This window comes from Zingiber officinale, chromosome 6A (assembly GCF_018446385.1).
Source record: "Zingiber officinale cultivar Zhangliang chromosome 6A, Zo_v1.1, whole genome shotgun sequence".
Classification (NCBI taxonomy): domain Eukaryota; kingdom Viridiplantae; phylum Streptophyta; class Magnoliopsida; order Zingiberales; family Zingiberaceae; genus Zingiber; species Zingiber officinale.
The window spans coordinates 13,784,231-13,928,409 of NC_055997.1; the positions used below are offsets into that span (position 1 = coordinate 13,784,231).

Genomic DNA, 144,179 nt, shown 5'->3' on the forward strand with positions numbered 1-144,179 from the left:
TTATGCATTGCACAACATGCAACTAAAAATAATCTTTGCCTAGTAATTGGATAGTTTGGCATATTTTTTAAAATTCAAAACCTTACTTTGAGCACCCCAATGCACTGCTCTATAAGATTATGACATGTACTGTGCCTATAATTGAATAACTCTTCCTTCCCCCTTGGTCTGCCTTGCCCCCGATAATCTCGTAAGTGATAGTGTTGGCCTCGATACTAAGCGAGAACCCCCGGCATGTTTAGGTAACCAAAATCAACAAGATAAAATTGATCTGTGATAGTGTTTCCATATTAATGATGTAAAACATCAACATAAATGAATATATATAGAGAGTTTTATATGTTATTTACCACTGCAAGGTTTAGGAAAATTATTTTCATGCCTTATCAATGTGTCTATGAACACCCTAGAATCATTTGACCTCCCCTCCCAACCAGTAAATACAAATGTAAAAAGCATATCGAAGTCACATGCAAACATCACATTTTGTGTCACAATAACCTTTCTATCACGAAAAGATGTCTGAATTGATGTCGGTGCCCATGTCGACACATGATTCCCATCGATAGCTCCAAGACAATTCTAAAAATGTACAATGTGCTAGTAAGGATATATTGTTAATGTAAGTAGACACATTAGTGTAGAATATGTACCTTAAAATACGGAAACCACTTTGGATTGTTCAATATTCGAGGATGGACGCCATTGTGTTCATATGGTCGAATAATATATGTGCCCAACGTACACGCAGCTCGTAGAACTCATTTAAACTACTTGCTACTGGTGTAGAATGAATGTTGAAATCGATTTGCACATATTCGATGTCGTGTGTTGTGCTTGACAATTAGTAAGAACATAGCGACACGTTCTTCAACTGTAAGTTTCTTTCCATCTTGCAATATATTCATCTCTTTTAATGTTCTACAAAAATTTACAAACACATGTTTTGACATACAGAAATTGTCAAGCAAACTTGGGGGTGCCCATCAAGTATTTCTTGTATGTACATCCTCCCAGTAAGAGATGAAGTCTGACACGACACTCGATCAATGTATCCAAGATATTTAGTCATCATGTCATGAAAAAAATCATTTGCAATACCCAAAACTAATATCAAATTGATATCTAGGCCCAATTCATCATCAGATTCATCATCAGAGCTTGACATGATCTGCAACAAACCAACATTAAAATCAACACACACATATATAAATTTACCAATAGATTCATCTCATAAACATCCAATAAACAATTCATATTGAAAAGCTCAACATAGGCTTCAACATTAAATTCCAAAATATTAAACAAGTCTTAAATATTCAAACAACAAAATCAAACAAACTCCATTAATATTAAATAGTCTTTATCTAGGTAATAAAAGCACTCTGTATCAACTTGGTAACATATGTCCTACAATGCTCAAGATTGAGGCAATCCAACTATTCAACTCTTCTATTTGATGGATTTTTCATGAAAATTTCACGCAAACCAGGTTTAAGGAAAGCTTTAGTAGCTTTTGTGTGTATACTTGGATAGATAATAATTCCATCCCATTTAAAATATGCATGCACATCTCTATAGAGTAAGGATCATTGAACACACTAGTTCCAGAAGAGCAAGATATATCTTGTTCACATTCTAACTTAGCAGCCCTCAACTCGAGGTATTTTTGCCTAGAAATAGATTCACCAGTTAGCTGTTGCATGATATTACTCCACTTATCCATACAAGCATCATATTTTTCAATTTTTGAAAGTTTTGGATCTTTACGTCGATGACTAATGGATGATTTTGCAACATGACGCCGCCGATTATTAGGTTCCCCTCCAACATCCTCATTCTTGTCATCAACAACTTCAATATACGAGTTAACACCTCTATTAATGAATCTTCTTCGAGCTCTCTCTCTTCATCAGATGTGGGAGGTAATTGAATAAAAGCCCTGTGCATATCACCTATTGCAGTTGTCCCACCGAAAACTTCACTAAGAATGTGGAAATGATCATAGCCTTCCTTTCGTATTGCCTTATACTCCCTTTTATTTTTCTGCACCATTGATTAGGAAAGCATTATATTATACACTAACATACAATAAAAATATATATTTGAATGGATAAAATTATTTACCATATAAAATTCTGACCACACTTCCTCTGGAGCATTCACTTTACTAGTGTCTGGATCCATTGTCACACCAGTATGAGCAAGCAATGCAGCAAAAAGTCATTGTCTAGTGCGCAGACGATTCCATTTACCTTTGAGCCTATGCACACCATAATTCGTCTTCGTAGATAAATATAATCCTTTGTTGATCTCCTCCCAAACCGTATTACTAAAGGTAGATGTTTGTAACTTATTTTGCTTCGCTTTATCATAAATGATCTCGACAAACATGACAACATTAGCCTTTGACCACTCATATTTCTCCACTTCGATACCGGGATTATGTCCTCCCATGATGTCTTCGATAAAAACATTGCCTTCATATTTAAGGGCACAAATAGAAATGAAGAATAGCAAGAATGGTAGAATTAAGGAAAAATGGAAAAGAATTCCAGATCTCTTTCTAAACAACGCATGCATGAAAATAGTATCATTCAAATTACAATACAAGATTAACTCCACAAGTCATAGCGATATTTTACAGGAACGATTAAAATTGTCAAAATTTCTTACGAGCTATAATGAATTCAACGGAGAAAGCAAAAAAATGTTGTCATTCAACTCTGATCTACTTATCATCATGTGGAAACTAAAAACATGATTCGTTTACATCAGGGAAGTAATTGTTTGAGCTAAAGGAACAAGATGCATGCTGTTAAAGATTAATAGCATATGAGATTAAGTCAAAGGTTGAAAATCTACCATGGAACAAATTGAAAATATGATTTGATGCTTACACAATCTGGAATGAATTAAGTAAAGATGGGTGTAGATCCCTTGGCTTGAATTGCGACGCTACAAGATCGCAACGGAAGGGAAGAGGTGAGCCCAATGGACGAAAGGGACTGTGAGGTGATAGATGGAAGGGACCACGTGGAAAGATTGAGGAGGCAAGCTCGGCAAACGAAGAGGCAGGACCAACAAAGGGTTGGCACTCTTGAGCAACAGGGGTGAAGGAGGAGCAGCGGTGAGATGGAAGGGAAGTTAGGCCACAAGAAGAAATGGGGAGACGAGTGGTGTCATGAGGGAAGGGAAGTTAGGCCATGACGGGAAGACAGGGGGAGAGGAGCGGCAGAGGCGGGGTTTTAGGGCACGAGACGCATGGGAGGAAGGGATAAGAGGAAAAACAAATGTGCGATAAGTTTTGAGAACCGCATTTTCTATTTTTCTCAATCGCGTTTTCCCGTTTTCCTTTTTTTTTTCCTGAAAACGATCTTTAGACATTTTCTAATTTTTTGAAAAATGATATCTCATTTTCTAAAAAGCAGAGATAAAAATTATCAACTAAACATGTTTTCTATTTTCACAGAAAATGAAAATACTCAAACTAAACGACCCCTAAGTCTTTTAATAGTTAAGAAGTAGATTGATTTAAGCCTTTTATGATTCTATTTTAGTGCATTCGAATAATTGAATGAAAATATTTCTAGGCCCACAAAGGATATAGACTTTAGAAATTCATTCTAATATTCAGAATGAATTCAGAAATTCATTCTCAAATTCATTGTGTATAAACCATGGATTATTTTATAGTTATTGCAATTTGCTTACACTAATTCGGATTACACATAGGCATATATACGAGGATTGGACATGCTTCATACGCCAACCAAGTTGAAGTTCCTTAAGTATTGGGATTAGAAGTGCTTCATTATGTTGGATCGAGTCATACGTAAGAGGGAGGAGGGGGGGGGGGGGGTGAATTACGTGGTTTTGAAAAACATTTATTTTCGTTTTGAGATTAAAGTAAATGCAGCGGAAATATACAAAAATTAAAAGCAAGTTAGAAGATAAAAATAGACATGGTCGATTTTACTTGGTTTGGAGCCTTCGACAACTCCTACTCTAAGACTCAAGTCTTGTGGACCTATTGATAGGTAATCTATTAAAATACCTCTTTCGGAACAACCGAAAGAGAGAATCAGGTACGAAGAAAGTTGGAACAAGTGCAACACACTACACTTGTCTTTTTGCAATAATGAAGTACATAATTTTAAAGTTACCAAACACTTTTTCAGAAATGGTCAGCTTGAGCTCGGTATTTGGGCGTCTTCTTAGTGGTAAACAGGCATTGAAGCGTCATAGTAGAGTCATAGCAGGAAGCCTAAGCAGTTGGAACCTCAATCAGACACGTAGAAGCTTGTATCTGAGTTATGTCTTGAAGCTTGGTCGAGAGATGCCCTTATAAAGGGTGTGGAAGGCACCTTCCATAGGCTTAAAGGTGCCTCCAACCTGAGAAATCTAATCTCGAATTTATTGCTCCTTATCGTCGACGAATTCTAAACTTTATCCTAAGGAAGGTGCCTTCCATGCACTGAAGGCGCCTTCCATGAACAGTGCGAAGGCGCCTTCCTTCACCTGAAAGGCGCCTCGGGTATTGTTCACCCGAGGCCTTTTGTGCTCCCTTTGCTCTGTAAAATATGTTAGTCTAAAACTAAAATAGCTAGCATGCAATACAAAGTTAGCACAATAATAATAAGCAATAATAATTAGCTCCTGTCATCCCTGGACTAGGAACTAGTTAAGGTCTCAGTTTAGAGATTTAAAATATACCTAAACTAGACTGACGCTTACTGTCCTTCAATCGGGACGCGCCTCACCTGGTCACTCTCCTCTAGTGACTTACCTTCACTTACTCACTTGCAGTTGGTTGACTAGCCTCTTGATCCAATAGGTCTTCATATCAGTTGTCAGGTCTGTAAACTTAACTAGACTTCTACCAGTTGTCAGGTTTCGCAGACCCAACCGGACTTCTCGTTAGATATCAAGTCAGTCCTTTAACCTATCTAGGTTTCATACCAACTATTGGATCCTCATGCATAACTAGATTTTAGCCTGGTGTTAGGTCCTCCAGATTCGTCAACTCTTACACACTTGGTAAAGTGATTAGATCACATAAAGACCTAACTTAACTCAATTGTCATTCATCAAAACCTGAGTTTGACTATAAGTACAAATTGTACCAACAATCTCCTCTTTTTTGATATAATGACAACTTGAGTTAAAGTTAGGAAAAGATATGCATAAAATAAAAATAGTAAATACTTTATTCAAGAAAAAAAGATGCTTGAGTAAGATCAATTGTTTGTTTAATTCTCTTGATTGGTTTTAGAGTTAAGATTTGCCACAATTTAGTGTCTTTTTCTTATTTAACCCTTACTCTCCTCCTTTGACATTCATTAAAAAATGCACAGAGGAATTCAAAAAGCTGTAGAGGAAGCATGGATGGTAGGCATGGAATGTAATAAAATTTTGACAAGGAATGTAGAAACTAACTGAAAACTTTGTAAGTACTAAGTCAAAAAATTGTAAGTAAAGTTTTAGATTTTTATCAATAATTGACAAGGATATATTTTCTAATCATTTTATGAGTCATAGTAAGTTTGAAAAATATTCAAAGGAAAATAATTTTAAAGAAAAGATTTCCTAAGAATTTCAAATTGAAAAAAACCCTTCTCAAAGAAATGCTTCAAGAATTGTCCAAGAACTTGTTTGCAAAAGTACTTTTAAAGAGAGATACCTTTCTTGATAGATGTTTAAATAAGGATTAATTCTAATGTGAAATGAAATGCTATCAAAAGTTTTTAGGTAAGATGTTCCAAAGAAACTTTAGTAAATGTCTTCAAGAGTTTTCATGTTAGTAAATATTTTCAAATAATTTTAAGAGTCACTTTAAAATATTGTCAAATTAAACATTTTTCAACCATTTCAAAAGGTCCTTCAACCAATAATTTTGAACGATTTTGAAGTATTTTAAACAAAAGTTTAGAGTTATTTTCAAAATACTTAAAACAAGTTAGTTTGTCAAAAAAAATTTTCAAAATGCTGTAAGTCATCAATAGAAAATTTCCAAAAAAATATTTTTAACTCAGAAATATTTTCCAAAATATTTTGAACAAGATTTGTGAACTTAGAAATATTTTTCAAAATATTTTGAACAAGACTTAGAAATATTTTCAAAATGCTTTTAAGTTATTTTGAGAGAAAAAAATTTAAACCCTATCTTCATTTTTAAAAGTGAAAGTTAAAAAATATTTTTGAAGGGATTTTTCACAATATTCTCCCCCTGAACTTGATATTATTTACGAAAAATATTAATCTAGGAATTATCCTTAAATGTCTAACTGTTAGTTACTAACTATTAGAAGATAGTATTGTTCACTTGGTTAGCCAAGTTAAGTAAATGCATCCAGTTAACGTTTAACTAAGATGGATTACCTAATCCGATCATAGTAATTTGGTATTTCTCGCCCGGACTTGTGATGATGCATTGATATAACCATCTTAAGTCCAAGCAATTTATCTATGCATCTCACGTCATTCTAGGTTTTTTTTAAATGCACAATCAAGGGAGGCCTAGTGTGTTTGTGAGATGCTAAATACTTAGAATTATAGAAGCATGCTTTCTATGGATTTGATCTAGACTAAGGCTAAAGTTAATTTTGAAAGACTAAGAAAATGGGAATTTAAAAAAAAAATCAAGGCAAAGACTTTTTCCTAGAATTTGTAAATCATTTTGAGAAATTATTTTTAAAGTAGTGTTGGGTTCTTCGGACCGCGAAAACCGCTTTTCGCGTCGCGGAAACCCCGAATCACCCATAGCCATGGATCCGTGCAAGGTAAAAATTTCGAAAAACCAAATACGAGTTTAGAAATCTTTAGATCTACTCCTAGATCTACATGTTAAGAAATTTATACCTTCGATGCGTGCCCTTTCGTAATCCCGCTCGTCCAAAGGCGCCGGATCACGAGAGTGTCAACGTAGACACTCCTCTAATGATATCCACATGAACAAGGAGTGTCTCTCACACTCAAGGATGGAGAAGAGAACTCCAAGTGTGCTAGCACTTTCTAGAGCTCTCGGATAGGATTTAAATGGAGGGAAAAAGAAAGAAGAAAGGAAACTCTTACACTCAAGAAGTAGTCTCCTCTTTTGTGACCTTCACCCTTTCTTTCTTCTCTTGGAATACAACTCAACCACCTTCTCTCCCTTCTTGGAACCCACGACCAAAGAGAGGAAAAAGCAAGAGAGAGCTAAGGAGGAAGAAGATGGAATCAATGAGAATGAATTGCATTCACTCTCCTTCATGTGTGTATAACCCCCTTCCCATTTAATGTGGCCATTAAAGAGGGGATTTGTAACCTCCATGAGGTGGCACACACATGTGCAACCATGATGATGTGGAGCATCATCAATGGTCCACCTTATGCCAACTCACAAATGAGGTGGCAAATGGTCAAGTCAAAATTGACCTTTGATCTTCCTTCTCAAATCAAGTCAAACTTGACCAAATCTCTCTCATGGTTGATCTAATCTAACCATTTGATTCAAGCCAACTTAATATAATGAATCTAATTCATTTAATTAAATTGATTCAATGAGTCATAATCCAAATTAGACTCATTGAACACATGAATCAACTTGAGTCCAACTCAATTTGCCCAATTTGGATTACTCTTAATCCAATTTGGTTCATCACATGAACCTAATCCAATTGGTTCATCACATGAACCTAATCCAATTGGTTCATCACATGAACCTAATCCAATTGGTTCATCATATGAACCTAATCTCCATCCACTTGTTCTTTGTGTGTGACCCAATAGGTTCTTGTAACGTTGGCAATGTTTTTAAACTCCTTTAGAAACATAAGCTATGAGCGGCATCTAGCAATACATCATTGCTACCCAAGTTACAAGAAATGTCGAGATCCAACATCACCTTGTGACTACTAATTGTGACTCCTCACAATATGTGACATTGTCCTTCTATCCTTGACATCTAGATTGATCAATGTGAGGCATAGACCGTGTCATCCTCTAATCAATCTAAATCTTGAACTCCAAGTAGACTCACTCGATCAAATGAGCTCAACATCTAATGTTGACTCATTTGGGCATGGCCATGCACTTCGTGGTCTAACTCTATCAAGAATACTGATGTCGCTCCCGTCATATGGGAGGGATAGATCCCATCTACATCACTCACATCCCTCTGCATAATTTGTTACATACCCAGTAATCGCCTTTATAGTCCACCCTGTTACGGGTGACGTTTGACGAAACCAAAGTACATAACTCCTTATGTAGGGATCCATGGTGACTTCAGGTCAAAGGACTAATAGTCATACTAATAGCCACATGAGAAAGTATATGACACTCATATAACGATCCATGATACTTTCTCATGGCGGGTCATTCAGTATACATTCTCTAATGCATACCCATGTGTCAGCTTGATATCTCTATATCCATGACTTGTGAGATCAAGTCATCGAGCTGACCTACATGCTAGTCTTATTGTATTAACATTGTCCCTGAATGTTAATACTCGACTAGGAATGATTTAGAGTAGTGTTCCCTATATCATCTCACTATCGATTCAACCAATCGATTGATATAGGTAAGAACCTTCTACTCAAGGATGTTACTATACTTATTTTATTTGGCACTAATACAAACAAGCATAATAACCAAAACCAAATGCCTTAATATATATACAAGAATATGATATACATGAGTCCATACAATCATCAAATGATTGGCTCTAGGGCTCTAACTAACAAGTAGTAGTCCTAGTCTATGACATACATTCCTAGTTTGATCAAATAGCAGTGGTAAAGAGTAGCAAGTTGTATAGATCAAGTCATCCAAATATGCACTTTATAATAAGATAACAAAACATAGTTAGGTCTGGTCATCGTTAGTTAGAGGAGGTGGGGGCTGCTTAGGTACTTGCAAGGCTCGAAGAATCTGTTGAAATCTGGTGGTCATCTTCTCCCAAAGAGATGAGAATCTAGTAGTCATCTCTCCTCTAATAATGCTGAATCCATCCAAGATTGGCTGTCAGATCTGAGCCAAGTCGAGTAAGACAATCCTCAATGGATAATAAGTTCAAGGGCTGGGTTGGAGAAGGTCCAAAAAGCTCTTCGACCGTAAATGTCGGCAACTCCTCTCCCTTGACTAGAATAATAGGTGGAAACTCGTCCTCAACCTCGCATGGAGTTTCTAGTTACAGTCTTGCTCTAGTCCCCCCCGAGCAGTGATGTCTATATGTACTAATGCAAGCTGACACTGACCAATCTCGTCATATGCGCTAAGGGAGATGGAGGTACCCTGGGTCATATTTACCCCTATGGTCGAGAATATATATGTCAAATATGACAATAGGGCATATGAACATGCCTCCTAGTAATGAGACTGGATGCATGGATGACATTTTGAAACATGTGCAATGCAATGTCAATGTCTAAATGTTGGCATAGTGCATATAGAAAGAAGGAGTGGGATGCCCACATCATCGCAACGTTACGAGATGTGATCGGCAGAATGTAAGTGGTTAGGACTCGATATAGGACATAGTCTTGGATTCTAAGAGAGAATGACCTAAAGTTAGTCACAGTAGGCAGTCTCTCCTCTCCAAAAAATATATATGAATAATATCCAATGTAATATAGGGGTAGGGTTCACCAAATGGTAAATCCCTACTAGGGTAATACAAAAATGGACAAGAAGATCTCCTAAGTCCTAAGCTATTATACAATAGAGTGGGGGAGATGCTAACGTCCTTCCCACCGACTCTAGTGGAGTACGTCAGATCATCGATCTTAACTAGGTTGTTATAAAACAATGCACACAGATCTAGGTTTACTAGATGACTATAGTAAACTAGTCTATATAACTGGTATTAGTCTATGACCTCGATGATAGGTGTACAATACCTAGTGAAAAAGGATCTACTCAAAAATCTAGATTTAAGTGCGATATATGTATGCTGTAGAAAGTCTAGCATATGTTGCTCAGTGGGGAATCTAGCATCAATAGATGGGATGCTGCCCGAGGTAAAACCAACATTTCATCATTTTCTAAAATAGCAAGCATCGTACGCATACACAAATTTTACAAGGAAAACATACAAATAGATAAATATTAACTAGATAGATTAAGTTAGAGTATACCTAGGAGGCATTGTTGAGGATTGGAGGTAGGAAACTTGAGAAAATGTTGAAATTTATCGCGAGAAGGTGCCTTGCCATGAGTAGATTCGCGAACAGAGCTGAGCATTGTTTGCTGGAAAAGGTTTGATTGAAGGTGCCTTCAGCCTGATGGAAGGCACCTTTCGTGTGCTATGGAGGGCACCTTCAATTGACTGAAGGCGCCTTTAGTCGGTTAGAGCGAGATTTTTCTCGCCTTTCCGAGGGCGCCTCCGATTGTCTCAGAGGCACCTTCAATAGCGCTTTCAATTTTTTTTAATTGAGTTAAGAAATTAATTTAAGTTAAAAATTAATTTAAGAATTGATTAAGTTAAGAAATTAATTTAAGTTAATGTTTAAGTTACAGTTAACTAAGTTGTTAGTTTGAATAAGTTGTAATTTTATCAAAGTTTAATGACAGATTAGGTTTTAATTAAATTAAGTTAAGTTTTAGTTCAATTTTGAGGTATATTAAATTTAATTTAAAGTCAGTTTAAAGTTTTAATTACTAGAAACGTAATTAAAAACAGAATTAACAACTTAAAGAAATAAATAAAAAGTCATTATTTACTTGGTTATAACCTAGTTGGTTGTTAATCCAAGGCAGCTGAAAAGTTCACTAAGAATTTTCTTCTCTAAAGGCAGAGAAACCTTTTACACATGTAACGCCCGGAAATTCTCAAAACTGCATTATAAATATTCTACGATTTTTTTCTGGAATTTTTAGATATTTTTCTGGAATTTTCCGAGTAGCGGAAGCAGCAAAAATAAATAGAACCGCAAAATAGTTTAGGCGGGAATCGAACCCGAGACCTATGGTTTAGGGATAATGTTAGTAACCGGTTGAACCCAGCAGGGCCATGCTGAAAGGAAAGGGAACCAATAAAATTTATATTGGAGTTGGGCGAATTAAGTCTTTAATATAAATAGGAAAATTAATTAAGTGAGGAAGTTATATTTTTGTTTCACCGTGACCTATCCTCTTCCAAAAACCTCGCCGCCGCCCACACCTCTTCCTCCTCCTCTCTCGGCGCCCAAGCCCCAAGGACTCTCGGATCATCTTCCGGCGACGACTCCAACACGAAAGAGGTTCTTCTCCGCGAGAGGAACGCGAAGATTTGAGCGGATCGTCGAGAAGGTCATCTCCACCGGAATTCTAGCGAATAGAATCGTAAGAAATTACGAACCGGAGGTAAGAAACCCCTCACCTGCAGTATAATAGCTTCCATTTGAGTTTTTATGCTTTAGTTAGGGTGTATGCAGGTTTTTATCGATATTTAGGGTGTATTTAACTCTCTTCGCAGATTAGGGATTTAGTTGAGCACCTCTAGATGGGCCGGACACGTTTTCCCTCTTCAGATAGGAGGTTAGACGTTGTCGGGTGCATAGAGGTGCTCTCCCTAATAGGGAGAAGAGTTAGGGCATCCTAGGTGCTCGATTAAAGGTCTAACTCAGTAATAGACAGCTTAATTAATTTACTAAATGCACTAGAAGCATTTAAACCAGCAAATTAGTTTTATTCTAGCTTACATGGGACTACGGTCCAATGGGTAGGCTTCCACAGTCGCCTCTAGGTTCAGATAACCTGGCTCTAGGTTCAGATAACCTAGAAACAGTAATTTAGAATAGTTTAGCTATACTCAGTATTTTACTTTTCAGTTGGCACTGTACTGGATTAGATATCTATTGGGCTGGGCTCCCATAGTCGGTCCCTAGGTTTAGATAACCTAGTAGCTCTACTAAATTCGGGACTTGCAACCCCTGGTCTAGTTAGAGATGCGCGCATAGCACGTACAGTTGCCGGGCCCATCAGCAGCATGTTTAGTATTTTCACTTACTATATGTATATGGTTTTCAACCTTTCACAATTAGTTCGTGAATTCAGTACAGTTCTAGCAGTAGCTCAGTATTAGCGTAGCTCAGTTCTTAGTAACAGCTTAGTTTTTCCCTGTGAATATGCATGATGACTTTATGTTCAGCTTTAGATATGCCATGATTGTATGCTTATATGCCATGCCATGTTTAGGTTATTCAGTATATTCAGCATATGTTTTAAACAGCATGATTTAAAATCATATTTGCATCGTTGCATGTTTTTGTGAGGTAGATGGTTTCTTACTAAGCTTTTAGCTTACAGATACTATTTTCCTTATACTGCAGATACAGGGAAAAGGAAAATGGACTAGCAGTGGAGGCTGGAGGTCAATGCAGGCGAAGATGTGTGTGGATGGAACCTGAAAGAAGATCTTAGGGATCCTTAGCAAGCTTTATTTCAAATATTAGAACTTTTCAGTGTTTCTTTTTATCATCTTGCACTTTAGTATGTTAATCGTTACGAATTGGTTAACCATGCACCTTATTATGCTTAGAACACCTCTTTTATGTTGTTAGAATGTTAGTTGCTGTCATTAGAGTGTTTCTTAGCCATTTTAGTACTTGTAATGTGATTGAAGCACGAAATAGTGCTGAAATCAGACATTTGGCACGAAATCAGTAACTCGAATCGATCTGCTGATCGATTCGAGGGTTTCCAATCGATCAGCTGATCGATTGGGAAATCTGTTCCGTGAATAGTAGGCCTCTGGATCGATCAACCGATCGATCCAGCCATTTCCGTCGCGAACAGAGAGCTCTGGGATCGATCACTGGATCGATTGACCAGCCTGGATCGATCAGCCGATCGATCCAAATTATCGTCCCAGGTACAGTAGCATGCTGGATCGATCACTGGATCGATCCAACTTATGTCCCGCAAACAGTAGCCGGCTGGATCGATCACTGGATCGATCCGACTATTCCAATCGATCCGTGGATCGATTGGGAGGTCTGGTATCAGCGGGGAAGTGTCTAAGTTCAGTACCTTGGCCATGGGGAAGGTAAAACATGTTATGAGTAGTTAGTTTACCTCCCTTAGCATGTATAGAACCAAGAAATGTCCGTATTTTAGTAAAATTTTAATTAGCACAGTTTCCGCATCTAGTTCTAGTGATGGTCAGGGAATAGTTTAGCACAGTATAACTGTAGCGATCGGCCTTACAGCCTAGTAGTAGAAGGCGGGTCGTTACAGAGTGGTATCAGAGCCGTGTTCCATACTTCCTACACACACATCAGCATTGAACCTGCAGCTTCCAAGTAAGAATACCTCTACTCTCTTTATTGTTATTGCTTTCTAGTTACAGTTCATGTTTATATGCCTATTGCTTGTTAGTATGTGATAGTTTTAAACATGATATCAGTAGTTATATAACTGTGATTACATTAGTTATGTTATGTTCTCTATGTCTTTAGAAATGGCACGAGGACGCCCAGCTAGAAGGGCACTAGCTACTGAGCCCCAGCAAGAGGCAGGCAGTTCAGTGCCTCCTCCAGACCTTACAGCATTGGTGGCTCAGTTACAGCAGCAGCTAGCTGAACAGCAATAGGAAATAGCCACCTTAAAGGCTAATCAGCAGAATACCCCCACAGTCACCCCGGAACCGAATTTGACGACTCCGGTAGTCTTAGAGGTTCCACCAGCAACTGAGCCAAGAAAGGAAGCCTATCTGATCCAGTGGCAGCGAGTCAAGCCAGAGAACTTCTCAGGCACTAGTGAACCATGGGATGCGCAAGCCTGGTTCAAAACACTGGAGAGCACGATGGAGCTTCTGGACTGGCCAGAACACGAGAAGGTGAAGTGTTTCCCCAAATCATCCCCTGACAGGAGACGCACGCATGTGGTGGGAAAGAATCAGAACGAAGCACCCAGTGAACCAGATGTCATGGGCTGACTTCGAGAAATAATTCTTCGAGGAGTTCTTTCACATACGGGTTACAAACCGCCACTACGACGAGTTCACTGAGTTTCGTCAGGGCAACCTTTCAGTTGAGGAAGCTGTGAAGAAATTCAACAGGTTGGCTCGTCTATGCCCAGAGCTAGTCAGCACAGAGAAGGAACGAATCCGGTTGATGCTCAAGATTCTGAGGCCAAAGATAGCAGTGAACGTGGCTGGTGGCATACATAGGCCACAAACCACAGAGGAGTTAGTGAGCAGTGCCTTGACCACAGAGCATTACCAGAACAACATAAAGCAGCAGAAGCAAGTCTCCTCAGAGTCCAAAGGCCAAGGAAACTCTCACACTCAAAAACAGCAAGGCCACAGCTCTAACTGGAAAGGGAACTCCAACAGCAAGCGCAAGTCAGGGAGTGACCCAAAAGGAGGACCATCTAACAAGAGACCCAGTTATCCAAAGTGTGCTACTTGTGGGAAATTCCACCCAGGGTTTTGTCGCAAGGGCACACGAGGATGCTTTGAATGTGGACAAGAAGGGCACATGGCCAAGCAGTACCCGAACAAGACCGGTCTTCCTCAGCCACAGCAGATTCAGCATGCAGGCCAGCCAGCTCAGTTATATCAGATGCAGGCTGCTCTAGAAGGTCCACTTATCAGCCAGGGCAGATTAGAAGCCCCTCCAGCTATGGCGAATGCGAGGATCTACTCACTCACCAGGGAGGACGTAGCCAATGCCTCGACAGTTGTTACAGGTCAGCTTAGCATTTTTCAGCAAGTAGCAACTGTATTATTTGATACTGGGGCAACCCATTCTTATATAGCTAGGGCGTTCGCCGCAAAATCAGCAATAGCTCCAGAGGTACTCAGTGATCAGTTTCTGACGACACTACCTTCGGGAGAAGTTATGACGTCCACGCACTGGCTCAGGGCAGTGCCAGTCATTATAGCAGACAGGGAACTCTTTTGTGATATGATCCTGCTAGAAATGACTGACTACGACGTCATCCTTGGAATGGATTTCCTGATCAGATACGGTGCTTCCATAGAGTGCCGTAAACAGAAAGTCGTGTTCCAACCCGAAGCAGAAGCACAGTTCGAGTACATCGGAGAACCAAAGAGAAAAGCCAGAAAATTTCTCTCAGCTATGAAGGCACAAAAGTTGATGGATTCAGGATGTACGGGGTACCTAGCACATGTAGTCAATACCAGCCAGGACAGGGACCAACAGCTAGCAGAGGTCCGAGTTGTATGTGACTACCCAGCGGTCTTCCCTGAAGAGTTACCAGGCCTAGCACCAGTCAGGGAGATTGAATTTGAGATAGAGCTCTTCCCCGGCACCAATCCTATTTCTAAAGCGCCTTACCGCATGGCTCCAGCCGAGCTGAAGGAACTTCATGAGCAACTACAGGAGCTACTTGACAAGGGCTTCATACGCCCTAGTCACTCACCATGGGGAGCGCCTGTACTGTTCGTGAAGAAGAAGGATGGAAGCATGCGACTATGCATAGACTACAGAGCACTGAATCAGGTCACGATCAAGAACAGGTATCCTCTTCCCAGGATAGATGACCTGTTCGACCAGTTAAAGGGAGCAGCAGTGTTCTCTAAGATTGACCTCAGATCAGGATATCACCAAGTCAGAGTCAAGGAGGGTGATATACCGAAGACAGCATTCAGGACCAGATACGGACATTACGAGTTCGTAGTCATGCCTTTTGGCGTGACAAATGCTCCAGCTACATTCATGGATCTCATGAACAGAGTATTCAGAGAGTACTTAGATAAGTTTGTTATCGTGTTCATCGATGACATCCTTATCTACTCAGGAACTCAGGAAGAACATGCAGAGCACCTGAAGATAGTACTACAGACACTTCAGCAGAATCAGCTATATGCCAAGTTCACGAAATGTGAATTCTGGCTTGATCAGGTGTCCTTCCTGGGTCACATCATCTCAAAGGATGGTGTCATGGTAGACCCCAGCAAAATAGAAGCAGTAAGTAACTGGAAAAGACCGAAGAATGCCAGTGAAATCAGAAGCTTTCTGGGATTAGCAGGTTATTACAGAAAGTTTGTAGAGGGCTTCTCCAGGATAGCCTCCCCACTGACAGCTCTCACCAGAAAGAACAGAAAATTTCAGTGGACAGAGGACTGTGAGAACAGCTTCAGTGAGCTCAAAAGGAGATTGACCAGTGCTCCTATCTTAGCCTTACCAGGAAATACAGATAGCTTCGACATTTACAGTGATACCTCTAAATTGGGATTAGGAATAGTGCTGATGCAAGACGGAAAGGTGATTGCCTATGCCTCCAGACAACTCAAGGATTATGAGAAGAATTACCCTACTCATGACCTTGAGCTTGCAGCAGTAGTGTTCGCTCTCAAGATTTGGAGACATTACTTGTATGGAGCCCAGTGTAGAGTATATACAGATCATCAGAGTCTGAAGTACTTCTTCACTCAGAAGGATCTGAATATGCGATAGCGCAGATGACTAGAGCTGGTCAAAGACTATGATATTGATATCCTCTACCATCCCGGAAAAGCCAATAAGGTAGCAGACGCACTCAGTAGAAAGTCCAGTGCTACCTTATTATCTCTTACAGCTATGTCACCGCCCCTACAGAAGGAGATCATAGATTTCGGTCTCGAGCTTATAGTGGGACAACTCTCTACTATGACCTTAGAGTCTACCTTGCTTGGTGATATTCAGTTAGCTCAGGAGCAGGACCCTGAAATACAGAAAATCAAGCAAGGGCTAACAGAATCAGAAAGTAGAGAATTCAGAGTGTCCGATAGCGGGGTGTTGTATTTTGGTGACAGACTCTGTGTTCCAGATCAGGAGGAGCTACGGAGACGGATTTTAGATGAGGCTCACAGGACTCCCTATGCAATGCATCCAGGTTCCACCAAAATGTATCAAGACCTGAAGAAACATTTTTGGTGGCCCGGGATGAAGCGAGACATCGCCAGATATGTTAGCATCTGCCTCACCTGTCAGAGGGTCAAGGCAGAACATCAGCGATCAGGAGGAGTTCTGCAGCCTATACAGATTCCAGAATGGAAGTGGGAGGATATCTCTATGGACTTCATAGTGGGACTACCCAGAACCACGAATGGTTTTGATGCCATCTGGGTAATAGTCGACAGGTTGACTAAATCAGCCCACTTTTTAGCTATCAAGATATCCTACTCCATGGAGAAGCTAGCTCAGTTGTATCTCCAGGAGATCGTCAGACTTCATGGAGTCCCACGTACCATTATTTCAGACAGAGGCAGATTTACATCACACTTCGGGAGTGTGTACACGATTGGGCACGGTTAAAGTTCACCACATTCCATCCTCGAGACGGATGGTCGACGGAGCGAGTAAATCGTGTACTCGAAGATATGCTCCGAGCGTGTGCCCTAGACTTCAAAGGAAGTTGGTGCAAATATCCGAGTCTAGCGAGTTTGCATACAACAACTATCATGCCACTATCGGCATGGCACCTTACGAGGCTCTCTATGGGCGGAGGTGTAGATCTCAATCTGGTATGAGAGTGGTGAGCAGAAAGAACTAGAGCTTGAGACGGACCTAGTAATGATACCACAGCCCATCAGATCCGCGAGGATAGAGGCAGCTCAGGCCGGAAGAGCTATCGTCTGGCAGCACCTTTAGAGTTTTCAGTTGGGGATTCGGTGTTCCTCGAGTAGCTCCCATGAAGGAGTAATGCGTTTTGGGAAGAAGGGCAAGCTTAGTCCCGATATGTGGGACCATACCTTATCGAGGAAGAGTGGGCAAGGTAGCATATGAGCTAGAGCTACCCGGAAATGTCATTTGTCCACAACGTATTTCATGTCTCTATCTTGAAGAAGCATACCCGGATGCCACCGGTGATTGAGCCCGGTCATGGATCCGAAGACGTCAGCTATGATAGTCGGCCTATTCAGATAATAGACCGAGCAGTTAAGAAATTGCGGAACAAGGAAGTACCATTAGTCAAAGTTATTTGGCACAGTCACACAGCAGAGGAGGCAACTTGGGAGACAGAGGCCAGCATGAGACAGAAGTACCCAGAGTTGTTCTAAGTTCGAGGATGAACTTTTTATAAGGTATGAGGGATTGTAACGCCCGGAAATTCTCGAAACTGCATTATAAATATTCTACGATTTTTTTTCTAGAATTTTTAGATATTTTTCTGGAATTTTCCGAGTACGGAAGCAGCAAAAATAAATAGAACCGCAAAATAGCTTAGGCGGGAATCGAACCCGAGACCTATGGTTTAGGGATAATGTTAGTAACCGGTTGAACCCAGCAGGGCCATGCTGAAAGAAAAGGGAACCAATAAAATTTATATTGGAGTTGGGCGAATTAAGTCTTTAATATAAATATGAAAATTAATTAAGTGAGGAAGTTATATTTTTGTTTCACCGTGACCTATCCTCTTCCAAAAACCTCGCCGCCGCCCACACCTCTTCCTCCTCCTCTCTCGGCGCCCAAGCCCCAAGGACTCTCGGATCATCTTCCGGCGATGACTCCAACACGAAAGAGGTTCTTCTCCGCGAGAGGAACGCGAAGACGTGAGCGGATCATCGAGAAGGTCATCTCCACCGGAATTCTAGCGAATAGAATCGTAAGAAATTACGAACCGGAGGTAAGAAACCCCTCACCTGCAGTATAATAGCTTCCGTTTGAGTTTTTATGCTTTAGTTAGGGTGTATGCAGATTTTTATCAATATCTAGGGTGTATTTAACTCTCTTCGCAGATTAGGGATTTAGTTGAGCACCTCTAGATGGGCCGAACACGTTTTCCCTCTTCAGATAGGAGGTTAGACGTTGTCGGGTGCATAGAGGTGCTCTCCCTAATAGGGAGAAGAGTTAGGGCATCCTAGGTGCTCGATTAAAGGTCTAACTCAGTAATAGACAGCTTAATTAATTTACTAAATGCACTAGAAGCATTTAAACCAGCAAATTAGTTTTATTCTAGCTTACATGGGACTACGGTCCAATGGGTAGGCTCCCACAGTCGCCTCTAGGTTTAGATAACCTGGCTCTAGGTTCAGATAACCTGGCTCTAGGTTCAGATAACCTAGAAACAGCAATTTAGAATAGTTTAGCTATACTCAGTATTTTACTTTTCAGTTGGCACTGTACTGGATTAGATATCCATTGGGCTGGGCTCCCATAGTCGGTCCCTAGGTTTAGATAACCTAGTAGCTCTACTAAATTCGGGACTTGCAACCCCGGGTCTAGTTAGAGATGCGTGCATAGCACGTACAATTGCCGGGCCCATCAGCAGCATGTTTAGTATTTTCACTTACTATATGTATATGGTTTTCAACCTTTCACAATTAGTTCGTGAATTCAGTACAGTTCTAGCAGTAGCTCAGTATTAGCGTAGCTCAGTTCTTAGTAACACCTTAATTTTTCCCTGTGAATATGCATGATGACTTTATGTTCAGCTTTAGATATGCCATGATTGTATGCTTATATGCCATGCCATGTTTAGGTTATTCAGTATATTCAGCATATGTTTTAAACAGTATGATTTAAAATCATAATTGCATCGTTGTATGTTTTTGTGAGGTAGATGGTTTCTTACTAAGCTTTTAGCTTACAGATACTATTTTCCTTATACTGCAGATACAGGGAAAAGGAAAATGGACTAGCAGTGGAGGCTGGAGGTCAATGCAGGCGAAGATGTGTGTGGATGGAACCTGGAAGAAGATCTTAGGGATCCTTAGCAAGCTTTATTTCAAATATTAGAACTTTTCAGTGTTTCTTTTTATCATCTTGCACTTTAGTATGTTAATCGTTACGAATTGGTTAACCATGCACCTTATTATGCTTAGAACACCTCTTTTATGTTGTTAGAATGTTAGTTGCTGTCATTAGAGTGTTTCTTAGTCATTTTAGTACTTGTAATGTGATTGAAGCACGAAACAGTGCTGAAATCAGACATTTGGCACGAAATCAGTAACTCGAATCGATCTGCTGATCGATTCGAGGGTTTCCAATCGATCAGCTGATCGATTGGGAAATCTGTTCCGCGAACAGTAGGCCTCTGGATCGATCAGCCGATCGATCCAGCCATTTCCGTCGCGAACAGAGAGCTCTGGGATCGATCACTGGATCGATTGACTAGCCTGGATCGATCAGCCGATCGATCCAAATTATCGTCCCAGGTACAGTAGCATGCTGGATCGATCACTGGATCGATCCAACTTATGTCCCGCAAACAGTAGCCGGCTGGATCGATCACTGGATCGATCCGACTATTCCAATCGATCCGTGGATCGATTGGGAGGTCTGGTATCAGCGGGGAAGTGTCTAAGTTCAGTTCCTTGGCCATGGGGAAGGTAAAACATGTTATGAGTAGTTAGTTTACCTCCCTTAGCATGTATAGAACCAAGAAATGTCCGTATTTTAGTAAAATTTTAATTAGCACAGCTTCCGCATCTAGTTCTAGTGATGGTCAGGGAATAGTTTAGCACAGTATAACTGTAGCAATCGGCCTTACAGCCTAGTAGTAGAAGGCAGGTTGTTACAACACACACTGAAAGCTCAGAGATAACTAGAAAAGTGATTACAGAAGTTGTACTATTTCTTTGCTCCAGGGGCATTTTTATAGCTCTTGGAAATCCTATCTATAGTTTGAGGACGCTTCTAAAGGGCTTGGAGGGTGCCTCCAGCGAGGCGCCAAGGGATAGAGTTTTATCCCTTGGCAACGGTTAGTTTTCCTGGTCGAAGGTGCCTTCCATACTCATGGAGGGCGCCTTCCATACTCATGGAGGGCACCTTCCATGCTTACGGAGGGTGCCTTACATGCTCATGGGTACCGCCTTTCGCCTGAAGGTGGCAGAGGTGCACGGGCGCCTTGGAGGCACCTTCATCTCCTGTTGAGGGCATTTCCAGCAATCTTCATCAGCTTCTTTCGCTCTTCTGCTGCTCCGATCGCCTGGGTGATTGCGACCAACTGAAATAGGGCTCACTCGAACTCAATTTCTGGCCTTCTCCTCGAGTAAGCTTCTGCTCTGGCTTCTCATCCCTCGAACGTCGCATACGTTCTTCTCGTCCACCGATGTACTCTTTTACAACACCTCATCCCTCGGATGCACCGAGCTTGTCGTCTCCCTTCCCGTGTCATCCTTCTCGCTAGCTGCGTCTTCCGCTCGACTTCCTGTGCTCCTAAGCGCCTGCACACTTAGACATAAGGATCAAACCAAAATATGGCCTAACTTAACTTGGTTGATCACATCAAAATAATCACGAGGTCCAACAATCTCCCCCATTTTGATGTGCATCAACCCAAGTTCATGTTAGGGTAATAATGAACAAGATGCAATAAAAGAATTTGCAAAACAAACATTTTAAGTGTAAAGTTGAAAATAAAAGAAATGGCAACATCTGATAAAATAGAGTTAGTAGAATTTTTAAAGAAATTCTAACTCCCCCTAAACTTGTATCTATTCCTCCCCTTTGGTCACATCGAAAAAATAGGGTAAAAATAAATTTAGAAATTTTTGAAATTTAAATTTTAGAGATAAAAAAACTTAATTTAATAAAATAAATTTAAAACAATTTCTAAGTTATGAGGTTTTCACACAATTGACAAAGAATGAAAGCATTATCTTAATTAATTTTATAAGCTTATCAGTTTGTCGATTAAATATTCAATTCAGTACTTGACATCCAGACTGTGGCGAAGCACTAGACCTTCTTGGTTATTGGATCATCAATCACTTCTAGACAAAGCCTCTTAAATAATTTAAACATTTAACTTTTCTAAAAGCCTTAGATCCAAGAAAAATATTTAATCTAAGTATGATTTCGTAACCCAATATAGGTTCCTTCCTACTGGGTTAGCTAAGAATCTAGGGGGTACATATCCTTTGAGAATTCTGTTGGGATGTATACTAAAATCCTAGCTTTTTGTATGAACATAAGAATCACATTGGTCAAATATCTATATTTTTGTTAAATCCAGTTGTCCATTTAATTTATATTGTAGATAATATGGTGTGTGATGTCACACAGAAGATCATGTTATCATTTCCTTATAAATTATAAACAGTAGCTCACAACCAAGATGGATTAGGACAAACCATTGGAATGATTGTAGTATAATTTGGTATTAGTTTATCTTGACTATAAAATTATACTAGTACACTATGTGTGTATTGAGTAGGACCATTTGAGGTTATTTCTTTTTATACTGACTACATAAAAGAACAAAACCTCTGTTATTATGGATGTGTGTGCTCTTAATCCCGATATAATAACAAGCACATATACTTAATATATATTTCTTTGATTTATCAATGGGTGAGATTTAGTTCGATAAATCAATAGACCCGATAAGTTGGGAAATGATATTATTTATATGGTATGTTGTTGATTATAGTAGGAAATTGTGTCCTAGTAATCTAGGTTGATGGTGTCCCCTTGAGGAGCTCATAAGGATTATCATGTAAACCCTGCAGGTGGACTTAGTCCAGCATGATAATGAAGTTGAGTGGTACTACTCTTGGAGATAGATATTAATTAAGTGAGTTGTTAGTAACTCATTTAATTAGTGGACATTCGATATCTTAAACACAGGGAGATTAATGCACTCATGATAAGAAGGAATCCATAATGTAATTTGAGATTGGTGCAGTAGTTCAATAATAACTCTTTAGTGGTATGAGTTATTATTGATGAACTTGAGTTAGGTGTTCGGGGCGAACACAGAAAGCTCAAGCTCATCGAGAGACCAAAACTAATTTCTCCTCTCGGTCCCTGTTGTAGCCTCTATAAAGCCTTGTATCCACCCTAAGCCCATCTTCTAGTCCATGTTATGGCCGGCCAAGTACATCTTGGTGTCCAAGATGTGGCCGACCAAGTCCTTCATGGAGCCCAAGTAGGGGTCGGCCAAGCCATGCTTGGTGACCAAGCATGGGGCCAACCAAAGTAAAAAGAAAAGGAAGTTTTTGATTAAAAACAAAATTTTGCTAAAATCTTTCCTTATTTGTAGTTATCTACAATGGTTAAAAGAGAGATTTTATTTTTGTTAAAATCTTTCTTTTTTTGTAGTTATCTACAATGGTTAAAAGAAAGATTTTAATTTTGTTTAAAACTTTCCCTTTTATAGCCATCTACTAAGGGAATTTAAAAGAGAAATTTTAATTTTAAAATTTCCTTTTATAGTCATTCTCATGGTTTTAAAAGAAAGTTTTAAAATTTTAAAATCTTTCCTTTTATAGCTATCTACAAAAGATTAAAGAGAGATTTTAATTTTGTTAAAATCTTTTCTTATTTGTAGTTATCTATAATGTTTAAAAGAGATATTTTAATTTTTGATAAAACTTTTATTTTTTGTAACCATGATTTAAAAAGAGAAGTTTTAATTAATCTTTTCTTTTTTTGTAGTTGTCTACATGTTTTAAAAGAGAAAGATTAATTTTAAAACTTTCCTTTATTGCCATGTACAATAGGAAATTTAGAAAAGAGAGATTTTAATTGTTGTTAAAATTTCCTTTTTTAAGGGAAGGCTACAAATAAGGAAGTTTTAATTATGTTTAAAACTTTCCTTTTTTGCCATGAGCAAGGATTATAAAAGAAGAGAAGGTGATGCCTTATGGTAAAACACATATTATTATTCTCCTCTTCTCGTTGCTTGTGGTCGGCCCTTTCCTTCTCTCTTCCCTTAAGGCCGGCAACATCTATATTCACTTCTTCCTCCTTTTCTTCCTTCTAAGGCCGGAGCTTGAAGAAGAAGAAGGAGAAGACAAGAAGTACCTAGGTGGTCGGTTGCTTGGAGGGGAAGAAGAAGAGAAGGAGTATCCTATTTTGGCATCCCTTGGTGGCTCGAGAATCTTGGAGGAGAAGAAGTGGTTCGGGTGGATTCCATCTTGGTAGATCGTTGCCCACACAACGTCTAAGAGGGGAGGAATACAACAGAAGATCAAGAGGTCTTTAGCTATAAAGAAAGGTATAACTAATTAATGGTTTCCGCTTCGAATTAATTAGTTAGTTTTCTTTGCATGGATTCTGAAACATCAACACAAGAGGCTAGCAATTTTATGTTTTGATTTCGTGCTATCGATTTTGTATTTCGATTTTACGTTTTGATCTTGTGTTTCTATTGTGGTCTCTGTAGTTAAACCTAGGGTTACTGTAAGAAGTTAAATATCCAATTTCTTTGAAAAGCTTTGTCTAGGAAGTGGTGGATGATCCCATAACCAAGAAAATCTAGTGTCTTGCCATGTTTAACCTGGAAGCCAATCAATGAAATAGATATTTAATGAACTTCTATAATATGGTTTAACTTAGGAAGATCACATCGGTTAAACTTGGAGTAAAAATGTTAAGTATCGTTTCAAATCCAAGTTTAACTTCTGAAGAGCAACTTGGATTAATAATGTTAAGCATCATTTGCAATCTAAGTTTAACTTCAGTAGAGCACATGGGTAGCTAGGTTAAGTTCTGTGCTTGTATAAATTTTTGTACAAGGGAAACAGAATGGTGTTCTGAGTAGCAACTAATAAATTTTTCTAAGTCGTTCCTGATATTTTCTAATGTACCAGTTTAACTTTTCATAAATTCTAAGTTTTGACTTTTGGAAGTTATTTGATTTCCATCATGCATCTTTTTTCAAACTTTTGTTTTGCATTTTCAATCTATCATTTTCTAACTTTAAATTGTTAAATAATTCTATGGGATATGTTTTTGCAAAGTTCAATTTTAACTCAGTATTTTTCTTTTCTAATTTCACTAAATCTTTAGAAAGAATTTTAATAAAGTTAAAAGACTACTTGGGAGATAGAGCACATACCTTACTTACCTCAATTTCTGATACTCCCTCTTCATCACTATTTTCTTTTGACAATCCTCCCCCTTCATCGATGCTCATCTCTGAGCGGGTTTCATCTTCTACTTGATGGTTGACTATTAGGGCTAGTCCTGAGAAGGCCTTGTTGGTTGCTACTCGGAAAGCCTAGAGGTTCCACTGTACAAAAATTTTGTACAAAGGTCTGAACCTTTTCCTAGCTACCATGTGTTCTTTTAAATTAAATTTTGGATCGTCTGCGGAACTTAACACGTTTGATCCAAAACTTAATCTATTTGTTCTTTTAGGTTTTGACTTGAATCTCCTGCGGAACTTAACACGTTCGACCCAAATCACCTTAAGTTATTAATTCCATTAAATATTAATTTCCATAACTGGTTCCCAGTACTGACGTAGCGAGGCACATGACCTTCTTGGATATGAGAGCAACCACCACCGACTAGACAAAACCTTTTATAGAAATATAATATTTAATTTCCTAAAATAACTTTAGGTTAACCGAAAAGAACAATCAAATCACAAGGAAAAATAAAACAAAAGAACACAACTCCGAAAAACATATTCGAAATACTAGAACGTAAGCCTCTTGTATTTGGTATTATTTCCATAAATAACTAGTATGATGCGGAAAAGGAAAAACTACTAGTTATACCTTCTAGAAAGACCTCTTGATCTTCTACCGTATTCCTCTTTTAACCTCGGATGTTGTGTGAGCAACGATCTTCCGAGATGAGAAACCACCAACCACCTTCTTCTCCTCCAAGCTAGGTTCGGCCACAATAAGGAAGCTTCACCAAGGAAGAAGATCAAAACACCAACCAAGCTCCAAGAGATGCTAGCTTTCTCTCCTTCTTCTTCTTCTTCTCCAAGTAGTATCCGGCCACCACAAGAGCTCCAAGGGGAGAGAGAGGTTCGGCCACCACAAGAGGAAGAGAGGGAGAGGATGATGATGGCCGGCCACACCAAGGAACAAAAGAGGGAGAGAAATAATAGAGGTTGTATCTCATGAAGACACCCCCACCCCTTCTTTTATATTCCTTGGCCTAGGCAAATTAGAAAATTTAATTACAATACAATTTTCTTAATTTCCTTGACATGATTTAGTTGAGAAAAATAAAATAAAATTTCTAATTAAAACAATATTGGCCGGCCACATCAAAAGAAATAAATTAGACAAGTTTTAATCAACAAATTAAAACTTCCTAATTTGTTTCCGAAAATTTTAAAAATAAAATTTCTCTTCAAAAATCTCTTCATGGTTGATAAAAAGAAATTTCTATAATTTTAATTTAACAACATGTGAATAATTTTTAAAGAGAAAATAAAATATCTCACCAATCTACAAATAAGGAAAGAGATCTAATCTCTTTCTTTAATCTTTTGTAGATCTTTTACAAGAGAGATATTTTAATTTTAATTCTCTTTAATAAATTATATCTTCCACATAATAAAAATTAAAATTAAAATCCTTTTTAATTCAATATGGCCGGCCCCTCTAGCTTGGGTTCAAGCTAGGGCCGGCCACACCAATTTATGCTTAGGCCGACCCTAGCTTGGTTCCCAAGCTAGCTTGGCTGGCCCCTATTAGGTGGGTATAGAAAGTGGGTATAGGTGGATATAGAACTCTATAAATAAGAGGCTACGATAGGGACCGAGAGGAGGAATTGGTTTTGGTCTCCCGATAAAATTAAGCATCCCGTGTTCGCCCTGAACACACAACTTAATTTTATCAATAATAATTCATTCCACTAGAGAACTATTATTGAACTACCGCACCAATCCCAAATTACATTTTTGGGCTCCTTCTTATTATGAGTGTGTTAGTCTCCCTGTGTTTAAGATATCGAATGCCCACTAATTAAGTGAGTTACTGACAACTCATTTAATTAATATCTTAGTCCAAGAGTAGTACCACTCAACCTTATCATCATGTCGGACTAAGTCCACCTGCAGGGTTTAACATGACAATCCTTATGAGCTCCTCTTGAGGACATTATCAACCTAGTATCTCTAGGACACAGTTTCCTTCTATAATCAACAACACACACTATAAGTGATACCATTTCCCAACTTATCGGGTTTATTAATTCATCGAACTAAATCTCACCCATTGATAAATTAAAGAAATAAATATCAAATATATGTGCTTGTTATTATATTAGGATTAAGAGCACACACTTCCATAATAACCGAGATCTTTGTTTCTTTATAAAGTCAGTATAAAAGAAACGACCTCAAATGGTCCTACTCATTACACTCTAAGTGTACTAGTGTAATTATACAGTCAAGATAAACTGATACCTAATTACACTACGACCTTCTAATGATTTGTTCCTTTCCATTTTGGTCGTGAGCTACTGTTTATAATTTATAAGGTACTGATAACATCATCTTCTGCATGTGGCACCACATACTATGTTATCTACAGTATAAATTAATTGAACAACTACAACTAAATGTAGACAATTTGACCAAATGTGATTCTTTATTCATAATGAATGTTTACAAAACTTAGGCTTTCAGTATACACTCCAACAATCTCCCACTTATACTAATGACTAAGCTGCCATATCTTCTACCATACATCTGATTCCCATTCCCTCCACATGCCGATCGAAAGCTTTCGCCGGAAGGGCCTTAGTGAAAGGATCTGCCAGGTTATCCGCTGATGCAATCTTGGCGATGACAACTTCTCCTCGCTTCACGATATCTCGTATCAGGTGGTACTTGCGCTCTATATGTTTACTTGCCTTATGAACTCGTGGTTCCTTCGAGTTTGCGACTGCACCGCTATTATCACAATAAATTGTGATGATTTTGGGCAAACCAGGAATCACATCTAAGTCCATTAGAAAGTTTCTGAGCCATACTACTTCTTTAGCTGCCTCAGAGGCTGCTACATACTCAGCTTCCATGGTTGAGTCCGAAACACATTTCTGCTTAACACTTCTCCATGAAATGGCTCCACCTCCTAAAGTAAACACATAGCTTGATGTAGACTTACTACTGTCCCTATCTGATTGGAAATCTGAATCCGTGTAACCCACAGGGAGCAAATCGTCTGCTTGGTAAACTAGCATATTATCTCTAGTCCTTCTCAGGTACTTTAATATATGCTTTACCGCAGTCCAATGTCCTTGTCTAGGGTTACTCTGATATCTACTGACCATGCCCACGGTAAAGCAGATATCAGGTCTCGTACATTGCATTGCATTGCATACATAAGGCTTCCTACAGCCGAAGCATAAGGAACCACTTTCATGTCTTCTATCTCCTTTGATGTCTTTGGAGACATCTCTTTAGATAGAGCTATTCCATGCCTAAAATGTAAGAAACCTTTCTTGGAATCCTGCATACTAAAACGAGCAAGGATTGCATCTATGTATGAAGCTTGGGACAGACACAACATTCTTTTCTTGCGATCCCTTATTACTTTGATCCCAAGAATGTGTGCACACTCTCCTAAATCCTTCATATCAAATTGTTTGGACAACCATACCCTTACGTATGATAATACCTTGACATTGTTGCCAATTAACAAAATATCATCTACGTATAGTACAAGAAATACCACCACGTTTCCGTTACACTTCTTATATACACAAGACTCATCCGGACTTTGAATAAATCCATATGACTGGATTACTTCATTAAACCGGATGTTCCAAGATCTTGAAGCTTGCTTCAGTCCATAAATGGACCGATTGAGTTTGCACACTAGATGCTCTTTGCCTTTTTCAATGAACCCTTCTGGTTGCCTTATATGGATGTTTTCCTCAAGACTTCCATTAAGGAAAGCTGTCTTGACATCCATTTGCCAAATTTCATAATCCATATGAGCAGCAATGGATAAGAGTATCCGGATAGACTTAAGCATGGCTACCGGTGAAAAGGTTTCCTTATAATCGATTCTCTCTTTCTAAGTGTACCCTTTCGCAACAAGCCTAGATTTGAAGGTTTCTACCTTCCCGTCCGTCCCTCTTTTCCTTTTGTAGATCCACTTACATCCAACGGCTTTTACACCATCAGGTGGTTTTACAAGCTCCCAGACCTTATTAGAGTACATAGACTCTATTTCAGAATTCATCGCCTTTTGCCAAGATGCTGCATCTATATCTTGGAGTGCTTCGTCATATGTCCGGGGATCAGGTTCATATTTACCCAGGATCAAGTCCAAAGACTCTCCCAAAAACATGAATCTCTCAGGCTACCTCACAACCCTCCCACTACGACGAGGCACTGTCTGTGGTTGTGTATCATGTGTGACACGTGTTGCAGCCTCTTGTGGTACTTCATCTTGTACTGTTGGTACTAAAGTAGACATGTCCTCTCTTAGTTCTTCTAAAACAACTTTACTACTGGGCTTGTGATCCATTATATAGTCTTCTTCTAAAAACTGGGCATTGGTGCTAACAATAACCTTCTGGTCTTTAGGACTATAAAATAAACCACCTTTCGTTCCTTTGGGATATCCTACAAACACACGAACTTCTGTACGGAATTCTAACTTATCAGCATCTGGTTTCAGCACATGTGCTGGACTACCCCAAATCCGAATATGTCTTAGACTGGGTTTTCACCCATTCCACAATTCTATGGGAGTAGAAGAAACTGATTTAGAAGGTACTAAGTTCAGAACATACACTGTTATTTCCAGAGCATATCCCCAAAACGAACTTGGTAATTCTGAATAACTCATTATCGATCTAACCATCTCCATAAGAGTCCTATTCCTTCGTTCTGCTACACCATTCTGTTAGGGTGTTCCAGGTGCAGATAATTGGGATTGAATCTCGGCCTCTGATAAGTAATTCCTAAACTCTCCTAAGAGGTATTCGCCACTACGATCAGATCGTAGTGTCTTGATACTTTTACCTAATCGTTTCTCCACATCAACCTTGTATTCTTTGAACTTATCAAAGCACTCAGACTTGCGGCGCATTAGGTAAATATATCCGTATCTTGAATAATCATCTATAAAAGAGACAAAATATTCAAAACCACCTCTTGCCTGGACAGACATAGGACCACACAAATCAGAATGAACCACTTCTTTGGCTCTATACCCCTTGGCCTTGAATGACCTCTTGGTCATTTTACCTTCCAAGCAAGATTCACAAGTTGGAAAATTTTCCAACTCTAATGAACCCAAAAGTCCATCGGCTATTAGCCTCTGAATCCTACTTAAGTTAATATGACCAAGCCTTAGATGCCAAAGATATGCTTGGTTCATTTCCGAAGGTTCTTTTCTTTTATTTGAGTTAGAAGATGAGTTATAAATTTCCATGTTTTGCTTTGTGGGAAGAAATTGGATTTAAAGTATACAAATTGCCAACTAATGTACCAGAACAGATAATCACTTTATTTCTCTTAATAACTACATCGTTACTGAAAGAAACTGAATATCCATCTAAAAATAGTTTAGAAACTGAAATTAAATTCTTTCTAAAACTGGGTACATAAAGACAATTTCTTAAAACCAAATTTCTATTACTACTAAAAGATAAGTAGACGTCTCCCACTGCAATAGCCGCCACCTTAGTAGCATTGCCCATGTAGATGGTAATCTCTCCTTCAGTTAGTCGTTGGGTTTCCTGGAACCCCTGCAGGGAATTGCAGACATGATCAGTGGCTCCCGTATCTACACACCAGGTGCTGGTAGATAACACCGCTAAACATGTTTCAACAACTAGAGCATGAGATATACCTTTGTTGTTCTGATTCCTACGAGGACAGTCCGCCTTCCAATGCCCTGACTGCTTGCAGATGAAGCACTTGCCCTTCGGCTTCTTCACTCCAGCTTTAAATCCTGTACTCTGAGTTTTATTCACTTTCTTTGCTGAACCAACTTGTTTCTTCTTCTTCTTCTTTCCTTTTGTCTTAGAAGTAGAACCATTTTCAACATAGTGAATATGAGAGTTGTGACGAAACAATCCTTCTGCTGCCTGAAGTTCTGTCAGTAGTTCCGCCAATGAATATACCCTTTTATTCATATTGTAATTCAGGCGAAATTGCTCAAAACTTCTAGGTAGTGTTTGGAGGATCATATCGATCTGGGTTTCCCCATCAATTTCTCCTACAAGGATCTGTATCTCGTTCAGATAAGCCATCATCTTTAGGATATGATCCCTCACAGGAGTACCCTCTTGCATGGTGGCTGTCATTATCTTTCTCATGGCTTCTTGTCTAGAAGCCCTATCCTGATGACCAAAGCGTCCTTGAGATTGTTCATAATATCATAAGCTGTTGGTAAATCTTGATGCTGATGTTGCAATACATTTGACATTGAAGCCAAAATGTAACACCGCGCCATCTCATCTGCTTTTACCCATTTCCTATAATATTCAATCTCCTCTTGGGTAGATTCACCAGTAGGTGCTTCAGGGCAAGGCTCAGTCAGTACAAATTTATAGCTTTCAGCAGTAAGAACAATGTCCAGGTTCCTTTTCCAATCTATGTAATTAGGTCAAGTAAGTCTATTCTGTTGAAGTATGATGGACAGTGGGTTGAAAGTCATCCTAAGAATCACAAATAACTTTTGGTCAGAACTCTAAATTTAGAATAATATTGATTCCTCAAACAATACTATTTTAAATTAACCAACACCTCAAAACACCGTGAATTTTGTATGCCACGTTAGTGTGAACGTATACAAATTCAATATTTGTAAAAGGAGGGTTTTAACCCATTAATTTTATTATCTTGTCAACCTAACTTTTTGACAAATAAAATTAATAGTTGGTGTCTTTTGGTCACACAAATAATAGCAGTGACTCCGATGGGGAGGATACTATTAGATGTATCTAAGTGTATACCATTACTTGACACTAAGTCCATTAATAAGATTATGCCCCTTCCGTTGGGGAAGATCACACGCTCTTAATTAACTTCCTATAGTCATCCAAAAATGGAAGTCTGTTCTAGTGATCCACAAACAAGCTCATCCGTTATGGAGGAAGGCTCTCAGAGCCAACGCGCAAGCTTGTTTGCATCACTTACAAACCAGTAATGGAGACCATGGGATTTATTTAAAAATCCCTCTCCCACTTAGTTATTTATAAACGAGGAATTTTAACTATGCTAGCCTACTAGTCATGTATACTAACATGCACACACAGCACAATATAAAAGCAATAAATAGAAAATATAATTTTCAACTATTATGGCTTTTATCTATAGTTGCCCTCCGTGTGTTGTCATCCCAAGCTGCTGCCATATTTGGCCACCGCCACCGGGTTTAGCTGTCGCATCCATCTTGCTCCTAGTTTCGCTGCGCCTCTGGTCCTTAGAAGGTTCCACGCTTTGCAAGATTTGATCCGCGACATAAATAGAATTTTACATTTTTGATCCTATATTCCATAAAAGGAAAGTACATGTATCTAGATCAAAAATAAAATCCTAATAAAACTAAATACAGCTCCTGCTGTATTTTTAATACAATCATGCACACACATATAAATGCCCTTGACATGTCCAAGGGTCCAATCACACATAATAACTAAAAGCCATAATAGTTGGATCCTGCATCCATAAAGTTAGCACATCCTACTATTAACCTGCCTAAATTATGTATGACATGTGCATAATTAAACAAATACCAAATACACAGAGGCAAAACCCTAGCTCTGATACCAATTGTTGGTTGCTACTCAGAAAGCCTAGAGGTTCCACTGTACAAAAATTTTGTACAAAGGTCTGAACCTTTTCCTAGCTATCATGTGTTCTTTTAAATTAAATTTTGGATCGCCTGCGGAACTTAACACGTTTGATCCAAAACTTAATCTATTTGTTCTTTTAGGTTTTGACTTGGATCTCCTGCGGAACTTAACACGTTCGACCCAAATCACCTTAAGTTATTAATTCCATTAAATATTAATTTCCATAATTGGTTCCCAGTACTGACGTGGCGAGGCACATGGCCTTCTTGGATATGGGAGCAACCACCACCGACTAGACAAAACCTTTTATAGAAATATAATATTTAATTTCCTAAAATAACTTTATGTTAACCGAAAAGAACAATCAAATCACAAGGAAAAATAAAACAAAAGAACACAACTCCGAAAAACATATTCGAAATACTAGAACGTAAGCCTCTTGTATTTGGTATTATTTCCATAAATAACTAGTATGATGCGGAAAAGGAAAAACTACTAGTTATACCTTCTAGAAAGACCTCTTGATCTTCTACCGTATTCCTCTTCTAACTTCGGACGTTGTGTGGGCAACGATCTTCCGAGATGAGAAACCACCAACCACCTTCTTCTCCTCCAAGCTAGGTTCGGCCACAATAAGGAAGCTTCACCAAGGAAGAAGATCAAAACACCAACCAAGCTCTAAGAGATGCAAGCTTTCTCTCCTTCTTCTTCTTCTTCTCCAAGTAGTATCCGGCCACCACAAGAGCTCCAATGGGAGAGAGAGGTTCGGCCACCACAAGAGGAAGAGAGGGAGAGGATGATGATGGCCGGCCACACCAAGGAACAAAAGAGGGAGAGAAATAATAGAGGTTGTATCTCATGAAGACACCCCCACCCCTTCTTTTATATTCCTTGGCCTAGGCAAATTAGGAAATTTAATTACAATAAAATTTCCTTAATTTCCTTGACATGATTTAATTGAGAAAAATAAAATAAAATTTCTAATTAAAACAATATTGGCCGGCCACATCAAAAGAAATAAATTAGACAAGTTTTAATCAACAAATTAAAACTTCCTAATTTGTTTCCGGAAATTTTAAAAATAAAATTTCTCTTCAAAAATCTCTTCATGGTTGATAAAAAGAAATTTCTATAATTTTAATTTAACAACATGTGAATAATTTTTAAAGAGAAAATAAAATATCTCACCAATCTACAAATAAGGAAAGAGATCTAATCTCTTTCTTTAATCTTTTGTAGATCTTTTACAAGAGAGATATTTTAATTTTAATTCTCTTTAATAAATTATATCTTCCACATAATAAAAATTAAAATTAAAATCCTTTTTAATTCAATATGGCCGGCCCCTCTAGCTTGGGTTCAAGCTAGGGCCGACCACACCAATTTATGCTTAGGCCGACCCTAGCTTGGTTCCCAAGCTAGCTTGGCCGACCCCTATTAGGTGGGTATAGAAAGTGGGTATAGGTGGGTATAGAACTCTATAAATAAGAGGCTACGATAGGGACCGAGAGGAGGAATTGATTTTGGTCTCCCGATAAAATTAAGCATCCCGTGTTCGCCCCGAACACACAACTTAATTTTATCAATAATAATTCATTCCACTAGAGAACTATTATTGAACTACCGCACCAATCCCAAATTACATTTTTGGGCTCCTTCTTATTATGAGTGTGTTAGTCTCCCTGTGTTTAAGATATCGAATGTCCACTAATTAAGTGAGTTACTGACAACTCATTTAATTAATATCTTAGTCCAAGAGTAGTACGACTCAACCTTATCAATCATGTCGGACTAAGTCCACCTGCAGGGTTTAACATGACAATCCTTATGAGCTCCTCTTGAGGACATTATCAACCTAGTATCTCTAGGACACAGTTTTCTTCTATAATCAACAACACACACTATAAGTGATACCATTTCCCAACTTATCGGGTTTATTGATTCATCGAACTAAATCTCACCCATTGATAAATTAAAGAAATAAATATCAAATATATGTGCTTGTTATTATATTAGGATTAAGAGCACACACTTCCATAATAACCGAGATCTTTGTTTCTTTATAAAGTCAGTATAAAAGAAACGACCTCAAATGGTTCTACTCATTACACTCTAATGATGGTTGCTACTCGGAAAACCTAGAGGTTTTACTGTACAAAAATTTTGTACAAAGGTCTGAACCTTTTCCTAGCTACCATGTGTTCTTTTAAATTAAATTTTGGATCGCCTGCGGAACTTAACACGTTTGATCCAAAACTTAATCTATTTGTTCTTTTAGGTTTTGACTTGGGTCTCCTGCGGAACTTAACACGTTTGACCCAAATCACCTTAAGTTATTAATTCCATTAAATATTAATTTCCATAATTGGTTCCCAGTACTGACGTGGCGAGGCACACGACCTTCTTGGATATGGGAGCAACCACCACCGACTAGACAAAACCTTTTATAGAAAGCTAATATTTAATTTCCTAAAATAACTTTAGGTCAACCGAAAAGAACAATCAAATCACAAGGAAAAAAAACAAAGAAACACTATATCGAAAACAAATTCGAAACACTAGAATCGTATGCCTCTTGTATTTAGTATTATTTCCAAAAATAACTAGTATGATGCGGAAAGAAAAATTACTAGTTATACCTTTTAGAAAGACCTCTTGATCTTCTACCGTATTCCTCTTCTAACCTCGGACGTTGTGTGGGCAACGATCTTCCGAGATGAGAACCACCAAGCACCTTCTTCTTCCTTACAAGTTTCGGCCATCAAAACTTCTCCTAGGATGAAGAGGTTCGGCCACCACCACCATGCTCCAAGGGATGCTAGAAAAGAGGCTTCTTTTCTCTCCTTCTTCTCCTTCTTAGATCCGGCCACCAAAGCTATCTCCACCATGAGAAGGTTTCGGCCACACAAAGGAGAGGAGAGGAAAGAAAGGGCCGGCCACACCCAAGGAGAAAAGTGAGGAAAAATAGAATAGAGTCATTTTTCTTGAAGCCTCCTCTACCCCCTCTTTTATAATCCTTGGTCTTGGCAAATAAGGAAAATTTAATAAAAACTTCCTTAATTCTTTTGCCATTGAAAAGAAAAATTTATTTAATTAAAATAATTTTCTCTTTTCAAATTATAATGGCCGACCACTCTTCTCCCCAAAACAAGGAGAGTTTTAATTAAAATAAAAATTAAAACTTCCTAATTTGTTTCTAGAAATTTATAAAAATTTCTCCAATAATTTTAATCCCTTCATGATTGGTTAATAAAAAGAAATTTTATAAATTAAAATCTTTCTTTTAAACATGTGGATAATTTCCAAAAAGAAAAGTTATCTCTAAAAATTAAAATCTCCTTTCAATCTACAAATAAGGAAAGATATTAAATCTTTTCTTAATCTTTGGTAGAAACTAATAAAAGAGAATTTTTAATTTTTAAACTTTCTTTTAAATCATGAATATAATTAAAAGGAAAGTTTTTACCAAAATTAAAATCAACCTTTTAATCTACAAATAAGGAAAGAGATTTTAACTCTTCTCTTAATCTTTTGTAGAATCTTATAAAATGAAGGATTTAAATTTTTAAACTCTTTTTTAAATTATATTATCCACATAAGAAAAATTTTAAATTTTAAAATTCCTTTTTATTTAATAGGGCCGACCACATGAATTCACCCATGAACATACCCATGGCCGGCCCTAGCTTGGTCTCCAAGCTAGCTTGGCCGACCCCTATAGGATGGGTAAGAAGGTGGGTATAGGTGGGTATAGTACTCTATAATTAAGAGGCTACGATAGGGACCGAGAGGAGGAATTGGTTTTGGTCTCCCGATAAAATTAAGCATCCCGTGCTCGCCCCGAACACACAACTTAATTTTATCAATAATAATTCATTCCACTAGATAACTATTATTGAACTACCGCACCAATCCCAAATTACATTTTGGGCTCCTTCTTATCATGAGTGTGTTAGTCTCCCTGTGTTTAAGATAACAAATGTCCACTAATTAAGTAAGTTACTGACAACTCGCTTAATTAATATCTAGCTCCAAGAGTAGTACCACTCAACTTCATCGTCATGTCGGACTAAGTCCACCTGCAGGGTTTAACATGACAATCCTTATGAGCTCCTCTTGGGGACATTCTCAACCTAGATCACTAGGACACAGTTTCCTTCTATAATCAACAACACACAATATAAGTGATATCATTTCCCAACTTATCGGACTTATTGATTTATCGAACTAAATCTCACCCATTGATAAATTAAATAAATAAATATCAAATATATGTGCTTGTTATTATATTAGGATTAAGAGCACACGCTTCCATAATAACTGAGGTCTTTGTTCCTTTATTAAGTCAGTATAAAAGGAACGACCTCAAATGGTCCTACTCAATACACTTTAAGTGTACTAGTGTAATTATATAGTTAAGATAAACTAATACCTAATTACACTACGACCTTCCAATGGTTTGTTCCTTTCCATCTTGGTCGTGAGCTACTGTTTATAATTTATAAGGTACTGATAACATGTGACACCACACACCATGTTATCTACAATATAAATTAATTGAACAACTACATTTATCATAAATGTAGTCATTTGACCAATGTGATTCTTATTTCTAGATAAATGTTTATACCAAAAGCTAGGCTTTTAGTATACACTCTAACAATCTCCCACTTATACTAAAAGACTAAGCTGACATATCTGCTGCCATACATCTGATTCTTATCCCTTCTACATGCCCATCAAAAGCTCTTGCCTTAAGGACCTTAGTGAAAGGATCTATAGGTCATCACCTGATGCAATCTAGGCGGCAACAACTTCTCCTCGTTTATAGGATTCCTTGTATTGGGTGGTACTTGCACTCTATTGTGTTTACTTGCCTTATAGACTTATGGTTTCTTCGAGTTTGCTACTGCACCAACATTATTACAATAAATTGTAATAATTTTTGGACAAACCAGAAATCATATCTAAGTCTATCTTGAGGTTATTGAGTCATTCAGGTTTTATGGCTACCTCAGAGGCTTGCCATATACTAAGCTTCTATGGTGGAGTCCAGAAAAACACCTATGCTTATCACTCTTCCATAGTTATGACTTTACCTCTCTAAAGTAAACACAAAACCCCGAGGTTGACTTATTATTGTCCCTATCTGATTGGAAGTCAAAATCCATGCAACCCACAAGGACTAAATTAACTGCCTTGTAAGCTAGCATATAATCTCTAGTGCCTCTAAGGTACTACAATATATGCTTTACTGCAATCCACTGTCCTTGTCCAGGGTTACTTTGATATTTGCTAACTATGCCCTTGGCAAAATAGATTTCTGATCTCGTGCATAGCATACATTAGGCTTCCAACAGCCGTAGCATAAAGAACTGCCTTTATTTCCTTTATCTCCTTTGATGTCTACAGAGACATATCTTTAGATAAAGTTACTCCATCCTGAAAAGGTAAGAAACCTTTCTTGGAGTTTTGTATGCTTAAAACGAGCAAGGATTTTTCCGATGTATGAAGCTTGGGATAAGTAAAATATTTTTTTCTTGCGATCCCTTATTACTTTGATCTCAAGAATATATACATTCTCCCAAGTTCTTTATATCGAATTATTTGACAACCATACCCTTACTTCTGACAACATTTTGATATTGTTTCCAACTACCAAAAATGTTATCTACGTATAGTACAAGAAATACCACCACGTTTCCATCACACCTTTTGTATACACAAGACTTATCCGTTTACTCAATAAATCCATAGGTCTGGATTACTTTGATAAACCGGATGTTCCAAGACCTTGAAGTTTTGCCTCTACCAAGATCGATTGAGCTTGCACACAAGATGCTCTTAGCCCTTTGCAATGAACCCTTCTGGTTGCTTTATATGGATGCTTTCATCAAGACTTCCATTAAGGAATACTGTCTTGACATCCACTTGCCAAATAGATAAAAGAATCCGGATAGACTTAAGCATGGCTACCAGTGAAAAAGTTTCCTATTTCATCAAGCCTTGCTTTGAAAGTTACTACCTTCCTTTCTATCCCTCTTTTCCTATTATAGACCTTTTTACACCCAAAGGCTTTTACACCATTTGGTGGTTCTACAAGCTTCCAGATTTTATTAGAATACATATATTCTAATTCTGTTATTCATTACTCTTTGCCAAGATGTTGCATCTTTATCTTGGAGTGTTTCGTCATATGTCCGGAGATCAGGTTCATGTTCTCCAGGGATCGAGTCCAAAAACTCTCCCAAAACATGAATCTTTTTAGGTTGCCTAACAACCCTCCCACTACGACAAGACACTTTCTGCAATTGTGTATCATTTGTGATACGTGTTGCAGTTTCCTTGTGGTATCTCATCTTGTACAGTTGGTACTAGATTAGACATGCCTTTTATTACTTCCTTAAGAACAAATTTTCTTATGGGCACATGGTTTATTACATAGTCCTTTTCTAAAAATCGGTCATTGATGCTAACAATGACCTTCTGATTTTTAAGACTATAAACGTACTTTCATTTCACTAGGATAACCCACAAACAAGTGAATTCCTATCCAATTTATCATTGTCTCTCTTCTGCATATGTGCTGGACTACCTGAATCCGAATATGCTTCGATATAGGCTTACGCCTATTCAGCAATTCTATATGAGTAGAGAGTTCTGACTTTAGAAGGTACTATATTCACTCCCGTTTCCAGAGTATATCCTTAAAATGATTTTGATAATATTCTTAATAACTCATCAATCTACTTATTTCCATAAGAGTCCTATACCTTCCTTTTCCTACACCATTCTGTTTGGGGTGTACCAGGTGCAGTTAGTTGGGATTGAATCCCTACTTCTGATAAATGACTCCTAAATTCTCCCAAGAGGTACTTGCCATTACGATCTTACCGTAGTGTCTTGATACTTTTACTTTGTCGTTTCTCCACATCAGCCTCGTACTCTTTGAACTAATCAAAGCACTTAGACTTGCGGCACATCAAGTAAATATATCCGTATCTCAAATATTTGTCTATAAAATAGATGAAATATTTGAAACAACCTCTTGCCTGGATGCTCATAGGATCACACAAATCAAAATGAACCAATTCCAATATATCTTTGACTCCATACCCCTTAGACTTAAAAGCTTCTTGGTTATTTTTCCTTCCAAGTAAGACTCGTAGGTTGGAAAGATTTCCACTACTAATGAACCCAAAAGTTCATCAGCTACCAATGAATCTTACTCAAGTTAATATAACCTAGCCTTAGATGCCAAAGATATAATTGGTTCATTTTCAAAGGTTACTTTCTCTTAAAGTTAGAAGATGTGTTACTAATTTCCATTTGTTGCATCGTGAGAGTTATTGGATTTATAAATTGCCAACCAACGTACCAGAACAGATAACTTCCCTCTTTTTCTTAATAACAACTTTGTTATTTAAAAGAGGCAGAATATCAAGTTCTTTGAATAGTTTAGAAACTGAAAACTAGTTCTTTCTAAACTTGGTGCGTAAAGACAATTACTCAAAAATCCATGTTTATTCTTATCAAAAGACAAACATCTCCCACTGCAACAGCTACCATTTTTACAGTAGTGCCCATGTAGACGATGTTTTAATTTTTATTTAGTTGCCGGGTTTCCTGGAACCTTGCAATAAATTACGGACATGATTAATGACATCTGTATCTATACTCCAGGTTCTGGTAGATAACACCACTAAACATGTTTCAACTAATGAATTAAATACACCTATATTGTTCTTAGTTCTAAGAAGACAGTCTACCTTAATGTCCAAGTCCTATTTCCAATCATTACAATTGGGATTACTAAGTATTTCTTATAGTATGACTACTAGGGGATTGACAAACATTTTAAATCTTAAGAATCACGAAAATACTTGGTCAAGATCAACTCCTTAAAAAATCCCCAAGAATTTTGTATGCCACGTTAGTGTGGACGTATACAAAATCGAAGAGGAGATTTTATTCATTTTATTATCTCGTCAACTTTACTTTATGACGAATAAAATTAATAGTTGATCTGTCTTTGATCAAATATTTGGTCAAATTTTTTTTTTTTGAATTTTAAAATATTGATTCCTCAAACAATATTATTTAAATTCACCAACACCTCAAACACCGTGAATTTTGCATGACACGTTAGTGTGGACGTATACAAATTCAACATTTGTAAAAGGAAGGTTTTAACCCGTTAATTTTATTATCTTGTCAACCTAACTTTTTGACAAATAAAATTAATAGTTGGTATCATTTGGTCACACAAATAATAGCAGTGACTCCGATGGGGAGGATACTATTAGATGTATCTAAGTGTATACCATTACTTGACACTAAGTCCATTAATAAGATTATGCCCCTTCCGTTGGGGAAGATCACACGCTCTTAATTAACTTCCTATAGTCATCCAAAAATGGAAGTCTGTTCTAGTGATCCATAAACAAGCTCATCCGTTATGGAGGAAGGCACTCAGAGCCAACGCGCAAGCTTGTTTGCATCACTTACAAACCAGTAATGGAGACCATGGGATTTACTTAAAAATCCCTCTCTCACTTAGTTATTTATAAATGAGGAATTTTAACTATGCTAGCCTACTAAATATGTAAACTAACATGCACACACAACACAATATAAAAGCAATAAATAGAAAATCTAATTTTCAACTATTATGGCTTTTATCTCTAGTTGTCCTCCGTGTGTTGTCATCCCAAGCTGCTGCCATATTTGGCCACTGCCACCGGGTCTAGCTGTCGCATCCATCTTGCTCCTAGTTCCGCTGCACCTCTGGTCCTTAGAAGGTTCCACGCTTTGCAAGATTCGATCCGCGACATAAATAAAATTTTACATTTTAATCCTATATTCTATAAAAGGAATGTACATGTATCTAGATCAAAAATAAAATCCTAATAAAACTAAATACAACTCCTGCTGTATTTTATAATACAATCATGCACACACAATAAAATGCCCTTAACATGTCCAAGGGTCCAATCACACACATAATAACTATAAGCCATAATAGTTGGATCCTGCATCCACAAAGTTAGCACATCCTACTATTATCCTGCGTAAATTATGTATGACATGTGCATAATTAAACTAATACCAAATACACAGAGGCAAAACCCTAGCTCTGATACCAATTGATGGTTGCTACTCGGAAAACCTAGAGGTTCCACTGTACAAAAATTTTGAACAAAGGTCTGAACCTTTTCCTAGCTACCATGTGTTCTTTTAAATTAAATTTTGGATCGCCTGCGGAACTTAACACCTTTGATCCAAAACTTAATCTATTTGTTCTTTTAGGTTTTGACTTGGGTCTCCTGCGGAACTTAACACGTTCGACCCAAATCACCTTAAGTTATTAATTCCATTAAATATTAATTTCCATAATTGGTTCCCAGTACTGACGTGGCGAGGCACACGACCTTCTTGGATATGGGAGCAACCACCACCGACTAGACAAAACCTTTTATAGAAAGCTAGTATTTAATTTCCTAAAATAACTTTAGGTCAACCGAAAAGAACAATCAAATCACAAGGAAAAAAAACAAAGAAACACTATATCGAAAACAAATTCGAAACACTAGAATCGTATGCCTCTTGTATTTAGTATTATTTCCAAAAATAACTAGTATGATGCGGAAAGAAAAATTACTAGTTATACCTTTTAGAAAGACCTCTTGATCTTCTACCGTATTCCTCTTCTAACCTTGGATGTTGTGTGGGCAACGATCTTCCGAGATGAGAACCACCAAGCACCTTCTTCTTCCTTACAAGTTTCGGCCATCAAAACTTCTCCTAGGATGAAGAGGTTCGGCCACCACCACCATGCTCCAAGGGATGCTAGAAAAGAGGCTTCTCCTTCTTCTCCTTCTTAGATCCGGCCACCAAAGCTATCTCCACCATGAGAAGGTTTCGGCCACACAAAGGAGAGGAGAGGAAAGAAAGGGCCGGCCACACCCAAGGAGAAAAGAGAGGAAAAATAGAATAGAGTCGTTTTTCTTGAAGCCTCCTCTACCCCCTCTTTTATAATCCTTGGTCTTGGCAAATAAGGAAAATTTAATAAAAACTTCCTTAATTCTTTTGCCATTGAAAAGGAAAATTTATTTAATTAAAATAATTTTCTCTTTTCAAATTATAATGGCCGGCCACTCTTCTCCCCAAAACAAGGAGAGTTTTAATTAAAACAAAAATTAAAACTTCCTAATTTGTTTCTAGAAATTTATAAAAATTTCTCCAATAATTTTAATCCCTTCATGATTGGTTAATAAAAAGAAATTTTATAAATTAAAATCTTTCTTTTAAACATGTGGATAATTTTCAAAAAGAAAAGTTATCTCTAAAAATTAAAATCTCCTTTCAATCTACAAATAAGGAAAGATATTAAATCTTTTCTTAATCTTTTGTAGAAACTAATAAAAGAGAATTTTTAATTTTTAAACTTTCTTTTAAATCATGAATATAATTAAAAGGAAAGTTTTTACCAAAATTAAAATCAACCTTTTAATCTACAAATAAGGAAAGAGATTTAGCTCTTCTCTTAATCTTTTGTAGAATCTTATAAAAGGAAAGATTTAAATTTTTAAACTCTCTTTTAAATTATATTATCCACATAAGAAAAATTTTAAAATTTAAAATTCCTTTTTATTTAATAGGGCCGGCCACATGAATTCACCCATGAACATACCCATGGCCGACCCTAGCTTGGTCTCCAAGCTAGCTTGGCCGGCCCCTATAGGATGGGTAAGAAGGTGGGTATAGGTGGGTATAGTACTCTATAATTAAGAGGCTACGATAGGGACCGAGAGGAGGAATTGGTTTTGGTCTCCCAATAAAATTAAGCATCCCGTGCTCGCCCCGAACACACAACTTAATTTTATCAATAATAATTCATTCCACTAGAGAACTATTATTGAACTACCGCACAAATCCCAAATTACATTTTGGGCTCCTTCTTATCATGAGTGTGTTAGTCTCCCTGTGTTTAAGATAACAAATGTCCACTAATTAAGTAAGTTACTGACAACTCGCTTAATTAATATCTAGCTCCAAGAGTAGTACCACTCAACTTCATCGTCATGTCGGACTAAGTCCACCTGTAGGGTTTAACATGACAATCCTTATGAGCTCCTCTTGGGGACATTCTCAACCTAGATCACTAGGACACAGTTTCCTTCTATAATCAACAACACACATTATAAGTGATATCATTTCCCAACTTATCGGGCTTATTGATTTATCGAACTAAATCTCACCCATTGATAAATTAAAGAAATAAATATCAAATATATGTGCTTGTTATTATATTAGGATTAAGAGCACATGCTTCCATAATAACTGAGGTCTTTGTTCCTTTATTAAGTCAGTATAAAAGGAATGACCTCAAATGGTCCTACTCAATACACTTTAAGTGTACTAGTGTAATTATATAGTTAAGATAAACTAATACCTAATTACACTACGACCTTCCAATGGTTTGTTCCTTTCCATCTTGGTCGTGAGCTACTGTTTATAATTTATAAGGTACTGATAACATGATCTTCTGTATGTGACACCACACACCATGTTATCTACAATATAAATTAATTGAACAACTACATTTATCATAAATGTAGTCATTTGACCAATGTGATTCTTATTTCTAGATAAATGTTTATACCAAAAGCTAGGCTTTTAGTATACACTCTAACATCTAAGTGTACTAGTGTAATTATACAGTCAAGATAAACTGATACCTAATTACACTACGACCTTCTAATGATTTGTTCCTTTCCATTTTGGTCGTGAGCTACTGTTTATAATTTATAAGGTACTGATAACATCATCTTCTGCATGTGGCACCACATACTATGTTATCTACAGTATAAATTAATTGAACAACTACAACTAAATGTAGACAATTTGACCAAATGTGATTCTTTATTCATAATGAATGTTTACAAAGCTTAGGCTTTCAGTATACACTCTAACAGGCATAAACCTCGGACTCAGAGGATGATGATTCATCCCATGTGGCCTTCAGGTTCTTGTGTTTGGAGGATGTTGGTCTTTTATACTTTTCCTTTTCCTTCTTTTTTAGTTTAGGACATTCATCCTTGATGTGCCCTTCTTCGTTGCAGTTGTAATAGTGGACCTTTCTTTTGCTTCGATAATCCTTATTCGTCTGTGATTTAAATTTATTAGATTGAATAAACTTATTGAACTTTCTTACCATTAGGGCAGCTTCATCTTCATCAATTGATTCTTCAAAGTCAGAATCATTCTTGCCTTTATGGATTTATTTTGGCTCGGTCTCTTTTGTCCTACACACCGAGATTCATGTAATTCAAAAATGGAAAAGAGATTGTCTAGTGTACTTACCTCGAGATCCTTTGAGATATAGTAGGAGTCTACTATAGATGTCTATTCTGGTGTTATTGGGAATGCATTTAATGCATACCTTTGTGCGTCTTGATTCATTACGATTTCTCTGAGGTTTGATAATCCGGTGATTAGCTCCTTGAGTCTTCCGTGTAGTTGTGCTACTAACTCTCCTTCTTCCATCCGGAGGTTCGTTAGTTGATTCCGGAGCACGTCCCATCTCGCAAGCTTTGTTTCGGAAGTTCCTTTGTGCAGTTCCAGGAACTTCTCCCAAAGTTCCTTTGCTAAGGTGTAATCTCCGATTCGATTTACTTCCTGGGGTGAAAGTACACTAAGTAGGTGAAATTCGGCTCGTCCGTTTGCTATAAAGTCTGCTTGCTCCTTCTTAGTCCATTGATGTTCTTCTTTTTCTTCTCCTTGGGGAGTTTTTGGAGCTACAAAATTGTATTTAATTATTAGTAGAATTTCAAAGTCAGTTTTGAAGAATACCTCCATGTGTTTCTTCCATGACACAAATTCTCCTAATTTTGGTGGACAGATCATTGGTCCGGCCATCGTTTTAATCTTGATACTTCAGTCGACGATGAGTCCTTCTGAGACGATTGGGCTATGAGATACGGCAAAAGTAAATAACCTATAAGAATTTATGAGAATTTTTAGGTATTTTTCTGGAATTATTTGGAGGTTGTATAGAGGAGTTTAAGGGGATAAATTGTTAAACATAAAGTGGTTAAGAAAAACTACCGATTAAGAAATAATAACAACCTAGGTTAATTAAACCCTACCGTTTAAGAAGCTACAGTGCTAAGCACTAAAACGCCGACTCCCCTCTCCTTTCCTCCCGATCTCGTCGACGGACTCGATCTCGACGCACGCTCGCGCCTGATCACCGGCGCCTTGTCGCGGATCGAGCCTCCGAGCTTCTCAACCCCTTAACAGAGGTCGCGACGGTGGAGCCTTCTTCAGAGAGCCGTAGCACGCGAAGAATCTCCGGCCGGAAGGAACAGGTCTGAGCTCTGGAGTTGCTGAGGAAGAATCGCCGATCCCTAGGGCCCGATCTTGGTGAGAAGTACTCCAAACGGTGGGTTCGATTTCCAGAGCTCTAAAGCTGAGTTTCTCCATCGAGATCTCTGTGCCGGTTGAGGTGTTTCCTGTCGTGGAGGTAAATTGAGGTGAGGATGGTGTAGATTAGGGTTTCTTAGCTATGAAGATCTGTGAATTGATACTAGGTTGAGAGGATTGTATTGAGTTAGATGTTGTTTTGGCAGTGGCTCACTGAGAGGGGCTCGGCCACGACTTCCAGCAGCTGGTTTGCCTCCGGGAAACAGTAGGTAAGGTCTCCACAACTCCAGGAATTCGATCTGTAGACCTAGGTAGTGAATTTTGTTTGAATGGGGTACTGATCAGTGAGATTGCCTTTGTTTGTAGTCTCGTGGAGGCTCTGAATGGTGAATTTGTGGCAGTAGGCAGCACCAGCGTGCCAGCGCTGGCTACCACATCTCTCGACAGTGAGTCGACAGTGAGGAGTTGTGGTAAGGTATGTGTATTTGTTAGAAATTTGAAATGTGGAAATAATTGAGAGGTTTGTTTGATTGATACTTAGAAGATTTATCTGTAGGGTTTTGTTTAAGGGATGTGTTATTCAGTAGATTGTTCACCTGTGTCAAGAAAACAAGGTGGTGATTTGGAAATTCTAGCAGTGTTAAGATCCTACTGGAAATCTTGTGATGTGAAGGCATAAATTAGGGTTATGGATTGGTTGGGAGTAGATCAATGGCAATGTGTTTAAGTAATGAATAAATCTGGATTAGCTATTTGTCTCATGTGTTGGATCAACTAAAATTGATATGTTGACGCAGGACTTTGATCGGGATGAGCGTCGCGACGAGATAGACGTCGGATTCAACCTACACCTAGAGGCGGGTACTTCTTGACTTGCTTCTTTAGATATCGATCTTAGTGCATGAGTTAGTTTCATATACGTAGTATTTATCTTGACTCCACTCGTCTTATCTCTTGTGCTTGATACTTGATCCACTCAATCTTTGAGCCACTCGTTTCTGTATCTATACAGTCTCTCGTTGCTATCGATGATATTTAGCAGATACTATAGTAGTAGGTATTGGATATATGGACACCTGATACCATGTTTACCTGCTTTGATTACTGTTTATTTATGCTTAGTATTGAGCATGCAGATTCATGTAGCATACCTGATTTCCTGTTATATATATATGATGACTGTTGCATTATTCGCATCATGTCATTGCATGCATAGCCGACGACTTTGGCTCCCTTGTGGTTGAGGCCACTCGAGAGAGTGGTAGCTGGAGTTGATGCCGCTTGTCCTGTCGTTCCACACTCGGTCACTCGTGGGTAGTGGTGGCTGGAGTTGCGAGCAGCAGGGACCCCCGTCGCAGTGTAGCTAGTTAGCTACTCAGCACCTGTCCATCCGGTCACTCGAGAGTAGTGGCGGCCTTTGGGTGGTACAGTTTGTCATCGATCCGGCCTCTCGACCATACAGGGGTCGTGGTGCAGAGAGGTGGGCGGGGTGACCATCCGTACATACAATGTTGTTATTATATCTGCTGGTTGTTTACTTATGCTGTTGTTGCTTAACTATGCTGCTGTTGTTAGATTGTGCTGTTGTTGTTTATTTATGCTGTTATGCTTACTTAGGTTGAGATTTATACCTATGTTAGGTGTTTAGACACTGGCTTACTTACTGTTGACCTGTATATACCTCACATGATACCATGTAGTTATGAGCAGTACTGTAGCAGGACTTTGCTACATCTACCTTCCCTTACTAGCCTAGGATATGGTTTCAGGTATGGATATATACTTTGTTTACCCAGTAGTATCTGCTATTTATCTTTCACGAGACTGAATCCTGTTGTACTTTTAGCTGTTTATGATACTCATGCACTGTCTACTCCATTACCCGCTGAGTCTTTATACTCACCACCCCGTATATTGGTAATTTCACCAGGTAGCTGATAGCGATCCAAGTACACTTGGAGGAGGATCCCGACTGCCGGTCCCACGTCACTTCCGAGGACGGTTTTATGATTTTGGTTTTCATTTTGTTTTGAGTTAAACCTTTGAATTTAGCATTGTAATAATTGGGCTGTGAACTTGTTATTTTGTATTTGGTTGTTTTGTCGAGGAGTCAAGCCGGGCCGGCCCGCGGTGAGTTTTTGTTACTTTATACTTGTTATTTTTGTTTTCCGCTGTGTTTGATTTTCCAGCCGTGTGGGCTGCATATTATCTGCGTGGTTGTAATTTTATTTGCATATGTATTATCTGTTGGTGATGTGTACCGGTTTCATTTGTCACTGCTACGGGAGGTCTGTCCGATTTTCATCGGACAACCTTACTCTCGGGCGTGACAATTTATTGGTATCGAGCCACAGGTTTACGATGTCGATTCGTACGTTTTGGATTTTTCGTGATTTTATTCCTCAAGTGACTTTTTGGGATTTGGGACCAGGCGGAGGCGGAACACCTCCAAGTTATAGGTGTAAGTTTTATAAGTACGAACTTATATTGTTTGTAGTACTTATTAGTGGTTTACACCGGTATGAGACGTGGTCGAGCGAATGGTTCTCGTGGTCAAGGCACCACTGAAACAACCAATCGAGGCCGAGGAACCGTAACCAATGACTCGGGAGGCGATTCTTCTAGGGATCGGTGATGTTGAGACTTAGTCGAGGATGCACCCATCGAGACTCCTAGAGATCGTGGGCGCGACCTCGGAGATCCCTTGACATACCATCGGGTAGAGATCGGAATTTCACCTGATTCCCTCGGATACCATCAAGACTTCCTACCCCGCTACCACCGATTGGACGAGGGATGAGCTCTCTGACACTTGCTAGCGAGGTCCGCCAGACAGATTTACCTTATATTTGGGCGGAGCAGATTGGTTGAAGAATTTAGAGAGCACCTTTGGGTACCGAGGTTGCACTGACGAGGAGAAAGTGGGCTGGCGATCATATCCGGATCGTCACATGGTGGGACATCAGAGACAATCTTTGGAGAGCGATCACATGGGTGATGTTAGACGCGTTTGAGCGAATATTTCCCAATGACCTCATCAGCTCGACGTCAGGAATTTCTGAATCTCAAGCAGGGCGACCGGTCAGTGATGGAGTACAATGCTGAATTCTGTAGGTTGGCAGAATTTTGTCCTCACTTAGTGGCGCAGGATTATGATCGGATGCAGCAGTTCACCCAGGGTTTAGCAGCATATATTCGACTTAGGATGTCAGGATTTCCAGGTAGCTCCTACCGAGAAGTTTTGGATCGTGCACTGTTTATCGAGATGACTCAGCAGCAGGTAAATCAGGAGAAAAGTAATGACAAGCAGCTGTCGCAAAAGAGAGGGAATAAGGGTCAAGACTTGCAAGTTACCTCCGAAGGATCTTCACGGCCACAGAAATCAGGGCGAACCATGGACGAGTCTACTTGTTTCCCTAAGAGAGATCGGAAGAAGGACAGTGGTGGAACTAGGTGTTTCCAGTGCGGTTCGAAAAGTCACCTCAAACCCGATTGTCCGTTGGATCATTCGATATGCTTCTATTGTAAACTTCTGGGCCATGAAAGTCGGGAATGTTCCTTGAAGGATCAGTTAGAGACTACCAAAGTTACCTTTCAGGGAGATCGACCCACCCAGCCATGGCAGCAGGGAGGATCTCAAACGAATCAGGGTGCTTCTCGTCAGCAGAGACCTCAGCCTACTCAGGGACAGATATATCATGTGCAGGGTCAGGAACCAGCGACTACACAGTATTCTGCCGCAGTATTTTCTCATCAGGCATTTCCTGTACAGCAGGATTTCCATTCACCTCAGCCCTACTCAGCATACCAGCAGCAGCCTCAGTCTCAGTATCAGCAGCCGGTTCCTGCACCTTCTATTCCAGCACGGACCACCCCAGGCATGCCACAGTTGAGCTCAGAGGAGGGTCATGTTTATGCTGTCACTCGAGAGGAGACACAGGGAGCTGAGAGATCGGTCTTCCGAGGTATTATTTTACTTTATACGTTTATTAATCCAAGGTGGTTGAAAAGCTCACTAAGAATCTCCTTCTCTGAAGGCGGAGAAACCTTTTACATACACTGAAAGCTCATAAATAACTAGGAAAGTGATTACAGAAGTTGTTGTACTATTTCCTAGCTCCAGGGGTCTTTTTATAGCTCCTAAAAATCCTATCCGTAACTTAAGGGCGCCTCTAAAGGGCTTGGAGGGCGCCTTTAGCGAGCCGCCAAGGGATAGAGTTTTATCCCTTGGCAATGGTCAGTTTTCCTGGTCGAAGGCACCTTCCATGCTCATGGAGGGCGCCTTCCATGCTTACGGAGGGCGCCTCCATGCTCATGGGAGGCACCTTCCGCCTGAAGGTGGCAGAGGCACGTGGGCGCCTTGGAGCACCTTCAACTCCTGTTGAGGGCGCCTCCAGTAGTCTTCATCAGCTTCTTTCGCTCTTCTGCTGCTTTGATCGCCTGGGTGATTGCTGCCAACCTAAATAGGGCTCACCCAAACTCAATTTTCAGCATTCTCTTCGAGCAAGCTTCCGCTCTAGCTTCTCATCCTTGAACGTCGCGTGCATTCTTCTCATCCACCGGTGTACTCTTTTTATAGCACCTCGTTCCTCGGATGCACCGAGCCCGTTAGCTCTCTTCCCGTGCCATCCTTCTCATTAGCTGCGTCTTCCACTCGACTTCCTGTGCTCCTAAGCTCTTGCACACTTAGACACAAGGATCAAACCAAAACATGACCTAACTTAACTTGGTTGATCACATCAAAACAACCATGGGATCCAATAGTTTTGAGTTTAATTTAATTGAGTTTTAATTGTTCACTTATTAACTATTTAATTACGTTTTAAATTAAAGTTAACTAAATTTTAATTGATTTAATTGTTTGTTTAATTTAGATTTAAGTCTTAATTTTATTTAAATAGGTTAAGAATTGGTTAAATTAAAATTAATTTAAGTTAAATATTTATTTATATTAAGAAATTAATTTAAGTTAAAAGTTTAAGTTACAAATTAATTTAAGTTAATAATTAATTAGGTTAAGTTAGAAATTAATTTAGAAGACTAATTTAAAATAATTTAAAATTTGAATTTAAATTTTAATTCTTATTTGAATTTTAAATTTGTATTTTAATTTGAACTTCTATTCAAATTTTGAATTTGTATTTAATTTGAATTTTTAATTTAAAATTTATTTTGATTCTTATTCATCTCACCCGATCTATATTTTCAATCAGGGAATCTTATAATTTTGTGACATGCGTTAGATTGAAATTCAAGGTTTAGTTTAAATTTGTGTTAGATTCAAGTTTAACTTTGGGTTCAATAAACAGATATTCTTTGGATCAATTTCTAAGCTATGGTGAGTCACTTGGATATCATTAAAGTAACCACGCTTTCAAAATTTTTTGAATAGTCATATCCACTGAACTTAATACAAAACTCTGGTCTAACTAGTTAGGATTTGTAAGGTATAGCTTTAGTTCCACTAAGACAAATGCATTAGGTCGAAACCATATCTTCCTACATATGCATAGGCAGAGTTTCCCTAATCTACTATCGTCCAAAACTTCACCAGTACCATTTATCGAGTTAAACTTTTGTCCCTTTTTAGAGTAGTCCTAATTACCCTACTCGGGTAAGTTATTGATTTTGGAGGTGCCAACTAGTTTGGAGCCTCCCCATGAATTATTCAACTTGGGTTTTAGATTTTGGTTTTGTGTCGATTTACTTTATAGTTATAATAGACTTGGTTATAGTCTAGGTTTAGATTAATTTTAGTTTTATTTAATTTAGGTTTAATTATTGCTTTGTTCGATTTTTCTGAATTTAGCTTAGAGGGTTTAACTTTTGAGATTAAGTTTTAGTTATTTGGTTTAATTAGTTTTAGATAGTGTATTTTATTTTTAGGTACGTAGTATTGATTAATTCTTACTTGCATGGTTAGGCAAACTTTCAGAACCGAGGCCTTGGTTTGATTTTTATTTTGATTGACTAAAAATATAAAGGTTTTGTTACTTGAGTTAGAATTGTATCCGAGTCCGGATTTATTGTAAATAGCTTTTTGTGATCCAAGTACCATATCAAGATACTTAGATCTAGTTGTGAATTTTTCTAGTAGTTGTCTTAGTTCAATTACTTCACTTTTCAATCTGGAATTGTTTTCCTCAAGTTTTGTAACTTGAGTTGGGATTTCAGGTTGAATCGGCTCAGTTGTTGAGTTTGATTTTAGTTGTTCATTAAGTATTTTATTTTCTAAACTTTAGTTCACTTATTTGATTTTCAGACATAGTTAATTTCTTTTGTAAACATGCAATGATTAAAAAAAAACTTTTTGCTTAAAATAGACTATACCTCATCGAAACCTTCTGAATGAGTGTGGACTTGTGGCTTGATTTAGGTTCGGACCCATCTTCCGATTCACTTTCTAATTCTGGTCCGTATGCCATCTGAGGTAGTTGGTGTGCTTTGGTTCATCGCTGCTCGATTCCTCCACAGACGATTCATCCCAAGTTGCTTTGAGCACTTTCTTCTTCTTGAGATTCGGGCAGTTGTTCTTGTAATGCCCCTTTTTGTTGCATCCAAAGTATGTCGCATTTGTCCTGTTGTTGTTGGAAGTCTTGATCTTCTACAAATCCCTTTTTGTGAAGTATTTCTTTCTCCTATTAAACATCTTCCTTACCAAGTTCACTAGGTGTTCATCATCTGAGTCTGGGTTAGACTCATCTTCTAGTTTGGGTTTAGGTCTGGTTTTTTCTTTTGACAATCCTGCAACAAGAGCAATACCTTTCTTGAGTTTGACATTAGTCTATTCGTGCAACTCTAATTCACAGAAGAGTTCATCTAATTTTAATTTTGATAAATTTCTCAAGATTTTGTAGGCATCCATGATGGATGCCCACAGTGCATTTCTAGGAAATGCATTTAGAATATACCTGATAAGATCTCAGTTCTCCATTTGATGGCTAATTGTGTGGAGCCCATTGAGGATGCCTTTAATCCTCACGTGCAACTGACTGACATACTCTCCTTTCTACATTTTGATGTTAAATAATTCATTTAAGAATAAGTTCCTTTTAGTTACCTTTGCGTCATTGGTTCCCTCATGTAGTTCTATGAGCTTGTCCCATAGCTCCTTTGCATTCTCGTATGGGCCGACGTGGTTTAATTCCTCCTTCGTTAGTCCGCACTAGATTGTGTTGAGGGCCTTGAAGTCGATCTGAGCCTTCTTCTTCATCTCTGGATTCTTATTTTTTGGGTCCATTGGAATTCTAGTGTTGTAGTCGACTGGCGCCTTGTATCCTTTGATGATGCTAAACCACTAATCGAAGTTGGTCTTTAGGTACACTTCCATCTGCTTCTTCCAATATAGGAAATAGTCCCTATTGAATAGTGGCGGACGAACGGTGTTGTAACCTCCGTCTTGGGTCCTTTATCACTTAAATAGAGAGCTAAAGGGAGGTACCAAGACTAGGTCTTGAATTAGCTAGAGTTTAAAGAGATAAAAAAATATCGAAGAACTCATGTGACGTTGTACCAACATCAAGTAAAAACTAAACAAGAAAGAATTATTTAAAGAGGTAAACTTTTACCTGTTCAAATAAAATACGAAAAACTAAAATCCGAAAAGAACATAAAACAATTCCCCCTGGCTTGATTAGTGGTTGCACCAATTCAGAGCAGAACCAAGCTTTGATACCACTTGTTAGATTGATCGCACGTGAGAAGGAAGGGGTGAATCATATGGTTTTGAAAAACTTTTATTTTCATTTTGAGATCAAAGTAAATGCAACGGAAAAACGCAAAAATTAAAATTAAGTAAGAAGATAGAAATAAACACAGTTAGTTTTATTTGATTTGGAGCCTTTGGCAACTCCTACTCCAAGAGTCAGGCCCCACGAACCTATCGATAGGTAATTCACTAAAATACCTCTTTTGGAACCGCCAGAAGAGGAAATCGAATACAAAGAAAGTTGGAACAAGTGCAACACACTGCACTTATCCTTTTGCAATAATCAAGTACAAAATTTTAAAGTTACCAAACACTTTTTAGAAATGGTGTTGAAACCTCAATCGGACGCGTAGAAGCTTGTATCTGAGTTGTGTCTTGAAGCTTGGTCGAGATGCCCTTATAAAGGGTGTGGAAGGCACCTTCTATAGGCTTGAAGGTACCTCCAACCTGAGAAATCTGATCCTAAGTTTGTTTCTCCCTATCGTCGATGAGTTATGAACTTTATCCTACGGAAGACACCTTCCATGAATAGTGCGAAAGTGCTTTCCTTCACCTGGAAGGCACCTCGGGCACTATTTACCCGAGGCCTTTGTACTTCCTTTGCCCTGTAAAATGTGTTAGTCCAAAACTAAAATATCTAGCATGCAATACAAAGTTAACACAATAATAATAAGCCGTAATAATTGGCTCATGTCCTCCCTAGACCAGGAACTAGTCAAGGTCTTAGTTTAGGGATATAAAATGGACCTAAACTGGACCGACACTGTCCCTCAATCAGGATGTATCCTCACTGGGTTACTATCCTTTAGTGACTCACCTTCACTTACCCACTTGCAGTCGGTTGATTAGTCTCTTAATCCACTAGGTCTTCATGTCGGTTGTCAGGTCTGTAGACCCAACTAAACTTCGATCGATCGTTAGGTCCCGCAGACCCAATCGCACTTCCCGCCAGGTATCAGGTCAGTTTTTTGACCTATCTGGGATTCGTACCAACTATCAGATCCTCAGACGTAGCTGGATTTTAGTCTAGTGTTAGGTCCTCCAGACCCATTAACTCCTACAAGCTTGGTAAATCAATTAGATCATATAAAGACCTAACTTAACTCACTTGGCATTCATCAAAATTTGAGTTTAACCGTTAGTGCAAATTGCGCCAACACATTAATCTATAACTGTGTGAGACATGACATTTGACATGTTTTGGCTTTTGCGTAGATAATTTTTCTCATGTGACCTAGAAGTTGTAAAACTAGAATTTTTAACTCTTGGTTGATATTTTTATATCTATTATATTTTTAATAAAGGTTTATATTTTTTTATGAAGTTTAGTTCTGCATGTGAATTCTACCAATATTGATAATGAAATGATACCATTAGACAGAAGTCATTAATGTTGTGATTCATAAAATGCTGACTAGCAATTGAACCAGGATATTACTGGTTTTAAAAGACCAGCACCATATTGGTGCTGATTTTGCAAGACCAACACCAAGATTCGTGCCACTTGGTACGCAACCATAGCTTCTTATGGGAGTCTCAGAACCATGGTTGGAGGCCATATATATTATAGACACTCACCCCTTCTATCTCGTGCCAAAAATTTAGAAATCCACCCCCTAGGTCAATCAATGGATTTTGATCAAAATCCATTGATGGACTTAGAGGACCTTAATCAGACTCATTTCAAGTCCTATGGGCTCACATGGCTCAAGGGAGTTCAAATATGTCCTCATATAATCCTTTTAGACCTTTCCAACATTGCTCTAAATGATTTGAATCCTTTTGTACATTGTGGTGCCGGTATGAGAAGATCAGAACCACCTTGGTGCTGATCTTCGGAAACCAACACTATGCTTTGTGATAAGTACCCAAGGCCACGTTGGTGTTGGTTTTGCAAGTCAACACCAATGTTCGTATCATTTGGCACACAACCATAGATTCTTGTGTGAGTCTCAGAACTATGGCTGGAGGGCATATATACATTCTATATACTCATCCCTTCTATCCTATATCAAAATTTTAGAAATCTAAGGCCCCTAGGTTAATCAATGAGTTTCAGTCAAAATTCATTAATGGAGCTAGATGACTCTGATGAAACACATTCCAAGTCCTATGAGTTCACATGGCTCACAAGAGTCAAAATATGCCCTCATTTACTATTTTTAGACCTTCGTTGCATTGTTCTAAATGATTTAAGGTGGCGTTTGATTTAGGAATTTGGGAATGAGAGAATGGATTCATTCTTAAATCTTATGTTTGGTTGATGGGAATGGAATCAAGATTTTGGAATGAAATCCAAAAATCTAGGTATGGATGAAACCCACCCTCTCCCCTGGGTTTTGATGGAATGAGAATGAGAATTAAGTTTTGAACGAAAATACCATTAGTATATTTGTTCAATTTTCCTTTCATTTCACTCTCTCTCTCTCCTTGTTCTCTCTCATTATACTTTCTCTCTCCTTATTCTATCATCACATTTTCTCTCTCAACACACTTCCTCTCTCCTTATTCTCTCTCATCACACATTCTCTCCTCATTTTTCTCATCATATTTTTACTCTCCTCAATCTCTCTTACCATACTGTCTCTCCACATTTTTTCTCATCATACTTTCTCTCTCTTTATTCTCTTCCATCACACTCTCTCTCCTCATTTTCTCTCATCACACTTTCTCTCTCTTCATTTTTTCCTATCACACATTCTCTTTCATCATACTTTCTCTCTTCTCAATCTCTCATTATACTTCCTCTCTCTTCATTTTTTCTTACAACAAGGTAATTGGAGGGTATCAATCATCATGTTCTTACAGCAAGGCATCTTGCCAGCTGACGGAGAACAAGCAAGTGTATTTAAGAAGAGAACTAGTCGATATATCATGGTGGGTGATCAATTATATAAAAGGGTTTTTTCTAGTCCTCTATTTAAGTGTATTGGACCAGATGATGTGCAATATATTCTACATAAAGTGCATCAATGTTCTTGTGGTAGTCATGTGGGGGAAGATCTTTAGATAGAAAAATATTATTAGCTGGATATTTTTGGCCTACTTTACAGGCAGATGCTGCTCAGCTTGTAAGAATATGCTTATCTTGTCAGAAGCATCAGAATATTCCTCATCACCCCACTGAATTGTTGAAGACTTCCATTGTATCTTGTCCCTTTGATGAATGGGGGATGGATATAGTGGGATCATTTCCTATTGCACTTGCTCAAAGGAGATTTTTATTAGTGGATGTAGATTATTTTTCAAAATAGGTAGAGGCTGAGCCGTTGGCCAGAATTACTGAACAGACAGTTATCAAATTCTTATAGCAACATATTATTTGAAGATTTGATATTCCATACAAGTTAGTTTTCGATAATGGGAGACAATTTCAAGGTAGAAGAATTAGAGAATGATGCTTGGAGTATGACATTACACAAGCTTTCACCTCTGTGGCATATCCACAGAGCAATGGTCAAGATGAAGTAACTAATAGAGAGATTATCAAAGGGCTCAAAACTAAATTAGATCATGTTGGTGGTAGCTGGGTAGATGAATTACCTAGTGTATTATGGATATATCATACGACCCCTCAAGAATCAACAGGGATAACTTCTTTTTATTTAGTATATGATGGTGAGGCAGTGGAGGCATTTGTATGATGAAGATAATTCAGAGCGACGCCTTATGGAGCTCGATCTGATAGAAGAAGTGCGGAACAAGGCAGCGACTTAGCTTGTATCATACCGCCAGAGAATGAGGTAAAATTATAACAAAAGGGTCATTCTCAGATTTTTTTTTCAAGTAGGTGATTTAGTTTGGAAGCGCATCAAACCAGTCAGGGATGTTAACAAATTGGAACCACAATGGGAAGGGTCCTAAAAAGTGATACAAAAGCTTACTTCGGGCTCTTATTATCTACAAGGAGTAGATGGAAGAAATCTTGAGTGACCTTAGAGTGCTAATCATTTACAACCTTATTGAACATAATAAGTACGCTTGTGACCAATTTACACATTGTGTTCAGCTTTCTGGTGTAATCAATGGAAAGCACAGGCAGTATTATCTAGAAATATACACATTTTCGCGAACAAGTATATTGGTTTCCCTTCATTTAATTGACTGAGGACTTAAGGGGCAACCGAACAGGCTCCCTCGAGGGGAACCAGAGACTTTAAACCTTTCTTTTAGTCAATCGGGGACCTTAAGGGGTGATCAAACATGCTCTCTTGAGGGGAATCGAAGACTTTAAACCTTCATTCAATCGATCAGGGACCTTAAGGGTTGATCGGACAGACTCCCCTGAGGGGAACCGGAGACTTTAAACCTTCATTCAGTCTATCGGAGACCTTAAGGGGTGACCAGACAGGCTCCCTTGAGGGAAACCGAAGACTTTAAACCTTCACTCAATCGACCGGGGGACCTTAAGGGGTGATCGGACAAGCTCCCTTAAGGGAAACCAGTGACTTTAAACCTTTATTCAGTCGATCAGGGACCTTAAGGGATTATCGGACATGCTCCCTTGAGGGGAACCGAAGAATTTAAACCTTCCTTCAGTCGATCGGGGACCTTAAGGGGTGATTGGATAGACTCCCTTGAGGGGAACCTGAGACTTTAAACCTTTATTCAGTTGATTGGGGACCTTAAGGGGTGACTGGACATGCTCCCTTGAGGGAAATCATAGACTTTAAACCTTTACTCAGTCGATCGACGACCTTAAGGGGTGACCAGACAAGCTCTCTTAAGGAGAAACGGGATACTTTAAACCTTCTCAGTCAATCGACAACCTTAAGGGTGATCGGATAGGCTCCCTTAAGGGGAACCGGAGACTTTAAACCTTCAACAAGTTGATCAAAGCATATGAATTGTGGGTATTATATTTATCTTATTTTGTTCGGTAGTATATCGCCGATCGATTCATCGTGTAACCTATAAACTCATTAGGAAAGGCTTATATGTCATATTCAACCTATTACTCTACTCGAAAGCATATGGTTACATAATCTATCATATAGACTGAAGATTTCTTATAAAACGATTATATTGCATTTGGTTTACCTATTTCAGTTGGGAGTATATGCTCGACCAGTCTATTAGATAGGTCGGGGGTCTTTTATACAAGCAGGGTGTTCAGCCTATCATAGAAGCCCGTAAATCATCAAGGAGAATTCATTCAGCATTATATGTCACTCAGAAGATAACGGAGTTCTACTTATTCTGATTATAATTTCTCTATAATATTTCTCTACAAAACATATGTGGCAGATGTATTGGTGAATTTAATCTATATGGATACTTGGGTGGTTCCGAAGACATGGGAAGCTACACAAGGAAAAACAGGTAATTATAAATTTTCATTAGTATTTGATATATAACAAGTAGTGCACAGCAATGATGAAATAATAGGAAGATATAAATAAAAGATCCCAATTTTATTCAAATCTGCTTAAAAAGTATTTTGGGAGCTCCTTGTTAAGCCGTCAACGGTTTACAAATATAGGGGGAGGTTCTCTGGATAAGTAACACCCTCCCTTAACTGTTGAACAACTCCTTCAACAGAATGGGTGAGAGTTCCTACAATGCGCCGGAAATATTCCTTGCTAAACTCAAGGGAGTCTAAATAGGATTTGCGCCTGCTTTTCCAGCGCTCCTCCTCACTTGACTTATATGTCTGAAGTTCAGATTTTAGGTTATCCTTCTCGCCCTGCAGGGTAGCTTCCTCTGTCTTGGAACTCTCTAGCTCTTTCAAAAGTAAGTCTATCTGCAAATCTTGGGTTCGTAATCTTTCTTGTTGTTGAAACAATGTGAAATCTTTGGAAGTTAATTCTTGATCTAGCTCAGGAGATCTACAACCATGCGATAATTGTAACTGTCCTAAGAGAGTAATTTTATGGGATAAATCTGAAAGAGCTTTTTCTTTTAGAGATTTCTCTGCCCGGAGTTGAGATGCACTCCGTTTCAATTGGAGTTCCAAGTCTTTCTTTTCTTCTTCTTGAGATTGTAGTAATTGACGATAATCTTGTAGGGTCTTCTCTGGCCAACATTGAGTTCAGCTTGTGAATTTACTTTGTCTCGTAGCTAAGTAAGTTTATCATTAGGAAGGTTGGAGGTCTGCAATTCTTCCACTTTGTCTTTCAAAACTCGGTTAGCACTTTCTAGATCCGCAGCTATCTAACCCAAGTGTAAGCTCGATGCATAGAACTAAAATAAGAGGACAACATAGTCACACTTTGTAGCCATAAACTCAGGAAATTTAATCACAAACTTACTACAGTAACTTGACGATTGTGGTCATCGACACGTTTAGAGATGGTACACCCTCTCATATGTGCTTGTGAATGTAGCCATAATTCAGCTAATGTACCTTTTAGCTGGAGTATCTTATATGAGGAGGGAATAGGTGTCTGACCAAGTTGGAATGGTAATCCATTAGACTATTTAAAAAGGATGGAGGAGCTGGTGGAAGTTATAGGTTGTGAAGAAGAAGTAGGAGGAAATTTAGGAGTTGGCAGGGAAACCCGAGAAGAGGGATCAGGAGGTGTATGGTTGATCAATGCAAGATCTTGTTTAGCAGGATCTTGTTGAATAGGTGTTTCGATGGGCCTAGGAATAATTGATCTCCTGTAAGGTGTTCTTTTAGCTTGTGGCCTGGTGGGAGAGGAAGTCAAAGCCAGGAGAAAGGGCGGTGAGGGCACAAGGGCGTCTGGTGCCGCCTCCAAAATAGGAACAACTAGAGGAACATCACGAGACATAGGTATAAGGAGGTCTGGTCTCATCATATTAAGTGCAGAGCAAGAATGAACATGTGTATGGGACGCATGTTCCTTATCTCTAGTGTATGAGATTTTGGAAGAAGTAATGGGAATTTGCTCAAAAGTGGGTATGATAGATATAAGCAAACCTCGAGCTTCAGTGCAAGGTCTTTTACATTTGACAACAAAGGGATTTTCTTATTCTAGTGAGTTGGAGGTTTCCTTAGTCGGTTTACCTAAAGGGAGTAAATTAAGAGAAGAGGAGGGACAATTAAGACGACGATCTCTTAATAAGTCTTCTCCCATTCCAGTCAAAACTGCTCTTGTTAGGCGAGTATTTTTGTACATGAAAACGGGGAGGATAGCATCGGCTAGAAAAGTAAGAAGCTCATGTTAGGAATAATATGAAAGTAATAGTATATGCATAAAAAGAACAAACTTACCAAAGGAAATGTCTAATTTTGTGTCGGTTGGACTAAGACCAAAAGCAAACAATAAACTTTCTGCGATTAATGTAGATAGGTTAAACTTTGCACCTTTCAGTTTTCCCATGGAGGAGAGAAGAACATGGTCTTCAAAAATATCACCTAAGTGAGGAGTAGGGGGAAGGCTTCATTACCAGGCTATCGGATATGGTGAAGGAGAGAGAAGGTGCATGAAAAAGAATCTGCTCCTCCATTCTCCTTGGGGTGGAATTCTATTGAATATAATGACTTTGAGATGTGATTGAAACTTAAAGAAGCTATCCTCCACTTGACGGGGGATAAAGAAATAGTGGAATAAGCGAGGAGACAAAGGGAAGTCAAGTAAGCGAGAGACAATAACAAAGCCAACCATGATAGATAATGATTGGGGAATGAGTTGATGCAAGGGAAGGTCAAAATTGTAGTATCAAAAATAACTTAGATATCTCCACAATGATATGATATTGTCCATTTTGGGCCTAAGTCTTCATGGGTTTGCCCTTGGGCTCTACCTAAAAGGTCTTATGTTAATCGAGATATCTTTTCGCTTATAAACCCATGATCTTTCCCATGTGTTTTCAATGTGGGACTATGTTTACAACCTTGTAACCCCAACAATCCCCCCTCAAACAAAGAACGACAGGCTTCCCACGTCCGATCCTCGACCCACCAGGTCTTCCTACCCCTCGGTCCACCCGACCTATTAGAACTTCCTTGCCTAGCCACAACTAGGACTTCCTGCCTGGTGTCTGGTCCTCTTGATCCGAACATAGGAGCCCCCACTTTATTTGTTCGAGGTTAATATTGTACCCACATGGCTCAATCAAACCATAACTCTTGTGCACAGTCGACGGTTAAACCTTCTAGCAGTCTGGGCTTTGATACCAATTATAGGATCGAAAAGAACTTAGATATCCCACAATGATATGATATTGTCCACTTTGGACCTAAACCCTCATGATTTTTTTCTTGGACTCTACCAAAAAGGTCTCATGCCAATGAAGATATCTTTTTTCTTATAAACTCATGATCTTTTCCATGTGTTTTCAATGTGGGACTATATTTGTAACCTTGCAATCCCAACAAAAATATCTACTGACATTGACGAAGAAGGGATGAATGGGAAACCTAAAACTTGATAAGACTTGTTCCCAAAAGATTGCAATACTTTCTGAAGGAGGAAGGTGAGGGCGATCCTTTGGATTAGGGAAGGCTAGGTATGGGGTAAAGTCGTAGCTCCATTGAAGTTCATAAGTTTCTTAAACACTAAACGAAGAAGAGCATTGAGTGTACTAACTCGTTGGATGTCGACATTGTTAGAAGAAGGGGTTAGTAACGACAAGAAGAAAAGCTAGCAAAAGGGCGAAAAATGAGAAATAAGCGCACTTGAGGAAGAAGATGATGCGTTGGGATTTTCCTCTTTTTTCTCTTTAAAAGCTTTAGCCAAGTATTGAAAAGGGTGTCTTAAGGGGAAGAGTTAGATTAAGATGATAAAAAATACGGGGTCAAGGGTGAACCATTAGATGGATCGATAAGGCGGTGGATATAGTGATATGAGTACATAGAGGACGTCGTAAACACACATGTCGCCAATAGAAAAATGGTATCAACAATTGATATAGAGGATCGTGTTCCCAAAGCATTAATGCCATTACTAAGATTAAACTTAAAAGTTCTCAAAGAAAGCCAAATATTTATAATGCAAAACATAGGTTATATTCTTTTCGCATTATAAACTCGATCAGCCATTCTAAGCCGATCGAGTCTTAACGCCAGTTAAGAATATATATATGTACGTATAAACTTGGTAGGCCATCAGAGGCCATACGAGTGTTAAATCTGAGTGGAAGTAAATACAAAGGTAAGCGAACTCAATCGGATGATAAAAGTCAGGCAAATGTTACGATCGGGAAATAATAGGTATCGATTAAAATAAGAACGATCCTCCTATAGAAGACTGATGAACAATAAACCTAAAGAGAATAGAACAAATTTGGTCGAATGTTAAAAGTCAAATGAATATCAATTCTGATTAAAAATAAATATTAACTTAATCCATCAATAATAGAATCAAATCAACTTTAGAAAAAATCAACATAACCTCATCTGATTATACAAATTTTCATGTACTTAATAGCTAAAGTTAAAGAAAAATTGTGTGAATATTTGAAACATCATAGGAAAAGGTTGATACTTAAAATTGTTAAAAGGATTCTTCAATACAAAGATAAGTGGAAAATTATATCAGTTTAGGAAATAAATTAGGAGGCCTGGTCCTAAGTAGTCTCCTACAGTCGAGGAAATTGACTAGAGGGTCAGAAGCTAGATATCATTTTTCTTTTAATTGTTCTACGACCCCATTAGCCCCATGATTGAAAGCTTTGACAATAGAGGCGGCAATAGGAGCATTGAAATCGGGTGACTCGCGAAGTATTCTTTTTCTCTCTGCAAATCGATCATCTTCACCCGCCTGATAGTTTGCTAGAGTATCTTGAGAAGATTTCAGTTCAGTCTCCTTAGAGGAAATGTCTGCTTAAGCATTGGTTAAGGATGAACATAGAGAGGCTATCTTGACATCCTTAGAGTGTAAATCAGAGACTTTAGCAGTCAATTCCAAAGCATGAGCATCTTTCAGTGTTTGCAGCTGAGATGATAGTTGAGTATTTTCTGTAGTGAGCATATCTAGTTTTGATGTTAGCTCAGCACGAAGGTTGATCTCTGATTGAACTTGAAATTCAAAGTTTTTTGTAGAAGTTTTCCATTAACTCAGGTTTTTAGATTTAACCTCAAGTAGTCTGCGAGTCTCTTATAGTTAAGCGGATAACTCAGCTATCTCTCTAGAGGCTTGGGAAGAAGATGCTTCAGGGGCGTGTTGCCTCAACGTATCTGATCTGGTGGTAAGAGCCCGGGACCCCCTAACGAGGGGTCAATGCCATGTGGAGGTCAAAAGGCCAGGTGGTCCGTCGAAGAAGAGTGAGCCGACCGGACGCATGGAAAAAGGGCACGCTGATCGGCCTGCCCGTACACGTCTGATAGTGAAAGACGCCCTGACAGGGGTCGGGGTTCCGACGCTCAATGAAGTAGTAAATGGCCGAGCGGAAGGGGCTAAGAGAGGGCAGGACATAATGGGCGCATTGGTGAAATTAGGCCATCCGGACGACTATTCACCCGGTCGGTAGGCGGTGGGTGAAGGATAGGAACATCTTCGACAGCCAAGTCCTATGGCTAGGCCATACTCTAAGTCGACAACAAGGTGTTCGTTGTCCCATCGAACATGGTGAGCTATGCGAGAATGGTGTCGGGTAAGCTCTCACAGCAGTACATACCGAGGTATGGGCTGCGGACACGTATACGCCTCGGTGGTGCACTAGTTCTTTCACGCTCTATATAAAGAGCCTCTTCCTTCTTGGGAGGTATGCATTCTCGCATTTCGAGCCACCTTTTTACACGACTTGGCGTCGGTGCCAGGGAACCCTTCGGCCCGACTTGATGCGGGATCGCCGGAGCTTTGGAGGCTGCGTCATCGACTAGGAGGCGCCACGTGCCAGGCGTCCTTTGGTTCGGCGATTCGGACGGGATCAATTTGGCGCCGTCTGTGGGAACGCGTTCACATGTCCGGCGGAAACAATGGGCGAGTGGGCGACAACACGGTGGCGCTTTCGAGCGAGGAACTCGGCGTTCGATCGAGATAAGGCCGCAAGCTTGTGGAGCAAAAGCAGCCACGGTAGGCGGTAGAGCAACAAGCAACATCGGTCGGTGGCGGGAAGCACCACCGGCGATACCATTCCATCGGGCTCTCTTCCGCACTCCGAGCTGTAGCAACTAATAGGCGAGCTGTCTGGAGAAAAACCAAGGCAGGACAGAAAAAGCCCCGGGACGCATCTCCCGAGCGGATCAATCGCCAATTTTCGGAGGTCATTCTACAAGACCCTCTGCCCAAGCACTACGTGCCTCCGGCGATCGGCGAGTATAATGGGACGACCGGCCCGGATGATCATCTGGGTAAGTTCGATAACACATCCACTCTATCAATACACGGATGGAGTAAAGTGCGAGTTTTTCACCACTCTCTCGGGATCGGCTCAGCGGTGGTTCCGGAGGCTGGGACGGATCCATCACAAGCTTCGAGGACTTCGAACGGCCTTCCTCCATCATTTTGCAAGTAGTCGGCGCTATCAAAAATGAGCATGAGCACATTAGGCATCGAGCAAGAAGCGAGTGAGTCGCTTGAGCTTACATCCGGTTCAACCAAGTGGCGATGGACATTCCAGCTGCCACCTCGGAAACCATGATGAATGCCTTCACACAAGGCCTGGTGGATGGGGATTTCTTCCGATCGCTCGTTAGCCGCCCGAGACTATGATCACATGCTACACGGCCAACGAATATTAACGTGGAAGAAGTACAAGCGGCAAGGAAAAAGGAAACTCAAGCGGTCCTCCCCCCCTAAGGGGCCGAACAAGCCGCTCATCAGCCTAGAGGACCAAGGGCGAAGCAATCCGATCCCCCACGCCAGGTCTCATGTGCAAGAGGTGGCTGCCGCCCAGCCAAACCAGGTTTTGCTCCTTCCACCGGACGGATCGCACAACACAAGGGATTGCGAAGTCTTCCTTCGTGGCTCATCCGCGCCGGAATCTTGGGCGGGTCTCCATCGATCAGCAGGCGAGACCTAATGAAGCCGACGGACACGAGTTGATGGCGGCGACCCGGACGCCCGATCGGCGTCATTCTCCAAGGCGGGAGGGTCGCAGGAGAACGGTCTCGACCGACCGCTCGGGAAGAGGAAAATAAAGCAATACTTCCGGCGAGATCAGCGTTATTCTTGGCGGGCGGCGGAGGAGACTCAACCGAGCTAGAAAGCGGCGTCCGACTCAATTCATCTGGTTGGCTGCCCGAAGCAGACGGCGGACGGAAATCGGTTTCGGGCGGGACTTGGAAGGAGTTGAAGTGCCCCACGGACCCTCTGCTCATCAAAGCGGTAATAGCGAATTATACTATCACAGCGTTTTGTAGATCTGAGGCTCGGTCAACATCATCTTGAGAAAGCATTCGATCGGTTGCAAATTGATCGAGCGGTATTACCATGACAACTCCGCTCTATGGGTTCCTTGGTAGAAGTTCACCGTCAGACGAGATCCAGGTGGCCACCTCGTTGGGAGAAGAGCGCTCAGACGGACAAGGACAACAAATTTTGTGGTGGTCGACTCTCCCTCGTCCTACAATGTCATTCTGGGACGACCGTCAGCGAATTCGAGCGGTCGTCTCAACCTTCCATCAGAATAAAAGTTCCCGTGGAGGACAAAGTGGGAGAAATGCGAGGAGATCAACTAGCTGCTCGGCGATGCTACATAGAGATGGTCCAAGCGGAAGCTCGGAAGGCGGCCCGGATCGAGGTAAACGCCATCACCGAAAAGTCACCATCTTTAATTTATGAAGAAAAGAAAGTGCAATTCACCCAACCCGATCGGAGGCCACAACCTTTATAGCGTCCGATCCGGAGAAGCAGAAAGAAGAGTTGATCTAAAGCCTCCGAAGAAATCATGATGTCTTCGTCGGTCCACATGAGCTGCCGAATTTCACCAAGTATAGCGGCATGAACTACATGTTCGGCGGACTGCGGCAGTGAAGCGAGAGAAAGAGATTTCAGTGCGGCGAGATGCTATCATCCGGCGGAGGTGGAGAAACTCTTGGAGGCCGGCCATATACGCAGTTCCCGAGCTGGTTGGCTAACGTAGTATTAGTCTCCAAGCCGGCAACAAGTGGAGAGTATGCATAGATTTTGGGATCTCAACAAAGCTTGCCGAAAGATTTTTATCCTCTTCCTCGGATAGATCGGTGGTGGACTCTGGCAGGATGTGAATATCTGTATGCTCGGCTTACAGGGGCTATCACCAGTGCTGCTCGCCGTGAAGATCAAGAAAAGGTCGACTTTATGACGACACTTATTACTATAATGTAATGGATTCGGATTGAAGAATCGGGGCAACATATCGGTAACTTGATGAATAAAATGTTCGGAGAGCGGATCGGACGGAATCTAGAAGTTTATGAGCGACATTCTCATTAAGTCCTTCCGGCGCCGATCTCTTCAAGGACATGGAAGAAACCTTCCAATCTTCGCAAATATGGAGTCAAGTTGAATCCCGAAGTGCTGTTCGGAGCAAAGGAGGCGCTTAAAGGTGCATGGTAATAGGCGGGGCATGAAGTAAATCGACAAGGTGAAAGCTCTACAAGATATGCCGCCTCCAAAATACAAAGGTATAACGTTTGACCGGTCGGATAACCGCTCTGTCCGGTTCATCTCCAAACCGACCGGAGACTTCCGTTTTCAAGATCTTACGCAAGGCTACAAAATTTCACTGGGACGAAGAATGCGACCGGGCGTTCGAAGATTTAAAGGCATATCTGGATTCGCTCCCGGTATTAGCCAAGCCGTCTATTGGCGAGCCGCTCTGTATTTATCTATCCTCGACCGAGCAGGCAATTGGCTCAGCACTGGTGAGGGCGAGCGAAGAAGAGCCTGTGTATTTCCTTAGTCACATTTTAAAGGATGCTGAATCTCGCTACACTGGGCTCGAAAAGCTAGCTTTTGCTCTGGTCCTCGCCGCTCGGCGCCTTCGTCCATATTTCTTGGCGCATACTATCATTGTCAAAACCAACAGCCCGCTCGGACGTGTTCTGCTAAATCCAGAGGCATCTGGACGACTCATCAAATGGACGACGGAGTTAAGTGAGTTCGATATCCAATACCAGCCCTGCTCGGCGATCAAAGCGCAATCCTTGGCCGATTTCGTGACTGAGGTGCAAAGGCCGGAGCCGGAAGCTAGGTGGAGAATATATGTGGATGGGTCGTCCACTCGGCTCGGAAGCGAGATTGGAATATTGTTACTCTCCCCTCAAGAAGAAAAGATGCACTTATCCGTTCGGCTGGATTATAAAGCTACCAACAATGAAGCAGAATATGAGGCCCTCATAGCTGGCTTGCAGGCTGCCCGGCATGTGGGAGCCGGTCGGGTAATGCTTCACTCGGATTCGCAGTTGGCCGCTCAGCAGCTCTCTGGTACCTTCGAAATCAATAGTGCTCAGCTCAAGCTCTATGCTGAAGCCTTCGAGAAGCTCAAAGTTGACTTTAAAAAAGTTATTGTCCAGAAGATACCCAGAGCCGAAAATCAAGCAGTCGATGAGTTAGCCAAGCTTGCAAGTTCAATAACGTCGATCGCCATTCAGCAGCCTATTGAAAAAGTATTGTTGGTGGCACATGTCGACCGGATGGCAGGCCTCACATTTCCTAGCGACTGGCGGACACCCATCATAGAGTTCCTCCGCTCGAGAGCCACGCCGTCCGACCGGAACGAAACCCAGCTGTTAAGGAGAAGAGCCGGTCGGTTCACACTCATCGGCGATCAGCTTTACAAAAAGGCTTTCTCACGCCCATTGTTGAAATGCGTGAGCTCGGAGGACTCGGCTTACATCCTCCAAGAAGTACATCAAGGATCATCCGGGCGGACGATTGCTGGCTAAGAAGATCCTGTTGGCCGGGTACTTCTGGCCGACCTTACAAGCAGACGCCGCTCGGACCGTGTCGACATGCCTTTCGTGCCAGAAGCACCATAACTTCTACCACCGACCGGCAGAGGAAATGAAGGCGTCTACAGTCTCGTGTCCATTCGACCAGTGGGGAATGGATATCGTTGGTCCATTTCCTATGGCGACCGGACAGCGGAAATTTCTACTAGTGGCGGTAGATTATTTTTCCAAGTGGGTGGAGGCCGAGCCGCTAGCAAAGATCACCGAGCAGATGGTCAAAAAATTCATCTGGCAACACATCATCTGTCGGTTCGGCATCCCTCGCCGATTGGTTTCCGATAATGGGCGGCAGTTCACAGGGAAGGTGCTAGAGGAGTGGTGCAAAAGCTACGGCATCGAGCAACACTTCACATCCGTGGCTTATCCCCAGAGCAACGGTCAAGCCGAAGTAGCCAATCGGGAAATTCTTCGTATTCTGCGCGCTCGGCTCTACCATTTGGGAGGAAGTTGGCCTGATGAAGTGCCGGGCGTCTTGTGGGCCATTCGGACGACTCCGAAGGAAGGGACGGGCGTCACGCCATTCCATTTGGTGTATGGTGGCGAGGTAGTTATTCCGGTCGAAGTCGGCGTCGAGTCCGTCCGGATTCAGAGTTATGATGATGGCAACGCCGAACGAAGGAACATGGAGCTGGATTTGGTCAACGAGGAACAAGGTCAAATCTTATGATCGCAAGATCGATCTGGCACCATCAGAAAACTTAGGGCCATATCCAACCTAGATGCGAAGAAAGTCAAGGGTCGGGCGATGGAGTTAGAAGTCAAGGGCTGGCCGAGTTACTCAATGCCGATCGGGAGCATATTATTTGGAGGATGAAGACGGGCGGCAGCTGGATCGACCGTGGAGTGCGAATCATCTCCAGCCTTATCGAGCGGGGTGAAAGGTGCACGAAGGTAAATTATTTTTGTATATGTTAGTTGCCCGTGTCCTTGTAATGCAGGAATCAAAATTAATTCAAAGGATGACCCATGGGTCCGCCGATCGGCAGTATTAAAATTAGCCTTGAAGGTCGTCGAGCTCCGACGTTAAATATTGAGGCAGGCGGCGTCATAAGCGTCGGCGGAAGTCGACTCAGGCGTTAAATATCGAGAGAAGAGCGTGCATAAGCGTCCAGGCGGAGCCGTCGACTCCGGCGTTAAATATCGAGGCAGGCAGGCGTCATAAGCGTCTGGCGGAAGCCCGTCGAGCTCGGCGTTAAATATCGAGAGCGAGCCGGCGTCATAAGCGTCCGGCGGGCCGTCGAGCTCAGGCGTTAAATCTCGAGGCGAGCCGGCGTCTATAAACGTCCGGGCGAGCCCGTCGAGCTCAGGCGTTAAATATCGAGGGGCGGAAGCGTCGGCGGAAGCCCGTCGAGCTCCGGCGTTAAATATCGAGGCAGGCAGGCGACTTTAAGCGTCCGGCGTCGAGCTCAGGCGTTAAATGTCGAGGCAGGCGATCTATAAGCGTCCGGCGGAAGCCGTCGAGCTCAGGCGTTAAATATCGAGGCAGGCGGCGTCATAAGCGTCCGGCGGGCCCGTCGAGCTCGGCGTTAAATATCGAGATGGTAGGCGTATAAGCGTCCGATCGGAGCCCGTCGAGCTCAGGCGTTAAATATCGAGCGAGCCGGCATTTATAAGCGTCAGGTGGAAGCCGTCGAGCTCGGCGTTAAATATCGAGGAGGCAGAGCGTCATAAGCGTCCGGCGGAGGCCGTCGAGCTCCGGCGTTAAATATCGAGAGGCGGAGGCGTCTATAAGCGTCCGGCGGAATCGACTCAGGCGTTAAATATCGAGAGAGCAGGCGTCTATAAACGTCCGAGCGGAGCTGTCGAGCTCAGGCGTTAAATATCGAGGCAGGGCGTCTATAAGCGTCAGGTGGAAGGCCGTCGAGCTCGGCGTTAAATATCGAGGCAGGCGGCGTCTATAAGCGTCCGCGGAGGCCGTCGAGCTCGGCGTTAAATTTGTCGAGAGAACTAAGCGTCCGGCCGACTCTTAAGACCGGTCGGCCTCAATCATGGTCGCCTTAAAATATGGTCGGCCTTGAGACATCAAAATATCGGCACGTGCTTAACGTCCGAGCGGATAGCCAGTCACATGATACAATCAATGATAGCCTGGTTATACGGCTGAGCGGCTCGCTCATCAAAAATGTACGGAAAATCCCTTTGGGGGTAAGGCACAAAGAAAAAGTTGGTCAGTGAAAGTTAGGGATATTAGCATGAAAATGCCGAGCGGTTACGTTCGAAAGCTTAGCGGCTACGCGGTCGCATGATAGATGTAATTAAGACGATCGAATTGAGCCGAGCGGAAAGGATATAAAGAACACTTTGGCGTGACGAGGGAAAATGTCTTGCTAAAACAGAAGTGAATGGAGCAGAAGGTCATCTATTACTCATTAGGTAAATCAAACAAGTCATTACAGAGAAAAGTTGGGTCGAATGGCGGGAATACAAAAAAGTTCATGAAAACGCTCCTCACGCATCAAAAGCAAAAAGAGCGTCGGGGATGGAGTCCATCATGCTCGCGAGGTCCTCGGGGGGGGGGGGGGGGGTGAGGTCGGGAGGCAGGTGGCCTTTGGTCTTCAGATAGCCCACCGCCGCCTTGATCGCCTCCTCGAAAGTGAGGGATATCTTGTCGGTAAACTTCTCTCCGAAGTCTTCCGAGCGGAGGAACGCCTTCCTCCCTTCTTCGGAGCGAGCCGACTCCCCCTCTTGATATTCTTTGAGCGCGGCGTGGGCAGCGTCGCTGGCGGCCTAAAGATCCTTCAAATCTTTGGAGATCGGCCGAGCGACTCTCTTTCTCGGTGGCTAGCAGGGCGTCCAAATCTTTGATGCGTTGTTCCAGCCCCCTGATCTCCACCTTCATGCGGTCCATATCCTCGATGGCCTGGAGCTTCCTGGTGGTCGCCGTCTTGATCTCCTTATCTCGTTGCTTGATCATCGCCTCAAGCCGGACGGCCTTGCTCGCCAGATCGGAAGCCCTTTTCCGTTCGGCTTCCAGTGATTTCTTGGCCTTCTCCAGAGCGGCCGTCGATTGTTGGTTGTCCCCGGCGGCTTTAAGTTTTCTCAGTTCGTCCTCCAGCTCGGCCAACCGATTGCTAATAGCAATCTGCTCCACCCAGTTCTACGATCAAAGGTGAATAGGTTAAAAACTTAATTCAACTACACGAATAAAGAAGAAGGGCATACCCCGGTGGCCTGTTGGAGGTTGCTGTCGCCGAGCTGCCCAGGAGTCATCTCTTTTATGCGTCAAGGTGATCTGCTACTCGGGGACCACGGGCCGATCAGCAGGGCGCAGAACGGTCTTAATTAAATTCAAGCCACTCGGCTCGCTTTAAGAGGCATCGGCCTTACCGGTGGGCGAGGAGGGGAGGTCGCCCAAACGCCTGATACGGCACAGAGTTCTGGAAGGGCTGGATGGCGGCACCTCAGAGCTGGCCCTCGGAGAGCCATGAGGGGTCGGAGTACTCTCGAGGGAAATCGTCCCGGACAGCATCGTAGCATCCGTGCCCCGCTCGGGTGGTGGCTCATCAAGTGGAGTGGAGGCAGATGCAGATTCTGGTCGGCGGCGCTTCCGAGTGACTAGCGAAACATCGTTCGCCGAGCGGCCCTCCACCTCGGCTTGTGTAGGAGGTTCTATGTCGCCCGCTGCCTCCTCGTGAGAGGTAGGGGCATCTGAGGCTTCGGGGACAGTTGGTGTCCCCTCACCTTCTTCACCGGCCGGATCAGCTGGAGAAAGGCCCCGTTTGGCGGCCTCCTTGTTCATCACCGCCTCGATCTGGGCGGCCTTCAATTTGAGCTTCTCGGTAGCTTTGGCGCGCCACATGACTTCAGCTGCAGAAGCAAAAATTAAATCAGTTAGAACAAAACAAACGGGAAGATAAGGGAACTTACTCATGCTTGAGGCGGTCGGTGCGTGGTGAAGGACAAGCGAATATGTGCATTACTCCGGGAGGAGTAGCTTGTCAATATGATAGCGGCCAACTAGTCGTTAATTTGCATGAAGGTAGGTTCGTCGCCCCTAAATTTGCAGAACTCGGTTCTTGGTATCGCCGTCTGCCACTTGGTCCGAAAAGTTGGCCGTCGGGAAAACGTATATAGAAAAATGCTCCTTCTAATGTTTGTTGGAACTCGGCATGTTATCGAAGAGTACGAAACCTATCCTAGATTGAAAACAAAAGTACCCCACTCGGCTGCTTGGGATAGTAAAAGTAGTGGAAGATTTTTGGATCTAAGGGGATGCCGTTCATTTGAACAAAACTATTACTCCGCTCAACGACCTAATAGAGTTGGGAACTACTGGCCGAGCAAAATCGCGGAGTAATTGTAGACTTGAGGAAAAATTCATGGGGTGGGAAGCGTGGTCAGGAATTGGTCTCGGAAGAAAAGAGCAGTGTCGATCGGCGGTTCATGAGGCCGATTGGCGGTGTGGCTAATACTATTTGGTGGTCGAAGGAATGTCGTAAGTCCTAGCGAGGCCTTGCGTCCTCCTCGTCAAACGACTTTCCATGGTCAGTACCATAGACGAACCATGGGTTGGCTTGCGAGTTGATCGAAAGACAGGAATACGGGACAAAAGGGGAAGGTTCAAGCAAGAAATGGAGGAAAACCGCCTGAAGGAAACGATTAACAGCAAGAAGAAAACGTTGGGAACGAGAAAGAGGGTCTTACGAGCAAGAAAGATGATCGACGGGGGCTTGGGGTTGCCGAAGAGTTGAGGGGCGAGGTCGCCGGAGAAAAAAACGAGCAGAGGAGCGCCAGAGGAGGAGGAACCAATAAGGCGGCGGAAACGGAGGCGTGGGCTTTATATCGCCGCCCGGGAGCAACCTCCACCGTCCGATCTAGGTCGTTGTTAACGAGGTCATCATCCAGCCGTTCATTTCAAACGGCGACTGTCCCATCGGAAGTGACGCCACCGCCATACGCTGACAAACGCACGATCGCCACGTGTCAGCAGGATATTGGCCGCATTTAATGAGCTCCCCTTACCGTGCTCAGCGCACGTGATGGGTAATAGGGGAGAGCATCGGACATGGATGCCAAGAAAACACAAGGCATGGACAAGATACCGCCGGACGGACGAGCATCCTTACGCCTGGCCGATCGGCCCAATGCAGCAATCAATGCTCAGTCAGATCGGCAGTCCAGTCAGTCGGACTTCGCCTCCTTCGACTAGACTCGAGGGGGAGGCAAGTGATCCGGTACGAGGGGTCAATGCCATGTGGAGGTCAAAAGTCCAGGTGGTCCGTCGAAGAAGGGTGAGCCGACCGGACGCATGGAAAAAGGGCACGCCGATCGGCCTGCCCGTACACGTTTGATAGTGAAAGACACCCTGACAGGGGTCGGGGTTCCGACGCTCAATGAAGTAGTAAATGGCCGAGCGGAAGGGCTAAGAGAGGGCAGGACATAATGGGCGCGCCGCCCGGCTGGCGCGGGAAATTAGGGCCATCCGGACGACGCTATTCACGCCGGTCGGCCGGGCGGTGGGTGAAGGATAGGAACATCTTCTGACAGCCGTCAAGTCCTATGGCTAGGCCATACTCTAAGTCTGACAACAAGGTGTTCTGTTGTCCCATCGAAGACATGACTGAACTGTAGCAGTATGGTATCAGGTAAGCTCTCTGACAGGTACATACCGAGGTATGGGCTGCGGACACGTATACGCCTCGGTGGATGTGCACTAGTTCTTTCACCGCTCTATATAAAGAGCCTCTTCCTTTGCCGGAGGTATGCATTCTACGCATTTCGGAGCCACCTTTTTTCTGTCCGCTTACCTGACTTGAGCATCGGAGGGTCGCCGCCGGGAACCCCTTCCCGGCCCGACTTCGGTGCAGGATCGCCGGAGCTTTGGAGGCCTGCGTCATCGACTAGGAGAGCGCCACGTGCCCAGCGTCCTTTGGTTCGACGATTCGGACAGGATCAGTATCATTCTCTCGAGCCAAATCATATAGTTGGTGGGCCACACTCATATTGGTAACCCAGTGCTATAGAGTGGAAAGTTATTAGTAAATTACATTAATGAAGGAATAATTGAACGAAGAACATCTTACCTTAGTCTCCTTGAAAGAAAATTTATCTGTCAACTCAATGGAAGTGAGCTTCTCAATTTGTTGGTGAGTCTCTGCCCAAGCTATTGTTAAAGAACCTCCTAGTAATATTGCGAGAGTAGAAGAGGGTGTGGATGAAGATGATAAGGAAGTGTGAATTGAAGGTGGGGAGAAAAGAAGAAAAGGAGGATCTTGAGTTTCTTGGAGAGGTTAAGGGATTTGTTCCTAAAAATTCATAACAAACCTAGGATCCGAGCCAGCACTCTGAGTCAGAAGGTCCCCCGGTGGCGGAATAGAAGGTGAAGAAAGAATAGGATATAAGGAGGATAGGGTGGGTTCAAGAGGAGTAGTTTGAATATCCCCTTGGACCACATCTTTAGAAACAGAAATAGCCCGTCTCTTGGGGAGGGGTACTAAGGTCAGTCTATGCCCTGAGTGTTTTCCCTTAGGAGTAGTTTCTTGCACTTTCTCTTATATTTCCAGAGGAGTATCTTCTACCAATGGAGGTGAATTTGCAGATGTTTCCCCGGGAATGGTTTGGGAACTAGAAGCGGTCACTTGTTGGATGGAGGTTTCAAGCAAAGGAGCAGTAGAAAGTTGATTTCGCTTGACATTAAGTTTGTGTTCCTTGGCCGAGAATGCCTCCTGTTCTAGACCAATTTCCTTGTCAACCAAGGCTTCAAATACAACATCCACTACATCAAATAAAGAATATTTTAGTTAGTAAAAAAGTAATGGTGAAGATATCCTAACTTACTAAAGGAGCATCACAATTTCTTTTGAATAGGACTTAGGCCAAAAAGATATAGAAGGTCACTACGTATCCATTTGTGAATGTAAAAATGATGACCAAGTAATCTATTGGAATGATCGAAGAAGATTGGTTATTGATGAAGTTGCTTTATGTCAGGAAGAGGAGGGGGGGCGAAGAAGATTGCCATGAAGTAGACCATGTGATGGGTCTAGGAAATTTTATGAAGAAGAAGCGTGACTTCCAACCCTTGATGGATGAAGCTATTTTTTCAAAGAAAACCATCTTCGGACGAGATTGGAAAAAAAAAATACTCCTGGCTCCGATTTTTGGGATAGGAAAATATGAAGAAATTTTGGGAAGTAGGAGGAATATTGAAAAGGCGAAACAATATGTACAACCCATATATATATATATCAGAAAGTATTTGGGGTAAATTATTGTAAAGAAATACCAAAATATTGACTTATCTCCACTAAGAATGGAGGAATAGGAAATCGTAGACCTGTTACTAATTAGTCCTTGAAGAAACTAACATAGTTATCAGGAGGGAGATGAGGATAAGCATCAAGTTGTGGGATCTTAATGCGATATTCCTTAGGGATTTTATACTAAGAACGAATGGAAGTTCTATTGGTGGTACCAAAGGACGAATGAGTCTAAGCATATCAAGGAACCAATGATTCCTCGACCATGGCGAAAAACAGAAGCACTTAAGGGATAAGTGACTTACTAGGTCCATAAGGAAAGGAGGTAGTAGAAGAAGGTCAGGGAAGATGAAGAAGCAGTGGATGTTGGAAAAAGTCAAGAAAGAGAATTACCAGGAAGTGAGTTGAGGAAGACTAAAGGTAAAGAAATAAAAAAGGCTTAGGGTTTTAGGGCAGTATAACTAATAAGGATCGTCGTTGAATTGAAATGGCTCATGATAGGAGAGTCATTGATCTGCTGAGAAGAATATGTGATAGGACATTGATAAAGAAGCATGTTAAAGGTTGTTTCAAGAAATAAAAGAAAATGCTACGTGACGCTCACCCATAAAGAGACATTTATGATGGACAGGACAAACCAAAACATAGGTTGAGGCACCATATCTTCGAGTACCTCCAACATTCTCATTCCGTTGAAAGACCAATTACCAATGAAACAATTTTGAAAAATCGCTTGACTCTCAAGGCATAGTTAAGAGAAAAAAGAAAAGAAAGCATAAAACAATGAGTTAGACGAGTAGAGCAAACAAACAAAATTGAGACTTGTGTCTAGTCAGTCGGCTACACCTCCTTCGACTAGACTTGAGGAGGAGGCTAGTGATATGGGTTATGATAGGTTGGCTTGTCAGATGACGTAGAAGTCACGGTTGAGAGAGAAAGGAGAGGCCCATAGCTGGGTGAATGTATGATTAATAGGATAATGACCGACTAAATAAAAGGTTTCTGCAGGCGCTCGGTCAGGTGATGCCCGACCGAGCTTAAAGGAACTTAGCCTTATATAGTTTTCAGTATATTACCGACCGAGTAAAGGCTGAGCGAGTACCAGTGTGCTTATATACGCTCGTCTATACAAAACCCGACCAAGCTTAAAGGCGCTTAGCCTTATATAACTTTTAGTGTATTATTGGTCAAGTAAAGGCTGAGCGAGCACCAATGTGTCTATATGTGCTCAGCAAGACAAAACCCGACCGAGCTTAAAGGCACTTAGCCTTATATGACTTTTAGTATATTACCGGTTGAGTAAAGGATGAGTGAGCACCAGTGTGCTTATATACGCTCGGTCGGACAAAGCTTGACCGAGCTTAAAGGCGCTTAGCCTTATATAGCTTTTACTATATTACCGGTCGAGTGAAGGTCGAGCGAGTACCAATGTGCTTATTTGCGCTCGGCCGGATAAAACCCGATCGAGCTTAAAGATGCTTAGCCTTATACAACTTTTAGTATATGATCCTGTTTGAAAGTTGATGAGATGGAAAGCTAGGGATGTGACACTCCAGCTAACCGCCTATAGACTCCGCTCTGACCTGCAACAAAGATTACGTCAGTGCCAAGCCAAGGAAGGGGTCCTCGGCATTGGCCCTCCGACACTCAAGTCAGTCACCGACGATGAAGTAGAAAGTGGAGTAATAACAAGAATGAACAATAGCACGAGTAGTGCCTATCACGTACATCCACCAATGCTTGGACCCCCTTTATATAGAGCTCCTAAAGTGTGTGTGCATGCTCCCCAAGGTGATCATGCTTCTCCAAGTTTTCCTTGAAAATACTTATCAATAAAATGTCCTTGATACAAAACCTTAATAGGTCAAGCATATCTCTAATGTAACAGTAGAAGCTTCCGCCGTATGATCTTCTAGTTGGCCATGCCCGGTGGCAGTGACACTAACTCCCAAAAGGATGTCGAGGGATAACACAGCGAGGTAGTTGATAGGCCGAGCAGGATAGCCGCTCGACTGAGACTTCCCTGTTCCTGTGTACTGCCCGCTCGACCGGGACTTCGTTTCATGTGTTGCGTCCACTCATCCAGAATTCTACTATGCTTGTGTCACGTCCGCTCAGTCGGAGCTCCACTGTGCTTGTGCCATGTCCGCTTGGCCGGAGCTCCCCTATGCCAATGTTGAGTCCTGTTACCTGGTTGAGCGGGGTAGCTGCTCGGCCTAGCTTCTGCATATCGTCTCCTCTTCCGTCCGACGTCCACTACTCCATTGAGCGTTGGTCGTTTGACACCTCCTCGTGTCAAAGGCGAGATCGACTGAAACCTTCTTCTCCTAGTCGAGGCATGATCACCCCACCGGCCGATGATATCTGAGTGTTGACAATCTTGACTTTGACCTCCACTATGGTAGCTATCCTTCGCGGGGTGGGGCCCCTCCTTATCACTGCATCACATGCCTCCCTCTCAAGTCTAGTCGAAGGAGGCTGCAAGTCTGACTGACTGGATAAAATTGTTTGTGAAGCTTTTCACCCACTCGATTTATGACGTTCCTTATCTTCTGATCGACCCAACACAATCTGTCAGTCGACTATGGGACTGCTCTTCTATAACCGAGCGAATGATAACAACTTTTACTGCCGATTGTCCTATTGAAGACTGTTGTTTGGCAGCACGCCCCTTCCTTACGTTGATCAGCACAACAAACATTCATTTTTGGAAAAACCTTTTCTTGCGTTGCCTTGGGCGAGCACGATCCCGGTAGACGTCGGCCATATTTCTGGGAGACTGTGCAAATTCCTGCTCATGATGTTGAGCACGACCCATGCCTCCTTAATTGCCTCCATTAAATATCGGCCCGTGGCGACGCACCACATGTCCCGCCCGCTGCCGCCGCACGCCTGACGTGACAGACGAATATCTGCTGGCAATGTGACCTTTGGCGTTTCGAATTCAACGACCAGATTTCTACCTGAGTTTTCATGACCTAGATTGAATGGCTCCGGTTGGCCGGCCCCGAGGCTTATAAGTCCGTGTGCGTCGCCTTCTCCTCCTTCACATCTCCGTCTTCGAGCTCTTCAGCGATAACTCCTCCGTGCTCTAGCGATATTCTCCCTTTCCTGCTCCTCCGGCGACCTTCCAATAAGCTTCCTTCCAATCGCATATCACCTTCTCCCTATGCACTTCCCCATCTTCAAGTTTTTTAGTGTTTCTTCATCTGTGTTCCGGCGATATTCTTCCAGTAGGCTTCCTTCCCCTTGCATCTTTTCACTCTCCTTTGTTTTTGCGATGGCAAGTTCCTCACAGCCTCCCGCCAGCGTCCCTGGGCCATGGTACACCTCTACCGAGTTTAGGTTTGAAGCCGGGGATGCTAAGAGCCTGACAGCCGCTTTTGAGTTTCCTTTCGAATACAAAGTTGTTCTTCCTTCACCTTCTGATTGGCCAAATTCTTCGCCGCCCAGCTATCTTTGTTTCTTTAGGGATTAGTTTACCGTCGGTCTGTGGTTTCCCATTCACCCATTCTTTCCTGCCGTTTGTAAATACTTTCACATCTCCCTTCATCAATTAGTGCCGAACTTCTTTCGGCTGCTATGCGAGGTAGTGGTTCTATTTTGCCAACACGACATTCCTCTCACTCCCCAGATTTTTCACTATTTTTATTATCCAAAATTGTCTGAGCTGGAGACTTTTCTTTTCCAAACCCGAGTGGGCTTAGTTTTCTTCGATAAAACACCGACCTCCAACAAGCATTGGAGGGAATACTTCTTTTTTGTATGCCTTACCGAGCGGCTAGATTTCCCAACCCACTGGCAGCTCGAAGTGGCGAGTCAGCCTCCATTGAAACAGTACAAGAGCCGATCAGACTACCTCAACGTAGCTTCAATGTTGGCCGGTCAGAAATATGACATCCACAAGTTGTTGTTGGATGGTGTCCTCTACATTTTCAACCTGATTCCGATGCACACCCGACTTTCGTCCAGCTTAGGTATGCAACTTCTTCACTCCTTCCTTTGATTCTAAATGATTTTTCTTCCTCTTTTGCAGATGAAGTCATGTTATGCACGCGTCCGGCTGGAAAGGCTAAGCTTGCAGATGTCGCGATCAATGTTACAGCTGTGGAGGAGTTGGAGAGTTGCTGTCTACAGCCGGTCGACTCTCAAGAAGATCCACAAGACGAGAGCAAAGCGGCTCCAGTCTTGGTGAGCGGAGGGGCAACAAGTTGGACACCTAGTGGTGGAGCGGCTGGTGGATTACAACCTCCCTCTGAATGGCTTCCGGTCATTCAAGTTGAGGGGGCGTCGGGCTCGACCTCATCAGGAGAGCCACTAATTAGGTGCAAGAGGCACCCGGCAAACCCTTCATCGCGCTCTGTTTCCTCTATGGTGCGGACCATCAAGCAGGTTGAAACCTCGACCCCCACTCCCGTTCAAGAGACTGCAGCCCCTACATCATCTGACCGGATGTCATCATTATCCGATCTATCGTAGGGAACTCTTTGTGCACCATCGGTGGCCTTCATGCCACCTCCATCGAAGGTCAAAAGTCCGGCATCCGTCCGGCGTCCTTGTCTCGGTCGTCCGGCCAAGCGACTTCTGCCCAATTAGCCCTGAGCGGCCAGCGCTATATAACGGTGGTTCTTCATCTGCCGATTGAGGAATGGCACGAGTTGTCTAGCGCTGAATCCCAAGCCTTCGAGCACTAAATAATTATCCAGGGGGCACTCACATAGATATGGGTTGACGCCCGAGCCCGTGCAACGATGATGACTCCAGGGATGCTTGCGGACAGCCACACCCAGATGTCCACTGGGGTAAGTGTTGTGTCTTATTATATTTTCTCAATTTATCTCTGGTCGATGCTTATACTTTCCTGGTTATTCACAGTATTGGGTAGAGAGCCTGACCATGTGCCAGAGGCTCATATTTTTTGAGGAGGAAGTCAAGAAGCTGAAGACGTGGAGCGGTCAGTCATCCGCCTCTCAAGAGTAGATGAATGCTAAGGTGACTAAGCTTAGGGCTGATCTGGCAAAGAGCACTGAGCTTCTAGAGGCTGAGTGGGGAAAGAGTGTTGGTTGCTACTCGGAAAACCTATAGGTTCCACTGTACAAAAATTTTGTACAAAGGTCTGAACCTTTTCCTAGCTACCATGTGTTCTTTTAAATTAAATTTTGGATCGCCTGCGGAACTTAACACGTTTGATCCAAAACTTAATCTATTTGTTCTTTTAGGTTTTGACTTGGATCTCCTGCGGAACTTTACACGTTCGACCCAAGTCTCCTTAAGTTATTAATTTCATTAAATATTAATTTCCATAATTAGTTCCCAGTACTGACGTGGCGAGGCACATGGCCTTCTTGGATATGGGAGCAACCACCACCGACTAGACAAAACCTTTTATAGAAAGCTAATATTTAATTTCCTAAAATAACTTTAGGTTAACCAAAGAGAACAATCAAATCACAAGTAAAAGAAAAAAACAAAAGAACACGACATCGAAAATATATTCGAAATTCTAGAACGTAAGCCTCTTGTATTTGGTATTATTTCCATAAATAACTAGCATGATGCGGAAAAAAATTACTAGTTATACCTTGTAGAAAAACCTCTTGATCTTCTACAGTATTCCTCTTCTAACCTCGGACGTTGTGTGGGCAACGATCTACCGAGATGAGAACCACCTAACCACCTTCCTTCTTTCCTCAAGAGTTCGGCCACAAGGAAGAACTTCAATGAAGAAGAATTTCGGCCACCACCAATGCTCCAAGAGATGCTAGCTTTCTCTCTTTCTTTCTCTTCTTCTTGAGATCCAAGGGAAGAGAGAGGTTCGGCCACCACAAGAGGAAGAGAGGGAAAGGATGGCCGGCCACACCAAGGAACAAAAGAGGGAGAGAAAATAATAGAGGTTATTCCTCATGAAGGCACCCCTACCCCTTCTTTTATATTCCTTGGCCTAAGCAAATTAGGAAATTTATTTACAATAAAATTTCCTTAATTTCCTTGATATGATTTATTTGAGAAAAATAAAATAAAATTTCCCAAATAAACTCTAATGGAGAGGAAGCAAATTGGACAAGTTTCAATCAACAATTAAAACTTTCCTTATTTGTTTCCGGAAATTTTAAAAAATAAAATTTCTCTTTAAAATCTCTTCATGGTTAATAAAAGGAAATTTCTATAATTTTAATTTTATTATCATGTGAATAATTTTAAAGAGAAAATAAAACATCTCTCCAATCTACAAATAAGGAAAGAGATCTAATCTCTTTCTTTAATCTTTTGTAGATCTTTTACAAGAGAGATATTTTAATTTTAATTCTCTTTAAATTATATCTTCCACATAATAATAAAAATAAAAATTAAATTTCTTTTTTAATTTAATTTGGCGGGCTCTACTAGCTTGGGTTCAAGCTAGGGCAACCTAATTTTATACCTAGGCCTGGCTTAGCATTCAGCTAGCTTGGCCCACAATAGTGGGTATAGAAGGTGGGTATAGGTGGGTATAGAACTTCTATAAATAGAGGCTACGATAGGGACCAGAGGAGGAATTGGTTTTGGTCTCCCGATAAAATTAAGCATCCGTGTTCGCCCCGAACACACATAATTAATGATAATTCATTCCACTAGAGAACTATCATTGAACTACGGCACCAATCCCAATTACATTTTGGGCTCCTTCTTATTATGAGTGTGTTAGTCTCCCGTGTTTAAGATATCAAATGTCCACTAATTAAGTGAGTTCACGACAACTCATTTAATTAATATCTAAGTCAAGAGTAGTACCACTCAACCTTATTATCATGTCGGACTAAGTCCACTGCAGGGTTTAACATGACAATCTTTATGAGCTCCTCTTGAGGACATTATCAACCTAGTATCTCTAGGACACGTTTCCTTCTATAATCAACAACACACACTATAAGTGATACCATTTCCCAACTTATCGGGCTTATTGATTCATGAACTAAATCTCACCCATTGATAAATTAAAGAAATAAATATCAAATATATGTGCTTGTTATTATATCGGGATTAAGAGCACACTTCCATAATAATCGAGGTCTTTGTTTCTTTATAAAATCAGTATAAAAGCGACCTCAAATGGTCTACTCAATACACTCTGTACTAGTGTAATTATCTGATCAAGATAAAGCGATACCTAATTACACGACCTTCAATGGTTTGTTCCTTTCCATTTTGGTCGTGAGCCATATAATTTATAAAATGCGATAACATGATCCTTCGTGTGTGACAACACACCATGTTATCTATGATATAAATTAATTGAATAACTACATTTATCACAAATGTAGACATTTGACCAATGTGATTCTTATTTCTAGATAAATGTTTATACCAAAGCTAGGCTTTTAGTATACACTCTAACAATCTCCCATATACTAAAGACTAGTACTATGTCTGCATCTATCGATTCCTAACCTTTCAACATGTCCATCGAAAGCTCTTGCCTTAAGGACCTCGGTGGAAGGATCTATAGGTCATCACCTGATGCAATCTAGGCGGCAACAACTTCTTGTTTATACGATTTCTCGTATTGGGTGGTACTGCGCTCTTTTGTGTTTACTTGCCTTGACTTATGGTTTCTTCGAGTTTGCTACTGCACCACATATTATTACAATAAATTGTAATAATCTTTGGACAAACCAGAAATCATATCTAAGTCTATCTTGAGGTTTCTGAACCATACAACTTCTATGGCTGCCTTAAAAGCTGCCACATACTCTGCTTCCATGGTGGAATCCGAAAAGCATCTATGCATATCACTCCTCCATTGTTATGGTTTTACCTCCTAAAGTAAACACAAAACCCCAAGATCGACTTATTATTGTCCCTATCAGATTGGAAGCCAAAATCCGTGTAACCCACAGGAACCAAATAAGCTGCTTTGTAAGCTAGCATATAATCTCTAGCGCCTCTAAGGTACTTTAATATATGCTTTACTGCAGTCTAATGTCCTTGTCTAGGGTTACTTTGATATCTGCTAACTATGCCCTTGGCAAAACAGATTTCTGATCTCGTGCATAGCATACATTAGGCTTCTGACAGCCGAAGCATAAAGAACTGCCTTTATTTCCTTTATCTCCTTTGATGTCTACAGAGACATATCTTTAGATAAAGTTACTCCATCCTGAAAAGGTAAGAAACCTTTCTTAGAGTTTTGTATGCTTAAAATGAGCAAGGATTTTTTTTTTTTTTTTTTGATGTATGAAGCTTGGGATAAGTAAAATATTCTTTTCTTGTGATCCCTTATTACTTAGATCTCAAGAATATATATATTCTCCCAAGTCCTTTATATCGAATTATTTGGACAACCATACCCCTACTTCTGACAACATTTTGATATTGTTTCCAACTACCAAAAATGCTATCTACGTATAGTACAAGAAATACCACCACGTTTTCATCACATCTTTTGTATACACAAGACTTATCCGTTTACTCAATAAATCCAAAGGTCTGGATTACTTTGATAAATCGGATATTCCAAGACCTTGAAGCTTTGTATCAGTCCATAGACTGATTGAGCTTGCACTCAAGATGCTCTTAGCCCTTTGCAATGAACCCTTATGGTTGCTTTATATGAATGCTTTCTTCAAGACTTCCATTAAGGAATGCTGTCTTGACATCCACTTACCAAATAGATAAAAGAATCCGGATAGACTTAAGCATGACTACCAGTGAAAAAGTTTCCTTTTTCATCTAGCCTTGCTTTGAAAGTTTCTACCTTCCTTTCTATCCCTCTTTTCCTATTATAGACCTTTTTATACCCAAAGGCTTTTACACCATTTGGTGGTTCTACAAGCTTCCAGATTTTATTAGAATACATATATTCTAATTCTTTTATTCATTACTCTTTGCCAAGATCTTGCATCTTTATCTTGGAGTGCTTTATCATATGACCGAGATCGGGATCATGTCCTCCAGGGATCGAGTCCAAAAACTCTCCCAAAACATGAATCTTTTAGGTTGCCAAACAACCTCCCACTACGACAAGGCACTTTCTGCAATTGTGTATCATTTGTGATCGTGTTGCGGTTTCCTTGTGGTATCTCATCTTATCTGATTGGTACTAGATTAGACATGCCTTTTATTATTTCCTTAAGAACAAATTTTCTTATAGGCACATGGTTTATTACATAGTCATTTTAAAAATCGGTCATTGATGCTAACAATGACCTTCTGATTTAAGACTATAAACCTACTTTCATTTCACTAGGATAACCCACAAACAAGTGAATTCCTGTCCGACTTATCATTGTCTCTCTTCAGCATATGTGGACCGAATATGCTCGAAATAGGCTTACGCCTATTCAAAGATTCTATATGAGTAGAGAGTTCGACTTTAGAAGGTACTATATTCACTCTGTTTCCGGAGTATATCCTTAAAATGATTTTGATAATATTCTTAATAACTCATCAATCTACTTATTTCCATAAGAGTCCTATACCTTCCTTTTCCTACACCATTCGTGTACCAGTGCGATTAGTTGGGATTGAATCCCTACTTTTGATAAGTGACTCCTAAATTCTCCCAAGAGGTACTTGCCACTCTGATCTTACCATAGTGACATTTTCTTTAACATTTCTCCGCATTAGCCTTGTACTCTTTGAACTAATCAAAGTACTTAGTCTTGCGGTACATTAAGTAAATTTATTTGTATCTTGAATAGTTGTCTATAAAATAGATGAAATATTCAATACTACCTCTTGTCATAGGATCACACAAATCAGAATGAACCGATTTCAACATATCTTTGACTCCATACCCCTTGGACTTAAAAGCTTCTTGGTTATTTTCCTTCCAAGTAAGACTCGCAGGTTGGAAAGATTTCCTACTAATGAACCCAAAAGTTCATCACTACCAATGAATCCTACTTAAGTTAATATAACCTAGCCTTAGATGTCAAAGATATAATTGGTTCATTTTCAAAGGTTGCTTTCTCTTAAGTTAGAAGATGTGTTATTAATTTTCATTTGTTGCATCATGGGAGTTATTGGATTATAAATTGTCAACCAACATACAGAATAGATAACTTGCCTATTTTCTTGATAACAACTTTGTTATCAAAATGAGACATAATATCTATTCTATAATAGTTTAAACTGAAATCGGGTTCTTTCTAAACTTAGTATGTAAAGACAATTCCTAATAATCCAAATTTTATCCTATTAAAGAATAAACCTCTCCCACTGCAACAGCTGCTACTACAGTAGTGCCCATGTGGACGGTGTTTTTATTTTCATTTAGTTGTCGGGTTTCCTGGAACCAATGAATTGTAGACATGATCGGTGGCTCCCGTATCTACACACTTCTGGTAGATAACTCCACTAAACATGTATTAACTAATGAATAAAATACACCTATATTGTTCTTAGTTAAGAGACGATCTACCTTAATGTCAAATTCTATTTCAATCAATTATAATTGGGACCCTAAGTCTATCCTAAAGTATATCAGCTAGGGATTGACCTTTTTCCTAAGAATCACAAAAATATTTGGTTAAGACCAACTCCTTAAAATCCCCATGAATTTTGTATGTCGCGTTAGTGTGGACGTATATAAAAAGAGGAAATTTTATCATTTAATTTTATTATCTCGTCAACCTTACTTTATGATAATAAAATTAATAGTTGGTCTATCTTTAATCAAATATTTGGTCAGACTCTAAATTTAAAATAATATTGATTCCTCTAACAATACTATTTAAATTTACCAACACCTCAAAACAAGTGAATTTTACATGCCACGTTAGTGTGGACGTATCATCAAATTTGTAAGAGGAGGGTTTTACCATTAACTATCTTGTCAGCGTAACTTTATGACAAATAAAATTATCTCGAACACCGTTAATTTTGTATGCCACGTTAGTGTGGACGTATACAAATCAATTTGTAAGAAGGGTTTTAACCCTTTAATTTTATTATCTTGTCAACCTAGTTTTATGACAAATTAATAGTTGGTTTCATTTGGTCACACAAATAATAGCGGTGACTCCGATGGGAGGATACTATTAGATGTGTCTAAGTGTATACCATTACTTGACACTAAGTCCATTAATAAGATTATGCCCCTTGGTTGGGGAAGATCACACGCTCTTAATTAACTTCCTATAGTCATCCAAAATGGAAGTGCATTACAGTGATCATGAACAAGCTCATCCGTTATGGAGGAAGGCACTCGGAACCAGCATGACTTGTTTGCATCACTTACAAACCGATAATGGAGACCATGGGATTTACTTAAAATCCCTCTCCCACTTAGTTACACACAACACAATATAAAAGCAATAAATAGAAAAATCTAATTTTCAACTATTATGGCTTTTATCTCTAGTTATCCTCAGTGTGTTGTCATCCCAATTCTTTGCCATATTTGGCCACCGCCATAAGGTCTAGTATCGCATCCATCTTGCTCCTTGTTCGCGCCTCTGGTCCTTAGAAGGTTCCACGCTTTGCAAGATTCGATCCATGACATAAGAAATTTACAATTTTGATCCTATATTCCATAAAGGAATGTACATGTATCTAGATCAAAATAAAATCCTAATAAAACTAAATCCACTCCTGCTGTATTTTATACAATCATGCACACACGTATAAATGCCCTTGACATGTCCAAGGTCGATCACACACATAAAACTATAAGCCATAATAGTTGGATCCTGCGTCCGAAGTTAGCACATCCTACTATTATCACCTAAATTATGTATGGCGTATGCGTTAAACTAATACGAATACACGGGCAAAACCCTAGCTCGATACCAATTGTTGGTTGCTACTCGAAAAACCTATAGGTTCTACTGTACAAAAATTTTGTACAAAGGTCTGAACCTTTTCCTAGCTACCATGTGTTCTTTTAAATTAAATTTTGGATCGCCTGCGGAACTTAACACGTTTGATCCAAAACTTAATCTATTTGTTCTTTTAGGTTTTGACTTGGATCTCCTGCGGAACTTTACACGTTAGACCCAAGTCTCCTTAAGTTATTAATTCCATTAAATATTAATTTCCATAATTGGTTCCCGGTTGCATGGCGGGCACATGACCTTCTTGGATATGGGAGCAACCACCACTAGACAAAACCTTTTATAGAAGCTAATATTTAATTTCCTAAAATAACTTTAGGTTAACGAAGAGAACAATCAAATCACAAGTAAAAAAAAACCAAAAGAACACGACATCGAAAAATATATTGAAATTCTAGAGCGTAAGCCTCTTGTATTTGGTATTATTTCCATAAATAACTAGCATGATCGGAAATAAAATTACTAGTTATACCTTGTAGAAAAACCTCTTGATCTTCTCGTATTCCTCTTCTAACCTCGGGCGTTGTGCGATCTACCGAGATGAGAAACCACCAACCACCTTCTTCTCCTCGAGCAAGGTTCGGCCACAAAGGAAGAACTTCACAGAAGAAAACCAAAATACTAACCAAGCTCGAGATGCTAGCTTTCTCTCCTTCTTCTTCTTCTTCTCAGGTAGAGTCATTAAGACAAGGAAGGGAGAGAGGTTCGGCCACCACAAGAGGAAGAGAGGGAAAGGATGGCCGGCCACACCAAGGAACAAAAGAGGGAGAGAAAATAATAGAGGTTATTCCTCATGAAGGCACCCCTACCCCTTCTTTTATATTCCTTGGCCTAAGCAAATTAGGAAATTTATTTACAATAAAATTTCCTTAATTTCCTTGATATGATTTATTTGAGAAAAATAAAATAAAATTTCCCAAATAAACTCTAATGGCCGGCCACATCAAGAGGAAGCAAATTGGACAAGTTTCAATCAACAATTAAAACTTTCCTTATTTGTTTCCGGAAATTTTAAAAAATAAAATTTCTCTTTAAAAATCTCTTCATGGTTAATAAAAGGAAATTTCTATAATTTTAATTTTATTATCATGTGAATAATTTTAAAGAAAATAAAAATCTCTCAATCTATAAATAAGGAAAGAGATCTAATATCTTTCTTTAATCTTTGTAGATCTTTTACAAGAGATATTTTAATTTTAATTCTCTTTAAATTATATCTTCCATAATAATAAAAATTAAAATTAAATTTCTTTTTAATTTAATTTGGCCGGCCCTACTAGCTTGGGTTCAAGCTAGGGCCGACCACCAATTTACCTAGGTCGGCCCTAGCTTGTTCCCAAGCTAGCTTGGCCGAGTGAGTATAGAAGGTGGGTATAGGTGGGTATAGAACTCTATAAATAAGAGGCTACGATAGGGACGAGGAGGAATTGGTTTTGGTCTCCAGATAAAATTAAGCATCCCGTGTTGCCCCGAACACAACTTAATTTTATCAATGATAATTCATTCCACTAGAGAACTATCATTGAACTATCGCACCAATCCCAAATTATATTTTTGGGCTCCTTCTTATTATGAGTGTGTTAGTCTCCCTGTGGTTAAGATATCAAATGTCCACTAATTAAGTGAGTTACTGACAACTCATTTAATTAATATCTAAGTCCAAGAGTAGTACCACTCAACCTTATTATCATGTCGGACTAAGTCCACCTGCAGGGTTTAACATGACAATCTTTATGAGCTCCTCTTGAGGACATTATCAACCTAGTATCTCTATGACACAGTTTCCTTCTATAATCAACAACACACACTATAAGTGATATCATTTCCCAACTTATCGGGCTTATTGATTCATCGAACTAAATCTCACCCATTGATAAATTAAAGAAATAAATATCAAATATATATGCTTGTTATTATATCAGGATTAAGAGCACACACTTCCATAATAACTGAGGTCTTTGTTTCTTTATAAAATCAGTATAAAAGAAACGACCTCAAATGGTCCTACTCAATACACTCTAAGTGTACTAGTGTAATTATCTGATCAAGATCAGATACCAATTACACTACGACCTTCTAATGGTTTGTTCCTTTCCATTTTGGTCGTGAGCTCTGTTTATAATTTATAAAGTCGATAACATGATCCTCGTGTGTGACACCACACACATTTTACTGATATAAATTAATTGAACAACTACATTTATCACAAATGTAGACATTTGACCAATGCGATTCTTATTTCTAGATAAATGTTTATACCAAAAGCTAGGCTTTTAGTATACACTCTAACAAAGAGCGCAGAGCAAACCGCTCAACTGGCTCAGCTTAACAAGCAAGCTAGTACCTTTGACGCCAAGATCGAATCGGCTAATGCAAGGAAACTCCAGGCTATCGAACACCTAGACCTGAAGAATAAAGAGGCTCGGGCCCTCGCTAAGAAACTCAAGGAAGCTAAAGATTTTTTGGTTGCCGAACGGCAAAGCCGGTCGGCTGAAGAAACTGCCCTTTGAGGCCAACTATCTGCAAGAAATGATGAGCTGGCTACCGTGAAGGATGAGCTGGAGGGCTCCCGAGCAGCTTTAAAAACCTATCAAGATGTCGAACCTAGCTGGTTTGAGGCTATGAAGAAAAACCACATCCGCTCAGACACTTTCAATGACAAGGTCATCGATCGAGCTCGTCGCCTATTCGACCTGGCGATCAAAGGGACATTCAGCCAACTCCAGGCAGGCGGCTACATCTCTGTTGCTTTATCAAGTAAGGTCATCAGTCGGGACAAGCTGACCGAATCATTGCTCGATGATGCCTAGGATTATCTAGAGTGAGCTTCTCTTGAGTGATGTTGTATCACCCTTCTGCTTGTAATCCTCCTGCTAGCTGTTTGTAATCTTTCCAAGTATTAACGAATGATCATTCATTTGACGATCTTTTATTATGCATTCATACCCTTGCCATCCTTCAACCCTTTCGATTTGACTTGTATTTTAGTTCGTGGCTCTGCGTAAACCTCGAGCAAAATTGTGAGTTGCTTATTGCTACATTATGAGCTTTCGATCGATAGGAGAATAATCTCGAATGGTCACTGCATTTTGAAGACACAACTTTTGAGTAGCTCGTATTCAGGGTCGGTCGTTCATCATTCTTGAATTATAAGATCGACGTTTGCCCGCTCACCGAGCCAAGGGTTTAAGGTCGCCGCTCGACCGTTGATGCAGACTAGGGTTTAATGTCGTCGCTTGACCGTTGGTGAAGACCATGGTTTAAAGTCTTCGCTCGACCATTGGTGAAGACCAGGGTTTAAGGTCACTGCTCGACCATTGGTGAAGATCAAGGTTTAAGGTCGCCTCTCGACCGTTGGTGAAGACCAGGGTTTAAGGTCGCCGCTCGATCGTTGGTGAAGACTAGGATTTAAGATCGTCGCTCAACTGTTGGTGAAGACGAGGGTTTAAGGTCGCCACTCGATCGTTGGTGAAGACCAGGGTTTAAGGTCGCCGCTCGACCGTTGGTGAAGACGAGGGTTTAAAGTTGCCGCTCGGCCGTTGGTGAAGACCAGGGTTTAAGGTCACCGCTCGACCGTTAGTGAAGACGAGGGTTTAAGGTCGCCACTTGATCGTTGGTGAAGACCAGAGTTTAAGGTCACCGCTCGACCATCGGTGAAGACGACGGTTTAAGGTCGCCGCTCGATCGTTGGTGAAGACCAGGGTTTAAGGTTGCCACTCGACCGTTAGTGAAGACGAGGGTTTAAGGTCATCGCTCGATTGTTGGTGAAGATGAGGGTTTAAGGTTGTCGCTCGACTGTTGGTGAAGACGAGGATTTAAGGTCGTCATTCGACTATTGGTGAAGACTAGGATTTAAGGTTGCCGCTCGATCGTTGATGAAGACCAGGGTTTAAGGTCACCACTCAACCGTTGGTGAAGACGAGGGTTTAAGGTCGCCGCTCGACAGTTGGTGAAGACGAGGGTTTAAGGTCGCCGCTCGACCATTGGTGAAGACGAGGGTTTAAGGTTCTCGCTCGACCGTTGGTGAAGACCAGGGTTTAAGGTCGTCGCTCGATCGTTGGTGAAGACGAGGGTTTAAGATCGCCGCTCGACCATTGATGAAGACCAAGATTTAAGGTCACCACTCAATTGTTGATGAAGACGAGGGTTTAAGATCGTCGCTCGACCATTGATGAAGATCAGGGTTTAAGGTCGTCGCTCGACCATTGGTGAAGACACATCTCAAGAGTGGCTTTCTTTGCTTTTATTCATATTCTCCCTATATTCAGGAAACATACAAAAAAATAAATGTATTCACTCGCGCACTTCTCATCCAGCCTTGTAGGGTTGGAGATGATTCGCTCTCCACAGCCACTCGAGCTGCCTTCCCCCCTCATCCTCCAAGTAGTAGTCACTTGAGAGGAGCTTTTGCACGACCTTGAAAGGTCCCGCCCATGAGGCTTCGATCTTGGTGACGTCGCCGACCAACTTCACCTTCTTCCATATGAGATCACCGACCTAGAAGGACCTTAGGATCACCCTCCAGTTGTAGTTCTGCTTCATCCGTTGTCGGTACACCGATAACCGAACAACTGCTTTAGCCCGCATTTTGTCCACCAAGTCAAGCTCCATGAGCTTTCGTTCGATGTTTCCTTCATTGTAGTACTACATTCGATCGGATTCTATTCCGACCTCTACGGGGATGTGTTGGAGTGTATACTGAAAGCCTAAGCTTTGTAAACATTCATTATGAATAAAGAATCACATTTGGTCTAATTATCTACATTTGTTTGTAGTTGTTCATTTAATTTATATTGTAGATAACATAGTATGTGGTGTCACATACAGAAGATGATGTTATCAGTACCTTATAAATTATAAACAGTAGCTCACGACCAGAATGGAAAGGAACAAACCATTAGAAGGTCGTAGTGTAATTAGGTATTAATTTATCTTGACTATATAATTACACTAGTACACTCAGAGTGTATTGAGTAGGACCATTTGAGGTCGTTCCTTTTATACTGACTTTATAAAGGAACAAAGACCTCAGTTATTATGAAAGTGTGTGCTCTTAATTCTAATATAATAACAAGCACATATGTTTGATATTTATTTCTTTAATTTATCAATGGGTGAGATTTAGTTCGATGAATCAATAAACCCGATAAATTGGGAAATGGTATCACTCATAGTGTGTGTTGTTGATTATAGAAGGAAGCGTGTCCTAGTGATACTAGGTTGATAATGTCCTCGAGGAGCTCATAAAGATTGTCATGTTAAACCCTCAGGTGGACTTAGTCGACATGATAATAAGGTTGAGTGGTACTACTCTTGGACTTAGATATTAATTAAATGAGTTGTCGATAACTCACTTAATTAGTGGACATTCGATATCTTAAACAGGAGACTAACACACTCATAATATGAAGGAGCCCAAAAATGTAATTTGGGATTGGTGCGGAGTTCAATGATAGTTCTCTAGTGGAATGAATTATCATTGATAAAATTAAGTTGTGTGTTGGGCGAACATGGGATGCTTAATTTTATCGGAGACCAAATCAATTCCTCCTCGGTCCCTATCGTAGCCTCTTATTTATAAATGCGTATACCCATACATACCCACCTAGGGGCCGGCAGGCTAGCTTGGGAACGAGCTAAGGGCTAAACAGCTGGGTTTAAGGTGGCGGCCCTAGCAGACCCAGCTAGTAGGGCGACCATAATTAATTAAAAGAAATTTAATTTTAATGTTTATTATTATGTGGAAGATTTAATTTAAAGAGAATTAAAATTAAATATCTCTCTTGTAAAGATTTACAAAGATTAAAGAAAGAGATTAGATCTCTTTCCTTATTTATGATTGGAGAGATGTTTTATTTTCTCTTTAAAATTATTCACATGTTAATAAAATTAAAATTATAGATATTTCCTTTTATTAACCATGAAGAGATTTTAAAGAGAAATTTTATTTTTTAAAATTAGGAAGTTTTAATTGTTGATTGAAACTTGTCCTCTTTTGTTTTCTATTGATTTGGCCGACCATTGTTAATTTGGGAAATATTATTTTATTTTCTCAATTAAATCATGTCAAGAAATTAAGGAAAATTTATTGTAATTAAATTTCCTAATTTACCTAAGCCAAGGAATATAAAAGAAGGGTGAGGGTGCCTTCACAAGACACAACATCTATTATTCCTCTCCCTCTTTTGTTCCTTGGTGTGGCGGCCATCATCTCCTTCTCTTCCTCTTGTGGTGGCCGAACCTCTCTCCCTTCCTTGGAGTTCTTGTGGTGGCGGATACTACTCGGAGAAGAAGAAGAAGAAGGAGAGAAAGCTAGCATCTCTTGGAGCTTGGTTAGTGTTTTGGTTTTTCTCCTTGGTAAAGCTTTTCTTTTGTGGCCGAACCTTGCTTGGAGGAGAAGAAGGTGGTTGGTGGTTTCTCATCTTGGAAGATCGTTGCCCACACAACGTCCGAGGTTAGAAGAGGAATACGGTAGAAGATCAAGAGGTTTTTCTACAAGGTATAACTAGTAATTTCTATTTCCGCATCATGCTAGTTATTTATGGAAATAATACCAAATACAAGAGGCTTACGTTCTAGTATTTCGAATATGTTTTTTCGAAGTTGTGTTCTTTTGTTTCTTTCTTTTCCTTGTGATTTGATTGTTCTCTTTGGTTAACCTAAAGTTATTTTAGGAAATTAAATATTAGCTTTCTATTAAAGGTTTTGTCTAGTCGGTGGTGGTTGCTCCCGTATCCAAGAAGGCCATGTGCCTCGCCACGTTCTTATGTGAAAGATATAATTTAATGGAGAATTAAAAATTAAAATATCTCTTTTATAAGGATCCATAAAACCTAAAAGAAATAGATTAAATTTTTGATCTTAAGTTCCGCAAGCGATCCAAATTTAATTTAAAAGAACACATGGTAGCTAGGAAAGGTTCGGACCTTTGTACAAAATTTTTGTGCAGTGGAACCTATAGGTTTTCAAGTAGCAACCAACAATTGGTATCGAGCTAGGGTTTTGCCTCTATGTATTTGGTATTTAGTTTAATTATGCATATGTCATACATAATTGGCGGGATAATAGTAGGATGTGCTAACTTTGTGGATGCGGGATCCAACTATTATGGCTTTAGTTAATTATGTGTGATTGGACCCTTGGACATGTCGAGGGCAATTTATATGTGTGCGTGATTGTATTAAAATACAGCACTGTATTTAGTTTAATTAAGTTTTATTTTGATCTAGATACATGTACGTTCCTTTTATGGAATATAGGATCAAAATGTAAATTCTATTTATGTCATGGATCGAATCTTGCAAGCGTGGAACCTTCTAAGGACGGTAGTGGAACTCGGAGCAAGATGGATCGACGATTAGACCGATGGTGGTGGCGAATATGGCGGCGTCGGATGACAACAGCGGAGGACGATTAAAGATAAAAGCCATAATAGTTGAAATTAGATTTTCTATTTGCTTTTATATTATCTGTGTGTGCATGTTAGTTACAAGTTTAGTAGGCTAGCGTAGTTAAAATTCCTCATTTATAAATAACTAAGTGGGAGGGGATTTTAATAAATCCATGGTCTCCATTCTTGGTTTTAAGTGATCTGAAAACAGCTTGCGTTGGCTCAGTGCCTTCCTCCATAGCGGATGAGCTTGTTTGTGGATCACTAGACAGACTTCAATTTTGGATGACTATAGGAAATTAATTAGGGCGTGTGATCCCCAGCGGAAGGCATAATCTTATTAATGGACTTAGTGTCAGTAATGGTATACACGTCTAATAGTATCCTCCCCAGAGTCACTATTATTATTTGTGTGACAAATAATACCAACTATTAATTTTATTTGTCAAAAGTTAGGTTGACAAGATAATAAAATTAATGGGTTAAAACTCCCTTTTACAAATGTTGAATTTGTATCGTCCACACTAACGTGGCATAAAATTCACGGTGTGATGAGTGTTGGTTAATTTAAAATAGTATTGTTTGAGGAATCAATATTATTCTAAATTTAGAGTTCGACCAAAAGTTATTTGTGATTCTTAGGATGTCTTTCAACCTTTGTCCATCGTACTTGAGAATAGACTTCTTGGACGAACTCATAGATTGGAAAAGAAACACGGATATTGTTCTTCTTCTTGAAAGCTATAAATATGTCTTGTTGAGCAGGTGCCACGATGCACCCTCTTGGTGAATCTACCGAGGAGATTGAATATCATAGGAAATGGGTAAGCGGATGAGATGGCGCGGTGTTACATTTTGGCTTCAATGTCAAATGTATTGCAACATCGACATCAAGATTTACCAACGACTATGATATTATGAACAATCTCGAGGAACTCTTTGGTCATCGGGATAGGCTTCTAGGCAAGAAGCCATGAGAAAGATAATGACAGCCACCATGCATCCCGTGAGGGATCATATCCTAAAGATGATGGCTTATCCGAACGAGATACGGATCCTTGGAGGAGAAATTGATGGGAAACCCGGATCGATATGATCCTCCAAACGCTACCTAGAAGTTTTGAAGCGTTTTGCACGAACTATAATATGAATAAGAGGGTTTATTCATTAGCGGAAAACTTCAAGCAGCGGAAGGATTATTTCATCACAATGCTCAAATTCACTATCTTTGAAAATGGTTCTACTTCTAAGCGAAGGAAGAAGAAGAAGAAACAATGGTTCGTGAAAGTGAATAAATCTCAGTCAGGTTTAAAATTTGGAATGAAGAGAAGGTCAAGTGCTTCATCATGTGCGAGGCGGGACATTGGGCGGTCCTCGTAGGAACCAAACAAAGGTATATCTCATACTCTAGTTGTTGAAACATGTTTAGCGGTGTTATCTACCATTCTGGTGTGTAGATATAGAACCTCATGTCTGCAATTCCTACGAGGGGTTCGAGGCTTAGCGTATCTGAAGGGAGATTCACAGTCTCATAGGCGATGCTACTAAGGTGGCGGCTGTTGCGGTGGGAGGCGTCTACTTATCTTTTAGTAGAAATAAAATTTGGTTTTAAGAAATTGTCTTTATGTACCCAGTTTAGAAAGAATTTAATTTCGGTTTCTAAGCTGTTTTTAGATGGATATTCGGTTTCTTTCGATAATGATGTAGTTATTAAAAGAAATAAAGTGATTATCTGTTACGGTACATTAGTTGGCAATTTGTATACTTTAAATCAATTTCTCCCAAAGCAAAACATGAAATTTATAACTCATCTTCTAATAAGAGAAAAGAACCTTCTGAAATGAACCAAGCATATCTTTGGCATCTAAGGCTTAGTCATATTAACTTAAGTAGGATTCAGAGGCTTATAGCGATGGACTTTTGAGTTCATTTGAGTTGGAAAATTTTCCAACTTGTGAATCTTCTTGGAAGGTAAAATGACCAGACCGTTCAAGGCGGGGTATAGAGCCGAAGAAGTGTTAGAGTTGGTTCACTCGATTTGTGTGGTCTATATCTGTCCAGGCAAGAGGAGGTTTGAATATTTTGTCTCTTTCATGGGCGATTATTCAAGATATGGATACATTTACCTAATGCGCGCAAGTCCGAGTGCTTTGAGAATACAAGGCTGATGTGGAGAAGCGATTAGGTAAAAGTATCAAGACACTACGATCTGATCGGTGGTGGCGAATACCTCTTAGGAGAGTTTAGGAATTACTTATCGAGGTTGGGTTCAATCCAATTGTCTGCACTGGAACACCCAGCAGAATGGTGTGGCGAGCGAAGGAATAGGACTCTTATGGAAATGGTTAGATCGATGATGAGTTATTGAATTCAAATTCGTTTTGGGGATATGCTCGGAAACAATGTCATACGTTCTGAAACCTTCAAATCGGTTTCTTCTCCCATAGAATTGTGGAATGGGCGAAAACCCGGTCTAAGACATATTCGGTTGGGGTAGTCCGGCACATGTCTTGAAACGAGATCTTGATAAGTTAGAATCTCGTCTGAAAGTTGGCGTGTTTGTAGGATATCCCAGAAGGAGCGAAGGTGGTTTATAGTCTAAAGACCGGAAGGTCATTGTAGCACCAATGCCGTTTTTGAAGAAGACTATATAATGGATCCAAGCCCATTAGTAAAGTTGTTTTAGAAGAACTTAGAGGACATGTCTACTTCAGTACCGACAAGATGAAGTACCACAAGAACTGCAACACGTGTCACATGATACACAACCCAGACGGTGCCTCGTCGTAGTGGGAGGGTTGTGAAACGACTGAAAGATTCATGTTTTTGGGAGAGTCTTGGACTTGATCCGGAAAACATGAATCTTCGGTCATATAATGAAGCACTCCAAGATATAGATGCAGCATCTTGGCAAAGGCGATGAATTTAAAATAGAGTCTATGTACTCTAATAAGGTGCGGGAGCTTGTAGAACCACGATGGTGTAAAAGCCGTTGGATGCAGTGGATCTACAAAAGGAAAGAGGGACGGACGGGAAGGTAGAAACCTTAAAGCTAGGCTTGTTGCGAAAGGGTACACTGGAAAGAGGGAATCGATTATGAAACATTTTCATCGGTAGCCATGCTTAAGTCTATCCGAATACTCTTATCCATTCTTGCTCGTATGGATTATGAGATTTGGCAAATGGATGTCAAGACACTTTCCTTAATGGAAGTCTTGAAGAGAACATCCATATGCAAGCAACCGAAGGATTTATTGAAAAGGCAAAAGCATCTAGTATCAGGCTCAATCGGTCCATTTATGGAAAGCAACAAGGTCTTGGAACATCCGGTTTAATGAAGTAATCGAGTCGTATGGATTTATTCAAAGTCAGGATGAGTCTTGTGTATATAAAAAGTGTAACGGAAGCGTGGTGGTATTTCTTGTACTATCGTAGATGATATTTTGTTAATTGCAACAATGTCAAGGTATTATCGGGCGTAAGGGTATGGTTGTCAAACAATTTGATATGAAGGACTTAGGAGAATGTGCACATTCTTGGGATCAAAGTTAAGGGATCGCAAGAAAAGAATGTTGTGTCTATCCGAAGCTTCATATATAGATACAATCCTTGCTCGTTTTAGCATGCAAGACTCGAAAGGTTTCTTACCTTTTAGACATGGAGTAGCTCTATCTAAAGAGATGTCTCAAAGACATCAAAAGAGATAGAGGACATGAAAGCGATTCCTTATGCTTGGTGTGGGAAGCCTAATGTATCAATCTTATGTCGAGACACGATATCTGTTTCTTGTAGGCATGGTGTGAATATCGAGTAACCTGAACAAGGACATTGGACTGCGGTAAAGCATATTAAAGTACACGAGAAGGACTAGGGATTATATGCTAGTTTACAAGGGAGATGTTGGTTACACGGATTCGATTTTCAATGAGATAGGGACAATAGTAAGTCTACATCGGGCTATGTGTTTACTTTAGGAGGTGGAGCCATTTCATGGAGGAGTGTAGAAATGCGTTTGGACTCAACCATGGAAGCTGAGTATGACTTCGAGGCGGCTAAAGCGGTATGGCTCGGGAACTTTCTAATGGACTTAGATGTGATTCTGGTTTGCCCAAGATCATCACAATTTATTGTGATAATAGCGATGCGATTGCAAACTCGAAGGAACCACGAGCTCGTAAGGCGAGTAAACATATGCAAGTACCACCGATACGAGATATCGTGAGGCGAGGAGAAGTTGTCATCGCCAGATTGCATCAGTGGATAACCTGGCGGATCCTTTCACTAAGGCCCTTCGACAAGCTTTCGATCGGCATGTGGAGGAATGGGAATCGGATGTATGGTAGAAGATATGGCGTTAGTCGTTAGTATAAGTGGGAGATTGTTGGGTGTATATTGAAATCCTAAGCTTTGTAAACATTCATTATGAATAAAGAATCACATTTGGTCTAATTATCTACATTTGTTTGTAGTTGTTCATTTAATTTATATTGTAGATAACATAGTATGTGGTGTCACATCTGGAAGATGATGTTATCGATGCCTTATAAATTATAAAAGTAGCTCACGACCGGAATGGAAAGGACAAACCATTAGAAGGTCGTAGTGTAATTGGTATTAGTTTATCTTGACTATATAATTACACTAGTACACTCAGTGTATTGAGTAGGACCATTTGAGGTCGTTCCTTTTATCTTGACTTTATAAAAACAAAGACCTCGATTATTATGGAAGTGTGTGCTCTTAATCTAATATAATAACAAGCACATATGTATGATATTTATTTCTTTAATTTATCAATGGGTGAGATTTAGTTCGATGAATCAATAAACTCGATAAATTGGGAAATGGTATCACTTATAGTGTGTGTTGTTGATTATAGAAGGAAGCGTGTCCTAGTGATACTAGGTTGATAATGTCCTCGAGAGGAGCTCGTAAAGATTGTCATGTTAAACCTGCAGGTGGACTTAGTCAAGCATGATAATAAGGTTGAGTGGTACTACTCTTGGACTTAGATATTAATTAAATGAGTTGTCGATAACTCACTTAATTAGTGGACATTCGATATCTTAAACACGGGAGACTAACACACTCATAATAAGAAGGAGCCCAAAATATAATTTGGGATTGGTGCGGTAGTTGATGATAGTTCTCTAGTGGAATGAATTATCATTGATAAAATTAAGTTGTGTGTTAGGGCGAACATGGGATGTAATTTTATCGGAGACAAAACAATTCCTCCTCTCGGTCCCTATCGTAGCCTCTTATTTATAAGTACTATACCACGTATACCCATACATACCCACTAAAGGGGGCCCGTGGCTAGCTTGGGAACAGCTAGGGTCGGCTAAGCAGGTTTAAGGTGGTAAGTAACAGAACCCAAGCTAGTAGGGCGGCCATAATTAATAAAAGAACATTTAATTTTAATGTTTATTATTATGTGGAAGATTTAATTTAAAGAGAATTAAAATTAAAATATCTCTCTTGTAAAGATTTACAAAGATTAAAGAAAGAGATTAGATCTCTTTCCTTATTTATAGATTGGAGAGATGTTTTATTTTCTCTTTAAAATTATTCACATGTTAATAAAATTAAAATTATAGATATTCCTTTTATTAACCATGAAGAGATTTTTAAGAGAAATTTTATTTTTAAAATTTCCGGAAACAAATAAGGAAAGTTTTAATTGTTGATTGAAACTTGTCGAATTTGTTCTATTGATTTTGCCGGCCATCATTGTTTAATTGGGAAATATTATTTTATTTTCTCAATTAAATCATGTCGAAATTAAGGAAAATTTATTGTAATTAAATTTCCTAATTTACCTAGGCAAGAATATAAAAGAAGGGGTGAGGTGCCTTCATGAGACACAGACATCTATTATTCCTCTCCTCTTTTGTTCCTTGGTGTGGCCCATCATCTCCTTCTCTTCCTCTTGTGGTGGCGAACCTCTCTCTCTCTCCTTGGAGTTCTTGTGGTGGCGAATACTACTCGGAGAAGAAGAAGAAGAAGGAGAAAGCTAGCATCTCTTGGAGCTTGGTTAGTGTTTTGGTTTTCTCCTTGGTAAAGCTTTTCTTTTGTGGCGAACCTTGCTTGGAGGAGAAGAAGGTGGTTGGTGGTTTCTCATCTTGGAAGATCGTTGCCCACACAGCGTCCGAGGTTAGAAGAGACGGTAGAAGATCAAGAGGTTTTTCTACAAGGTATAACTAGTAATTTCTATTTCCGCATCATGCTAGTTATTTATGGAAATAATACCAAATACAAGGCTTACGTTCTAGTATTTGAATATGTTTTTCGAAGTTGTGTTCTTTTGTTTCTTTCTTTTCCTTGTGATTTGATTGTTCTCTTTGGTTAACCTAAAGTTATTTTAGGAAATTAAATATTAGCTTTCTATTAAAGGTTTTGTCTAGTCGGTGGTGGTTGCTCCCATATCCAAGAAGGTCATGTGCCTCGCCACGTCAGTACTGGGAACCTTTTATGGAAATTAATATTTAATGGAATTAATAAATTAAGGAGACTTGGGTCGAACGTGTTAAGTTCCGCAGGAGATCCAAGTCAAAACCTAAAAGAACAAATAGATTAAGTTTTGGATCAAACGTGTTAAGTTCCGCAGGCGATCCAAAATTTAATTTAAAAGAACACATGGTAGCTAGGAAAAGGTTCAGACCTTTGTACAAAATTTTTGTACAGTGGAACCTATAGGTTTTCCGAGTAGCAACCAACAGGATGACTGCTTCGTCGTCGTATACCAAGTGGAAGGGGTTACACTGGTCCCCTCCTTCGGAGTCGTGCGAAGGGTCCACAACACATTGGAGAGTTCGTCGACCCAGCTACCTCCGGCGTAGTCGAGCCGAACGCGTAGAATCCTGAGGATTTCCCGATTAGCGACTTCGGCTTGTCTGTTGCCCTAGGGGTAGGTCACAGAGGTGAAAGCTTATTGGATGTCATAGCCCTCGCACCATTCTCTGAGCCCCTGACCGACGAATTGTCTCCCATTATTCGATACTAGCCAACGTGGGATGCCAAACCGACATTTGATATTCTGCCAAATGAACTTAATGACCATATGCTCCGTTATTCTTGCAAGTGGCTCGGCTTCCACCCACTTCGAGAAGTAGTCCATCGCGACGAGTAGAAATCTCCGTTGACCTATCGCCATGGGGAATGACCCAACGATATCCATGCCCCATTGGTCGAACAGGCAAGATACTGTGGACACCTTCATTTCCTCGGTCGATCGGTGAAGAATGTTGTGATACTTTTGGCAGGACGAGCAAGTGGCTACCGTCCAAGTGACGTCTTCTTGGAGGGTTGACCAAAAATATCCGGATAGGAGTATCTTCCGAGCTAACGCACGACCACCCGGATGGCCTCTGCAGGAACCTTGGTGCACCTATCGCAGATTGTATTCGGCATCTTTTGATCTGACACATTTGAGTAGGGGCCTGGAGAAGACTCTCTTATAAAGTTGGTCCCCGACCAAAGTGAATTGTCTGACCCTCTTCTTCAGCAAGCGAGCTTCTTCCTGATCGGCACGTGTAACTCCTTGTTAGAGTGTATATTAAAAGCCTAAGCTTTTGTAAACATTTATTTTGAATAAAGAATCACATTTGGTCAAATTATCTACATTTATTTGTAGTTGTTCAATTAATTTATATTGTAGATAACATAGTATGTGGTGTCACATCGAAGATAATATTCGAATATAAATTATAAACAGTAGCTCACGACCAAGATGGAAAGGAACAAACCATTGGAAGGTCGTAGTGTAATTGGGTATTAGTTTATCTTAACTATATAATTACACTAGTACACTTAGAGTGTATTGAGTAGGACCATTAGAGGTCGTTTCTTTTACACTGACTTTATAAAGGAACAAAGACCTCAGTTATTATGGAAGTGTGTGCTCTTAATTCTAATATAATAACAAGCATATATATTTGATATTTATTTTTTTAATTTATCAATGGATGAGATTTAGTTTGATAAATCAATAAGCCTGATAAGTTGGGAAATGATATCACTTATAGTGTGTGTTGTTGATTATAAAAGGAAACTGTGTCCTAGAAATCTAGGTTGAGAATGTCCCCAAGAGGAGCTCATAAGGATTGTCATGTTAAACCCTACAGGTGGACTTAGTCCGACATGATAATAAGGTTGAGTGGTACTACTCTTGGACTAAGATATTAATTAAGTGTATTGTCAGTAACTCATTTAATTAGTGGACATTCATTATCTTAAACACAGGGAGACTAACATACTCATAATAAGGAGCCCAAAAATATAATTTGGGATTAATGCGGTAGTTCAATAATAGTTCTCTAGTGGAATGAATTATTATTGATAAAATTAGGTTGTGTGTTCGGGGCGAACACGGGATGCTTAATTTTATCGGGAGACCAAAACTAATTCCTCCTCTCAGTCCCTATCGTAGCCTTTTAATTATAGAGTACTATACCCACCTATACCCACCTTCGTACCCATCTAAAAGGGGTTGACCAACCCTTGCTTGGAGCCCAAGCAAGGGGCCGGCCAAACTATGTTTAGATGGGAATGATTGTGGCCGACCCAAGCATGGGTTCAATCTATGTATGGTCGGCCATTAAAACTAGAAAAGGAATTTTAATTTAAAATTTTTTCTTATGTGGAATACATGATTTAAAAGAGAGTTTAAAAATTAAAATATTTCCTTTTATAAGATTCTACAAAAGATTAAGAGAAGAGTTAAATCTCTTTCCTTATTTGTAGATTAAAAGGTTGATTTTAATTTTGGTAAAAACTTTCCTTATTTATAAATCATCCACATGTTGAAAAGATAAATTTTAAAATTATAGAAATTTCCTTTTATAACATCAACCATGAAGGGATTATTAAAGAGAAATTTTATTTTAAAATTTTTCCGGAAGCAAATTAGGAAGCTTTAATTTTTCTAGCGAAAAATTCCTTATTTGCTTGTTTTGATGTGGCGCGCCATATGCATTAAGAAAAGGATTTTAATTTTAATTAATTAAAATTTTTCTTTTTAATGGCAAAAGAATTAAGGAAGGTTTTATTAAATTTTCCTTATTTGCCAAGGCTAAGGATTATAAAAGAGGGGGTTTGGATGCCTTCAAACGACACAACCTCTATTCTATTTCTCCCTCTTTTTCTTCCTTGGTGTGGCCGGCCTCTTCCTTTTCTCTTCTCTCCATCTTTGTGGCCGAACCTCCTCTTCCTCTTGGAGATAAAGTGGTGGCCGGATACTAGCTTGGAGAAGAAGAAGAGGAAGCTTGCATCCCTTGGAGCTTGGTTGGTGGAAAAGGTTCTTCATCCTTAGGAGGTTTTGTGCTTGGCCGAAACTTGGAAGAAGAAGAAGAAGGTGCTAGGTGGTTCTCGTCTCAGAAGATCATTGCCCACACAACGTCCAAGATTAGAAGAGGAATACGGTAGAAGATCAAGAGGTCATTATCCTCAAAGAAAGGTATAACTAATGATTGTTTTCCGCATCATGTTAGTTTTGTTTCTTTGTAAAAATGTCAAATACAAGAGGCATGCGATTCTAGTTTTTCGAATTAGTTTTCGAAGTTGTGTTCTTTTATTTTTTTTTCTTTTCCTTGTGATTTGATTGTTCTTAGTGGTTAACCTAGGGTTACTATGGGCAGGTTAAATATTTAATTTCCTTAAAAGGCTTTGTCTAGTCGGTGGTGGTTGCTCCCATATCCAAGAAGGCCAAGTGCATCGCCATGCAGTACTGGAAGCCGATTTTGGAAATAGATATTTAATTGTCTTCGTGACCTAGGTTATTTGGATCGAACGTGTTAAGTTCTGTAGGAAATCCAAGTCTAAACCTAAAAGAACAAATAAGTTAAACTTAGGATCAAACATGTTAAGTTCCGCAGGCGATCCAAGTTTAATTTAAAAGAACACATGGTAGCTAAGAAAAGGTTCAGACTTTTGTACAAAATTTTTGTACAGTGGAACCATTAGGTTTTCCGAGTAGCAACCAACAATTGGTATCAGAGCTAGGGTTTTGCCTCTGTGTATTTGGTATTAGTTTAATTATGCACATGTCATACATAATTTAGGCAGGATAATAGGATGTGCTAACTTTGTGGATGCAGGATCCAACTATTATGACTTATAGATGTTGTGTGTGTGATTGGACCCTTGGACATGTCAAGGGCATTTTATTGTGTGTGCATGATTGTATTATAAAATACAGCAGGAGTTGTATTTAGTTTTATTAGGATTTTATTTTTGATCTAGATACATGTACATTCCTTCGAGGAATATAGGATCGAAAAATGTAAAATTCTATTTATGTCGCGGATCAAATCTTGCAAGGCGTGGAACCTTTTGAGGACCAGAGGCGCAGCGGAACAAGAAGCAAGATGGATGCGACAACTAGACCCGGTGGCGGTGGCCAAAAATGGCAGCAGCTAGGGATGACAACACACGGAGGACAACAATAGATAAAAACCATAATAGTTGAAAATTAGTTTTTCTAGTTATCTCTTTTATGTTGTGCTATGTGTGCTTGTTAGTATGCATGTTAAGTAGGCTGCATAGTCAAAATTCCTCACTTTAAATAACTAAGTGGGAGAGGGATTTTAAATTCCACGGTCTCCATTACTGGTTTGTAAGTGATGCAAACAAACTTGCGCGTTGGCTCTGAGTGTCTTCCTCCATATCGGATGAGTTTGTTTATGGATCACTAGATCAAACTTCCATTTTGGATGACTATAGGAAATGAATGAAGAGTGTGTGATCTTCCCCATTGGAAGGGGCACAATCTTATTAATGAACTTAGTGTCAAGTAATGGTATACACTTAGACACGTCTAATAGTATCATCTCCATCGGAGTCACTGCTATTATTCGTGTGACCAAAGGAAACCAACTATTAATTTTATTTGTCAAAAAGTTAGGTTGACAAGATAATAAAATTAATGGGTTACACTCTCCTTTTACAAATGTTGAATTTGTATACGCCCACACTATCGTGGCATACAAAATTCATGGTGTTTTGAGGTGTTGGTTAATTTAAAATAGTATTGTTTGAGGAATCAATATTATTCTAAATTTAGAGTCCTAACCAAAGTTATTTGTGATTCTTAGGATGACTTTCAACCCACTGACCATCATACTAAAAGAGAACAGACTTACTGGTCTTAACTACATAGATTGGAAAAGGAACCTGGACATTGTTCTTACTGCTGAAAGCTATAAGTTTGTACTGATCTGCCCTGATGCACCCAATGGTGAATCTACCCAAGAGGAGATTGAGTATCATAAGAAATGGGTAAAAGCAGATGAGATGGCGCGGTGTTACATATTGGCTTCGATGTCAAATGTATTGCAACATCAACATCAAGATTTACCAACAGTTTATGATATTATGAACAATCTCAAGGAACTTTTTGGTCACCAGGATCGGGCCTCTAGGCAAGAAGCCATGAGAAAGTTAATGACGGCCACCATGCAAGAGGGTACTCCTGTGAGGGATCATATCCTAAAGATGATGGCTTATCTAAATGAAATACAAATCCTTGGAGGAGAAATTGATGGGGAAACCCAGATCGATATGATCCTCCAAATGCTACCTAGAAGTTTTGAGAAATGGATATATTCATTGGCGGAACTACTGACAGAACTTCAGGCAGCAGAAGGGTTGTTTCGTCACAATTCTCAGATTCACTGTGCTGAAAATGGTTCTACTTCTAAACCGAAAGGAAAGAAGAAGAAGAAACAAGTTGGCTCAGCAAAGATGGTGAATAAATCTCAGAGTACATGACCTAAAACTGGAGTGAAGAAGCCGAAGGGCAAGTGCTTCATCTGCAAGCAGTCAGGGCATTGGAAGGCGGACTGTCCTCGTAGGAATCAAAACAACAAAGGTATATCTCATGCTCTAGTTGTTGAAACATGTTTAGCGGTGTTATCTACCAGCACTTGGTGTGTAGATACGGAAGCCACTGATCATGTCTGTAATTCTTTACAGGGGTTCCAGGAAACCCGACGACTATTTGAAGGAGAGATAACCGTCTATATGGGCAATGCTACTAAGGTGGCGGCTGTTGCAGTGGGAGACGTCTACTTATCTTTTGATAGAAATAGAAAATTGATTTTAAGAAATTGTCTTTATGTACCCAGTTTTAGAAAGAATTTAATTTCAGTTTCTAAACTGTATTTGGATGAATATTTTGTTTCCTTTAATAACAATGTAGTTATAAAGAGAAATAAAGTGATTATCTGTTCTGGTGCATTAATTGGCAGTTTATATATTTTAAATCCAATTTCTCCCACAAAGAAAAATATGGAAATTAATAACACATCTTCTAACTCTAATAAGATAAAACAACCTTCGGAGATGAACCAAGCGTATCTTTGGCATCTAAGGCTTGGTCATATTAACTTAAGTAGGATTCAAAGGCTTATAACTGATGGACTCTTGGGTTCATTAGAGTTGGAAAATTTTTCAACTTGTGAATCTTGCTTGGAAGGAAAAATGACCAAGAGGCCTTTTAAGGCCAAGGGGTCTAGAGCCAAAGAAGCATTAGAATTAGTTCATTCTGATTTGTGTGGTCCTATGTCTATCCAGGCGAGAGGTGATTTTGAATATTTTGTCTCTTTTATAGACGAGTATTCAAGATACGGATACATTTACCTAATGCGCCGCAAGTCCGAGTGCTTTGTGTTGGGGTTGCAAAGTTGCAAATATAGTCCCATATTGGAAACACATGGGAAAGATCATGGGTTTATAGGAGAAACGATATCTCCATTGGTATGAAGCCTTTTGGGGAGATCCCAAGAGCAAAGTCATGAGGGTCTAGGCCCAAAGTGGACAATATCATGCTATTGTGGAGATATCTAAATTCTTTTCGATCCTACAATCAATTGATGGATCGAAAGCGCTAGAGGGGGGGTGAATAGCGCTCGTGGCTATTTTAACGTTTTTCAGAAATCGTAAAAGAGTTACGCAGCGGAAAGTAAAAGCAAACACAACAGACGTAGATGTTTTACTTCGTTCGGAGCCTATGGCGACTCCTACTCGAAGGCCCGCGGTCCTTGACCGCTTTCGATGGGCAACAACTATAATATCGGAAAGATTACAATTTGAATTACAATTAATGCAATAAGTAAACTAATACCGACAACAAAAGATCGAAGAGTCTGAGCTTCAGGTTGTCGATGTCGAGTAGTAGCACTTCAAGGTCGTCTCATTGGCAGCACTTCACAGAAGAAAGCTTAGAAATCGTTGTTTTTTGAAGCTGCTCCTCAACTCTCCTTTTATATGAGGTTCAGGGCGCCTGGGACCTTTCAGGCGCTGGGTGTGACGTGGCCAGCCAACGGTTGCTCACGTCTGTGAGGATAAAGTTGGTCCGGGCGCGGACTGTTCGGGCGCGGATCCATCGGCGCCCATACCACCTTTTCGGCGGGTTCCTTACTGCAACAAAGGTAGTCCGAGCAATATACCTGCGAGGCGGTGTTAGAATTTGATAAAACACGATGAAGAATAGCGGCGGTCTTGGTTGTCAAAGTCTGACTGGTTCCCAGGAAACCTAGGTGGGCAGGCGTCTCATTCCCTCTACGGGGAACGCGTCCTCACCTACTCCCCTCGGGAGAGATTACCTGATGCCAGTCCGGTCCTCCAGACCGACTGGACTTTCCGCCTAGGGTTACCATCCCCTAGGACCTAGGGTTACCGCCCCCTAGGGTTTTTCTCCACCTAGGGTTACCACCCCCTAGGACCTAAGGTTACCGCCCCTTAGGGTTTTCCTCCACCTAGGGTTACCGCCCCCTAGGACCTAAGGTTACCACTCCTTAGGGTTTTTCACTTGCCACCTAGGTTTCCCACTTATTCAAACATGTTAGATCACCCACAAACTTAACTTTGAATCCTTTGCCATTATCAAAACTAAGGTTCGATCGTCGAATGCTTCCCGCACCAACAATCTCCCCCTTTTTGATAATGGCAACCGAAATTCAATGTTAAGTACAAAATATGCAGTTATGTATAAGCACAAGAACCAAGATAAGCATAAACATAGCTCCCCCTTAATATAAGTTATTCTCTTTGAATTTTTTTTTTTTTTTACTAATAGCCATAGCTCCCCCTTAATACAAGCTCTATTTTCTTTGAATTGAATTTCTCTACTCTCCCCCTTTGCCATATATCAAAAGTGAGTTAGTTTTGAAAACAATTTTCAAAACATAATTTTCAACTTCATAAATTTTCAAACACAATTTTCAAACAAAATTTTCAACTTCAGAAGTTTTCTAACAAAATTTTCAACTTTAGAAATTTTTTAACAAAATTTTCAACTTCAAAAATTGTCAAACAAAATTTTCAACTTCAGAAATTTTCTAACAAAATTTTCAATTTCAGAAATTTTCTAACAAAATTTTCAACTTCAGAAATTTTCAAACAAAATTTTCAACTTCAGAAATTTTCTAACAAAATTTTCAATTTCAGAAATTTTCTAACAAAATTTTCAACTTCAGAAATTTTCAAAATTTTCACCTTTAGAAATTTTCTTAACAAAATTTTCAACTTCAGAAATTTTCTAACAAAATTTTCAACTTCAGAAATTTTCAAACAAAATTTTCAACTTCAGAAATTTTCTGGAAGAAAATATTCAGGTTTTTAAAGAAAATTTCCAAGGAAAATTTTTAACTTAAAAATTTCAAAGTTTTAAATAATTTTCTAAATATTTTTTTTTTAACTTACCGAATTTTCGAAAATGTTTCAACTTAAATAACTTTCTAACAAGATTCAAAGTAGAGGGTACTTGAAAGTTTTAAATTTGGAGAAAGTTTTTTGAGAAAGCTGCTTAAGGCATGTTTTTGAAATGAATTTCAAGAATACTTAAGGCAAAGGAGAAGCGATAACCTTAATTTTTAATAGCTTGCCATTTGTTTTAGTAAGGTATTAGAGCCCTAAAGTCCAAGCATGAGTCAAGATTTGTTTTGATCAGGTATCAGATCCCTTAAGTACAGACATGCTTAAACTTATTATTTCATTCACCAACTGTCTAACTGTTTAGCTTCACCGATTGCCTAACAGTTTAGCTACTTGGTGAGTCAAGTCAATTGATCCAGTTAGATTTGACTAAGGCTGGAAGACTTGATTTGATTACTTTTAATCACGTATTTAACGCCCAGACTCATATTGATGCACAGAAATAAGCATTCTCGAGTCCAGGCTGTACCCTATGCATCTCACACCGTTCTATGTTTTACAAACACAATCAAGGTAAACCTAGGTTTTTGTGAGATGCTCTGGCTGAGTTCTGGGGGAGCATGATTTCTAGGGGGAAATCCTAGTCTAAATCCAACTTTTGAAATTCTAGTAAAGTAGGGATTTTGAAAAATCAGTTTTGCCTAGAAGTTATAAAGATGAAACAAAAGGACTGAATTGAAAGTATCTATTCTACCCAGCACATTCCTATTTGTCTTCTAAGTGTACTGAACTCAAGTTCAGGTAAGGGTTTTGTAAAGATGTCAGCTAAGTTTGATTTTGACTCAACATAGTTGAGTGCAATGTCACCCTTAGCTACATGATCCCTTACAAAGTGATGTTTGACTTCTATATGTTTAGTCCTTGAGTGATGAATCAGGTTTTTTGTTAGATTTATTGTACTTATGTTATCAATTGAGATTTTTGTTTTTTGATATTCAAGTTGATAGTCTTTAAGGGTATGCATCATCCATAGTAATTGAGATATGCATTCACCTAGTGCTATATATTCAGCTTCAGTGGTAGATAAGGCAACACAGTGTTGCTTTCTGCTTGACCAACTTACTAGGCAGTGCCCTAAAAATTGACAACTGCCACTTGTGCTTTTTCTATCTAGCTTGCACCCGGCATAGTCAGAGTCAGAGTAGCCGGTTAGATCAAGGGTGCAGGATCTAGGGTACCAAAGTCCTACGTTTAGGGTTCCCTTAACATACCTAAGGATTCTTTTTACTAGTGTTAAGTGAGACTCTTTTGCACAGGATTAATATCTTGCACACCTACCTACTGCGAAGATGATGTCTGGTCGACTTGCAGTTAGGTACAGTAGACTTCCTATCATACTTCGATAGTATTTCAAGTCTACTGGTTTGTCTTCTAAGTCTGAGTCAATTTTAACATTAGTAGCCATTGGTGTATTGATGATTTTCGAATTTTCCATTCCAAATTTACTAATTAATTCCTTAGTATATTTGGTTTGATAAATATAGATTCCATCTTTGGTTTGCTTAATTTATAAGCCTAAAAAGAAGTTGAGTTCACCTACTAGACTCATTTCAAATTCATTTTCCATTAGTTTAGTAAATTCTTCTAGAAACTTTGAGTTGGTTGATCCAAAAATAATATCATCGACGTAAATTTGGGCTATAAAGATGTCGTTTTCAAAGGTTTTTACAAAGAGGGTTGGGTCTATTTGACCTTGGTTGAACCCTTTTGATATTAGATAGTTGGATAGTCGTTCATACCAAGCCCAGGGTGCTTGTTTTAGTCCGTACAGGGCCTTTTTTAATCTGAAGACATAATTTGGATGTTCTATGTCCTCAAATCCTGGGGGTTGGCCTACGTATACTTCTTCTTTTATAAATCCGTTTAAGAATGCGGATTTTACATCCATTTGAAATAGCTTGAATCCTTTGTGTGCTGCATAGGCCAACAGCATCCTGATGGATTCAAGTCTTGCTACAGGAGCATAGGTCTCATCATAGTCTAGCCCTTCTACTTGATTGAACCCTTTGGCTACTAACCTGGCTTTATTTCTTACTATTTCACCTTGATCATTTAATTTGTTTCTAAAGACCCATTTAGTGTCAATTATGGTTTTGTTGATGGGTTTAGGCACTAATTCCCATACTTGATTTCTTTCAAATTGGGCCAATTCTTCTTGCATTGCTATAGTCCAATCTGGGTCTGGTAGGGCTTCTTCTATGGTTTTGGGTTCAATTTTTGAAATTAAAGCTATTTGACTCTGGTTTCTATAGGATGACCTAGTTCTTACTCCTACAGTTGGATCACCCAAGATTTGGTCAGATGGATGATTTGTGCTTGTTCTGGTTGGTCATATGTCATTTGAATTAGTGATTTGTTCTTCAGATTCAATAGGTTCAGGTTGAGTTTCGTCATCTTCTCTGTTTATTGGATTAGCATTTTCTGTATCCTCAGTTTCAACTATAGTGTCTTCATCAAATTTTATATTTGTTGTTTCTTCTACTTTTAGGGTATTCTTGTTATATACTCTATATGCTCTACTAGTGGTTGAGTACCCTAAAAATATTCTTGGGGTTGTTTTTGATGTAAATTTTCCTAAGTAATCTTTAGTGTTTAAAATAAAGACTTTACACCCAAATACTTTTAAATAGTTTAAGTTAGGAATTTTATTATAATAAATTTCATAGGGGGTTTTATTTTGAAATTTATTAATTAAGATCCTATTTTGAATGTAGCAAGCTGTACTAACTGCTTCAGCCCAGAATTGATTAGACAGATTATATTCGTTTAACATGGTTCTGGCAGCTTCTTGTAAGGTTCTGTTTTTACGTTCTACTAAACCATTTTGTTGGGGGGTTCTAGGGCAGGAGTATTCATGTTTGTACCCATTTATTTCACAAAATTCAGTGAAGTTGTGATTCTCAAATTCTCCTCCATGATCACTCCTTATCCTTTTAATTTTAGTATCTTTTTCATTTTCTGTTAATTTGCAAAAATTACTAAATATTTCAAAGGTTTCATCTTTTGTTTTTAGAAATTTTACCCAGGTGAACCTAGAGTAGTCATCAATTATAACTAAGCAATATTGGTTCTTGCTTAGTGACTTGGCTCCATGTGAATCAAATAGATCTAGGTGAAGGAGCTCAAGTAGATGGGTAGTTCTAACCGTATTGGTTGACTTGTGGGTGGACTTGGTTTGTTTTCCTTGTTGACATGCATTACAGATTGAGTTTTCAATAACTTTTAATTTGGGCAACCCTCTAACTAGTCCATTTTGACTCATTTTTGAAATGAGTCTTGTGTGCGTGTGACCGAGTCTTCTGTGCCATAACTCAGTTTCCTCTTGTTGTGTTAGAAAACACTTTATTGAGGATGATGGTAGATAGACGGTGTAGACATTATCTTTCCTAGTGCCCTTAAGTATGACTTTTGGATTATCGACGTGTTTGACTATACATTCAGACTTGGTAAAATTGACTGAATAACCAGTATCGCATAGTTGACTTATACTTAATAAATTGAAATTAAAATTTTCAACTAAGAGTACTTTTCGAATAATAAAATCAGAATTAAGTTCGATATTACCTTTTCCGATTACTTTCAGTTTTCCATCGTTGCCGAATGCAACTGATCCTAGGTTCTTTAATTTTAACTTAGTGAACTTCAACCGATCTCCAGTCATATGTCTGGAACACCCACTGTCCAACATCCATTGATCCAATTCCTACACATAAAGTAGTTGATGGATCAAAAGACAGTTTGATTGAAGTAAGTCCCTAATTTAACATCTTACCTAATCTTTGTTAATTTTATGGGGGTTTGTTTAGTGATTTGATGTTTAATTTAGATTGTTTAAGTTAATTTGATTTGAAGATGTTTTAGTTAAGTAATTTGGAGGAATATTTAAATTTTAATTTGCTTAGTCATCTCACCCGATGAATGTTTTCAATCAGGGGATCCTATTATTTTGCGAGATGAATAAGTTCAATTTATAGGGTTTTGTTTAACTTTATGTTAGATTCGGGTTTAGCTTTGGGTTCAACAAGTAAGCGTTCTTTGGATAAACTTCTGGGCTATGGTGAGTCACAAGGAGCTCATTAAAGTAACCATGCCTTCGAGGTTTCCCAAATAGTCCTACCCATTGAGCTTAATACTAAACCTTGGTCTAACTAGTTAGGATCCATTTAAGGGTAGCTTCGGTTAGTTCCACTTGGCCAAATGCACCAGGTCGAAGTCATATCTTCCTAGACATGCGATGCCCAAGTTTTCCCAACGTACTATCATCCAAAAACTTCACCAGTACTGTTCTTCAAGTTAACATTTAACCCTTTTTAATCTATCCTTATTTACCCATCCGGGTAATCTACTCTTGTTTACCCATTTCGGGTAGATTAAGTTCGGTTACCCTGTCGGGTAAATAGATTTCGGAGTTGCCAGCTATTCTGGACCCTCCTTCTATTTGAGTTTTAATTTAAGTTCAAATTTTTAAATTTGAGTTTTAGATTAATTTCAAATTTTTAAATTTGAGCTTTAGATTAAGTTCGAATTTTTTAAATTTGAGTTTTAGATTAAGTTCGAATTTTTAAATTTGAGTTTTAGATTAATTTCAAATTTTGAATTAATTTAGAATTTTTATTCTTTTGGCTCCCCCTGGATCATAGCCTCGATAAGGTTTATTGAAGTAATGTATTTGATCCTTAGGAACCCAATAATGTCCAAGTCCAACTTGATTGATCAGGTTGGACTTGGCAACCCATGCTTGGACCATTTTTCTATTTGGTTTGTTTATTAAGGATAGGTAAGATTTATATTTCTTTTTATATCCTAGTCCAGTTCGATTGTAGATTACCCTTTGTGTTCCAAGAATCAAGTCAAGATTCTTGGATCCCAAGGAGAATCGTTCTAGGGTAGTTTTCAAATCCTTTACCTGACTTTTCAGATTGGAATTCTCTTCCTCAAGTTTTTGAACTTGAGTTGAGGTTTCAGTCTGAACTTGATCAGTTAAGAATTCGTTGTTTGGCGTTTCTTTAAGGAGTGTTACCTCTTTTAGAAGCGTTTTGATTCGAATCTTGGACTTAGCTACTTTATGCATTAAATAATTAATTAAGCTATATAAACGATTTTTACTTACAGAGAGGTTCGGTCCTTCGGAAACGGATGCGGATCCGTGGCTTCTCTCGGACTCGGTTTCTGATTCGTCCTCACTTCCGGATCCGTTGGTGTAGTCCCGGGCTGTCAAGGCGAGAAAGTTCGTCTGTTCTAGTTCTTCGTCGTCGGATTCCTCGGAAGAAGACTTGTCCCATGTTGCCTTCAATGCCTTCTTTCTTTTGGGTTTCTTTGGATCCTTCTGGTTCAGGCAATTTGCCTTGATGTGACCCTTCTGATTGCATCCGTAGCAGGTCACTTCGAATTTAACCTTCGAGCTTGGTTGGGCTTCTTTAGACTGAATGGCCTTTCTGAGATCCTTTTTGTTGAAGCCCTTCTTTTTGCAGAGCTTCTTTACTAAGTTGACTATTTCAGTTCTAAGTTCATCGTCATCTTCTGAATCTGATTCTTCTTCTGACTCAGGTTCGGTTCTCCGCTTGTTTTTTGACTCACGCGATCTCCCTGTTCCTGCAACCAAAGCCAACCCTTTCTCGGTCGGGCGTGCATTAGTTTGTTCATAAAGTTCTAGTTCTGCAAATAGTTCATCTAATTTAGTGGTAGATAAGTCCTTAGAGACCTTGTAGGCATCTACCATGGATGCCCACAAGGTGTTCCTTGGAAATGCGTTTAGAGAATACCTTATGATGTCCCGGTTGTCTACCTTCTGTCCAATTGCATGAAACCCATTGAGCAGATCTTGAATCCGAGCATGAAGTTGGGCAATTGTTTCACCTTCCTGCAATTTGATGTTAAATAATTTATTAAAAATTAGGTCTCTTTTACTTACTTTGGTGTCGGATGTCCCTTCGTGAAGTTCAATTAGTTTCTCCCACAACTCTTTGGCACTGTTGAAGGGGCCGACGCGGTTGAGTTCTTCTTTTGATAGGCCACACTGGAGGGTGCAGGTTGCCTTGGCATTAGCTTCCACTTTCTTGATCGAAGATGCATCCCAGTCCTCGTACGGTAGTGGTTTGCCGGCGCTGTCAGATGGTCGTTCGAATCTGGTTTTGACAATCATCCAGACTTCAAAGTGAGTCTGGAGATATGCCTCCATCCGACCTTTCCAGTATCCGAAGTCGTCTCCGGTGAATAGTGGAGGGCGGGCAGTACTGTAGCCTTCTTGAAGGGCCATTTCAGTTTTACCTAAAGCGAAAAACAACCAAAAAATTGTCCCAGGACTTGGTCCTGGCTTAGTAGTGCGGTAGGGAAAAAGAATGGATCACGAACTCGGGTGGTGTTGCACTAATTCCGAGAAAAAACCAATTCAAGGAAAAAAGAATTAGAATATAGCTATGAGGCTAAATTCTAATCGACTCCGAAAATAAAAAAATACCACGAAAAAATATTTTGAATGGTGGTTGCACCGATTCAAAATGACCCCGCTCTGATACCAATTGATGAATCGAAAGCGCTAGAGGGGGGGTGAATAGCGCTCGTGGCTATTTTAACGTTTTTAAATCAAAGAGTAAATGCAGCGGAAAGTAAAAGCAAACACAACAGACGCAGATGTTTTACTTCGTTCGGAGCCTATGGCGACTCCTACTCGAAGGCCCGCGGTCCTTGACCACTTTCGATGGGCAACAACTATAATATCGGAAAGATTACAATTTGAATTACAATTAATGCAATAAGTAAACTAATACCGACAACAAAAGATCGAAGAGTCTGAGCTTCGGGTTATCGATGTCGAGTAGTAGCACTTCAAGGTCGTCTCGTTGGCAGCACTTCACATAAGAAAGCTTAGAAATCGTTATTTTTTGAAGCTGCTCCTCAACTCTCCTTTTATATGAGGTTCAGGGCGCTTGGGACCTTTCCGGGCGCCTGGAGTGTGACGTGGCCAGCCAACCAGGTTGCTCCACGTCGCGAAGTCGTGCAGGGGATAAAAGTTGGTCCCGGGCGCCCGGACCACCTTTTTCCAACAGGTTCCTTACCTGCAAACAAAGGTTAGTCCGAGCAATATACCCTGCAAGACAGTGTTAGAATCTGATAAAACACAGTAAGGAATAACTGACAGTCTTTGGACTGTCCGAGTCTAACTTCGGATTCCCAACCGGAAACCCTAGGTCGACCCGACGCCTACTGTTCCCTCTACGGGGAACGCGTCCTCACCTACTCCCCTCAGGAGAGATTACCTGATGCCAGTCCGGTCCTCCAGACCGACTGAACTTTCCGCCTAGGGTTACCACCCCCTAGGACCTAGGGTTACCGTCCCCTAGGGTTTTTCTCCACCTAGGGTTACCACCCCCTAGGACCTAAGGTTACTGCCCCTTAGGGTTTTCCTCCACCTAGGGTTACCGCCCCCTAGGACCTAAGGTTACCACCCCTTACAGTTTTTCACTTGCCTAACCGTAGCTAGGACTTTCCTGAAACACTTATTCAAACATGTTAGATCACCCACAAACTTAACTTTGAATCCTTTGCCATTATCAAAACTAAGGTTCGATCGTCGGATGCTTCCCGCACCAACACTTTGATAAGTTCAAAGAGTATAAGACTGATGTGGAGAAACGACTAGGTAAAAGTATCAAGACACTACGGTCTGATCGTGGTGGCGAATACCTCTTAGGAGAGTTTAGGAATTACTTATCAGAGGCTGGGATTCAATCCCAATTATCCGCACCTGGTACACCCCAACAGAATGGTGTGGCAGAATGAAGGAATAAGACTCTTATGAAGATGGTTAGATCGATGATGAGTTATTCAGAATTACCAAATTCATTTTGGGGATACGCTCTGGAAACGGCAGCGCACATTCTGAACTTAGTACCTTCTAAATCAGTATCTTCTACTCCCACAGAATTGTGGAATGGGCGAAAGCCCAGTCTAAGACATATTCGGATTTGGGGTAGTCCAGCACATGTGCTGAAACCAAATGCTGATAAATTAGAATCTCGTACAGATGTTCGCGTGTTTGTGGGTTATCCCAGAGGAACGAAAGGTGGTTTATTTTATAGTCCTAAAGACCAGAAGGTCATTGTTAGCACCAATACCTACTTTTTAGAAGAAGACTATATAATAGATCACAAGCCCAGTAGCAAAATTGTTCTATAAGAACTTAGAGAGGACACGTCTACTTTAGTACCAATAGTACGAGATGAAGTACCACAAGAGACTGCAACATGTGTCACACATGATACACAACCACAAACGGTGCCTCGTCATAGTGGGAGAGTTGTGAGGGAACCTGAGAGATTCATGTTTATGGGAGAGTCTTCGGACTTGATCCCGGGTAAACATGAACCTGATCCCCGAACATATGATGAAGCACTCCAAGATATAGATGCAGTATCTTGGAAAAAGGTAATGAACTCTGAAATAAAGTCTATGTACTCTAATAAGGTTTGGGAGCTTGTAGAACCACCTGATGGTGTAAAATCCGTTGGATGCAAGTGGATCTACAAAAGGAAAAGAGGGACAGACGGGAAGGTAAAAACCTTCAAAGCAAGGCTTGTTGCGAAAGGGTACACTCAGAAAGAGGGAATCGATTATGAGGAGACCTTTTCACCGGTAGTCATGCTTAAGTCTATCCGAATACTCTTATCCATTGCCGCTCATATGGAGTATGAGATTTGGAAAATGAATGTCAAGACAACTTTCCTTAATGGAAGTCTTGAAGAAAACATCCATATGAAGCAACCAGAAGGGTTCATTGAAAAGGGCAAAGAGCATCTAGTGTGCAAGCTCAATCGGTCCTTTTATGGACTGAAGCAAGCTTCAAGATCTTAGAACATCCGGTTTAATGAAGTAATCCAGTCATATGGATTTATTCAGTGTCCGGATGAGTCTTGTGTATACAAGAAGTGTAACGGAAACGTGGTGGTATTTCTTGTACTATACGTAGATGATATTTTGTTAATTGACAATAATGTTAAGGTATTATCGGACGTAAGGGTATGGTTGTCCAAACAATTTGATATGAAGGACTTAGGAGATTGTGCACATATTCTTGGGATCAAAGTTATAAGGGATCGCAAGAAAAGAATGTTGTATCTGTCCCAAGCTTCATATATAGATACAATTCTTGCTCATTTTAGCATACAGAATTCCAAGAAAGGTTTCTTACCTTTTAGGCATGGAGTAGCCCTATCTAAAGAGATGTCTCCAAAGACATCAAAGGAGATAGAGGACATAAAAGCAGTTCCTTATGCTTCGGCTGTAGGAAACCTAATGTATGCAATGCTGTGTACGAGACCTGATATCTGTTTTGTCGTGAGCATGGTTAGCAGATATCAGAGTAACCCTAGACAAGGACATTGGACTGTGGTAAAGCATATATTAAAGTATCTGAGAAGTACTAGAGATTATATGCTAGTTTATCAAGCAGACGATTTGCTCCCTGTGGGTTACACGGATTCAGATTTCCAATCGGATAGGGACAACAGTAAGTCTACATCAGGCTATGTGTTTATTTTAGGAGGTGGAGCCATTGTATGGAGGAGTGTTAGTAGAAATGTGTTTCGGACTCAACCATGGAAGCTGAATATGTGGCAGCCTCTGAGGCAGCTAAAGAAGCAGTATGGCTCAGGAACTTTCTAATGGACTTAGATGGGATTCCTGGTTTGCCCAGAATTATCACAATTTATTGTGATAATAGCGGTGCAATTGCAAACTCGAAGGAACCACGAGCCCATAAGGCAAGTAAACATATAGAGTGCAAGTACCACCTGATACGAGATATCGTGAAGCGAGGAGAAGTTGTCATCGCCAAGATTGCATCAATAGATAACCTGGCAGATCCTTTCACTAAGGCCCTTCCAGCGAAAGCTTTCGATCGGCATGTGGAGGGGATGGGAATCAGATGAATGACAGCAAATATGGCAGCTTAGTCATTAGTATAAGTGGGAGATTGTTAGAGTGTATACTGAAAGCCTAAGCTTTTGTAAACATTTATTTTGAATAAAGAATCACATTTGGTCAAATTATCTACATTTATTTGTAGTTGTTCAATTAATTTATATTGTAGATAACATAGTATGTGGTGTCACATACAGAAGATAATGTTATCAGTACCTTATAAATTATAAACAGTAGCTCACGACCAAGATGGAAAGGAACAAACCATTAGAAGGTCGTAGTGTAATTGGGTATTAGTTTATCTTAACTATATAATTACACTAGTACATTTAGAGTGTATTGAGTAGGACCATTAGAGGTCGTTTCTTTTATATTGACTTTATAAAGGAACAAAGACCTCAGTTATTATGGAAGTGTGTGCTCTTAATCCTAATATAATAACAAGCATATATATTTGATTATTATTTCTTTAATTTATTAATGGGTGAGATTTAGTTTGATAAATCAATAAGCATGATAAGTTGGGAAATGATATCACTTATAGTGTGTGTTGTTGATTATAAAAGGAAACTGTGTCCTAGAAATCTAGGTTGAGAATGTCCCCAAGAGGAGCTCATAAGGATTGTCATGTTAAACCCTGCAGGTGGACTTAGTCTGACATGATGATATGGTTGAGTGGTACTACTCTTGGACTAAGATATTAATTAAGTGAGTTGTCAGTAACTCATTTAATTAGTGGACATTCATTATCTTAAACACAGGGAGACTAACATACTCATAATAAGAAGGAACCCAAAAATATAATTTGGGATTGATGCGGTAGTTCAATAATAGTTCTCTAATGGAATGAATTATTATTGATAAAATTAGGTTGTGTGTTCGGGGCGAATACGGGATGCTTAATTTTATCGGGAGACCAAAACCAATTCCTCCTCTCGGTCCCTATCGTAGCCTCTTAATTATAGAGTACTATACCCACCTATACCCACCTTCGTACCCATCTAAAAGGGGTCGGCCAAGCCTTGCTTGGAGCCCAAGCAAGGGGTCGGCCAAACTATGTTTAGATGGGAATGATTGTGGCCGGCCCAAGCATGGGTTCGATCTATGTGTGGCCGGCCATTAAAAATAGAAAAGAAATTTTAATTTTAAATTTTTTCTTATGTGGAATACATGATTTAAAAGAGAGTTTAAAAATTAAAATATTTCCTTTTATAAGATTTTACAAAAGATTAAGAGAAGAGTTAAATCTCTTTCCTTATTTGTAGATTAAAAGATTGATTTTAATTTTGGTAAAAGCTTTCCTTATTTATAAATCATCCACATGTTGAAATGATAAATTTTAAAATTATAGAAATTTCCTTTTATAACATCAACCATGAAGGGATTATTAAAGAGAAATTTTATTTTAAAATTTTTCCGGAAGCAAATTAGGAAGCTTTAATTTTTCTAGCGAAAAATTTCCTTATTTGCTTGTTTTGATGTGGCCGGCCATATGCATTAAGAAAAGGATTTTAATTTTAACTAATTAAAATTTTCCTTTTCAATGGCAAAAGAATTAAGGAAGGTTTTATTAAATTTTCCTTATTTGCCAAGGCTAAGGATTATAAAAGAGGGGGTTTGGGTGCCTTCAAACGACACAACCTCTATTCTATTTCTCCCTCTTTTTCTTCCTTGGTGTGGCCGGCCTCTTCCTTTTCTCTTCTCTCCATCTTTGTGGCCGAACCTCCTCTTCCTCTTGGAGATAAAGTGGTGGCCGGATACTAGCTTGGAGAAGAAGAAGAGGAAGCTTGCATCCCTTGGAGCTTGGTTGGTGGAAAAGGTTCTTCATCCTTAGGAGGTTTTGTGCTTGGCCGAAACTTGGAGGAAGAAGAAGAAGGTGCTAGGTGGTTCTCGTCTTGGAAGATCGTTGCCCACACAACGTCCGAGATTAGAAGAGAAATACGGTAGAAGATCAAGAGGTCATTATCCTCAAAGAAAGATATAACTAATGATTGTTTTCCGCATCATGTTAGTTTTGTTTCTTTGTAAAAATACCAAATACAAGAGGCATGCGATTCTAGTTTTTTGAATTAGTTTTCGAAGTTGTGTTCTTTTATTTTTTTCTTTTCCTTGTGATTTGATTGTTCTTAGTGGTTAACCTAGGGTTACTATGGGAAGGTTAAATATTTAATTTCCTTAAAAGGCTTTGTCTAGTCGGTGGTGGTTGCTCCCATATCCAAGAAGGCCAAGTGCCTCGCCATGCAGTACTGGAAGCCGATTTTGGAAATAGATATTTAATTGTCTTCATGACCTAGGTGATTTGGATCGAACGTGTTAAGTTCTGTAGGAGATCCAAGTCTAAACCTAAAAGAACAAATAAGTTAAACTTAGGATCAAACGTGTTAAGTTCTGCAGACGATCCAAGTTTAATTTAAAAGAACACATGGTAGCTAGGAAAAGGTTCAGACTTTTGTACAAATGTTTTGTACAGTGGAACCATTAGGCTTTCCGAGTAGCAACCAACACTCCTAACCGCAGAAACTCTATCAGAGTCGTCCTCCAGAGTCGTCCTCCAGTCGATCGAGAAGGGCATTCCTTCAATTCGATCAATATGTGCCACGAGCGAGACCTGTTCGATCGACGACCCTATAACGATCGGTGATAATGAACTGGCTAATTTTTCCAACTCATCTGCCACCTGGTTCTCCGATCGGGGGATTTTTTGTATAATGAACTCTTGAAAGTTGGTCTTTAGCTTCTCGAAGGCCTTCGCATAGAGCCTGAGTCGAGCATTACTTATCTCGAACATCTCGGATAGCTGCTGAGCGGCCAATTGAGAATCCGAGTGGATGAGGACTTTAACGGCTCCCACATGTCGGGCTGCTTGTATGCCGACTATCAATGCTTCATACTCAGCTTCATTATCGGTGGCACGATAGTCCAGCTGAACGGAAAGTTGCATCCGATCTTCCCGTGGTGAGATGAGCAAGATGTCGATTCTGCTACCTTGCTAAGTGGACGAGCCATCAACATATATCTTCCATGTTGCCTTCGGCTTGGTATTCTGGACTTCTATGACAAAATCCGCCAAGGTCTGTGCCTTGATTGTCGTTCGGGGTTGATATTATATGTCAAATTCGCTTAGTTTCATAGTTTATTTGATTAGTCTTCTTGATGCCTCAGAGTTGAGAAGAACCCGTCCCAAGGATCTGTTAGTCAGCATGATGATTGAGTGTGCGAGGAAATGTGAACGATGAGAATCAAAGCATAATCTAATTTTTCCAGACCGGTGTAGCGAGACTCTGCATCCTTCAATATATGGTTTAAAAAGTATACAGGTTGTTGCTCTTGGTCGTTCTTCCTAACTAGAGTCGATCCAACGACATGTTCATTGGATAATAGATAAATCTAGAGTGACTCACCAATAATTGGCTTGGCCAATACAGACAAGGAGTTTAGATATTCCTTAAGCTCTTCCAATGCCTAATCACACTCGGCGTCCCACTAGAATTTTGTAGCTCGGCGAAGCACTTTGAAGAATGGCAGGCTCCGGTTGGATAACTTCGATATGAATCTGGATAGTGTCGTGATCCGACCGGTCAACCGTTGAGCTTCCTTCAAGTTCCAAGGTCGTGGCATGTCTTGTAACGCTTTGACTTTGCTTGGGTTGGCTTCAATGCCCTGCTCGGTGATGATGTAACCTAGGAAGTGACCACTCTTCATGCCGAATAGACACTTACTCGAATTCAACTTTATTCCATAAGCCCTTAGCGCAGGTTTCCTCAATATCTATGCACAGGTCAGCAGCTTGGAGGGATTTTATTAATATGTCGTCAACGTATACCTCCAGGTTACGACCGATCTGCCATCGGAATACCTTGTTCATCAGCCTCTGGTAAGTGGCTCCGACATTCTTGAGTCCAAACGACATGATGTTGTAGCAGTACTTTCCGTCGGCCGTAATGAAGCTGGCCTTCTCCTGGTCTTCTCGAGCGAGCGACACTTGGTGATACACTTGGTATGCATCGAGCATATAGATCAGCTCGTAACCCGTCGTTGAGTCCACCATCTGGTCTATCCTAGGTAATGGATAGAAGTCTTTTGGGCACGCCTTGTTCAAATTATGGAAGTCTATGTAGACCTGCCATTTATTGCCCGACTTGGAGATTAACACTACATTGACTAGCCAGCTCGAGAATTGAACTTCCCTAATATGGACGGCCTCCGGCAACTTCTCTATCTCTGCCCAGATGATCAAATTTTGCTTCGCTTTGAAGTCCCTCTTTCTTTGCTTCAACGGTCGAGCGCCCGGTCGGACATGAAGCTCATGCTGAGCCACACTCGGGGAGATACCGGGAAGCTCGTGTGTCGAACATGCAAACACATCATGAGGCAAGCGACCAACTCTGCCTTCTTCTCCACCTCCAGGTCGGCGGCGATAAAGGTGATTGCTTCCGTTCGGCTGGGGTGGATCTGAACCTCCTCCTTTTCTTTGTACACTAATGTATGAGGTTTTTTAGTGATTGCGTTCACCTCCAAGCGCGAATTCTTCCGAGCACTTCTCGCTTCGGACTTGACCATCTCAACGTAGCATCGCCGAGCAACCAGTTGATCGCCTTTGACTTCACCCACCCGGCCGTCCACCGGGAACTTGATCTTTTGACAGTATACAGACACCACCACCGAAATTCATTGAGGGTCGGTCGGCCCAAGATGGCATTGTAGGCCGACGGTGCGTCCACCACGATGAAGTTTGTGGTCCTGGTTCTCCTCAGTGGCTCTTCCCCGAGCGAGATGGCCAGTCGGGTCTGTCCGAGCGGCAGTACTTCATTGCCCGTGAAACCGTAAAGAGGGGTCGTCATGGGCAGCAACTCATTTCGATCGATTTGTAATTGATCGAACTCTTTCTTGAAGATGATATTCACTGAACTCTCTGTATCAACAAAAGTTCGGTGAATAGTGTAATTAACAATTACCACCCGGATGATCAGCACGTCATCGTGAGAGATCTCCACTTCCTCCAAATCGTTGGGGTCGAAACTGATCTCGGGCCCTTCTGCCTTCTCCCTGCTGCATCCCACGGCATGGATCTCTAGTCGTCGAGCGTATGACTTCCTGGCTCTGTTAGAGTCGCCACCGGTTGGCCCACCTGTGATCATGCCTATTTCTCCTCGGGCGGCGTTTGCTTCTATTTTCTTCTTCCCTAGTGGAGGGTCTATTTTGCTCAGTCGGGACTCGGGAGGGATCAATGTTATCCCTCCGCTGATGCTGATGGTGTCGCTCGGATGCCCTTCTTTCGTCCACTCGTCGCTTGGTAGATCGTTGTCTATGTCGCCTATCGGGAGTTGGAGATCGGCGGCGGTATCCTCTCAGCGTTGGTTGGCCATCGATCGGTGTTAGATCATAGCAGTCGCGCATGTTGTGCATCGCCAACTGGTGAAAGGAGCAAAACATAGGTGTTCATACCTTGCCTCTTGTCGTCTTCTACTGACTGGAGGCCACATGCTACACGGCATGTGTCCTGACCTCCTGATGTGGTCATGCTCCCTCCGCTCTTGGCCCTTTGGGAGGTTGGTGGTTATTTGACGATCGCAACTCAGGCACCGTTGCAGGCTCGACTAGCGTTTCCTTCTTCGTCGCTACCTGGGCTTCTTCCACATTTATGTATTCATTGGGCTTCCTGAGCAGGTGGTCGAAGTCCCTGGGCGACTTCCTAATGAGCGACCGGAAGAATTCTCCTTCGACGAGCCCTTGAGTGAAGACATTCATCATCGTCTCGGATGAGATCAAGGGGATATCCATGGCTACTTAGTTAAAGTGTCTGATGTATGCTATGAGCGCTTCCTTGGGTCCCTGCTTTAGGGCAAAGAGGCAGACACTCGTCTTCTGATAGCGTCGGCTGCTACCAAAATAATACTAGAATGTAGCTCGGAAGTCATATGGATTCGTCCGACAGTCTTCAGAACTAACGCTGCATCGAGCAGGAGAGAGTAGTAAGAAAAAACTCGATACTTCATCACATCTATGTATTGGTGCAGCATGGTCGCGTTATCAAACTTATCCAGGTGATCATCTGGATCGGTCATTCCATTGTATTCCTCGATCACTTGCGGGGTATAGTGTCTGGGTATAGGGTCACACAAAATATCCTGAGAGAACTGCAGATTGATCCGCTTGGGCAAAGCGTGACTTCTAGGCGCCTTTCCTTTTTGCGCATCCCGAACGGGAGCGTCGTCCAAAGATGACCCCCTTTTCTGGTTCGCCTAAGCTATTTCTGAGAGAGTTTGGAACAAGGCGCGATGAAATGGGATGGGGGCGGGCAGCGTTTCCTACGTGCCAGTCGGACCTCCATTCTGCCCCCATATGGAAACTGGTTCTGGTCGGTCTTCCAATCCCAATCGCCCTCCTGCTACCGGCGTGGTCGGCTGTTGTACTACCTGATTGGCTAGTGTCTGATGTTGCTGCTACTCGAACATCTTCGCCACTCAGGCTTGCATGAGCATGTCGAGCTCGTCCTTGGTGAGCATCACAGCTTCCTCCATCTTCTCAACTTGGATGCAGGTTAAGTTCCCACGGACGGTGCCAAATATGATCCTGTCCAAAAGTCTATGAGATGGAAAGCTGGGGATGTGGTACTCCCACTGACCGCCTATAGACTCCGCTCTGACCTGCAACACAGATTACGTCAGTGCCGAGCTAGGGAAGGGGTCCCCGACATTGGCCCTCCGACGATCAAGTCAGTCACCGACGACGAAGTAGAAGGTGGAGTAATAACAAGAATAAACAGTAGCACGAGTAGTGTCTATCGTGTACCTCCGCCTATCCTTGGACCCCCCTTTATATAGAGCTCCTGTAGCGCTCGTGCACGCTCCCCAAGATGAGCACGCTTCTCTAAATTTTCCCTGAAAAGACTTATCAGTAAAGTGTCTCTGACATAGTACCTTAACAGGTCGAGCATATCTCTGATGTGATAGTGGAAGCTTCTGTCGTACGATCTTCTAGTTGGTCATGCCCGGTGTCAGCGCCACTAACTCCCAAAAGGATGTCGAGGGATAACACAGCGAGGTAGTTGCTAAGCCGAGCGGGATAACCGCTTGGATGGGACTTCGCTATTCCTGTTTACTGCCCGCTTGGACGAGACTTCATTTAACATCTCCCCGTGTCAAAGGCGGGATTGACCGAAACCTTCTCCTCCTGGTCGGGGCATGATCTCCCAACCGACCGATGATATCTGTGTGTTGACCGCCTTTACTTTGACCTCCACCATGACAGCTATCCTCTGCGGGGTGGGGCCCCTCCTTATCACTGCATCAGTATATTACCGGCCGAGTAAAGGTCGAGCAAGCACCAGTATGTTTATATGCACTCGGTTGGATAAAGTATGATCGAGCTTAAAGGTACTTAGCCTTATATAGCTTTTAGTATATTACCAGTCGAGTAAAGGCCGAGTGAACACCAATGTACCTATATGCGCTCGGCTGGACAAATCCCGACCAAGTTTAAAGGTACTTAGCCTTATATAGCTTTTAGTATATTACCGGTCGAGTGAAGACTGAGCGAGCACCAATGTGCTTATATGCGCTTGGCTGGATAAAACCTGACCGAGCTTAAAGGCACTTAGCCTTATACATCTTTTAGTATATTACCGACTGAGTGAAAGCCGAGCAAGCACCAGTATACTTATATGCGTTCGGTCGGATAAAACCTGACCGAACTTAAAGGTACTTAGCCTTATATATCTTTTAGTATATTACTGGTCGAGTAAAGGCCAAGAGAGCACCAATGTGTCTATATGCACTCGGCCAGACAAAACTCGACCAGGCTTAAAGGGGCTTAGCCTTATAAAGCATATAGTACATTCTTGGTCGAAACATGCTTAATAGAAAGTATTCTCACTATATACACGACCGGCTTAAATGACTGGTCAAAATATGCTTAACAGAAGGTATTCTCATTATATACACGATCGACTTGAATGACAGGCCGAAACATGGTTAATATAGAATGGTATACAAGTAGTAAACAACTTTATGACAACTTGGTGAATTTGACAGAAAACATTCTCTAGAAGCTTCTTTAGTTAGGGGAACACATGCCTATTCATACTTCATCAGGAATATGAGTCATAAACGATAAAATAGGTAGATTTAGGGTAAAAAAAGATTCCTTAAAGGATTATTGCATAAAGCCTAAAGTATGACTTCATCTTCTAATAAACTCTAACAAAATGGAGACCATTTCATGACTACGGAGGTCATATGAGGTAGTATAAAAAGGGGGATCCTCTCCGTTAGCAAGGTACACAACTCTAGCATCCAAAACTCTACTTCTGAGTACTTTCATTACTGTACTTCTTCTTCCATTTTTGAGAGTGAGAACTGACTTGAACGTCGGAGAGCCTAGCCAGGGATCCCTACCCCGGTCTTAGGTCACTAACGCTTTGTTAGCTCGTCTCACTGTGCGCAGGACCTTTGAGGAGCTTTTCCAGATCTCCAGAAGTGCGTCTTTCTCGGAACCACCATTCACCAGAGCCAGTGCACCACCTCGCAGATTTCAGACAGGATCAATGGGTAAAAGACAAACACTCAACATATCTTTGCAACATCTTCTTACGTCATTCTGAAACACAAGTAGAAAAAGGAGATGAGGGAGATGACCAGTATAGTTTCGACAAAAACCATAACTCACTTACCATGAGCTGAGAGTTAAACAAGATAACTTTAAATTTGCTTTATAAAAAAAGGGTAGATCCGCTATCTTAGTGGCTCCCTGGTGTTGACCCTACGGATATGAACGGAGATAAATGTAGGTACACAGGTCATAAGTGCATAATGAGATAAATCTCAGATTGTCAATTCCTAAGAATCAACGCCTAACTATTACATCAAAAATCTTACGCACTAACTATTTGCGTTACGCCATGGAGACTTTAAATTTGCTTCATAAAGAATATATTTCAAGTGACTTCATTTATAATTCATAAGATTAATTCCATTACAATCCACAAAGCAAACACTTTGATTTTAATCCAACAAAGAAACAGAAACACATTAATCCCATGATCTAGTAGCATGGAATTAGAAGCTCCACAACAAAGTTGATACAGAGGCAGCACAATCCCAGGCAGCATCTAAACCTCTTTGCCTCAAGAGGATTCAAATATTTATTATTTTTTTATCAAAAAATAAATCGACTTTTTTTCACTTTAGAAGAAACTCAAAAATTAAGTGCAACGAATTGCATAGATTATATACAATAAACTCAGTTAATTTTATTAATTAATCTATTGATTTGATTTTATAAATTTTTTTTATTAACCATCAAAATAAATCGAAAAATCTACACGGACTATATATAACTACATACGAGCTTCATCACAAAATTTTACATGAAATTTTAAGGGGCATTATGGATAAAAGAAGTAAAGTTTGGGAGGTGCATCTAAATTTTCCCTTCATTTATAGCATCTCTCCTCTCGGCACCGACATTTTTTGTTTTGCTTTCTCCCCGGCTACATTTTCCATCCTTTCTTGAATGCCTCTGCCGACCTAATTGTGAACCATCGCCTCCTCTTCCTCCGCCCTCTCCTCGGATTCCAATCGCCCACCCCAACCATCCACACAGTAGTGAAACCATGACAAGAGTTACTCTTCTTACACTCCTGCTAACCTCCGTCCTCATCATCTTCTCAATCTTCCCTCAAGGTACACCGTGCACATCAATTATATTCTTGCCCCCTAACATCATTCGATGATTTTATGCTGTGACAGCCGGAACGGCGCGAAGGGTTCATGTCATGCGGCGCTATGGAACAGGGAATTCTCCTGTCACATTAAAGGCAAGTCCTATGCCTATCTTCTTCTCATTTTAGTTTCCCACCACGAAAGTTTTCATTTTTCATTTTGGTCGACCTCATTTTGTTCAGGAAGATGAATCAAGACTAGTAGGTAGAGAAATGATGGAGTCGGAGATGGATTATGCGGAGCCAGGAGCCAACACAAACCCTAGGAACGCACCACGCTTCAACACCCCAACACCACTCCCTCCAATCCATAGTTAGCCCACAAGAAACAGCAAACTAAGAAGAGACAGTAGAGAAGGGTATATGATGGATAAGGTTTTTCTAATACGCAGATCGATATATGTCATCTTGTTTATCTCAACTATTTTGGGTTGGATACTTAGTTCTTGCCCTTCATTGAGCTTTATGCAAAGTTATGCAGATCTATATATTAACTCCTATCTAATTGATAAGATTGTGGGTTGGAACTCCTGCTCCCATATGAATCAATGCTGTCGTTCAGATACAGTATTGCTTTCACAACTACATGTTTTGCTTTTGAAGAAAGTATTTGATATAATGAATTGTTCCGTCTGTTTAATTTCCTTTCTTGCATTAGCTTGTTTATTTCATTTTATAAGTGGTTGTTTAATTTTGGTAAAAGATCGTAGCTTGAAGCCGATATGGCAGGTGAGCAACCATGGATATATTATATAAAGACTAATTTGTAAATTGCAGTAATCACTTGTCAGATATATTCAGTATTAAATGAAGAGCTTGAATAATGTACCTTTTATATAAAATTGGTTGTTGTTATTACTTTTATATGTTCTGACTGAATATGTTCTGCACGAACTGCTTAAACAAAGAAGCATCCCACCAAGTTCGTTTCTGATCTCTTCTTATTGGAGATGGCCAATATCGCCAAAAAGGATATCTGTGCATCTTTTTTTGAAGGATAGATGTTTGAATTTGTCACCTCAAATTGTCCTTTATAAAGCAAAATTAGGCATAAGTTTTTTTTTTTTGTTCTATTCTTAAGTTCCATGTGAACTGTCTGTTGTTTTAGATAAAAATGAGTCTGGTTTAGACGCCGATTGTTGCTATCAATATTACCAAAAGAGATATTTGGTATTCATTCTTAATAAGATAGATGTTTGAATTTGTCATCTCAAATTGGCCTTTTTAACTGAAAATTGGTGTGTCTAGTGTCAACATAAAAAATACGCTAAGCACTAATCAACATTTTGGAGTTTGTTTACCATGGTGGATGCTTCATTGAACATTTTACCATCTAATCCACCATAATAATATGATAAACATAAATGTACATAAACACATACAAGGAATAGGAGTAATATAGTGTGATGTATTCTAAAGGTCTATTAATTCTCATAGAAATCGAGTTTGTATGATATGATATTGAAGATGGAAAAGCCTTGTTGTCTCTCTGATGGTTGCCTGAAAAACTAGCTTCACAGAGGCACTATCGATATGGGTGACCCATAAATGGTGTTGTGCCAACTGTCTCCTTAGGAAGCACGTACTAAGTTCAGATGCATTGCTGTTGTGTTGAGAATATACTTTTTTTTTTAAAAAAAAAACATATGAAGGCATAAATAATCAATTTTAGACTTGAGAACAGAAAATGATGATTCAAATGGTTAAATGGAGAGCTAGAGTGTAAATTAGTTATATTCTACTAGTGTTTGGAATGCTTTTGTAAATTAGTTCTACTCATGGGAGCGGTGTTCATTCAGTCATTCTTCCCTCAAACAAGGGACTTATTCAGCTGTTGATCATCCTCACTCAAACACTCGACTATCACTGCGGTCCAGAACTGGGTGTGGGGTGTTGAACGCTTCTCCAATCCTTGGTTTCCCTCACACCCACTTTGAACTTTGGTGGTGAACCGAGGGAGAGAAGGCCCTTGTTTGCCGATCTGTTTATTAATAAAGCATGATCAAGCTAAGTGTTTATTGGGTAAGCTTGGTTAAGCATAAATGATGCTCAGTAGTTACTTGGATTTCTCAATTGAGTCAGTCATCTATTTAAACTCTCTTTCCTACGATTTTGCCCTAAATCTTCTACTTGCATGTATAGTACCATCCAAATTATAAAAACGTGCTTAAGTTCCTGTGTTGATGGCCAATCTCTTGTTGCAGTACATCCCTGTTACCTTCTGAAAGGGATTAATTCTTTTGAATGAACAGAGATGATTCATTTAAGCTCATTTATCAGACCACACCAAGATAATAGGTTTGACATGTAACATGGAGGTTACGGGTTTGAGTCACGAAAACAACTTTTTACAAAACAGGATAAGGTTGTGTACAATATCCCTTCCTTGAGACTCACATTGGCACAAGCTTCATGCACCAAGCTGCCTTTTAGCTACCTGAGAGTGTCTGGATGAATGATAGATGTAAAATTCCTCAATATAATTTCGAGTCGAAATAAGGTTTTAGGGCCAATCTTGCTTTTAGGCCAGACAAGGACATGAAACACTGCAGATATGTCTTGTACACTAAGTCTTCAAGGAAAGGTATTTCAGTCTTAACAAAGCGAGTACAAGTTTGAAACTCATAAAAAGGAAATATATATGGGACACAAATAGGGGCTTCACATGATTTTACTAGGCCCATAAATTATTCCATCCATTGTATCGTGCACAAGCATACTGTACCAAGATTTGCATAAAAACAAACAGATAGAAAAAAGCGATGGTGTCAAACACCATCATTCAGTTGACCAATTTTCTTATAAGTTTGCCCTGCCTTTTTCTCCTTGATTTCAAAAAATGATAAATTATACTTACTACAATGGTACAAGTCCACTAAGCTAATAAAACGAAAATAAATGAAAATTTTTCAGTATTGTAAACAAAGAATACTAAGATTTGTTTGTTTCTTCAACAAGAAGGGGAAAAAAAGCTTGTTTGTCAAATTAATCAATAGGATCCTTTGCATAAAAAACAAGTCATAGTAAAATATGTTTCTCATGAGTGACTAGTATTGTCTCCTTCTATGTGTTCAGGGAAGAAAAAGCAATGACTGTTTCCCCAAGAAAAGTGAGTCAAACTTAGATTGAGATTGCTTTAAAAGCATCAGTCTCCACGCTTATGGTGGGGACTGATGTATTTTATTCCTTTCTTGATTACCCTCACTGTCCTTTTAAACTGAGGTTTAGCTGTTTAATTAATCATGGTTTTCCTGCATGGTTACATCTAATCATGGGTTCCATGTGGAGCAGGCTCCTCTTCTGTCCTTAATCTAATCTTTCTTGGTCTTCTTAATTCCAAATAAGATTGCCCTCAACTCTATTTAACACATCTATTTTGTCTGAAAACAGGATGAGATGGTCATGAGATTTTTAATTTCATTTCTCAGCCAAAAAATAGAAACCACTTGCTGACTAATGACGTTGATTATAGATACAAGTTGAACTGGAAGGCCAGGAAAAATGAATCAGGTCAAATCAACCATATTTTTAAAATCATGTAGTTTTTCCAAACAACTATTTGGATGATCATAAATCTACTAATCGAGGTCAAATCAACCATATTTTAAGTCAGTGTTCATCTCTTTGCATTTAATCATTGGTCCGTAGAACTGTTGATATCTAATTGTTTATCCAGTAATTGCCTAGTGTTTTTTGTCTGCTTATACAAGTTAACAATTTGGTTCAAGAATCGAAATATATGATGAGTAATTGACTGTTTTTAGTTTATACCATTGTCTGTTGTGTGATTGCCAATCTGAATAGAATACTGACCAGTATAGAATAAAGAGTAAGATATCTTCCTTTTAACGTAAGGGAGGCTGTAACAATAAAATTTCCAGAAAACAACACCCCAAAATCAGCATCTTATAATCAATCGCCTTGACTTTGTTTAAATCAAAACTTTTTTTGGTCAAATCATCTGCATAAATACCTAATTAGTTACCATTTGAGATTTATTTGTAGTGAGAGCTGTTGAAAATTTTATTTGTTTTTTGGATAAATTTTGGGTTAATGAAAATTCCTTATACATGTGTGTTTGGTGTGCTAACTGTTTTGTTCAACGTCTTCACACTTTTCTTTATCATATTGCGTAGAATTAGGCAGCAGTTTGTTTATTTTTCTCTTGTATATCTCAATTGCACATAGAATAGTTGGTATCATTAGAAATATAAATATATAAACTGGTTCTTTCTAAACTGGTTCTAGGGTTTAAGATGAGAAAACAATTGATGAGGGACCTATAGCAAGGTGATTCAAGATCAAACCTTGGGATTATTTTTCTGGAGCACTGGGACTGCAGAAGCCGTGCAACAACAAAGGTAAAATATTAGAAACTCTGATCTGAAAACCAATCTTCTTCTTGATTTCTTTTGACAAAGGGCCCCTTTTCCACAACTACTCCACAGAAATGCCTTGCCCACTAATTGACCATGCATCCAGTTTCATGTTCATGACCCCGGTCGTGTGGGGGCGTCTGGGCAGCGTATGACCTTTTGCCACCCAGAGTACAAGGAATTACATTAGTTGGCCATATACTTTTGCATAGAAGATAAACATTCATATAATTATTTATTATCAGTGCTTAAATCTTATAAAGATCAACACAGATCTGACACTCCAAGCTTATTGCGATCTGACAGATCCATTCCATAGCTGTCATACCAATTACTCATTCAGAAGTAGGTGCAAAAACAATGCTGCATTTTTCTAGATCCAAATTTGACTCTGATGTGATGGACAACTAAAAGGTGTGTAAACCTAATCTTCTAACCTTTGGGAAGCAAGGCAACAAAACCATTTATGCAAAAGGTTGAACTCATGCCACTTAATCACCTAAACTAAACTCATGTCAGGTTTCAGATTTGGTGGATAATTTTAATTCAGTTGTCAATTTATTTTTTTTTTTTTTGTTTGCCCATCCCTATTTAGCATGAAGCCCTCCCTAAACTGCGTATACAGGCCCCAGGTGTGACAATACCTATTGTAAGAGCTTCAAGCACCAACTTTGTCATTGCCTGGGGTTAACGTCCCGGCTATGCGCTTTCAGCTGTGTACCTATATTTACCTCCCTTTATAACCGTAGGACCGGCTCTAGGAGGACCGTTGATATGGTGGTTCCATATTTTTTTTCGAGTACCAACCTCACTTCTTTCACAAATAATGCAATTGCATCTCTTCTACAGAAGATTAATCACCCTTAATTGTCAGAAGAATCATCTGCTAATTTCCAGTGTTTGGGGACCAGTAGGGAGTGTAAATTAAAGCTGTGGTCCTGTCGATAACTTAATGTGTTCTCTAAACTTTTTGAGAGATAATTAAATGACACTGTCACTTCCTGGAGAAGGCTGGTGAGGGCTTAAGATTAAAGACGACCTAAATTCAATTGTTTTTATTGCATTTTTGGAAATTCTCATTCTTGTTTGTATGCTCATGTTGACAAATACTTTTTTAGGTTCATGCACTTTGTTTCTGTAAATCATAATCATCTCTCATGTTTTTCAACAGAGCAAATTCAGTCCATTTTCTCTGAAACTGATTATTTGACTAGACTGAAGTTGAATAATTTATACAATGCTGAGATCAGTCTTATTCTAGCATGTTTAAATTAGAAAAAGAGAAGGAAAAAATGAGAATAATTTATTTCCATATTTATTATAGAGTAGTTAATATTTTTATTGTTATTATTCTATGTCAGTGATGCAATGTCCGGTTTCGTCAGGAATTAAAACAATTAATATGTTGTAATCACAATCAAAAAGATGCTTATTTCCCGTAATTATAGGCTTAAATCAGCCATCAAATCTGATATAATAAATGATTAATATCTCTTTTAATATTAAATAACTACAAAGTGCAAGAAATTGTAGGATCGTAAATACGTGAAAGGGGATGAATCAGGTGTATTTTATAAATTTTTTTCTTTTTGACTTTTTTACAATTAAGTGTGAGTGCGCAGCGGAATAAAATAGATTAAGTAAGAAAAGTGGAAATAGAAAATCAAAAACAATGGCACAGTCAGTTTATTTGGTTCGGAGTTTTCGATAACTCCTGTTCCAGGACTCAGGTTTGTTGGACTTTTTCGATAAGTAATTCACTAATAATGTCGATTACAAGGAGGAGAATAAGGAAGTGTAACAACATACATTATCTTTAAGTAGGAATGTAAGGACTTTAAAATAAATATTATCAACATAATATGTCGAAGTTGAATTGTTTGTGTGTTGGTGTCGGTCTGCCGATAATAGTTGGATGTAGTCGGGTAGTAACATGATAGCAACGCGAGTATGTAGTTGTAGAATGATCGTCAGAGCTCGTGAAGAAGTTGTAGAAATTGATGTCTGAGGTTGATATTCGAGGCTCCTTTTATAGTCATTTTTGGGTGCTTGGATCACTCCGGATGCTTGGATTAAAGCCTATTTGATCCTGCTTTGTCGCTGAATTAGCCACCTTCGGACGCCTGGGCCACCTCGGGGTGTGCGGATCCCTGATGCGGTCACACATCAACGAAGCTCTATATGGGAAGTTCTATCCAACTCCGAGCGCCTGGACTGGTCTGGGCCCTTGAACCCTGACGTGTGTCGGTCAATCCGAGTGTGCCAACTCAGATGAACACGTGGCTTGGTTCGGTATCATCCAGGCGCCTAGACCCACTCGGGGCGCTCGAACCTCTGAGCACTTGGACCTTTTCTAAGCACTTGGAAATTATTTTTCCAATCAACTTTTAATTTCTTGCACTATCGAGTTAGCACAAACAATAATATGAAAATAAGTATTATGTTTGATAGTGTCCGGACTATTCGGTCCTAACTTTAGGTTTCACTAAAATCCTAAGTCAGATTGACACCTACTGTTTCCTCAATGGGGAACGCATTTTCATTAGATTTCTCCTCTAATTTCTTGCCTTTACTTACCATTATGGACTTATTGACCTTGATCTCTTGACCTATCAGGTCTTTCTGTTAAATGTCTTATCTGGACTTTAGCTAATCGTCTGGTCCCCATGACTTGACTGGACTTCCTGTCAACTGCCTACCCTCTTTGGTTCAGTTGGACTTTCTACTAATTGTCTGGTCCTCCCTGATTCGACTGGTTTTAGCTTGGTGTCTAATTTTTATCAAGTCTTTCAATCCTATGCACTTGGTAAATGGATTAGAACACAACATCTAACTTTAACTTTTTATCATATATCAAAACCTGAGTTTGATCGTCAATGCTAATTGTACTAATAATTTTTTTTTGATGTAATAATAACCTGAGTTAAAGTTAGAAAAATATGTCAATAAAAAAAAATAATAATAACGTGAATGAGAAAATAAACATTATGTTCACTCTTAACATTGCTATTTTTATTTTTATTGGATTAAGGTTTTTCTATCTTAAACCCTCTACCCTCCCCTTTAGCAATCATCAAAACATACTAAGCAAGATAAAAAGCAAGCAATAAAAACAAAAAAAGTTTGTCAGCATCTAACAATTAACAAGTAGAGCAAAACAAACTAACTGCAAGTCAAATACACAACAATAGTAAAATGCAAGTGTGATGATCTACTGAGAAGATGATAGAGGGTGGCCTGAGCCCCGGTCAGGAGATGGTGAGTCCTCTCCTCTTCTCTAATAACTTGATCCTTTAGAGTAAGAGGGGCTGGAGGTGGAGGTAGCTGAAGAAGATCAGCCAGAACATTAGGCATGCCCTCCTCCTCTACTGGATTTGGGTCAGGCTAAGGTTGATCTGTTGGATCAGGTTGATGTTGGTCCTCTCTCCTCCAAGGCACGACGCCATGATCATCTATATGAACACCAGCTAAGGATAAGTTCTTAGGACCTACAACGTCAAACTCATTTATGGTTTTGACATTACTCGTGATGACATTAAAACATAATGATGCTAAGTATGAGGCCAGAATATGACAATAAGGTATATGGATCCGTCGGTTAGTGCTAATACTGACTGAGTAAATGATGACATGAAACATATGTAGACTGACATCTATGTCTAGCCTCTGACACAATGCATAAGGAGAAATGAGTGAAATGGTCGCATCATGACTACGTCTCTAGTGGTGAGGGGTAAAATGCATAACACTAGGACCCTATATAAGACATAATCCTGAATCCTCGGCGTGATAGATCGGAATTGAGTTACTGTTGGCACCCTCTGAACTCCAAAGAAATATGAGTATATCGTATCTAAAGTGATGTGTGAGTAGGGATCACCAAATGTAGATCTCTAGGGGTAGCATAGAAAGGGACATGCTCAGGGTCTCAATCCTATGTGGTCTCTAATGGCGGTAGGAGATAATGTAATATCTTTTCCGACTACTCTAGTAGTGTATGTGAGATCATCAATTTTAACTAAATTATTATACAGTTCGGCACACAATTCTGAGTTAACCAGACTAGAACAACAAACTAAGTTATATAGTCAGATAATAGTTAATGATCTCAACATATGATTGATCTTATAATTTACATAGATATCTAGAATGTAGGAGAATGTAGAAGATGGATAAAAATCTAATCCTTAACTCCTCTCTAGGAAACCTAGAGTCAGTACTAGAGGTCTGAGAGGGGTCAGTACCAATAGTCTATCTCTATCCATATTTAACAAAATTATAAAAATGAAATTGTAAACTAATATTAAACCTAAAAAAATTAGTTCAAGATTTTATCGAGGTATTTTGAATACTTATATTAGAAAGGACTACCCCACTTAATTGAAAGTCAGAGTAAGCATGAAAACCGTGAGAAAATTTAATATTTACTTTGATTTCGGGCGCTTAAAGTAGTGGTTTTGGGTGCCTTAAATAGGTGAATCCAGGCGCCTGGAGTGAGTTTCAAGCACCTGGGTAGAGAGCGGTGCGGGGCGCTTGGGTCATGTCCAGGCACTCGGAGCCCAATTCTGTGGGCGGGTTTGTAACACCATGGGTTGGTTTTGTAGAGGTCGTGCAAATGCCTGGACTTGGTCCAAGTGCTTATGGTCAATTGTTTTATACTCCGAGCGTTGTTGGTTAATTTGGTTAAATTTTAAATTTTTTTTTTTAATTTAAGTATAAATTAAGGTTTAAATTTAAGTGTAATTTAAGTTTTAATTTTGGGTTTAAGTTTGATTTTAATTTAGTTTGATTTAATTAAGTTTGAGTTTGAATTTGCATTGAGTTTGGTTTAGTTTTAAGGTTTTAATTTGGGTTTGACCTAGGTTTTAATTAAGTTTGGTTTAGGTTTAGGTTTTAATTGAGTTCAATTTAGGTTTTATTTGATTCACTTTAGGTTTAGATTTTAATTAAGTTTTGGGTTAGGTTTAGGTTTTAATTAAGTTTGGTTTATGTTTAAGTTTTAATTAAATTTGAGTTTTATTTAAGTTAATTAAGTTTAAGAATTAAGTTTTAATTAAGTTACGAAACTTTAAATTTGAAATTAACTAGGTATTAATTTAGTTTAAATTAATTAAGTTTCAATTAAAGTTTAAGTTTTAAATAAACTAAGTTTTAATTGAGTTTAAGTTAAAAAGTTTTAAAATAAATTAAGTTTTATTAAATTTTCAGTTTTAAATAAGCTAAGGTTTAATTAACTTAATGAAAATTTAAATTTTAAATTAACTATGTTTTAATTTAGTTTAAATTAATTAAGTTTTAATTAAAGTTTAAGTTTTAAATAAACTAAGTTTTAATTAAGTTATGAAATGTTAATTAATATGAAATTTTTAATTAAATAAGTTTTTTAAAAAATTTATTTAAGTAATTTTAAGTTAAGGTTTTAGTTTCTGTTAATTTAAGTGTAGTTTAAGTTTTAAATTAATTAAGTTAAAGGAAGTTTTTTGGTTAAATTAGTTCCCGTTTATTTACGTTTTAAGATTAAATTAATTAAGTTAAATTTAAAATTCTAAATTAAGTTTTAATTAAGGTTTATTTACTATTTTTATTAGATTATTATTATTAAAAACTTAGTGTAAAAATAATCATCTAAAAAATTGTCATTAGACAAATGTCTAAACGTCAATTACTTATTATCTATTAGAAGATAGTAGTATTTACTTGATTAGTTAATTAGTTAAGTACATTTGTCTAGTTAGTTGTTTACTAAAAAGAATTATTTAACTTAATCAATGTGTTGAGATATTTTTTACTCAGATTTATATTGATGTACTAATTTAAGTATCTAAAGTCCAGGTACAATCTTATGCATCTCACATTATTTTAAGTGTTTTGAATACACAAGCAAGATAATTTAGTATGTTTGTGAGATGTTGGCTGCCCAAAAGTATAAGTTCATGCTTTTTAGAGAAAGACTCAGGTTAAACCCATAAAAATTTAAGTTTGAAAACACTACTTAACAAAAATAAGTTTTATAAAACATATATTTTGAAACATAGACAAAATTGATATTGAAAATAGGACCTCATAGTCAATAGTGCACATTCGTAATATTGAGGTCAATAGTGCACATTCGTAATATTCTTTGTAAATTACTAAACTCAAATTCTACTAGTGGTTTAGTCATATGTATTTTGGATTTAACATAGTTGAGTTTAATGTCTCCTCTAATGATGTGATCTCTAATAAAATGATGTTTAATTTCAATATATTTTGTCCTTAAATGATGTAATAAATTTTTAATTAGGTCAATTGAATTTATATTATCAATAAAGATTTTTTCATTTTTTTCTAAGTTAAAGTTTTTCAATGTGTGTATCATCCATAATAATTGTGTTACACACTCATCTATTGTTATATATTCTGCTTCAGTAGTAAATAAAATAACACATTGTTATTTTCTACTAAACCAGCTGACAAATGATGGTCCAAGGAGTTGACATCTATCACTTGTACTTTTTCGATCCAGTTTATAGCTGATATAATCTGAATCAGAAAATCCTAAAAATTCAAAATTTGTTATCTTAGGATATCACATTTCCACATTAATTGTGCTTTTAGGTATCTAAAAATTCTTTTAACATTAGTTAAGTGAGACTCCTTAGTACAAGTTTGATATCTTGCACACATACTAACTGCAAATAAAATATCGGGTCAACTTACAGTTAGATATAAGAGACTACCTATGATATTTCTGTAATATTTAAGGTCAACTGACTTTCCATTTGGATCACTATTTAATGTTATGTTAGTTGTCGTTGGTATTTTTATTTTTTTAGGAATTTTCATTCCAAATCTTTTATGTAATTGTTTGTGTATTTTTGTTAATATATATAATTATCCTCTTTAGTTTGTTTAATTTGTAAATCTAAGAAAAATATTAATTTACTTACTAGATTCATTTTAGATTCTTTTTCCATTAATAATATATATTCTTGTAAAAATTTTAAATTTGTTGATTTGAAAACTATATCCTGTACATATACTTGTGCTATAAAAATGTCTGACTCAAAGTTTTTTATAAAAAAGGTTGAGTCGACACGTTCTTCATTGAATCTTTTGTTAATTAAGTATATAGATAATCTTTTGTATCATGTCCTATGTACTTGTTTTAGACCGTATAAGATTTTTTTTTTAATTTGAATGCATGGTCAGAGTAACCTATATTTTCAAATATAGGTGGTTAATTTATATAAGACTTCTTTCTTGATTAGTCCTTTCAAGAAAGCGGATTTGATATCTATTTGATAGAATTTGAATCCTTTATGGGATGTATAACTAAGTAACGTTTTAATAGATTCAAGTCTAGCTATTGGAGTATAGGTTTCATCGTTGTTAAGTCCTTCTACTTAACTGAATCCTTTAGCTACTAACCTGGCTTTATTTCTTACAATTTTCCCTTTTTTATTTAGTTTATTTTTAAAAATCCATTTTGTTTCTATGAATTTTTTATTTTTAGACAAAGTTACTAAGTCTCAGACTTCATTTCCTTTAAATTGAGTCAATCCGTCTTGCAGGACTATAATTCAATCTGAGTCAAGTAGGAGTTCTTCTATTGTTTTGTGTTCAATTTTAGAAATCAATGCAATTTAACTTAGGTTTCTAAAGACGGATCTAGTTTGAACCCTTTGGTTTGGGTCACCTAGTATTTGGTCAATTGGATAGTATGAACTGACTCTTTTAGTTTTTAAATTAGTTGGTTCTTGTTGATTTTATTGTGGTTATTCTTGCTGGTCTTCTTATTCTTTTATTTGGTTTAGATTTTCACTAACTTTTCCTTGATCAGTGCTAGACCTAACAAAGTCAATTGGCTGATATTAATTTTGATTTTGGTTATGTTCTCTAGAATTAGTGTTTTCAATAAATTTTACATTTATTATTTCTGCCATTCTTAATTTGCTTCTATTGTAAAATCTACTATTTATGGAGTATCATATAAAAATTTTATTTTCTATTTTTGAGGTAAATTTTTCCAAGTGTTCTCATGTATTTAATATATAAATTGAACAATCAAATACTTTAAAATATTTAATATTAGGTATTTTGTTATAGTAAATTTCAAAAGAAATTTTATTATACTTTTTATTTATTGTTGTTTGTTTTGTACGTAGCAGGCTATACTAATAGCTTCTGTCTAAAAGTATTTAAGTAGTTGGTATTCATTGAACATTGTTCTAGTGACTTCTTATAGAGTTATATTTTTTCTTTCTAATATTTTATTTTGTTGAGGTGTTTTAGGATATGAGAATTCATGCTGATAACTATTTTCTAAGCAAATTTTATTGAACCTATGATTTTTAAATTTACCACCATTATCACTCCTAAATCTTTTGATTTTTAAGTTTTTTTACATTTTATGTTTGTTTACAAAAATTACTAAAAATTTTAAATGTTTCATCTTTATTTCTTAAGAATTTTATCCAGGTAAATTTTGAATAATTGTCAATTATTACTAAACAGTAGAAGCTTCTATTTATTGATTAAATTCTATGTGAGTCAAATAAATCTAATTGTAATAATTTAAGTATTGAATTGGTTTAAGCTTGATTGGAGTTAATTTAGTTTGTTTTCCTTGTTGGCAAACATTACAAATTGTTAAGTCTTAATTAATTAATTTTGATAATCCTCTAACTAGGCCATTTAATTTAGTAAGGTTTCTAAAGTGAGTGTAAGACAATCTTCTATGTTATAGCTAGGTTTTTTTTTTTTTTAATCAAATGACACTTAAGTGAGGAACTGGTTGGGTTAATGACATAGATGTTGATCTTGTCCGAAACTAGAGCTGTCAATTTGGGTTAGGCCCGTCGGGTTGGCCCGCCCCGCCAAACAATTTAAACGGGTTGGGTTGAAATTTTATCAACTCAAGTCCGCTGCGGGTCGATCGCCTAGGCCCGCGACTCACGCGGGTCGGCCCGCGGTGAGCTTGGGTTGTCCCACGGGTTGAGAAACACATTGTGTAAGCAGTTTAGATCAGTAGTCAATGCTGCAATTGCAAGAGTACCAGGGGTTAAATTGTAGCATTTCATTATCTTCTTCGTTGAGAGGAATACTAATTAGGAAAAACTCACTTGTGAAGTTGAGTGTGATAGACAAAAGTTACATAAATATATATGCACACAAAGTCGATTAATCTTAAAAGTATATGACTTTCTTATTTGATTCGTTTATGGGATAAATCTGAAACATACATTATGCACAATGAAGAGCTTGGTGTGTATACCCAAACTAGATGACCTTCTTAAACGTAGATGACCTTCTTATTTGATTCGTTTACGCACGCACAGTCAAGGTACCACTAATCTAAACTGCTCGACGCACAACCAGGAGTCCTAATTACTATTCCCCTTCGTTGCACAATTTTATGTCAGTTTATTATCTTTCTTTATTATAAGTTAAAATAAAAATAATACTTTTGACTCAACATAAGTACTTGTTTATTTCCATTTATATTTAAAATACTTGTTTATGAATACATTTGATTGATAAAATATTTACGAAGTAAAACATTGAAGATATGAACTATTTTTTTAAAAAATTTGATAGGCCCGCGGGTTGACCCGCCAAACCCGCGACCCGCCTTGGATTGGGTTGGGTTGGAAATTTCCCAACCCGCCAAGTTGACAGCTCGCCCCGCCCCGCCACACCAAACGGTTGCCCCGCCACGAGCCGACCCGCCCCGCTATGGGTTGGCCCGTCTGACAGCTCTATCCGAAATCGTGAAGCTGGAAAGCTGGGGAGGTGGCGGCTTCGCTGACTGTGCGTGGACTTCGCTCTGCTATGTAAAACAAACAGCGTCAGTGCCATGCCAGGAAAGGGGTTCCCAGCGTTGATCCTCCGACGCTCAAGTCAGTCACCGGAATATGGAGAAAGCCGGAGCAACAGTATCAATAGTAGAACTCAATTATAATACTTACCTCCGCTGGTGAAGGACCCCCTTTATATAGAGCCCTGATGGACAGCGTGCATGCTTCTTAAGGCATGGGTATGCTCTTCCATATGTCCCATGAAAGGGTCTTATCAAGAAAATACCCCTGACATCATACTTTAACAAGGCATGCATATTCCTAACATGACAGTAGAAGCTTCGGTCGTATGATCCGTCTGTCGACTATGCCTCGTGTCAGCGGCACCATCTCCCAAAAGGATGTCGAGAGATACTACAGTGGTCCTGTTGCTTGGCTGAGCGAGGTAGCCGCTCGGTCGGGACTCTGCTCCGTCCATGGCCAGGTTCCGTTGCTTGGCCGAGCGGGGTAGCCGCTTGGCCGGGACTTCGCTGCGTCCCTGGCCAGGTCCCGTACTACGTCCTGCCACTCTGTGTCAAGCGTCAGCTGTCTTGCGTATCATCCTAAGCCTAGGTGGGGGTCAGCTTGGACCCGTCTCCTGCCGGTCGGGGCATGATCGCCCAACCGACCATTGCAATTATTCTCAGTTTGTCCCTTTGTCATCTGGGCGTTGATCGCCTTGACTTTGACCTCCACCCTGACAGTTGACCTCGTGTCAGATAGACTTCCTTCCATTACCGCATCACGAGTCTAATCGAAGGAGGCTGCAAGTCCGACTGAGTGGACCAGTAGTCTTCAATGACTTCCACGCTTTTGCCATTCGACTTCACATGATCCAATCGGGTATATAAACGCCACTCGGCATAATTCCTTCGAAGCGACTGTGTTTCTGTCATTCGGCTGTATGATAATCGCTTACTTGCGCCG

General features: G+C 39.7%; 1 long non-coding RNA gene across 1 annotated transcript; it reads left to right on the forward strand.

Annotated features, from left to right (window-relative positions):
- The first annotated feature begins 45,536 nt into the window (after window positions 1-45,536).
- On the forward strand, window positions 45,537-46,647 carry LOC121993735. The gene is made up of 4 exons (XR_006115386.1): window positions 45,537-45,916; window positions 46,013-46,075; window positions 46,173-46,281; window positions 46,604-46,647. It is a non-coding gene; the product is annotated as an uncharacterized LOC121993735 (long non-coding RNA).
- Window positions 46,648-144,179: the final 97,532 nt, after the last annotated feature.